This window comes from Ursus americanus, chromosome 14 (assembly GCF_024610735.1).
Source record: "Ursus americanus isolate L20-20 chromosome 14, mUrsAme1.1.p, whole genome shotgun sequence".
NCBI lineage: Eukaryota > Metazoa > Chordata > Mammalia > Carnivora > Ursidae > Ursus > Ursus americanus.
In genome coordinates, this window is record NC_142140.1 from 52,969,233 (window position 1) to 53,110,318 (window position 141,086).

The window sequence follows — 141,086 nt, forward strand, 5'->3', positions numbered from 1 at the left end:
GGATTGAGGTCGGGATTTGGAATTAGATGTTGGATTGACATGAACGAGGGTTGACTTGGGAAGTAGGATGAATGGAGTAGAGGTAAGTATGGGTTGCTATAAATGGGGAGTGGGGATTGGCAGTTTGGTAAGTCAAGATGGCATCAGTTAAGATGAGACTTGGGTTTGAGGTGGCTTGAATTGGGGGTTAGATGTTGGGTTGAGGTTTTCTTTTAAATAGATTTATTGAGATGTAATTCACTTACCATGTAATTCACCCATTTAAAGTATACAATTAAATGGTTTTCAGTATATTCACAGACTTGTGCAACCCTCACCACAATCAATTTAGGAACATTTTCACCACCTCAAAAAAATCCCATATCCATTAGCAGTCACTTTCCATTTCCCCCAAACCTCTGAGTGGTAGACAACCACTAATCTTTCTGTCTCTTTGTATTTGCCCATCCTGGATATTTCATATAAATGGAATCATATAATATATGGCCCTTTGGATCTAGCTGCTCTCACTTAGCCTAACGGTTCAAGGTTCATGTTGCAGCATGTATCAGTACTTCATTCCTGTTTATTGTTGAAGCATATTCCATTGTCTGAATATATCACATTTTGTTTATCCATTTATCAGTTGATGGACATTGCCAAATTGAGTTGTGTTAGGAGTGAGGGAGGGCTGGTGAGAGTTGAGTTGGGTCAGGTGGGATTGGGTAGTTATAGGTTTCAGGTTGGGGTGAATTGTCTCCCCAAGAGCCAGGGCTTACCCTACTACCTCTGCCACCAGGTCGCATAAGGCCATCTGAATGCTTGTCCAAACATTACTGGGTCCTAACTCTATGAAGAACGTTGGGGCTCAGGGGTTGATTGATGCATTTACTCTTTCATTCACTTACTCATTCACTTGTTTCATTCTCTTGACGGTTTACTCAGTGCCATGCGCTGTTGCAAACTACTCCTGAGGGAGATAGAGAATAGACAAACATAGCTATGTAGTGTATTTTAGGAAAATCAAACAAGATACAGAGTGATGGAGTGGTGGATATTTGAAAGAAGGTGGTTGGGAGAGATCTCACTGAAGAGGTAATATTTGAGCAGAGAGACCTAAAGGATGAGAGGAAAAGCCATATGAAATTTAAGGAACTATCCCCCACACAGTGAAGAATCCAGAAACCCTAAAATACCGATGATGACTCCTGAGGGGATGGTGTTTCCCTTGGTTATCTCTTCTCCTGATTTGTTGCTTTTGCTGATTTTTCCACACTGTTCTATCAACCCAAATGTACACCCAGGCCTGCTTCCCATTTAGTTCCTCTTCCAAACATTCTTAACACATATGGTAACACCAATGCTATGTGTTGTTTTCCTCTTCCTAATTGAGAACACATTTCCCAGCTTCCCTTGCAGTTAGGTTGGGGCACGCGCCTGGGTCTTGGCCAGCGGGATGTGGGTAACCATAAAACCTCCTGCTTGATCCTCTGAGCTCTTACAGTCTGTGATGACCTTGGAGATCTCATCTGTAAGTAAGATGGGAGTGTCTCATATGGAACTAGAAAGGGGCCAACTTCTCTGAGCTACTGCTTGGAGGAATGTTACAAGGAGACTTCCATCAAACAAATAACTTGATTGCGTTAAGCCCTTGAGATGTTTAAGAGTTGCTTGTTACAGCAGCTATTATTGATTATCCTGACTAATACAATGAACGAATCCAATTTTTACTGAAGGTCAGCATGTAAGCATGTGTGCAAACCAGGAGGTCCCGTTGCAGCAACATCAGCAGATAAGAATTTCATATTGAATATCCTTGTCCTTAAAAGTCCCTAGCATTACAGATTTGTCAGTGGTGGTGTGTTCTCCCCCAATCTGGATTTCCCATGATTCTGCTGTCCTCTGCCATCTTTCCCTCCCTGATGCCTCCTCTTGACTACCCTCTCCACTCCTTTCCTCTCAAATTTATCTCACTTTCTTATGAAGAACCATTCACAACATTTCTTATAGACCAAATCTTCATACCCACACAATCCATGATTAGTTCAACTAACACTGTTAATAACAATGACCACTGATTGACATCTACAGGCCAGGTGCCCTTCATCAAATGCTTTCCCTGGATGAATTAATTTATTTTTTATTACAACCATTGAGGGAGGTTCCGTTATTATCCCCATATTGAAGGTAAGGGAAATGAGGAACAGAGAGGTAACTTGCCCAGAGTCTAGAGCTAGAGATTTTGCTAAGCAAAAGCCATCTTCTCCTTTAGGGGAATTTTTCCCATTGTTTGAAAAAAGTACATCTAGGGGGGCCCAGGTGGCTCAGCCGGTGAAGCATCTGACTCTTGATTTTTGACTCAGGTCTGATCCCAGTGTGGTGAGATTGAGCCCCACATATGCCTCCACACCGGGTGCAGAGCCTGCTTGGGAGTCTCTCTCTCCTTCTCCCTCTACCCCTCCCCCACCACCCTGCTGGAGTGTGTGTGTGCGCGCGCAGTCCTCTCTCTCATAAATAAATAAATAAACAAATAAATAAATAAAAATAATTGCATCTAAGACACAGCCCAGAATTTATGCATGCAGGTCCCCTAGCCTCTGCTTTTGCAACTCCAGGCCTACCCTGGTGCAGATATTTGAGGGGAGAAACAATAGTGTAACGAGTACTCTTTAATTAGCTAAAAGCTGGTTAAAGTATTAGAATCTCGGCCCTACTAAATTAAGGTAATTGACAGAGGTGTAAGGAGGGAATTCTGGGCCTCACGCTCAGCTCTGTATTTACCCAGCATCATCGCCGGCACCCAGGCTGCTGCTGGGAAAACCCCCAGCTGATTTGCATATTCAGCGGCCATAATTAATCCCACCACGTGCGCTTCCTGAGCAATTACACCCTCTGCGTTCCGAACCGGGGCTCGGGCAGGGCAGCCGGTGTGGGAGCCACCTAAGGCTTCACACAGGGCTGTAGGAGGTGCGTGGAGTAGCGAATTTTACACGTACACACACCACCACTGGAGATATTCGGGCTCAACGACGTACACCGACAAACGGCCCAGAGAATCAGACCCTCATCTTGTCAGATCCCAGATCCACAGGCGGACGCAGAGAGGCAGACCTGTGTTACACACACCCATTCACCTCCAGCCGGATCCAGACAAGCTGACGCGCGCAGCAGGCCACACACACAGCTGCACACACCCAGTTGTGCCTGGACACACACCCAAAGCCGCCCTCACACACACACACAGCCATGTCCGTAAACCCACACTCAGATGCGCAGCCACACCTGAGACCCCCATTATCACACCCAGAACTGCTGCATCCCGGGGTCTGGGACATGCTGGGCAGGCAGAGGGACACACAGCCCCACACAGACAGACATGCCACCAACACATAAACTACATGCACAGGTTCTGCTAAACTGACGTCACAGACGTTTCCGAGATCCCTCCCCCACTGCGCACATCCGTCCATTCATTCAATCAACAAATATTTATTAAGCACCTACTCGTGCCAGGCACTATTATAGGGCCTGGGGATCCTGCAGTGAAACACACAAGGATCTCTGCCCTCGTGGAGTTAACACTCAAGTGGGGCCGACAGGCAGTAAGCAAATACACATATGACGAGTCACATGGTGCTATGATGAGAAATAAGGCAGAGACGAGGACAAGAAGAAGTGTTCTTTGAGACGGAGTGGTCAGGGAAGGCTGTCTGGAGGAGGCATCCTTGAAGCAGAGGCTCATTCAGAGAGAGGGAGGGTGCCATGTGACTTCTCACACAGCCAGGCCTAGAGACACAAGACAACAAGGTGTAGGTTCACAAACAGGCACAGGGCACACAAGCTTACAAGGGCCTGTCCCCATGAGAGCACATGTGTGCCCTGTGTCTAGAGTGGCCACAGGCACCAGAGTTTCCTTTTGACAGGGTGAGCCTGTACCCTAAGGGGACAGTGTGGATACTGGGGAGACAGGGGAAGCTGAGCAGACAGAGGACCAGATTGATCTTGAGAGGTCGTCCTGCCCCTTCCTTGATGCTGGTCTTGTCTTGATAAAGGCTTTCCCCCTCTTGGTAGATCTATTTTATTTTATTTTATTTTATTTTATTTATTTTATTTTATTTTATTTTATATTTTATTATCTTATTATTTTTGTGGTAAAAACATAAAACAAAACATAACCTTAATAATTTTTAAGTGTACATTTCATTAGTGTTAAGTATATTCACATTGCTGTACAACAGATCTCTAGAACTTTTTTTAAGATTTTATTTTATTTTATTTTATTTTTGAGAGAGAGAGAGAGTGAGCACGAGCAGGGGAGGGGCAGAGGGAGAAGTGGGCAGGGAGCCTGATGTGGGGCTCTATCCCAAGACTCTAACATCATGACCTGAGCTGAAGGCAGATGCTTAACTGACTGAGCCACCCAGGCGCCCCTCTAGAACTTTTTTTTTTTTAAAGATTTACTTATTCATTTGAGAGAGAGAGAGAGAGAGAGAGAGAGAGAGAAAATCCCAAGCAGACTCCTCACTGAGCGAGGAGCCTCACACGGGGCTCGACCTCAAGGCCCTGAGATCATGATCTGAGCCAAAATCAAGAGTCCCACGCTTACCTGACTGAGCCACCCAGGCGCCCCTCTCTAGAACTTTTTTTTATCTTGCAAACCTGTATCTCTGTCCTCAGTAAACAATTCCCCATTCCCCCTCCCCCAGCCCCTGGCACCCACCGTTTACTTACTGTCTCTGTGAATTCGACTATTCTAGGGACCTCACATAAGTAGAATTATACAGTATTTGTCCTTTGTGGTTGGTTTATTTCACTGAGCATAATGTCCTCAAGGGTCATCCACTTTGTCGTATGTGTCAGAGTTCCCCTTCCTTTTAAGGCTGAATGCTATTCCCTTTGTATGGATGCACCACATCTTATTTATCCATTCACCCATCAATAGACACTTGGGTTGCTTCCAACTCTTGGCTACTGTGAAAAATGCTGCTATGAACACGGGTGTGCAAATATTTCTTCTAGACCCTGCTTTCAATTCTTTTGGACCTAGACTCAGAAGTGGGATTGCTGCATCGGATACATTTCTTTTCAAGCATTTGTTTGCACAGATCTTAAATGTTCTGTTTGATGAGTTTTGACAAATGTCTACATCCCCTAAACAAGATGTAGACTTGTTTCCAGCACCCCAGAAAGTTCCTCATGTCCCTTCCCACGCCCCTTCCAAGATACCACCTCTTCTTGGACACATTTCTGGTGTTGCAAAGCTCATGAATGAAATATGGAAGGTGTATGGAGGCGGTGTGGTATCCTGGCTAGAGCCAAGCCATCTGGTCCAGTTTCAGCTCCACCACTGGGGCAAGTTGTGAGCCAGTCTCCACAGCTGGGGTGGTGGGGTGAATAATAGCACCGAAGCATCAGGTCGTGTGAGACGTAAATTACCTAAAATAGGTCACTTAGAACAATGTCTGCCATACGGTAAATGTTATAAAAGTGTCATTTTTATAAAAAATACATACAGTGCAGGGGTACCTGGGTGGCTCAGTCGGTTAAGCATCTGACTCTCGGTTTCAGCTCAGGTCATGATCTCAGGGTCCTGAGATGGAGCCCCACCTTGGGCTCTGCACTGGGCGTGGAGCCTGCTTAAGATTTTCTCTATCCCTCTCCCTCTGCCTCCCCCTACTCGCGCGCGCACCCTCTCTCAAAAAAAGAAGAAAGAAAAAAGAAAAAAATACAAATAGCAAGAACTTTATAATAAACACGTGCCCACCACCCAGCCTAAAAAATAAAGCATCATACACACATTTGATGCCCCTGTATACATTTCTGCCATAGTTTGCCTTTCCCTCCCCCACTATGGGCAAATGAGCGTGAACTAAATTTTTTTAATTGCGATAAAATATACCTCACATAAAATGTACCATTTGGCCGTTTGGAAGCGTCTGGTTTGGTGGCATCGGGTACGTTCGTGTTGTTGCGCAACTGTGACCACCATCCGTCGCCAGGACTGTGTCATTTTCCCGAACTGAAACTCCATACCCATTAAACACGATACCCGATTTCTCTCTTGCCTTGAATGTGGGAACTTCTGTCCTCAGAGTATTTCTCCGTGTTTACTGCATCCAGGGGGGCTGTATCCAGGGATGATGCACATACTTTGGCAGGTTTTTAAACTCTCTCTAACTGGTACCATATCGAACACGTTCTTTTGCAACTTGCTTTGCTAGCTCGGCTAGAGGCGTCGGCACCTTCTCCTGCAGGCACAAGTGTTTCTAGTCCCGTCTTTCTAAATGCTTACCTCAGCATAGCTATCCGTTGTACTCATGAACTTTTAGGTGCTTTCCGCTGCGTTCCATTCACACATCCTGGCATGTGTCTTTGTGCACATGGATAAATGTCTCTGGGGTGTATGAATATAGACGAATGGAAATTCAGGATTATGGGGAAGACACACCTTCAGCTGTCCTGGGTACAACGTTCATGCTAGTTGGCCAGACTACACCATACCCCTTCCTGCTCACTACTCTTCCAAGCTTCCAGGACTCCCTGTCGGGCCCCAAGTCTTTCGGTCTGGCAGCTCTGGCCTTACTGGTCACCATCCCTCAACAGGAGAGCTAACCTCCTGCACTCTGCAGCCTCAGGGCCTTTGCATCTGCTCTTCTCTCTGCCCACTGAGCCCTGCCAGCTCTTACTCAGCTTTTGGCTCCGACTTGCCCTACCCCCAGGCTAGATCAGGGCTCTCCAAACATGTGCAGAGCTCAGAGAACTCTGCCCATCTGTGCATGCACCCACTCTCAATTACTTGAGGGCAGAGGCTTTCTGGTTCATAGCCACAAATCCAGGGCAGGCTGGGTCTGGAGCGAGTGCCTTGTCTCTACTTGTGGATGAATGGAGGAGTCTTGCATCTACTTTGGGGCTTGAGCCAGAGCTGCCCAGAGACCTGAACTCCAATCCCAGCTCCACCACCTCCTAGCTGTGTGACCTCGGGCAACTAGCTTAACCTCTTTGAGCCCCTCACTTTCCTCTCCTATGAAACCCTTCCCCGGGCTGCTGTAGGGGTTGAAGTGAGCTCCAGCCAGGTCTGGCTCAGGGTCGACCCTTCTTGGTAGGAGCACTGTGATTCTGAGCCAAGTTCCGGGCCTGTAACCTCGATTAGGGCCTCGCTCCTTCCTGGCTTGGCAGCGCTGGGAAGCGATGCTGGGTCTCCTTGTCCCGCCAACTCATCCCTCAATTCCCAGGCCGGTTAATGGGAACCACATGTGCTGGCTGCAGGCCCACCCTCCCTCCTCCCCCGCCCCCTGCCCCCAGAGAGGCCTCCTTAGTCATTCTGTCCACCTCCCCCTTCCCACAACCTCATTCCCACGCTGCCCTGGCCTGGGCTTTGCGTGTCAGAGGGTGTCTGTGGGTCCCTTTGGGTCTCTTTGTGTGTGAGAACTGTGTGCCTTGTACCGTGCGTTTGCGTGTGTGACCAGGTCTGAATCTCTGGTCTTTGGGTGTTTCTTGTGCAAACCGTGTCTCTTTTTCGTGTGCTTGGGTAGGAACTGCCTGCCTCTCGCGTGTGACTGTCTTGGAGGCCAGTGTATGTGTTCGTGTATGAACAGCGTGCTGTTTTACAGATGTCCACCCTGGGGATCTGTGTGTGTGAGCCATGTGCCCGGACTGCGGGGTTTGTGCATTTTTTTGTGTAAGGGGTCCATGTGTGTTGGGTCCACTGTATTCATGAGTGCCAGGTCTTGGGTAATTATGGCCTGTTGGTCTCTGATGTTCTTCCACCATCTGACTGTGGGTGTGTGTTTCTGTGGACCCTCGGCCTGGGATGTGTGTGTTGGGCTGTGGGTTGCATGTGCTTTTGTGTGCTGGTTCTGAATAACACCATTCTGTCTGGGTGTGATGTTGTGCCTGGAGCATGAATGCTGGTATGGTGCCCCTGGGTGACTGTGTGTCCATGTGTTGTGTGTGTGTGTGTGTGTGTGTGCACGCAACCTGGAAGGGGGGGGAGTCCCAGGGGTGGCAGCAGTTCCACAGTAAGAAATGGCCCAGAGAAGGAAAGAATGGGGCTGAACAATGGAGACAGTCTGCAGGGAGCCCCCAGGGTTGAGTGCTGAGCTCAGGAACCTCTCCTGGGACGTGGAAGGAGGGCTGAGCTCCGTTCTGTGTAGCTCTTGGAGGTGCAGGGTTGGGAGCCCTGGACCTGGAGCGCACTGGAATGATCCTGTGGAGATGCATGGGTTTGGGAGGCATAGAGCTGACGCTCAGCTCGCGTGGGTGGGGCCGGGCCTTCTCGATGCCCCGTGAACACCGTGGGGTCTGGCCCAGGTATTCCCCTGCAACCACAGCATAAAGAGCCTCATGTCTGGAGTCAGACATGAACCAAATTATGGCCTTAGCTCAGCTGTACATCCACTCTGTGGCCTTCAGCCAGTGTCTTCAGCTCTCTGAACCTCAATTTCTCCATCTGAGAAATGAGCCAAAGGCAGACGAGGTCAGTGCCTTGCCCTATCCCCTTGGCCTTGACACGTTCCCGTGCACACTTCTTCCCACCTCAGGGCTGTCTCAGTTCACACACTGGCCTGGCCAGAAATGCAGAAGAGGGGGCGCCCCTGGGAACAGCCCTCCGCCAATGACATGCAGGACCTCGAGAACGAACACCCACCTCCCCCACCTCAGGTGGGACAACAGCGAGGAGCAGGATCTATGCTCTCTCCCAAGGGTCCCCGGCAGGACTGACCCTCAGTTGCCTACGTGGATTTGACAAGAAAGGGAAGATGCACAACAAATAACCCAGGATAACACTTTGGAGATGAGAAATGGAGAAAGACAGAATCCTGACGGTATAACAGGACCTCCGGATCCAGCCATGCCTGAAGTCAGTTACCTCTGATTTTTTTTTTCAGTTATGTGAGCAGATATTCTTTTTTTTTGTTAAAACAGTTCTAGTTGCCTTTCTGCCACTTGCTACCAAAGGACCTCTGAATAATACAGAGAGGGATCCGCAGGAGCAAAGGCATGAGTAGACACGCGTGGCATAGATTCATTCACTCATTAAATTCCTTTTGGTCAGCTCTGTGTTGGGCCCTGTGCAAAGTGTGGGAAAACAAAGGCCTGGATGTGTCTTCCTCTGGCTACACACAGGAAGGAGTCACAGGAGAGTAAAGCCAATGGCTGCCCAAGCACCAATTAGGAAAAGCCAATGGTGAGTTGGTGAGAGTTGGCAGGGACCCAGTGCTCCTCTGCCCTGCCCCCATACATTGTAGAGAGAAGCCTTTGCCCAGTGCCAGACCCTGAGTCACCTGGCCCATCAGTTTCACTGCACAAGGTCCTTGAGAAGCTGATCTCTCTCCAGTGATGGTCCACAATTCTGACCACTACACTAACCATAGAGGAAGGGACACCTGTGCTCATCTCAGCACTGATGATGGTGCTGACCTTGAAGCTGACAACAGCACAACCAGGACACTGAGTATGATCCTGATCATGGTGTGACTGACCATAATTTTGACCATAGCATGGCCAGGTCACCGTCCAAAGCGAGGTCAGAACAATGACCACAGCATGACAGGACAGTGATTGCGGCTCTGAGCACATTTCAGCCAGGAAACTGACCATCACGCTGACCACAATACAACCAGGAATGACCCATGGAGACCATAATACTGACCACTCTGCTGACCCCAGTAGAACCAGGATGCTGATGGCAGCACAGATCCCAGGTCCATAGGACACTGACCACAGCATGATCAGGACACAGATTACTACTGACCATGGCTGCGGTCATGACCACAGTGTAGAATGTATTGGCCAGGGTCCAGTCAGAAAAACAAAGCTCACGCCGGGTAATTCCATAGCAAAGTTTCATATGGGGATTTAGCCACAGAGATGTTAGTTAAGCTTTAAGAATAAACAGGAGAAGGCGAATTGACTCTAGAGTGAGTAGCCAGCCACCATCTTCCCAAGAGCTGATGTAGCTGAAGGGAGGAAGTAGTTACCAGAGTCCAGAGCCTGCCTCCACCTGGCAGGAGCTGAACCACACTGGGGACTCCCATCCCAGGGGGGCTGAGACCACAGAGGAGACACAATGGACACTGCCAGAGATACCAAAGTGGAGAGAGAAGGAGCAATACTCTGGTTTCTCCCTACTCCCCACCCCAACCTTTCCTCAGGTCTCCCATTGGCTGAGTCTAGCCAGATACAAGCGAGCCTGGGAAATGTAGTTTGCAGGGGCCCCGCCCTGAAGCAGAGCAGAGCTGGGGAAGGATGGAGAAGGGACCTAAGGGCACATAGACCAATGTCAACCACATAACATAGGCTATGCTTGACCATGACAATGACCATCTCAGAGCGCAGAGGATATAGTTCACCATCCTGAAACACAGCTCCCACAAGGGCGCCACTCTGATAAACGGACATGGTGAGAGTTGGCAGAGACCCCCTGCCCTCAGTATTGACCACAGCCCACACGTGGTCGAAAGCTTCTGGTTCATACTAACCAACGTCCCTTCCTACTCTACTCCTACCGCAGGCTGGGTCTGAGGAGTCAGCAAAGGACCATCTCCCATTTGGGGAGAGGAGGTAGAGGCATGGATGAGATGTCTTCCCCCGGCTCAGATTCTGTTCTGTGCCCCATGTCCATGTCAAGTCTCCTCAACTCCATGCCTCACTGTGTTGTGCTCTCTGGGGATTGAGCGCCGGTTTTGTGCTCTATTTGCTCGAGAGTCCCAGATGCCTCCTGACACCTCCATGAGGAAACAGGTCTCCTGAGAGAAGGAAAGCTCTTTGCCTAAGGTTGCACCACCAAGAAGTGACAGAACCAGGGTCAAACCCAGTTCTATCCGACAACAAGCTCTTTTATTGCTTGGACAAAACCATCCATGGCAGTTATCTGCCTGGCATACAGTCGGGTCAGAAAAATGCCAGTCCTCCCCCCACACCCCTCCGGGTATGTTTTGGTTGATTCCTCTGTAACCTGACTTGCTTGCTCTTCTCACCAAAAAGCCACTGAGGGGAAGACAACTGCGGAGAGGAGGGAGAAGCAGAGAAAGGCTGGAGGCAGAACAAGGAAGCCCTTCATATGCAGATGAGGCCGTGTTAATATTTTGATCCTCTCCGGATTTGGTCTCCCGTCTTGGGTCCTTGAAACGGGAGTGAGAAACTGTCTCAGGTGTGGCCGGGGGGAGGGCAGACTTTGAGGAAGAGGGGCCTGGAGAATGAGGTGGGAGAGGGAGAGAGAAAACAAGGTATCCCCTTTGGGAGCCAGGCCCACCCAGTCACTGGTCTCTCGCTCCTCGTTCCATCCATGTCCCACCCCCTTGTCCCGGCAGTGACCCCCTTCCCTCAACGTCCCATTTCACAAGCTCTGCCTCAGTTTCTCCGTTGATTCTTGAGTTCTTTTAGGAGTGGGCCTCTCAATTTCTCTTCTTCGTTACCAGGTCTTCCTCCTACTTCCCCCTGCCCCTTGACTCCCATCCCACCTTCATTTTCAACGTGAGAAAGGTCCTGGGAGGGTGAAATTTACAAACACGTGACGGAACCCCCTCCCCCATCTCCGTGACTCGCCCCCATAGGGCCTAGGGGACTGCCGGGCCTTGTCCCCAGCTCTCCTCCCCAGTGCCAGCTCCTCCCCCTTCTCCGCCCCCAGACCCAAGCTGGGTCCTCGCCCGCAGACGAGCTGGGGGCGGGGCGGGGGGCGGAGCCCGCAACAAAGACTGGGAGCGCGCGAGGGGGGCGGGGGTGGGGCGGAATCCCAGCCGCCGGCGAGGCGGGGGAGGCGGCGGCGAGGGTCGCCCCGGCCGGGCGGGCGGGGTCGCGCAAGGTGGCGGTCCCCGCGCCCAGGCACCGCTAGGGCGGGCGGGGGGACGGGACTCCGGGCCGGGGGCGCGTCATGTGGCCGCTCACGGTCCCGCCGCTGCTGCTGCTGCTGCTGTGTTCAGGCCTCGCCGGACAGGTAGGGGCCCGGCGGGCAGGTGCAGGCGCAAGGGGCTCCAGGAGGGGAGAGGGTCTTAGAGGGTCGGGACAGAAACGCGGTTTGCGGCTCCATAAGCCCCCTGGGGCTGAAAGGGGCGGGGGTCGCAGCGGGGGAGGGGCTGGGATATCCACCCTGGCTTTGGGGAAGGGAAAGGGGGGTTCACATCCAGCCCCGAGCTGAGATGGTTTGGGGGACAGTCTGACCCCACCTTCGGGGTTCTCAACCTCTCGGTGACCCGGAGCCCACACCCGCCATCTCACTGAAGCTGAGTGGGGTTGCGGGGGCAACTTCAGGGGGCCTTGGGGTGTTGCTTACCCTTCACTCCCCCCATTATGGCAGGAGGTGCCCGAATTTTGCAGCCCCCCGCTCCTCACCTGCACCCCCAGTGTGGGGAAGGGGGCGGGACTCACGTGTGAGTGACTGATGGGGACGTGAGTGAGGTGCTGGAGGGGTGCTGGGTAAATGTGTGTGTCTGTATCACAGCTGGGTGTGACTGAGAGTTTGTGTGTTTGGCTGTGCATGAGTTGGGGTGTGATGGGAGAGGGTGTTTGTACGTGAGGGCGAGTCTGTGTGTGACAGTGGGAGGCTGTGGCTGGAGGGTTGATGTGACAGTGCGAGGCTTGTGATTCTGCCACCCGGAGTTGTGTGTCTGTGTGACTGGTGGTGTGACAGCGAGTGAGGATTGTGTTAATAATCCTGGCGGTATTTGGGCAACTGAAGCTGTGTGTAAAGGTCTGTGTATAAAGATCCGTGTGCATCCGCATGATTCTGTCCGTCTGCCTGGGTGTTGTACAAAATATGTGTGACCAGTGTGTGGCTGTGTGAGAGTTTGGGGTGACCGTGTGCTATTCTGTGCCTTTGAGTAAATCGCTCTAAAAGGGTGGGTGAAGATTAGGAGCTGTGTGTGCAAACGTGTACCTCCATGCCTCTGTGTGTGTGTGTGTGTGTGTGTGTGTGTGTGTGTTGGTGCCTCGTCCGCCCCATTCATGCTTTCACAGAAACAAGTCTTCCTCCTCATAGTACCCCCATCTCTTGGGCAGGCTTGGGGGGCCTTGCAAAATGGGTGGGGTGTCCCAGTTTTCTTCAGCTGTTGGGAAACCTCTTTCCTCCTCCATCTTGGAGGTGGGAGCCCCCTCAAGTTCTCAGATCTGTAGGAGCTCAGAGGGAAGCTGGAATCTAAAATAATAATTATAATACAGCTAACATTTATGAAGTGCTTATTATGTGTTGGGCACTGTTTCGAGCACACAACAGGAAAGAAGGCATTTAACCCTCCTGGTACCTACTAGTGGGCGTTAGTGTTACCTTCATTTTACAGACGAAGAAACGGAGGCACAGAAAAGTTAAGTCACTTGTCAAGCTCACACAGCTCAGGAGTGGCAGAGCTAGGATTGAACAAAGGCGGTCAGGTGCCTGAGCCCACACATTTACCTTCTCGTTAAATAATCCACTCCATGGGTGTGGACAGTGCCAGTGTAGAAACCAGAAGAGTTTTTTAGGTAGAAGCTCAGAGGAAAAACAGTCCTGGCACCTTCTCTTTGCCGGTCAAGAGAAGAAAGGAATCAGACCCTTGTACCCATCCCAGGGGGCGATGGGAGGGGTGGGGGTCAGACTCTCAGTAGGATTCCAGGCCACAGGGAGAGGTTGTGGGGTCCCATCCCTCACTTCTTGGTTTCCCATCTCAGGACCCACATCCTGGCTGGGATGGGAAGTGTGATCAGTGCGTGGCATCGGGCCGCACACAGTAGATGCTCAACTGAGATGTCAGCCAGGGAGAAGTAAAGAGAGACCAAAAGAGGCAGAAGGTTGAGAGAACGCTGGCAAAAAATGAACCGGGCGGGACTGAAGGTGAATTTGATTTCCAAGAAGGACCCTTGGGAATCACCACCTCGGGATTCTCCTCCACCCTGGCTAGCCCCTGGGGAACTCTAGATTTCTTTTTTCTTTTCTTTTTTTTCTTTTTAAAGATTTTATTTATTTATTCGACAGAGATAGAGACAGCTAGCGAGAGAGGGAACACAAGCAGGGGGAGTGGGAGAGGAAGAAGCAGGCTCATAGCAGAGGAGCCTGATGTGGGGCTTGATCCCACAACACCGGGATCACGCCCTGAGCCGAAGGCAGACGCTTAACCGCTGTGCCACCCAGGTGCCCCGAACTCTAGATTTCTTGACCTGTCACCCAGATTGGCTAGTGGGGCAGGAGAGTGCGGTGAAATGTGCTGTTGGAGGGTGAGTTTAAGGACCCTTGAACGCGGAGGGAGTTGCTTGGGGGCGGGGCCAAGCGGGACTGCTTTGGGGAGGGACTAAACTGGGTTAGGGAGGCGGGGCTAAATGGTGAATGGGGCGGGGCTAACCTGGGGTAATCAGCTGGGGCTTGTGGGGTCCTGCAACTAACTGCAGTGCCTCCAGGCGGCCACCATGGGCACTACAGCGTCATAAATTGGCCTCAGCCCCTAGCTGCCCGCCCAGCCTGGTGCCCCAGAGAAGGAAGAGCTCTGAAGAGTGAATGCTCTACCCCCTGTGCACCCCCATCCCTTCCCAGAGCTCCCTTCTCAGTCCCTGATGGGTCCTGGGCTCCACCAAGGGTCCTTGCTAGAAATCCTTCATTTGTCCATTCGATCAACAGATGTGATTAAGCCCTGGGGAGGTCGCCATGAATCAAGTTATCAAATCCCTGCCCTCCTGGAACTGACCTTCTGGCGGGAGAGACAGGCAAGAACTGAATAAATATGTAATACAGTGTCAACAACAAAATGAATATATAATAGAATGCAAGTGGCGTGAAGAATAAAAAACAGGGTAAAGGGGATTAAAGAGGGATAGTGGTGGTGTGGGTGGCTATTTAACAGGTGTGGTCAGAGATGGTGTCTCTAAGGAGGAGGTATTTGAGGTGAACCCTGAAGGAGGTCAGAGGGGTGCCTTCTGAGGATCCAGAAGAGCATTCAAGTCAGAGGGTATAATAAGTGCAAAGGCCCTGAGGTGAGCACATCTCGGTATGTTTGAGCAGTGGCAAGGAGGCTGGTGTGTCTGGAGAGGAGTGAGGGGAGGGGAGTTTGCGGGGTGACCAGGCCAGGGAAGCCAGGAGAGGCCAGACCAAGTAGGAACTTGTGGGCTATAGACCGGAGTTTGGATTTGACCCTGAGAACAGGAGTAGGACCTGTCAGAGGAGTCATCCATCCATCCATCCATCCATCCATCCATCAATCCATCCAGGGTCTGTGTCAGATGTTCTGGGTCTGGCCTGTGAATGCCTTGGAGACTCCCAGATAGCTTTCCCTGTGGGAAAGATGCCCACTTCCCGACTACTGGGAAGTCCTCCCTAAGATCTAGCTATAAATCTGGATTGGCCACTCTCTGGATTTGAAGTCGTTTCTTTCCTGGGGTCCCCACAGGATGGGAGGGGAGGAGTGGTTCAATTTGTACAGCATACCTCAGGGCCTTTGCACTTGCCATTCCCTCTGCCTGGGACACTGTTCCCTCCCTCTCCTTCTACTTCAATGACACCTCCTCCAAGAGACCCACCCTGACCAGCCACCTATAATGACCTCCCCACAGCCACTCTCTGAGCTCTTACTCTGTTGTTTTTCTTCATAGCCTATCACTCTTCTCCACAATTTGTTCCTTCATTCATTGTCTCTCTCCCCCTAGAGTGGCAGCTCGTCAGGGTCCAGTGGACTTTGTTGTATCGCTGCCGGTGCCTACAACAGAGCCAGGCACCCAGGAGGTGCTCAGCAAACATGTTAAAATAAAAACTTGAATGAATGGATGAATCTCCCTCCTCCGCGCACAGGGTCTCTTTCTTTCTCAAACAGTGGGGCTCTTGTACCAAAGGAGGGGTGAGGGAACAACTGTCCCCTTGGGCCAGCCCCTACCCATTTCCCATCAGCCACCGCTCTTGGATGGGAGGCATCAGGAAAGCTCATCTTCATCTAATTCCACCGTTACAGGGCACCACTGTTTGGGGTTCACACCCTGTTCTCCTGGGCTCCTTTAGAAAATGTAAATGTCCCAGGTGGAAGGAAGTAAAAGGAAATCTGAGGACACTCAGATATAAGTGAATTGGACATTTTCTTCCTAGGGAAAGGGGGGGGGGTGGTGTCAAACCCGGGCTCAAGATGAAAGAGCTGCGGTGACACCTGGTGGTAAAATGAGGTTTGTGCAGCGAGTGTGTGCGCGCGCGGCTCTGCCGAAGGTGTGCAGGCGGAAGGTGTGTCAATGCCCTGGGCCAGGGCGGGGCAATGGAGGCATTAGCCTCAGGGGCAAAATTGAAGGGGATACCAGAAAAAAAAAAAAAAAAAGAAAAGAAAAGAAAAAAGTCGGAAACCAAGATAATCTATTTTTTACAGATTTATTTATTTATTTGAGAGACAGAGAGTGAGCGTGGGGGAGAGAGTGAGCACGAGCTGGGGGAGGGGCAGAGGGAGAGGGAGAAGCAGGCTCCCCGCTGAGCAGGGAGCCCGCATGGGACCCTAACCGGGACTCCGGGATCATGACCTGAGCCGAAGGCAGACGCTTAATCGACTGAGCCACCCAGGTGCCTCCAAGATAAAGAATATTTTAAGAAAATCAAAATTAATGCAAAAAAACCCTGTGATAAAAATATCAAAATTTTAAATAAACACTGGAACCCATTCTGTACTTGAATGACTCACACCACTTGCCTCGTGACCCCTGGCCCTACAGGATTTCATCTGTAGTGTCCATGGGTGTCTGTGTATGTTTCAGAACCACGCACTTGGCATTGACCAAGCTGGGCACAGGGACGTGTGTGTGCCATAGTCATGTCTGTGGGTATGTGTACACAGTGACTTTTCATATGGGTTGGCCACGTGCATGGGGATGGGTTTCCCATGAGCCTGGCAACTGGCGTGGGCAATGACTTTTGTCCCAGAACTCAGCGTCAGTGCCCGGGAGGCAGTAACTTGCTGTTTCCACTTACTTTTGCACTCATGTGTTCATTTCGAAAGTGCTCATTGGGAGTCTTCTGCCTTTTGAACCTCACACAAGACACCAAGGTCTGGGTGACAGCGTGAGCTCTTAAGGGGCAGGGTGGGAAATTTAACTTCTCTGCAGCCAAGTCTGGCTGTGCTGGGAAGGGGGTTGTGACAGAAGTGGGAGGAGTTCCCACTTTTCAGGAACTCTGCTCTGAGAACCCCGACATGTCTTCATGCTGAGTGGAAGGCTGGTGCATCTCACAGCTCTGTCCATCCAGAGCTCAGCCACAAGCCAAGAAGAAACCAGGAAGAACAGAGAGGAGTCAGAATAGACCATGAAGTCTGTGTGCGGAAGCTTATTCTCGTTGCTTCTCGGAGTCCCAGCAGGCTCTCTCCGGGCCCGGTTCTCTCACTTTGCACATAGTTCTGGCTGTCCTGGACAGCTCACCTCGCAGCCCTGCTTAGCACAGAGAACACAGGGAGTCACAGCAGGAGAAGAAAGAAACCAAAAGGCAAAGTCAGTTGAAGCCACTGAATGAAATGGCAAATAGCTCCTCACCTTTTCGGCCCTGAGAAAGTCCCAGTTGTTCCCAAGAAAAATACATGGTGAACATGTGATAAACCAGATTGTTTCTCTTCCTAATGTCTCGAAAGACATCGAGTGAGCACATACAAGCATGTGACACAGCCCACTGCGGAGTAGTTCTCAGGACTAAGTAAGGGTGTGTGCGTGTGTGTGTTTAAATAGAAGATTTTTAAAAATTATGGCAAAATACACATAACATAAAATTTACCATCCTAGGCATTTTAAAATGTACAATTCTCAGGGGCACCTGGGTGGCTCAGTCAGTTAAGCATCTGCCTTTGGCTCAGGTCATGATCCCGGGGTCCTGGGATTGAGCCCCCCATCAGGCTCCCTGCTCAGCGGGAGCCTGCTTCTCCCTCTGCCTGCTGCTCCCCCTGCTTGTGCTTGCTCTCCCCCACCCTGTGTCAAATAAATAAATAAACAAATAAATAAACAAATAAAATCTTAAGAAAAATAAAAAAAAAATAAAATGTACAATTGTGTAGTGTTAAGTACATTCACATGGTTGTGCAACCATCACCACCATCCATCCCCAGAACTCTGTTCATCTTGCAAAACTGAACTTCTGCCTATTAAACAACCTCGCATTGCCCTCTCTCCTAGCCCCCTCAAACCCCCTTCTACTTTCTCTCTCTATGCATTTGACTACTCTAGGTACTTCGTATAAATGGAATCATGAAGTATTTATCTTTTGCTTATTTCACCCGGCATCGTGTCCTCAATGCTCATCCCATGTCCTGGCAGGCATCAGTACTTCCCTCCTTTTTTAAAATTTTAATTAATTTATTTGAGAAAGAGAGAGAGAGAGCATGAGCAAGGAGGAGAGGCAGAGGGAGAAGCAGGCTCCCCACTGAGCCTGGAACCTGACTTGGGACTCGATCCCAGGACCTTGGGATCATGACCTGACCCAAAGCCAGTCGCTTAACCGACTGAGCCACCCACGCACCCCCATCACTTCCCACCTTTTTAAGGCTGAACACAATCCCATTGTGTGAACACCACATTTAGTTTATCGTTCATCCTTCAGTGACATTTGGGTTGCTTCCACCTTTTGGCTATCGTGAATAATGCCGCTGTGAACATGGGGCGCGAATATCTCTTTGAGACCTTGCTTCTAACTCTTTGGGGCGTGTGCCCAGAAGTGGGATTGCCGCCGTACTGTTTTCCACAGTGGCTGCACCGTGTTACATTCCCACCCACGGTGCACGTGGGCTCCAGTTTCCCTACATCCTCGCGGCGTTATTATTACTGGACTTTTTGACTTAAGCCCACGGGAGCGACATGATCTCTCATTGTGGTTTTGATTTGCGCTTCATGAAGAGTTCCTGATGTTGGGCTTCTTTTTATGTGTTTATTGTTGTTTGTGTCTCTTCTTTGGAGAAACGTCAAATATTTTGTCCATTTTTAAATCAGGTTGTTTGTTTTTGTGTTATTTAAGTAAAAGGTGAGAGAGTGACGGGGGGGAGGGGCCGAGGGAGAGAGAGAGAGAATCTTAAGCAGGCTCCATCCTGAGCGTGGTCTTGGGGCTTGATCTCACCACCCTGAGATCATGACCTGAGCTGAAATTAAGAGCTGGACGCTTAACCTAATGAACCACCCACGTGCCCCTGAGTAAAAGATTTTAAAGCCAGGAATGAGACCTGGTTGGATTTGGGCAAGGGCCAGAGCCTCTGGCTATAACATGGAAGACCCTCGAGTTGGGAGAGTGAAGGCATAAAGACAGGATCACCTCGGGAGTTGGCAAGGCCTGAGGCAAAGTGGTGGCAGCCAGAGGCCTAGCAGGACTAACATTTGGGGAATGGAAGGAGTGAACCTCTCATTGTCTGGGGTCTGAGGTCCTTAACAAGGACAGCTGTCTCCTTCCCCACCTCCTCCTGGAATTCTGAACCAGGCAGGAAAGCAGAGATGACAGAAGGGGTGTGGGGCTCTGAGACTTTTGGGGAGACACAAACGAGACATGTTTCAACACCATTTCCAAACACTTGCTGTCACCAAGCAAAAGGCTGAAAGCAGGAGCAGGCTAGAAGATTACGCCAGTTGTGTTCTGAGGTGTGCAAAGCTGTGTGTGTGTGGACGTGAATTCATGCCTTTCTTATGTGTGAATGAAAGAGGCCACAGGGCCCCTTGTGAAAGGACACTTAAGTTTCACTTGGTTTGTGTTTTGTTTCTGTTTTCTTTTGGGCTTGTGTTTCTTAGCCTTTCTGCTGGAAAGTTCCATCATTTTTACCTGCTGCAGATCATATAGGAACTCATATATTTGAATTCATATATTTGAGTACATTTTCTTCTTGACGTAAAACATATCTACGGAGAGGCACGCAGATCGTAAAGGTGCAGCTTGATAAATTGTCTTGAAGTGACATGGTGATACCAGCACCAGGTAAAGAAACAGAGCTTTTCACATATCCGGAAGTACCCCCTCATGCTCCTTCTAGTTACCACCTGCTCCCCAAGAGATCCCCGCTAAGCTAACATCTCTCACCATGCACGGGTTTGGCCAGCTTTGTCATTTAATGAAGCCATGAGGTATGTAGTTTTGGGCCCCGCTTGTCTCGCTGAACATTATGCTTGTAAGATGCCACTGTATGACTGTTTTGTGGTCCTTGCCTGTTTTCATCCCTTTATGGCATTCCATGGTGTGACGATACCATGATCTATTCGTTCTGTTGCTGGGCATGTGGGTTGGTGAAGTTTGCTGCTGACACAAACAGTGCTGATAGGAATATTCTGACACTCTGTCTCGTTCGCATTTCTGTTGGGTGTTAGCGAATACTGACTCATGGCATTGGGTCGTAGCTGGGTTAGATTTCTGCAAGCCTCTGGTCACATTTTTGTTGACCAAACAATATGCCACTTAGTTTTCTGTATGTTTCTGCTTAAAAAACACCTTATTTATTGTATATTGTTGGTTGATTAACAGCAAACTCATGGCCGAAGGCACTGCAACTCAGGCCTGAATGACGCTTACTGGCAAGATGGTTTTTCTCCAAAGACACGCCACAGCCTGCTTGTACTTCCAAACACTACACAGCAGTTAGCACTGTGCTCGGGGGCCACTTAAAATAGTGAAATCACTAATAAAAAGCACATGCAAAAAATGTGAAAACCTTGGCACCAGATAACCAGTGAAAAAGACGCTTAATTACGGTTATAAGAGCTGAAACTAGAAGGCAGAGTATGGATGTGTGGGGCCTCAGCTGGGAACCTGCGAGTTGGTGACTCCAATTTTTTTTGCCACTGCATGCATATCCACGCATGACCACGAAAGCCCCATGAGTATTGATTTTGGGGTTACAAATAAATCGTAGTGAGTGGGCGAGTTTGCCAATACGGAATCGGCAAATAATGAGACTCCGCGTGTACACCGAGGAGCAGAATTGCTGAGTCGTAGGGGAGAAATATATTGAGATTTAGGAGATAGCCAGTCTCCCAAAGTCTCGAAGACTCTTCAGTTTCTCCATCTACGCACCCACCGGTCGTATTTGAGCATTCCAGCTGCTCCACGTCGTCACCAGCCCTTTGGTGGTGTCTCTCCTTTTTCCTTTAGATATTCTGGTGGTGTGTCGTGGTAGCGTGTTTTGGATTTAATTTACATTTCCTGATGATTAATATTAAATACCTTTGCCCATGTTTACTGCCCACTCAGTGTTCCCTTTTGTGAAATGCTCTATTCTGCTGCCTGCCTTTTTCTTACTGATTTGTAGGAATATATGTATGCCAGTGTATCCAGATTTTATATCTGCATCTGTATCTATCTATACAGATCGTACATAGATTAAATAAGATATGAGTTCTCTGTTGGACATAAGGATTGCAAATATCTGCTCCCACTCTGTGGCTTGCCTTTTTATTCTCTTAATGGAGACTTTGATCAATAGAACTTCTTAATTTTAATGTAGTTCAAATAATATTTTTCCCCTTTTAAGGGTAGTGCTTGTTAGTGTCCTGTTTTAGAAATCTTTGCCTACCCTCAGAGTAATGAAGATGTTCTTCTGTATTTTCTTCTAAAAGATTTATTGTTTACCTTTCACATTTAGATGTATGGTCCATCTGGAATTGATTTTTGCATAGGATATGAGGTAGGGATCAACATTTATTCTTTCCCCTGTGAATAGTTGCAGTTGACCCAGCACCATGTATGCTCTGGAGCCTGACCGTCTGGGATAGTATCCTGGGGGCCTTCAGGAAATTTCTTAGCAGCTCTGTGCCTCTGTTTCCTCATTTTAAAGATGGGAATTGTAATCCTGTCTACTTCTACTCAGTGATAGTCTGCGGGTTAAGTGAGTTATTACATGTCCATTGCTGCAAATGATACCTAGTATGGGATAGGTACTCAGTAAACCTTAACAACCATGGTTATTATTTCTGACAGTTGTCAACTTTTTCCCTCTGGAGAATTTTCAGGTCAGGGAAAAAAGCATTTCTTTCCATGGCTCCTGGTCCTGGGGCATTCAGGTTGCGCTAACAGAATACCATGGACTGAGTGGCTTGTAAACAATAGACGTGTATTTCTCACAGTTCTGGAGGCTGGGATGTCCAAGATCAAAGTGCTGGCAGATAGGGTGTTTTCTCACTGTTCTCTTACATTCTGGAAGGGAGACAGCTCTCCCAGCTCTCTTTTATCAGGACACTAATCCATTCATGAGGGTGGGGTCATCCTCATGACCTGATCATCTTCCAAAGGCTTCATCTCCAAATACCCTTACATGGAGATTTGGTTTCAACATAGGAATTTGGGGGGGGGGGACACAAACATTCAACCTAAGGCACTCCCCAACACAATGCTTAGAGTGATAATGGTGATGGAGAAGAAGGGATACTTTCTTGGTCTTGGGGCACCTGGCTGGCTCGGCTGGAGGAGCGTGTGACCCTTGATCTCAGGGTCAGGAGTTTGAGCCCCGCAGGGGGTGTAGATATTATTTAAATAAATAAATATTAGGGGCCCCTGGGTGGCGCAGTTGGTTAAGCATCCGACTTGGTTTCGGCTCAGGTCATGATCTCAGGGTTGTGAGATCAAGCCCCGCATCAGGCTCCTAGCTCAGCGTGGAGTCTGCTTAAGACTCTCTCTCCCTCTTCCCCTCCCCACCTCTCAAAAATAAATAAATAAATCTTTAAAAAATAAATATATAAAAAAAGAAGGAATACTTTCTGGAGACATTTCTGCATCAAGATCAGCGTGCTCTGGTGCTGGTTTGGATGGAGTAGGGAAGGAGAAGGAGGGTGAGGGGGGCATAGTCTGTAGTTTCTACCCGAGGGTACATTTGGGCCAGGACCAGGGGAAGGCAAGCAAGGAAACCAGGGCACAAAATTTAAGGACTCATTCTCACATCGGAGCAATTGCAGGGCACCTCAGGGGAGGGGGCTGGAAGGGAAAATTTAAGAATGCCCCCCTTAACAGTTTTGTTGAGGTATAATTTACATGCCATAAAATCTACCTGTTTAAGTGTGCAATTCAGTGACTTAAAAAGTCACGTAAAAAGTAAATTTGCAGAATTGTGCAAACATCACCCCAATCCAGCTTTAGGACATTTCCATCACCCCCAGAAGATCCCTTATACCCATTTTGCAGTCCATCCCCACACCCACCCTCAGTTCCAGGCAATCACTAATCTAATTTCTAATCACCAATCTAGTCTCTATTGGTTTGCCTTTTCTGGACATTTTGTGTAGATGGAATCATACAAAAGGTGGCTTTTAAAAAAAATTTTATTTATCTGAGAGAGAGAGAGAGAAGGCAGGAGGTGCGGGAGGGGCAAAGGGCAAGGTAGAAGGAGAAGCAGACACCCCGCTGAGCAGGGTGCCCAATGTGGGGCTCGAACCCAGGACCCTGGGATCATGACCTGAGCGGAAGGCAGATGCTTAACTGACTGAACCACCCAGGTGCCCCAAAATGTGGCCTTTTGTATCTGGTTTCTTTCACTTAGCCAAATATTCTCAAGGTTCATCATGTTATAGTGTATATCTGCAGTTTGTTCCTTTTTATTGCTGAGTAACATTCGTCCCTTGTATGGATGTATCACAATTTGTTTATCCATTCACTAGTTGATGGGCTTCTAGATGGTTTCATTCATGATGAAAAAATGTTGGCAGGAGTAGTCACATACAAGTCTTGGAATGGACATAGTTCTCTCGGGTACATGGAATTGTTGGGTCTTAGGGTAAGTTTCTGTTTAACTTTTTTTTAATGATTTATTTATTTATTTACTTATTTATTTTAGAGAGAGAGTGGGAGGAGCGGTGAGGGAGAGGGAAGAGGGAAAGAATCTCAAGCAGACTTCACGCTAAGTTCATGACCCTAAGATCATGACTTGAGCCAAAACCAAGAGTCAAATGCTCAACCATGTGAGCCACCCAGGTGCCCCTGTTTAACTTTTTAAGAAAGGGCTAAATTGTTTCTCGAAGTGGTTGCAACATTTTATATTTCCACTAGCAATAGGTTCCCATTTCTCTAAATCATCATCACACTGTCTGTCTTTCTGATTGGGGTTGTTCTGGTGGGCATCATGTGCTGTGAGTCCTGTGGAACCCAAGTGGGAATGTCCAAGGAGCAGATGGGCATAGGGGTCTGAACTGCAGCTGGAGATCTGAGCTGTAGATATACCTTTGGGAGCCTCAGCTGTAGATTCATTTAGTCACTTAATCAACGTTTTTTGAGCACCTACTATGTGCCAAGCACTGTTCTAAGCCCTGAGGTTTCAGTTGTGAAAAATACAGCCATGTAGGTACCCTTGTGAACTTGAAAGTCTAGTGGAGGAGACAGACCATAAACAAATAAAAGTAATGTCACATGGGGATAAATGCTGTTCAAGAAAATAGAGCAGAGTAAGGGACAGAGAGTGGTGGGGGCTGGTATCGTCAGTGAAGTGGCCAGGGAAGGTCCTTCAGACGTCATGGCGATATCATTCAGAGTTCAGTTAGGGAAACAAACCACTCTAGGTGTTTCAAAGAGAGGGAATTTAATACAGGGAGTTGGTTAAGTGTAAGATGGAAGAGTTGAGAAGCCAAACTGATAGGATGATGAGGGAATCCAGCAATGAATCACAACACAAAGCCACTTGAGGGACCTGACAAATGGGTGTCGTGATGAGGAGGGGGCTCTTGTGTGGGAGCTGGGACCATAGAGGGATGTAGCCACCATCAGAACACACCACAGTCCCAAGCAGAAAGAGCGGGGAGGAATACCCTAGCTTCTCCCTTCCTTCCCACTCTCCAGTCTCCTTCCAGTGCCTCCCATTGGATCAGCCTCCCATTGTGTAAGGGAACCTGGGAAATGTAGTTTTCTGGAGAAAGGTAGGGCATGCTTCTGACCTACACAATGATAAAGCAGAGATATAAATGAAGTAAAGGAACAGCTATATGTGTATCTGTGGTAATAGTTCTGGGGGGTGCCTGGGTGGCTCAGTCTGTTAAGCATCTAGCTCTTGATTTCGGCTCAGGTCATGATCACAGGGTCCTGGGATGGAACCCTGCATTGGGCTCAGCATTCAGTGGGGAGTCCCCTAGAGGATTCTCTCACTCTCTCTCTGCCCCTCTCCCCACTCACATGCACCCTCTCTCTCTCTCTCAAATTAATAATCATAAAAAAAAATAGTGTTCTGGGGCAACACTCTCGGGCTCCCTCCCTCTTCGGGAGCTTTGTACTATCATTTTACTATTGCTCAATAAACTTTGCTTTGCTGCCCACCAAAAACAAACAAACAAACAAACAAACAAACAAACAAACAAACAAACTGTGTTCTGGGTAGAGTGGACAGCAATACACGGCACATACTAAGGTCCTGGGGTGGGAGTGTGCCAGACAGAAGCAAAACTTTGGGAGTGGGTATGATGGTCCAGGCACAGTACAGAGAATGAGACGAGTGGGGACCCAGAACAAAACCCTGTGAGACAGAGACATTTCGGGAGAAGGTAGGAGACAGTGATGATGCAGCCAGAGAGGTGGGAGCGGAACTAGGAAATGATACGGTGTCTGTGAAATCAAAAGAGAAATTACTTTCAAGAAAGAGGGAATAATCCATGAAGACTAACCTGTGGGATTACTAAATGAGGGCTCATGTGAGGCTGTGGGATGGGCAAATTGGAAGGTCACTGCTGCCTTTGGTGAGAGGAGTTTGGAAGCATTCAGGAGGTAGGAGGTGAGGCAGTAGAGACAGCAAATGGAGTTGTGAGTGTAGACCAGCCCTTGGAGGAACTTGACTGGAAGAAGTTAGGGCCGTTTCCCATAGCACCAATGGTGAGAGAGTGAGAGAGTATCAGTGGGTTCCAAATTCTCTAGGCTGGGAGACCTTGGAGCCCAGTGATATTGGAGTCCGAAATCAGACAGACCTGGCTGAAAATCCTGAGCCCCTATTTACCTACTGGGTCACCTTGAGTTGGTCCCCTCTCCCCCCTGAGCCCAGTTTCCTCACCTGCAAATAGGGATGTTGCTGTCCTTTTCATGGCAGGTTGCAGCTGGTGCTCAGCCAGCACATTTGCAAAGTGTTCAGCACTTGTAAATGCAAGCTGTAGTACAAGGAGGCAAGGACACATCTCATTTTTCAAAGCTTATCATCAGTCACAAATAATAACAATGGCAGCCACTATTTATGAAATGCTTAGCGTGTCCCAGACACTCTGCAAAGTACTTTATAAGCACATCACCCACTCCCCCAGACACACACGCTCTCCCAGCTCACTCTGCTCCAACCACATTGGCCTGTTCCTTGAATACTTATGTTCCTGCCTCAGGGCCTTTGCACTTGCTGTTCTCTTTGTAACTCTTCCCTCAGATATCCAAATGGCTCCCTCCCTCACCTTCTTCAGGTCTCTGCCCAAATATCACTCATCCTGACTACAGTCTGGATGCCCCTTCCTCTCCATAGCCCATGTATTTTACTTTTCCCCCTCCTCCCCCTCCTACCTCTTGTCTTCTTGCTCCATATGATGTTCAGCTCCTCAAAGGCATTTTTATCTGTTGTTCACAGTGCGTTGCACATAGTAGATGTTCAATAATTCTTTAACTTGATTCTCAGGACACCTGAGCCCTTTTCACATATTAGGTACATGGGTCCTCACAACAGCCCACATTGCAGATGAGGAAACTGAGGCAGAGAGGTCTTTGCTGGGGGTCACCAGGGGTCAGCACCTGCCTCTCGTTGTTAAGCTCAGAAAAAAGGGCAGTTCAAGACCCCTACCGCCGTGTTCAGTGCTTCTCCCTCGGCGAGCCCTCGGCTAGCGGCCACGGTCGGGAAAGGCCTGAGTCATTGCCGCCTCCAGACGGCGGCGGCCGCGGGCTGCGGGCGGCTGCGGCGGCGGCCGGGGCGGCGGCGCGAGGTGATGCGGGGACGCCGGGAGGGGGCGTGAGTGCAGGGAAAACAGAGGAAATTAAAACCCGCCGGGCGCTCCTCCCGGCCGCCTGGCCGCCCCCGCCGCCGGCTGGTGCGTGGGTGGGTGGGGGCCTCTCTGTACTACCCCTCCGCGGAAGGGTCGGACCCCCGAGCCCTGGGGCCCCGGGAAAGGTCCGAAGTGTCAGTTCCCCGCCCCCACCCCAAGTTCGAGTTGTGAGTGGAGACCCGCCTGGGACTAGTCTGCAAAAGGCTGGCCTCTCTGTCTCGGCCGCCCCGGATTACGATGCGCCCCTCGGTGTAGTGGGAAATCCTCCCGGCTGTCCGGGTGACCCCCCCCCCCCCCACTGCCGCACCGTCATCCAAACAGTCGCGTCTACTGGCTTTAGATCCGCTACTCTGGGCTTCCCTGGTCCCGAAACCACCGAGGGGTCCCCAGAGTGGTATCAGGGAAGCCCCTTCCCCTAGGGAAAGGAGACCCTGTGCTGCCCGGTTCAGGGGCGCGCACAGGTCTCGCCCCCACGGCCCCCGACGCCTGCGCTCCCGGGTCCAGAGAGCCGGGGTCGGTGTCCTAAACGTAGGAGGGTGGGGGCTTGCGACTCCGGCCCCCTGCCACCTTCGGGTGGTCCGCGTGCAGCGGCCGCCCACTGAGCCTGGTGGGGGGGGTGTCGAGAGCCTAGGGCTCCGAAAGGGGCTGTGCGCCGAGGGTGGCCCGGGAGTGCAGGGGGGGGGGGCTGGGGGGGCGGGAACACCGCTGGGGGCGGGGCTGGGAATGCCGCGGCGGTGGGGGGTGGGGCAGGTGGGGAACGCCGCCGTAGGGGGGCCCTTACCCGGGGGGGGCGGTCCTGGCGGGGCGGCGGTGGGGCCTGGGGAGGGGGGGCAGTCTGGGTGCCCCCCGCCCCCTCCGGGCTCCGGGCCGGAGCCGTGACGTCACGGCGGCTGGAAGTGCCCGGCGCGGAAGCGCGGGAGGGGGTGGGGGGGCCGAGCTGGCGCTTTATAAGCGGAGCCCGCCAGGAGCGCCGAGCCGCAGCCCGCGTCCGCGAGCCCCCCGGCCGGCCCCGGCCCCGGCCCCCAGCTCGCGCTCGCGCCCGCGCCCCCGGGGCGGCTGGGTGGCGAGGGACCGAGCGCCAGGCGGCGGGCCGGAGAAGGGACGCGCGGCGGGTGGCCGCGGGGCATGAGGCGGGGGCGCGATGTCGGTGCCGCTGCTCAAGATCGGGGCCGTGCTGAGCACCATGGCCATGGTCACCAACTGGATGTCGCAGACGCTGCCCTCGCTCGTGGGGCTCAACGGCACCGTGTCCCGCGCGGGCTCCTCCGAGAAAATCGTGAGTGGCCGCCGCGCGGGGGGCACTCCCGGGGGGCGTGGTGCCCGCGCAGCCGCCGCCGCAGCCCCCGGGGGCCCCCGCCCCCCAGCTTCCCTGCGCGCCGGGCCGGGGAGCGCCCTCCCGGGGCTGGGGGCTGGACGCGGAGGAGCCCCGGGACCCCGACCCCCCCTCCCCCGCGGCCGCGCCGTTTATTCTTGTTATTATTATTACTGCTTCTCATTATTAGTGAGCAGTGTGCGAGTGGCAACAATGTACGAGGCTCGCTCGGCTCCCGGCGCAGGCGGCAAGGGCTGCGCAACTGAGCCGGGTCCGGCCGAGTGGGGCGGAGCGGGAGGGTAGATTCGGGGGGCTGGGAGGGACCTTGCCTCTGAATGGGGGAGCCCCGGGGTCTCCACCTTCAGGATCGCTGTCTGTCTGTGTATCTCTGAGTGGTCCCGTCTCCTTCTCTGTCTTTTTCTCTCCGTCTCTATTCTTTCTCCTCTGGTTTGCTTCTCTCTGTTCCTCCCCGTCTTTGTCTCTATCTCTGTTGCACTGTCTCTGACTTTGTATCTCTTTTTGTCTTTTCCTCTTCCCTGCACCCCCCCACCCGCGCCCCAGCATCTCCTGCCCGGTTACCTGCTTCACCATGTGCCGAATATTTATTCCCAGAACTCGCTCTCTCTAGGAGGCAGATGGCTGTCAAGACTGGGGCAGGGGCGAGGGCTGGCACTGCCCCCAGAAGCACGGGATTGCCCCTTCCCTCATCCCATCCCATCCACCTCTATCCCCGTCATCCTCCAGCTTCCCTTGCCACAGAGCTTTTTTGGGGAGGGGGCAGGGAGACTCAATCGTGATCAGTAACGGCGTTCCTGGTGTCCTGGGGAGAGGGGAGAAAGCAGCCTCCACTGCAAACTTCCCTCCGTTTCCTCCGGATGTGGCCCTCCCCTCCCATCTTTTCCACTTTTCAATCTGTTTGTGGGACTCCTCCCAATAGGTGGAACTGGGGATGATGCATGGAGCTCCCTCTCCTGCTCAGTGTTTCCCCAACTTCACCAGCTCCCCTGTTCAGCCCCCAGTGGCCACCACTTCTTTCTTTTTCCCTGGTGAAAGAAAAGAAGTCTTTGCTCCCAAAGGTTGAAGGCAAGTTGGGGGGAGGGGTTGCCAAGCACTGTGCCCAGGCTTTGTCCCACCCGCGGTAGGGGGGGCACAGTGGTATTGGGCTTGGCACTGGTGAGGGCTTTCAGTCCAAATTCTCAGACTTGAAGCTAATGTGTGAAACAATGTCTTTCTGTGTGTCTGTCACATCGAGTGATATTTGAGTATATCCTGGTGTGTTTATCTAGGCATGAGTTTTGGTATGTGAATATGGGGTTGGGTGTGAATTGAGGGAGAAAGTTTATGAGCTTTGCCAACATGAGGGTCCAAGTGTATCTTCCTGTGTGTGAAGGTGTGTCCCAGAATGAGTGTGAGTGTGTCCCTGAGTGAGTGTCTGGGTGTGGATGTGTCTAAGTATATATCTGCAGTTTTGTGTCCCTGACGGTGGGCTTGTGTGTGTTACATGATTGCATGTGCACGTATGAGTTTGTACACATGAGTCGGTGACAGCCTTCTTGCTCTTGCCTTCTGAGGGGGAAGAGAGATGGTGTCTCATTGAAATCAGAAGCTACATTCCCCTCCCCCACCCTCACAGAGTGTGAGTCTGTGTAGATGTGTGCATGTAATATGTATAGCATATGGTGTGTGGGGAAGGTGTACATAAGTGTGGAAGAGTATGGCTCTGAGTTATGATTTTGTCTGTGCCAATATGTATGTGTGTGTTTGTGTGCATGTAAGTGTAGACGTGTATGTCTTTAGAAGTGTGTGCATATGTGTGTATCTATGAATGGTGTGTGTGCCTACCTTGTATGCATGTGGGTGGATTCCCATATGAACCATTTGTTTTCTGTAAGTGTGTGTACATGTACGTGTACCCAAACAGAACTGGTCTCCATTCTGACCCATCTATAGCTAATAGGACCACAATCTAGTGCTTCCATGAAATTACCTGTTGAAAGCTAGTATTTCTCCCATCCCTGCTCCCCATCCCATCCCTCAGTCTCACTAAGCCTTGTACAAGAACTCTGTGGAGTGAGATGCCAGGAGACTTAGGATAGGACCTGAAGGGGAGCCATCAAAAGACAGTGCTCTAGAAAGGGTTTTGGGAATCTGGTAGACCAAGGTTGTAATCCACTCTCCCCCATCTTGCTCTATGACTTGCTCTTGACTCTGGGTGCCGGTGAGTTCACCACTCTGAGCTGTGGTTTCCTCATATATAAAATGGGATGATAATCCTACCTCACAGAACTCTTGTGGGTAGCAGAGATCTATAGTCCAGCTCCCCATCCATCCATCCATCCATCCACCCATCCATCCATCTCTTTATCCTCCCATACATCTCTCCATCCACCTGTCTCTTCAGCCAGCCATTATCCATCATCTGTCTCTCCATCTCTCCTTCCTTCCATGCATCTATCCCTCCATCTGTCTATCCGTGTATCCACTCATCCCTCTATCCATCCATCCATCTATCATCCAGCCATCTCTTCATCTATCCTCTATATATCCATCCTTCCATCCATTTTGTTTATTTGGCAAAACTATTGATTGCCTCTCTGTGTCAAACATGTTTATGCTTAAAAGCTCCAGCTCGGTGCCTGACATAGTAGATGCTCGGTTAGTGATAGGACTCTAAGTCATATATATCTGGGTTTGAATTCTGGCCCTGCACTTTACTAGCAGTGTGCCCTTGGGGAAATTATTTAATCTCTCTAAGCTTCAATATCTTCATTAGTCAAGGAGAGTTTAGAGTCCCCATTAGACTGTGGGATCCATGAGGAACCACAGAGGACATCTGTGTTTTGCTCATTATTAAACCATAAGGCCTGACGTATAGTAAGCTTACAATAAATATTTGTCAAGTGACTGAACCAACAATCATATCTTCATAAGGATTCATGGATTCCACCTTCAAATGGAAACAAATGGCTGGGAGCATAGTAGGTGTTCAGTAAGGAGGAATTGCTTTATTTGCCATAGTAGCCGAGCACATGGTAGGCACAGAATAAATATTTGTCAAGTGTCAAAAATTGAGAATCCACCTTCCTGGGTGCCTGGCTGGCTCAGTCAGTGGACATGCAACTCTTGATCTTGGAGTTGTGAGTTCAAACCAAATGTTGGGTGTAGAGATTACTTAAAAATAAAATCCTAAAAAAAAAAAAAAAGAAAAAGAAAAAAAGAATCTACCTTCCTGATGGTTGGGTTGAACAAATGGAAGTTACTAGGCACATCTGAGGTGCTCGTAAGAAGGAGCTGTAGAAAAGTGTAGAGCATCAATATGGGTTAACAGAGGTTTGGGGACCCACGTAGCAAGAATTCCCAGCCATGAGGCAGAAGATTGGTTTGACTTAATAAAGGGACTCACTGCTGGGGTGGGGGTGAGCCCAGACCCTCTGGCCATTCTTGTCTCAGGCTTGCCCTCCTGAATACGATCTATAGAAGCAGCTTAGCATTCTAAGAGTGGTGTTACAGGCCATCTCTGGAAAGGAACAGGGAGGAAGCTTCCACCACTACTACCTTTGGCCAACTCTCAGCCATAAACCATCCCTGTGGGATGGGAGCCTTCAGGGGAATGGCTCCTCACCTGGGTGTCATAAATCCACAACCAGACTAAGAGCTGTCAGCCCCTTGCCAGTGGCTGCTGTCATTACAGCGATTGAGGAGAATTACCTGCACCTTATATGTTATGTCCTTGCCCATCCACTCACGCTTCCTTAAGGGCTGGGAAGAGGAAGGGGAGATGAACAAGAGGTATTCTGTTTGGAGAGGACCCTTTTCCTCATGGGAGGATTGGGGGGGTGGGTCTAAGCAGCTATCCACAAAAGGGCCCTTTGAGGATTTCCTGCAAAGAACCAAAGCTCAGATTTCTTGTCTTTTCTTGACAGTTTCCTGGGGAGAAAGGCATGAGAGACTCTGTATCAGTCAAGAGAGGTCAAGGTACACAAGGTACCTTGTGGTTTAACACAACACAGGTTCATTTCATTTCTCCCTTGCGCTATATATCCATTGTTGGCTGGAGAACTTTGTCCATCGTAGTCATTCAGGGATTCAGGAGGATGGAGGCTGTGTGGTGACATGATCACTGAAACAGAAAAAGGAAAGGCACAGCAAATCCTCCATCAGTTCCTAAAGCTCAACCCTGGAATGTTACTTAGGTCACATTTCATTGGTCAACACAAATCACATGGCATGCCTAACCTTAAAGAGGGTGAGAAGTGTGGTCCTACCATGACCTGAACGGAGAGGAGTGGCCAAATATTGGTGAACAGCCCTCAATAGCACCCCACTCTGCTGATCCCTCCCCCTCTTATCCTAAGTAACGAGAATTCTCTTGGAGGGTATCTCCACTTGTTCATTCATTCATTTATTTAACAAGTACTTATTGAACATTTACTTTGTGCTGGGCAGTATTCTGGGTGCCAGGGACATAATAGTGAACAAAACGGACAGATGTCCTTGTCCTCTGGGAACTGACATTCTAGGTCAGGGATCGGGAGAAATAAATAACTGTATAGATAAATCTATAATAGTTTAGATGGTGATGCATGCACTACGAAGAAGCATAAGAGCAGTGTAAGGGGAGTGGAGAGTGATGGGGGGATTATTTTAGATTGAGTGGCCCCTCCGAGCAGGTGACATTTGAGCAGAGATCTGAGGGAAGCAAGAGAGGGCTCGTATCTAAAGGAAGAGAGTTACAAATAGAAGGAAGAGCAAGTGCAAAGGCCCTGAGGTGGGAATGTGCCTGTAATGTTGGAGAAACAGTGAGGAAACCAGTGGCCGAAGCAGAGTGAGCTAAGGGGGGAAGCAGTTGGAGATGAGGGCAGGGAGGTGGCAGGGGAGCTGCATCATGCTCAGGGATGGGGGAAGCTTGTAGGGATTTTATTTTATATTTTTTGAAAGATTTTATTTATTTATTTGACACTGAGAGAGAGAGAGAGAACCCAGTCAGGAGGAGTGACGGTCAGAGGGAGAGGGAGAAGCAGGCTCCCTGCTGAGCAGGGAGCCCGATGCAGGGCAATGCGGGACTCGATGCAGGGCTCGATCTCAGGATCCTGAGATCATGACCTGAGGTGAAGACAGGCACTTAACCAACTGAGCCACAAGGTGCCCCTTTGTAGGGATTTTAGATTTAACTTGTAACTCCTCATGCTGTCCATTCCTCCTTGCGTTTTTAACCTTCTAATATACTCTGCATAGTCTGCTTATTTATCTTGTTGTCTGATTCACCGCCCGCCCTCGTGCCCCGTATAATGTCAGCTCCACGAGGACAGGGATTTTTAAAAAATTTTATTGCCTGTTGAAGCCCTAGTGCCTACTGTAGGGCCTAGCAATAGTAAGAGTTCAATAAATACTTGTTAAGTGAATAAATGGAATTCCAGGAAGGGTTCTGAGCAGAAGAGGGACAGGACTTGGCTCAGGTGTTCAGTTTCCCTGTGGCCCCTGTGAGGAGGGCAGACTATGGGGGATGAGGGCAGGAGCCAGAAGGCCAGGGAGGAGGCCACTGCACTGGTCCAGGTGAGTGATGATGGGGGCTGGACCAAGGTAGGGGCCAAGGGGGTGGAGAAAAGTAGGCATATTGTGGATTTGACCCCCACCTACCATATTTACTTGCTCCTAAGTTGTGGACTTCCAGCTGCTGTTCAAACACTTCAGAGTGTGAGGAGACATTTACTGAGCACCTACTTTGTCCGGGGAAGGGTCCTGGGCTATGGGACTTAGAGATGAGTAACATGCCTGACTTCAATCAGGTTGCAGTCTCGTCAGCAGTACTTGTGACACGACATGGTATGTGCAGTAATAAGGATATTTCTGGAGTGTTACAGGGGTGCAGGGAAGGACACCGAAACCAGCCAGGGTACAGCAGAGGTGTCCTGGAGGTGGCGGTATCACACTGGGTCTTACGGTTGAGAAGGAATTGGCAGGCGAACACAGAGCAAGACGGAACAGTGTGAACAAAGGCTCAGAGGCAAGGGGCATCCTGGTGAGCACGGAGAGACCAAGCAATTCAGAGTTCCTAGAGATTTGTGTGCCATTCTGGGAGGAGCGTGGAAATGGCCTGAGCAGCCAGAAGGGTCCATGTCACGAAGGGATTTGGCCCGAGGTGTCTGCACATCATTCTGAGTGTCAAAGGATGGGAGATTTGGAGGGCTTTGGAGCAGAAAAGGAATATGAAGTTGCCTGTTGCATTTTTTAAAAAGATTTGTTTCTTTATTTTAGAGAAATAGAGAGAGCATGAGTGGGAGGGGCAGAGGGAGAGGGAGAGGGAGAGAGAATCCAAAGCAGTCTCTGCACTGAGTGTGGAGCCTGACACAGGGCTCGATCTCATGACCCTGAGATCACAACCTGAGCTGAAACCAAGAGTTGGCCCTCAACTGACTGTGCCCCCCAGGTGCCCCTGCCTGTTGCATTTTTAAAGAGACCTCTAGTTGTTAGGAAATCCTTCTAGATTGTGAGTGTGAAATTTCCTCCTTTGAACTTTTGCCTGCCTCACTTGAACAAAATCTAAACTCCTGACTCTGGTCCAACTCATTAAGCCTCAGTTTCTTTATCCATGAAATGGGAATAATGGTGGAATATTCCATATCACACTGTGCTTAGCAGTGTACCTGACATGTGGAAGGTGCCTATAAAGGTTAGCTATTGCAATTATTATTGTTATTATTATTACAAGACTCTACCTGCCTGAGTCTCAGGTCTTGGACCACTCTTCCATCCCTCTTCTTGTTCCCGCTCCTGGAACTTTGCATTTGCTGTGCCATCCTCCGGGAACCTCCTCTAGCCTGCTGCTTCTTACCATTCAGGTCCCAACTCACATGTCACCTCCTCAGAGAGACCTCCTTTGACCACCCCAGCTAGAATGTCCCCACACTGTTATTTGGACCTGTTCTATTTTCTGCCCAGTGCTTATAATTATCTGAAATCATCTTGGTAATTATTTGCCACCAACAGAATAGAAGTGCCATGCAAGCACTTTGTCCCTTTTGTTTATTATTGGGATCTTCTCCTTTAGGGCAGTAGGTATGTCCTGAATAGTCTCAGTTCTTTCTGCCCCCATAAGACTACTGCCCCTTCCTCCTCCTGATGGCACCTCTGACCTTAATGAGTATTTCTTTGATTCCTGAATCTTTTCCTATGGATCAGAATTGTCTGTTTCTTTTCTTTTTTTTCTTTTTCTTTTTTTTTCAGATTTATTTATTTATTTTGAGAGAGAGAGAGAGAGAGAAAGCAGGAGGAGGGTCAGAGGGAGAGGGAGAGGGAGAGAGAATCTCGAGCAGATTCCCCATTGAGCATGGAGCCTGATGTGGGGCTCAATGTGGGGCTGGATCTCATGACCCTGGGATCATAACCAGAGCCGAAATCAAGAGTTGAATGCTTAGCCAACTGAGCCACCTAGGCATCCCAGAAGCATCTGTTTCTTAAAGCTTTTTTTTCATGTGCCCTTGTTTTTCAATGCTTCTCTGTTTGAACGGCTGTCTGACGAATGTGCACTTTGCCAACTTCCCACATTAAGGCATGGAGTAGTCTTGCCACCAGAGAGCAGAGTCATTCCCAACTAGGAATCATTGAGTGCCTCCATATGCCAAGTCCTGTGCTAGAGACTGGGAATAGAGCAGTGAACAAGGGAGACTGTCTCTTCCCTCTTAAAACTTCATAGGGAGACACAGTGAATGTGGAATTGTGCAAATGGCTATATAATCACAGTTTGGTAGGGATCAGGAAGGAGAAGATACAGAGCCATGATGGCATGTAATTGGGAAGGGGTGGTCAGGGAAGGCTTCCCTGAAGAGGTGACATTTGCCCTGAAACATGAAGTTTGAGTAAGAGTTGGGCAGAGACAGAGCTGGTAAGGTGGAGGGAGAGAGGCCAAGAGAACAGAGTGTGTAAAGGTGTTGGGGTGGGTTGGCAGGTAGTGTGTCTGAGGAGCTGGTGAGGTAGGCAGCAGCCTGAGCCCATGTGTGTTCTGACCACCGCCCTAGACCTCATCCACCCCAAGTTTGATGCCAACTTAAGGAATGGCTTGAGGTGCAGCCTTTGTCTCTACTGTCAGCACCATGGACAGCCATTAAGGGTCTAGGCCATAGGGCCACTTGAGTGTGGCTAAAACTGTCTTCTTCCTCTTCCAGAGGGAAGCTCTGGTTTCTGCCTCTTGGTGTCTTTCATTCTCCCAGCATCCTTCTCCCCTCTGACTCTGGATGGCTGACGTCTCTTTGTGAAGCATCAGTGGGGAGCAGCCACAAAGCTGGGCAAGGAAGAAAAGCAGCCATCTGGGGGAGGCCCAGGCGCTTTGAGAGAGTTTGATGTGGGCTTGGGTCTGTCTGTGTGTGGGAGGGAAGAGGCTGCCTCTGGGATACCTAGGGGGGCAGTCTGGTTCCCAGTCTTGGCTCTCTCTGTCTCACCCTTGATGCTTCACTGTTTTTAAACTCTGTCTTTTGAGTCTCTGTTTCTGTCCATCTCTTTCTCGTATTTTTGTCTCATTAACTATATTCCCCTCTCTCTGTCTTAACTATGTATTGACAACACATGGTTGACATTCAGTAAATGTTTGTTGAGTGAATGTTGATGATTATGTTTGTCTGCCTGTGTCTCAGTGTCTGCCTCTCTTTGTCTTACTCTCTGTCTTCTCTCTATGCTTCTGTCTGTCCCTATGTCCTCTCTGTGTGTCTCTGTCCTTGTCTCTGTGTGTCTCTTTTGTCTCTGATTCCGTAATCTCTGTCTCTTGGTGTCGTCTCTATATCTGTTCCATCCCTATCTCTTGGTCTATGCCTGTCCGTCTGCCTCTCTGTTTCTCTTTCTCTCTCTCTCTGAGATCCTGTTTCTATGTTACCATAGTTGCTGTATCACAGTCCAGGACTCTTACGGGGGTTGAGGGAGAGACCAGAATTCTCAGACCTGAGAGGGCTCTTGAGACAGGACAGAGCCAGAACCCATGTTGGATGTTGGCAGGATTCCGTGAATGGGACAGGATGAGCCAGATCAGTGTGAGCCCTTGAAGGCCCTAGAGGGGGCAAGGGGTGTCTGGACCCCCAGGGGTGCTGGGAATTGGAGACAAGCTTTGATGGGAGCCCAGGGTGCGGTGTGGGTGGGTGCCCGAGCTCCAGGTGAGCCCCTTTCCTCCACCCCCCATTCCTCCTCCCCCACTGCCTCCTAGGAAGGCCTCCCTCTAGGACCCAGCCATCAGGCCCCAGTGCTGGCTCCAAGACGGAACAGCTGTCTGGGCTGCAGCTGCAGAAGCTCATTTTGAACAAGGGAGATGATTGCAGGGGTGATTGGGGGAGGGAGAGAGAAGGGGAGAGTAGCAAGGGCCAAAGAGGAATCAGGCTTGATTGTTGCTGCTGCTGCAGTGGCTAGTTTGCCCAGGAGATGGGGAGACCAGGTGAGGCAGGAAAAGGCAGAGGGAGGTCTGTCTGCCCAGCCGTGGTCCATCTGTCCCCACTTCTGGTCTCCCTGTCCTGAAGTTTCTCTTCCTGTCTCTGGCAGCCTCTCCCTCTTACCTGCATTTCAGGGCCTGCATCCTGACTCTGCTGGTGTCGCGTGACCCCCCTGTTGCCTGTTGTCCTGTCTCCTGCCCTGTGTTGCAGCTTCCCCATCTCTCTCTGCCCGTATCTCTCTCTCTCTGCCTGCCACTCCACCTGGATCTCTGTGTCTCTCTGAGCCCCCCTGCCTGTCCCTCGGTGCTGCTGTCATTGTCGGAAGCACGGCTAGGGTTCAAGCAGCCCTTTGGATTGCTCTTTCTTTTCTTGTCATTTCTGCGATACTCAGGGGCTGGAGACAAATAGAAACAGCAAACTCCCAGGAAATGATGGGATTGTGTCCTTCAATAAAGGGATATTTACAAAGATATCTCAATTAAGACTAATTAATTAAGTGAGCCACTTCCTCTGCCCTCTCCCCCACCCTGTGGTCCCACAGCCTCCTGGGAGAGAACCATCCAATGAGTACATGGCAGAGTCCAGTGCTCAGGCGGTGTCTCGATGTTTAATTTATAACAGCCTTCTCCCCATCAATCCACCTGGAAGGGCAAGGTGGCCACAGGCATGTAGACTCAGGGGCAGAGGCTGGAGACCTGCCAGCCCCTCAGAGCCTTCTGGGGCAGGTGCGTGTCTGTTGGGAGACTGCCTCACATATCGGGATGTGTCATATTATGTTTGAACGTGTCAGGGCATGTCTTCATGGCAGGCATGCCCCTTTGTATAAGGAGAATCTGATGGCGGCCGGGCATGTCTGAGCCCATGGGATGTGTTGGAGCAGGTCAGAGCGCGTCTCATATGGGAACGTCTGGCCATAGCACGCCTGAGTGTGTCGGGGTGCCACAGGACACGTGGAGCCCAACAGAGGATGTGGCACATGACGGGGCCTGTCACAGCATGGCTCACATGCTGTGCTGTGGAGGTCTACACTGGCAGGTGAGGCATCTGTCCTCAAGGGCATGGCGAGGTATGTCTTGCAGCCCTCCCTGGCAGGAATAGCGGAGGCATGACAATATGTATAGCTTCCAGGAGGAGCTAGTCAGGTAGCCCTGCAGCTACACACTCTGAATTTACCCGGCCCCTTCAGCCCCAACAGGAGGGTTGAATTCCAGCTCTTGATGTCCTATTTGCTCCTCTGTCCTCTGTAGCTTCCCTTCCCCAGTGCCTCACTTCAGGATCCCCAGTTCCCCCATTGCTGTGGTCCTACCACTTCCCTTAGGATTACTTCTCAACGTCACTCAGAGGAGTTATCAATGCAAAGGGGGGAATGTTGCTTCTCAAGTTTAATTTTCTGGCTACAAAACTCCTCAGGATAATGGTCAGCCTGGGGGTTGGGCCCTCAGTGTTACGACCAGAAGGATGATTCCGTCTTCACATATAAAGACAGGTTTGATGATGCAACCATCAGTGTAATGCTCGACAAGGTAATGCAGCCCACAGTATAATGACTGTGTCTGTTGAGGCAGCCCTCAGTGTAGAGTGCCCTGATGAGTGATACAGCCTTCTGTACGATGACAAATCTGGAGATGCAGCCTTTGTGCGATGCCACGGTAGTGTTGGGGCCATAAACATATCTCAACAGGCAGTGGCTCGGACGCTTGGTGCAGTGAGAAGGAAGAGGAGTTTGCTCATTACGGTGAGTGCATTCTCTGGCTATTCCAGGAGGCCAGGATTCCCCAGCCCTGCTGGCTGAGGCTGGCTCCATTAGCCCTTGCAAGTGCCATGTGACCTCAGCAGGACACCAGGCTTATTAGTAAAGCATAAATTCTGCAGGAATATTTCAGGACTGACTGCAATGCTAATGAGTTCGTCAGGGAGACCTAAGAGTGCCACTGACAGAATGTACACAGATGTCAGTTCCTACTGAGAGAAGTGTGGGAATGTTCGTGGATGCAGGTAGACACAAACGAACATAGAGGATTATACATGGAAGAACATGAGAATTCTTTTTAAAAATTTTAAATCCAGTGTATTCACCAATTTCCCCTGGTGTTCTTGGATGGACACAGATGTGTGACATGTTTGTGGCTTCTGGGGAGACGTGCACTTGGGGTCACACAGAGAGCCATGGGTATTTATGGGGGGTGTTCACCTGTGTGATCACACGTGGTGGCGGAGCTGGTTGAGGGTATAAGCAACACGCATTTACGTATGTGGCTGTGGCTCTGCACATGGACGCAAACACTTGAGGAGAAGGCAAAGAGACACAAACATATCCAGTGTGCACATATAAAGACTGGTTACGCGGATGGACTTGGGGGCTTGTGATTGTGCACAGAGCATATGGGAATAGAATGTTGATGACCATGTCAGAGTGGAGGGAATGTTTGTGGCCATGGGTGACAATGTGAGACACACATATACTTGTACTTGTCTGCTGATGCACGCCAGCCTCTGCCTGGAGTTGAATGAATGTGCACCTATAGACATGGCTAGTCACAGATGCGCCCAGATGTTCCCTATGTGTCCAGAGCATAGATGCTCACAGGTGCCTATAAACACAGGTGTCCACACAATCACAGAACTCCCGTGTACCCCAGTATCCACAAGCCACTATTTATAAAAAGTATTTTATTTATTTGAGAGAGAGGGAGGGAGCACAAGCAGGGGGACTGGCAGACAGAGGGAGAAGCAGACTCCCTGCTGAGCAGAGATCCTGACACAGGGCTCGATCCCAGGACCCTGGGATCATGATCTGAGCCGAAGGCAGACGCTTAACTGACTGAGCCACCAGGCGTCCCTCCGCATGCTACTATTTTGGGAAGTGAATGACCAACCCCCCTCTCCCCTCAGTTCCTTGGACTCCTGGGAAAGTGAGATCTCAAAGTCAATAGGAGTGGCCTTGGAACCCTCAGGTCCTTTTTGGAAGAATAGGCAGGGAGGGGAAATCCAGAGTCACATGGGCACCTGGGTGACCCAGCGACACCATCCAGGAATGTAGTGTCCTGAGCTCAGCCTCACTCACCAGACTGCCTCAACTGAGTTTCTCCCCTGTTGACTCCCTCCTCCCATCAGAGCTAATTATGGTGGCCAGTGCTGGCAAATGGCTTAGAGTGCCTGGCACAAGGAAGAGCCCAGTGAATGTTAGGGACCATAATTATCATTGAGTAGAATTGTTATTACCATTATGAATATTCTCCTTGAAATGCAAAGAGATCCTTGTCCTTTGTGTCTAGTTTTCCAGCCTTTTCTCTCATCCCCCCACCCCCGTCCTGTCCTGGCCCCCACCGTGGCGTCCCTCCTGCCTTCCAGCTTCATCTGTTTCTCTCCTGCTCTCGCTTGAGAGAGTCAGTCCTTGAAAGCCATGGTTTTCTTTCTCATTGTTTGGCTCTTCCCTGACATCTCTCTTTGTTCTCATTTGCCTCTGAGCATCACAGTCTGGTCTGTCTGCCTGGGGATGGGTGGGTGTCAGAGAATGTGTTTGGAATAGAAAGCCCCCTAAAATGGCCTGGTTTAAGAGGAGCTTTAGATAAGGAATGCAGGGAATCTCACAGAACCCAATACCTGGGGCTCCAGGACCTTGGAAAGCTATCGCTCACATACTCACTTCAATTCAGTAGCAAATACTGCACACCTACTATGTACCAGGTAGAAAGACAGCCGAGGTGCTTGCTTCCACGGAGCTGGCCTTTTAGTGGTAACAGGGAGAAATTCTAATCCTGTAAGAGCGCTGTGCCAAGAGTTAAACCAGGGCAAGGGATGTGGCGGAGGTGGGTCTACTTTGGATTCAGGAGCGAATCCCCAGTCTCCTGTCCCCCTCCACTCTGGGTGCCCCTCAGTCCAGCAGCCCCTGGTCCCCCGGGCACCTTCAGCTCCACAGCCCTACACTTTTTAATTGCCTTAACCTTGACTTTCCAATTCCATCTCCCTGGACTGGAGAATTTGCCTCTTTCAATGTATGAGGAATCCCATCTGTCCAGTTTGCTGAGACTGGACACCTTGGGCACCTGGGAGCACGTTGTTATGGAGGTCTCTCGCTCAGTGGGGATTTACAGGTAGGAGCCTACTCTTGGAACGGGGCCTGGGAGGGAAGGCAATGATAGAGACCCATCATTTACTCATGCATTCGTTCATTCACTGGGCAAACTGATTGAGTACCTAGAGTCCCAGATGCTGTTGTAGGTGCTGAGACACAGTGTGAAAATGATGGATCTGTTTCAGTCTTGCGATGTGCACTTTATACTGAACACACAATAAACATGTAAGCAAATAAATAAACAAGTTCATTTTATTTTATTTTTTTATTTATTTATTTTTTATTCAACAGAGATAGAGACAGCCAGCGAGAGAGGGAACACAAGCAGGGAGAGTGGGAGAGGAAGAAGCAGGCTCATAGCAGAAGAGCCTGATGTGGGGCTTGATCCCATAACGCTGGGATCACGCCCTGAGCCGAAGGCAGACGCTTAACCGCTGTGCCACCCAGGCGCCCCAACAAGTTCATTTTAGATAGATAAGCACTGTAAAGACAACAAGGAGATGGGAAATGAAGTAACCGGGAGCCTTGTATTGTCAGAACATCTGGGTAGGCTCTCTGGGGAGGTGACATTTTTTTTTCCATCCTTATTGAGATGTAATTGGCACATAACTGTGTACGTTTAAGGTATACAATGACGTGATTTGCTACACGTATATACTGTGAAATGTTTACCACAATAGGGTTAGTTAACACCTCCATCACATAATTATATGTGTGTATATGTGTGTGTGGTGAGAACTGAAGACCTACTCTCTTAGGAACTTTTTTTTAAAGGTTTTATTTATTTATTTGACAGAGAGAGAGAGATAGAGAGCACAAGCAGGGGGAGTGGGAGGCCAAGGGAGAGGGAAGAGCAGACTCCCCACGAGCCGGGAGCCTGATGTGGGGCTCGATCCCAGGACTGGGATCATGACCTGAGCTGAAGGCAGATGCTTAACCTACTGAACCACCCAGGAACCCCAGCAACTTTTAAGTATATGATACATTATTGTTAACTATAGTCTCCACACTGTATATTAGATTCCCAGAAGTTGTTCATCTTTAATTGGAATTTTGAGGAGGTGACCTTTGAGCAGAGACCTGACAGATGAGAGAGAGTTGGCCCTGGAAAAAGTGGGAGTAGAGCATTCTAGGAGATGGAACCACGAGTGCAAATGCCCTGACATGGGAACGAGCTTGGTGCCTTCGGGCAAGACAGGGCCTGGGTGGCTTGAGAGAAGGAGGGGATGAGGTTGTACAGGGCAGCAGGGGACACTGGGTGCAGGGCCAAAGAGAGTTGTTGGTGTTTTATTTTTCAAAGATTTTATTTTATTTATATATACAGAGAGAGAGAGAGAGAGAGCACAAGTGGGAAGGAGGGTCAGAGGCAGAGGGAGAAGCAGACTCCCTGCTGATCAGGGAGCCCGATGCAGGGCTCGATCCTGTCCTGGGATCATGACCTGAGACGAAGGCAGACACCCAACTGACTGAGCCACCCAGGCGTTTGAGTTGTTGGTTTTTATTCTAAGTGCCACGAGAAGTTGCTGAACCAGTTGCAGTGGGGAAGAGTGCCATGATCTGACTCACGTTGTTTAAAGATCCCTCTGATGTCCTTGTTAGGGAATGGGTTTCAGGGAGTGAGGGTGGAAGCAGGGAGATGAGGGAGGAGGTAACTGCAATAGTCCAAGCAGAAGCCAGTGGTGGCCGCGCCAGGAGAGAAGCATCCAGAATGGTGAGCAGTGGGCAGATTTGGCACATGTCTAAGTAGAGCCACCAGGACTTGCTGATGGATCACATGTGAGGGGTGAGAAAAAGGAACACAGGAATGGGATGGTAGCTGGAAAGAAACATGAGGCCTAAGGAGAATTTTTTCTTTTCTTTTCTTTTCTTTTTTTCTTTTCTTTTCTTTTCTTTTCTTTTCTTTTCTTTTCTTCTCTTCTTTTCTTTTCTTTTTTTCTTTTCTTTCTTTCCTTTTCTTTCCTTCTCTTTCTTCTTTTCCTTTCCTCTTTCTTTCTTCCTTCCTTCCTTCCTTCCTTCCTTCCTTCCTTCCTTCCTTCCTAGATTTTACTTATTTGAGAGAGAGAGAGAGAGAGTGAACATGAGCAGAGGGACAGGCAGAGGGAGAGGGAGAAACAGGCTCCCTGCTGAGCAGGGATCCCGACATGGGACTTGATCCCAGGACCCCGGGATCATGACCTGAGCTGAAAGCAGATGCTTAACCAACTGAGTCACCCAGGCTCCCCCTAAGGAGAATTTCTAAAAGACGGGGGGACCAGAGCAGACCAGATGACAGCTGGGTCATCTTCCCTTTTAATAGCCAGGACGAGAGAATGGTCTGCACCCCCTTCTGTGCTCTATGGAAAGCCAGTGTCTCCCCAAGATTTCCCCCCTCCCAGGGGGACTTCTATTCTCTTGGTCATCCCTTGTCTTCATCTCCCTGCTTCTGCTGAATTATTATTCTCCGTTTGGCATCTTGTGCCCTTTGGTGTCTGCCCTGACCTTTTACATAGATTGAGAGCTCAGTCCTCGAGGTGATGGAGAGCCTCAAATGCCAGGGAAGACACTCAAACTTCATCCTGAAAACAGTAGGGCTATTTTTCCATCCATGTATTTATTCAACAAGTACTTCTGAGGACCTACTATGTACATCACAGGAGAGAAGATGGTGGGCTAGGTAGACAGAGTACATGGGTCATCCTTCAAAATGGGGAGACAGATAATAATCAAATATTCACAAATAAATATAAGTGGCAGCTGTGATAACAGCTTTCAGGAAAAGATCCTTGGTATTATAGGAGCTTCTAATAAGGGGATTTGATCTAATTTGGAAGGTTGGAGGAAGCAAGAGCTGGGATCTGAAGCTAAGAGCAAAGGGTGCTCTGGGCAGAGGGAACTTCTTTTGCAAAGGCCCTGAGGTGAGAGAAAGTGTAGACAGTATGACAGATTAAAGAAGACCTTGGCGGGGAAAGACTGTGTGGGATGAAAGCAGAGGTAAGTAAAAGGTAGACCTGCAGGGCTTTGTGGTTGTGTTAAGGAGTTTTATCTGTATCCTAAGAATAAAGGGAATCTACCAATGAGGTTTCAATTGGGAGGATGTTCTGATCAGCTATGCATTGTGAAAGTTCCCTGAGGTTCTCATGTGTAGAGTGGACTGGCAAGAGAAAAGGTCGATCAAAGTAGACCAAATAGACTTTCTGGGGTGCCTGGGTGGCTCAGTCGTTAAACGTCTGCCTTTGGTTCAGGTCATGGTCCCAGCGTTCTGGGATCGAGCCCCGCATCGGGCTCCCCACTCAGCGGGAAGCCTGCTTCTCCCTCTCCCACTCCCCCGCTTGTATTCCCTCTCTCGCTGTCTCTCTCTCTGTCAAAAAAAAAAAAAAAAAGTAGACCAAATAGACTTTCTGAATTGTGAGAGTAGACCATTTGGACTCAATTGTGGCGATAAAGATGGTGAAAACCGGGGTGCATGGGTGGCTCATTCTGTTGAGAGTCTGACTCTTGATTTCAGCTCAGGTCATGATCTTGGGGTTGTGAGATCAAGCCCCATATCAGGCTTCATGCAGCAGGGAGTCTTCTTGAGATTCTCTTTCCCTCTCCCTCTGCCCCCTCTCAAATCAATCAATCAATCTTAAAAAAAATTTTTGGAGGGCCATGGATGAACACAAAATATCAAGAAGTTAAAATCAATGAGACTTGATGAGGGAATGGAAATGGGGGTGAGGATAATGCCTGGACATCTGAACCACTGACTTGGCAGCAGTGGGAGGAGAAGGTGCTATGAAGATGATGAGAACTAGGTTCAAGAGGAGCTCTTGCATTTCATTTGGAGCATGTTGGGATTGAGATGCTTTTGAGACATCCAAAGTGGGGCAGGTCAAAGAGTCAGCTGTATATATGGGTTTGGAGTTCTGAGGACATTCACGCATGCAGGTGGTGATGGAAGCTTTGGCAAGGGTAAGTGGTTCTCAACTTGGATGCGATTTCACACCCAGGAGACATTTGGCAATATCTGGAGACATTTATTGTCACAACTGGGAGGGGGTAGTTCTGGTGTCTAGTGGGTGGAAGCTGCTACACATCCTATAGGGCACAGAATTGTTATCCAGCCAAAATATAACTAGTGTTGAGGTTGAGATTCCCTGGTTTAGAGTAACATTTAATGGCTAGGTGGAGGAAGAGAAAAAGGAGATGCATTGAGGTAGGAGGGAAGCATGCAAGCATGTGTCATGGTGTCCAAGGGAAGGAAATGTATCAAGAAAGAGAGCACTCAACAGAGTCAAATCCTGCTGAGAGGTCAAGAAAGATGGTGGGCCGAAAAGTGTCCATTGGATTTAGAAACGTGGAGGCCATTGGTGGACTTTGCAAGAGCTGTGTTGGTGATATGATGGGGTCAAAAACTAGGTCAGAGTGGTGGAGGAGGGGTTAGTGTAGGCAACTAGGAAGAAGAGAAAAGTGGGAGACAGATGAGAGGAGGAATCAAGTAAGGCATTTTGGTTTTTTAATAGGGGAGATTTGAGTTCATTTAAAAATTAATGAGAAAGTTCTGCCTGAAAGGGAGAAGTTGAATATGCAAGACAAAGACAGGATATTGATTGTGTAAGACTCCCAAGAAGGGAGAAAAGGACCAAACAAGAACAGCTGCATGAACCTTAGGATGAAGGGCAGCTCCTCCATTGTAACAGGAATTTAGGACCAAGATGACAGGAGAAGAGGGATTCCATTTTATGGCTGTAATTTTCCCTGGGAAATCAGGGAAGGTTGGAGGAGAATGGAGAATGTCTAGAATCTTTCTGCTTAGTTCAAGGGGCCCCACAACAGTATGCCTTCTCCGTGCTACATAACCATGAAGAAAGCCTTCTTCAAAGTCCCCTCTTGAACTCCTAGCCTGAGGTTTGGCCTCTGAGCCTAGAGAGAGCTCAGATGTCCAACTCCAGTATTTACGAGGTAAGATTTGTGATGGGTTCTCATAAAGTCCCCCATTCTTGGAGATTAATGCCGTTTGTAATAGCGCATCAAGAAAGTCTTGTAATAATCCTTGAAAAAGACCCATAAAATCCACTTTGATGACTTTTAGGTAATAGCATTGGAAAATAAAGTCCCCCTACCCTCGTTAATCCTGGGACACAACAATCAGTTGCAGTGGACATTCAGAGGCCTGAGCTCCAAGACTGGGGAGATGCTCAGGAAGAGGAAGCTTCAGCTAATGGGTTATTCAGCCGATTATGAAGGTCAAGCTCAGGCAAGGTAGAGCCCGATACTGAGAAAGACCAGGCTCAACTCAGGTTCCAAGACTGGGGAATAGTTCAAGTCCTGGGACAGAACAGGGATACTCCCCAGAGGTCTTAAGATACTCTGTGGTTGACTTTGAGACAGATGAGGGTCCAGCCCAAACCCTGGGTAGACAAAGGCTGAACTTGCGTCCGGGGATAGACCAAAGATAAGCCTGGTCCCAGGAGACCAGGAACAAATCTAGGTCCTGAGTGCATGGGGGTATGGTGGAAACCTGAGATAGACAAGGCCAAACCCAGGTCCTGGGATAGACCAGAGCAGAGCTCAGGATGACAGAAAATTGGCTTATCTTGGGGGAGCTGAGGGAGAGCAGGTTTCCCTTGTGGGGATCTCCCTACTTGAAACTCTTCCCTCAAAGTGGAGTACCTCTGTGATTAATGGCCATTGCAAATGACATGGCATGTCCCAGGATGAATGAGGGGACATGAATTTTATTTTCCAATGTAAGATCATCCTAGGACCCGAGTTTGAGCCAGCACAGGCCCATGAGCCTAGAAACATGCTCAGCAGAGCTGACAGCTTGGGAATGCCCAGGGTGGCTGTCCCTCCCTCCATGTTGACTGTGACCACTGTGATGCAGACTAGAGCAATCCCTACGTTCCACACAGGCACATAACGCCAGGGGCTCACACATTCACACTGCAGCAGACACACACACATACACACACACAGCACCAAACCCACGCCTGTGCCTCAAACACACAGCAACATGCTTTGCACAGATGTACACAGTGACACAGCAGGCACACACAAATCCTTGTGCATACGTGCACAGACCACATCACAGTCTCACAGACACACTGTCAGCCGGCCAAAGCAGCACACTCAGACACAGCGTCCCACTTTCATATTGGTGACATTGGCATGATTCTAGGGGGAGTGGTGTGCTCTGAGAACAGCGCCCCCTGGAGGTGTGCAGTGCAGTGCCTTGCCTTTCACATTCACAGTCTTTCCCCCACAGTCTTGCACACTCTTACTCATCCCTGGTTTACACGTGCATATGTGTAATTTCATACACTCGCTGGTGCTCACACACTTGCATGTTCTCGGCCACACAGACACAGACGTGCCACACATCTATGTCACTCTTCAAATGAGCTCATGCAGTTGACAGGGGTCTCTGCCTTGTGTGGTCACTTGGGGACGCCAGCTGACAGAGGCTTCTCATCAACACACACTTCCACAATTGCTGAGACAGGAACGTGGCAAATCACGCACTGGCTCTTGAAGCTGTCACCGGGAAGTCACTAACACTCACACAACGTTGGCTAGAGGGAGTCACAGGGCCACACCGGGGAAGCACGACGCTATCATGTGCCTGAGAGAGAAGCAGTGGGAAAGTTGTGAACAGTTGTATTGACTGCCACAGTTTCTTACACATTCAGAGAGTTACACGCTCACACCTGCAGAGTCACACACGCACGCTTGATCTCCTCCTGTATGGACCCATCTTTGTGACCCGTCCCTCTCCTTGGGGCCAGGGAGGGGGCTGCGTATGCCCTCCCCGTGGTTTGCTTGCAGAGCTCCTTTGCCTCCTGGCACATGTGAGGGGTCTCCCCCCTCCCTCCTGAGCCGGGGGTCCCAGGGTAATGAGTTTCCAAGCCGGAGCTGAGAAAACAGCACAGACACCTTCTCTGCCCCCGGAGTGGGTGGTATTTTTCCACAGACACTGGGGAAGAATAATAATAGGCATTGGGAGATCTCTGTATTGGCTGAGAACCTTCCCCATCTTGCCAGCTGCAGCTTGGAAGGGGAGCCCGGAGGGGAGAATGCAAATCCAGAGAGACCCCCGTTCTCCCCACCCGCATGTCCTCCCAGCACCACAGGAGACCCTCTCCTTCCCCTCATGGTCCACCCACTCCTCCTTTCAACTACTTAAATATTCCAAGGCAGGAAGCTCATGAATATTTATAGGGGCCTGGCAGTGAGAGAGATAAAAAAAAAAAAAACATTTGGAATTTATGAACCAAGATCCGTCTATAAATAACAGGCCTGTGGCTGATGGGGTTCTTCCCTCACCCACCACATTTCTTCAAGTTCAGTTCCAACCCCATCCAAGCCTCTCAGAGCTACCCCACACGCGCGCGTGCGCACACACACACTCACACACACACGGACTCACACACACGCACACAGCTTGGCTATGGTTGCACAGACTCCCATCCTCCCGTGCATACCCACAGCGAGTACACGGACACACGTTTGCACCTGCCTGTGGTCTGGCCTGCTGCCTCCCTTCCACACGCAGAAACTCACATGCAAAATCTGTTTGAACATGTCCGAACAGCCTCCTGTGTCCATGTTCAGGCAGATACAACCCCTCAGGCTCAGACCAGCACACGCGACACACAGTCACACACAATCTTGCACACCACGGAAACGGCCGTGGCCCCAGCGCATGGGCCCACTCCCTGACCCATGACTTCCCCTCTGGGCCTTGGTTTCCTCATCTGTGTAAGGGGGACACTTCGAGTCCCTACCTCATGGCGTGTTTGTGCAGAATTTTAACAAACCAGTACCAAGTACCTGTTGTGTGCAAGATACTATTGTAGGTGCTGGCGACATAGCAGTGAACAAAAACAGGTAAAAATCCCTGCCTGGCGTTCTGGAGGGAAGAATGATAATACACACAGTCAGTGCACAAAGGCATCAGAAGTTGGTAAGGTAGAGAGGGGGTGGGTAGTGCTGAGACACTTGTAGTTTTGACCGGGGTGGGAGCCGCCAGGGAAGGGCTCTGGAAACAGTGACATTTAAGTAAAGATTTGAAGGAGGTGGAGGGACGTTCCAGGCAGAGGGAACAGACAGTGCGAAGACTTGATACGGAAGAAGCAGGCTTGAGGCATTGCAGGAACAGGAAACAGACCCGCATGGCTGGAGCAGAGTGAGGGAGAGGGAGAGAGGGACAGAGGGACAGAGGGGCAGGGGCAGGGAAGGGAGGGAAGGGGCAGATCGTGCGGGGCCCTCTGGGCTGTGGCGAGGATTTTGCCCAGAGGAGGTGGGAGCCATGGAGGGTTCTAGACAGAGGAAGAATATGGCCTGAGGTTCTCACAGGCGCCCTCTGGCTGCTTTGGACCCAGGGTGTCAGCAGCGGCACCAGGGCAGAGGCACCTTCCCTGGGGAGATGACTGTTGAGATGGGGAGAAGTGAGTAAAAGAATTGGAAATTGTAAAGCTGTACGAGAAAGACGTGATTAAAGCTGTCTGTAAGTGAATGCATTCAAAGATTCCGTCTTTAATTCCAGAAATGCTTATTGAGCACGTACTATGTGCTGGACACTGTTCTAGTTTGAGGACACAGTGATGAGCAAAGCGATAAACATCCCTGCTCTTGGAGAGCCGACAGTATCATGGAGGAGAGAGACAAGAAACAAGATAAATTTTAATGCAGGATCGGGGGTAGTGAATTTTTTTTTTTAAGATTTTATTTATTTATTTGACAGAGATAGAGACAGCCAGCGAGAGAGGGAACACAAGCAGGGGGAGTGGGAGAGGAAGAAGCAGGCTCATAGCGGAGGAGCCTGATGTGGGGCTCGATCCCATAACGCCGGGATCACACCCTGAGCTGAAGGCAGACGCTTAACCGCTGTGCCACCCAGGTGCCCCAGGGGGTAGTGAATTTTTATGTGGAAAATGCAACAGAGCGAGCCCCGAAGAGTGATGGGGGTTGCACACGGAGACTGGTTGGACTGGGCAGGACTCGGGATGCATTTTGAAGCCAGAGCTGCTCCCAGTATTGGCAGGCAGATTGCACATGTAGGTGGAAATGACAGAACTTGGTGCCTGGGTGTGAATGTGAGGTTGGAAGGGACACCCACATAGACACCCTTAGGTTGAATGTTCATTGTTCCCCTCCGTCTTAGGTTGGGTTCCCAAGAAGAACCTGAGTCAGGGATTTGGAGCACATGATTAATTGTGAGTGGAGGGTAAGGGAAGCAGCAGTGGGGAGGGGATGGATGCAGTCTCAGGTAAATTCCAGGCTTGGCCTGCTCGACGGGGGTGGCAGTGCCTCTAGAATGTAACTTGCACTGTGGAGAGGTGGGCTTTTGGACCACTGTGTCAATCCAGTTTTGGCTGCTCCTAGGGGTAGGGGATACCTCTCAGGCCTCTCCAGGGTGTGGTGATTCCCCAAAGCCAAGGGCAGGTCTCCAGAAAAGGTCACAGGTGCTAGCTGTGAGCTCCCACTCCCAGCATCTGTGGGGTGGGTGTGCCCAGTGAGGAGATCTGGGCAGAGACCCAAGAGCATATCCTATACCCCAGGCTCTATTGAACAGGGTCACAGGAGCACCAGGCATTTATGCCAATCATAGCGCGGATGTCTGACACCAGAACCTGTCGTCAGCTCTCTCGGGATGAAAACCAGGCCAGCTTGGCACCAGGGCTCCCCTGACACAGCTGAGATCCTTTCTGGATTCATTAACTGCCAGAGACTCAGCCCTCTGCTTCCCAGACTTGTCTGGGAATTGCAGATGGGAACTGAGAGGAAGAGATGCTGCCCTGGAGCTGGTCAGAACAGCTCATTTAATTCTCCCGTGGTCCTATCGAAAGACACTGCTACCCATTTTGCAGATGTGGAAACAGATGCACAGAGAAGTTAAATCACTTGCCCAAGGTCACACAGCTAGAAAGTGGAGCAGCCAGGATTTGAACTCAAGTTTTTAGGCTCTGGGGGTCTATGTGCTTCCAAGCTACCCCCAACTGCCTTAGACCGCATGACTCCTTCAAAACCCAGAGCCCTCATACCCACCCTGAGAAGGAAGGGGGAAGAAGGGAGGTGAGCCTGAGAGAGGGTGGGCACAGAGTGTGGGAGAATGAAGTCCCATGAAGGACTTGGAGTGTGCAGGAGGCATTCATTCATTCATTCATTCATTCATTCATTCATTCACATCCTGATGAGGCCTGCCTACTCTGTCCAGCATGTGCTGGTCTTGGGGCCCCAGTGGGAAAGTAGATCCAGTCCTGCCCTTGTGGAGCTCACGGCTTAGTAGGGCACACAGACGCCCACCCAGGCAAGGGAAGGTATAAAAGATAAGAACCTTGTGAGAGGTAAGGGGTAGAGAACTATGGAGACACACCAGGGGAGGGGTCTCTGATCTGTCTGCAGGGATGGGGCAGCTTCCTGGAGGCGGTGATGTTTACTCTCAGCCCTGAAGGAGGCACAGAGTGGAGAGTCTTGGGATTTGGCTGGAGGGCAGCAGAGTAGAAACACCAGAATCTGTATAGCCCCACAGACCTGTGTTTGTAATTCCAGCCCCACCACTTAATATATAAAGAAGCAGCTTTGTAAAAAACACTGTGCAAACATTTATTGAGCACCTACTATGTGCCAAGTGCTGTTCTATGCATTGGGAACATAGTAGTGGCCAAGGTGTGAGGAGTTTGTACTTGCACATTTACTTCCCTGTGGGAAAGAACCACACCAGCCAACAAATGTGTACAGTAAGATGTCTACCACGACAAGTGGCAGGCAGGGAGATGGGGACAGAAAAGGGCTTCTTTAAGGAGGTAATCAGGGAATACTTCTCCGAGGAGGTGACTTTTAAACTTAGTTCTTAACTATGGACAAGAAGGATCCAGCATCATCACTATCCCATCAGACTTAATGTGGGGCATGAAATGGGACAGTTGTTGACCTGAGCAAATGCTCTGTAAGTTTGTAGCTTGGTGGTTGAGACAACTTTAGGGAGAGGCGGCATGGGGCCACAGTCCTGTGGGCTGGTCAATTACCTGGTATTCCTGAGATCTATTCTTTGCCCTTCCTTTGTTCTCTGTATCACAGGGCAGTTGACTCCTGAAAACTACATCTCCCAAGTTCCCTTGCTCACTGGCTTCCTGTTTGGTTCAGCCAATGAGAGCCTGTGCTGGCAGTTGGAGGTGGGACAAAGAGAGAAGCCAGAGGATTTCTCCCCTCCTTTCTTTGCTGTAGGCTGTGGCCTTGTCTCCTCCCTGGGTCCAGCTCCCACCTATCCTCCACTCAGGTGGCCACGATTCCTGCCTAGTGGTCCCGGCTCCTGGGCTCTGGTAACACCCCTCCTCCCTTTGCCCCGCCAGCTCTGAAGCTTCTTGAATTTACTATTCTTTTGTTCATTCACTCCCCCCACTTACCTCTTTCAGCCTTTCTGGCTCCTCAGTATCACACTCACCATATTAAATTCCCTCCGTGGAAACATCTAGCATGGCCTCTGTTCCTCTCTGTTCCATATCAGGCGCCACCTCTCGACTTTTCCTCCCTCACCTTACACAGTTCTTAGTCTGTATGGTTCACAGACACTCATTTACCTCCACAACAACCCTGTTTCACAGATGGGGAAACTGAGGCACGGTGAGGTTCAAGTCACTTGCCCAAGGTCACGTGGCTAGAAAGTGACACTAAGAGGTCCCTCGCACATGCACTGTGCATGCATAGTGCCTGGCACACAGGCAGTGCTTGGCAAGGCTGAGGACAATAATAATCATTACATGTGAAGCTGGTCTGTGCTTAGTACCGAGGCTGGAGGTAACGCTGAAATGCCACCTGGGATGGAGACCACAATGCATGCTGATTGAAGGCTCTTCTGGGACCTGCCACCTGGCAGAACAATTTTCAGGCTCCTGCTGGCTCCCGTCCCAGACCTGGAGGAGAAGGGGCAAAGGGCCTCTCTCTGGCAGCGCTGGCTGGGAGCAGCTGCTCGAAGCTTAGCTGGGATCGATTTCCCTTCAAGTGGCCCATTCTCGCTAACAAAGGGCTCCGGTGACCCTGGTGGCTGTCACTGCCCCCTCCCCTCTGAGAGGAGGATGTGTCTCACGGCTGGAGCTGTTTTCTGTCTTTGAGATTCATTTCTTTGAAAGCTCTGGAAAACTCACAAGGATGGGCCAAGTCAGCCCTCCGATGTGCTCATCTGGTGGATTTCTCTGCCTCTGTCTTGCTCGGGCCAGTCCATCCTCCATGATGTTCCTGACCAGCTCCTTCCCTACTCACACATGGTTACGGGCTGAACTGTGCTGCCCCCGCCAAACTCTCTCTCCTCTGCACCCCTGTCTCCTATGGCTGCTGTCATTGACTGGGTTCCACCAAACGCTGGACGGCATGGGGTTCCGGAAGGCAAGGGCTGCAGGGGTCAGCCTCCCAGAGCACAGAGAGGATAGAGGAGTGGGGAGAGAGGATCTGGACAGACTAGCAGAATTCCCGGCTCACCTCCCACCTCCTGATTTGAGCTTCGGCACTCCATTGCACAACTTCCGAGTGTGTTGTGCCTCTGCCTACCAGAGTGGAACTGGCGTGAGGCCTGGGATCTTTGTCTCCTTTGCTGCTCTGTCTCCAGTGCGTAAAGCGTGCCCAGCACATAGTAGGTGCTCAAAAAATACTTGTGGGATGCCCAGTTCTCTCCCTTCCAGGTCTTTGCCCACATTGCTCCCTCTGCCTAGAACCCTCTCACTCACCCTGCTGACTCCTGCCCATTCATCCAGGCTGTCTGGCTATGGCTTCTTCCGGAAGGCTGTCCCTGAACCCTCAAACCCAGGATCTGTAGTCAGCCTCTGCCTACAGTATCCTGTACTGCCCCCAGCACGGCACTTGTCATACTGTTTTATATTTGCCCCTTCACTTGTCTTTCAAATATATTAGCTCCCTTAACCCTCAAAACACCAACATTGTCATCACCCCGCCTCCCCTTTGAGAGATAGGCACACGGAGGCTCAGAGAGGGTAAGTAACTTGCCTAAGGTAACACAGAGCCAGGATTTAAATGCAGACTGTCTGTTCCCCCAGATCCTGGGCTGCCTTTGTATGTTTCCCTGTCAGCACCTATCTGCTTATTTTTATTCGATCATCAATTTTATGGCACTCCCTTGTGTATACATTGCCCGTGTTAAGCCATTTGAATATATTAACAACAATCTCAATAACATCACTTCTATTCTCAGCCCCATATTACAGTCGGGGAAACGGAGGCTTGGGGTGGCTGTCACTTGCCCAAGGTCACACAGCAGAGCTGGAATTTGAACTCGGGTGCCTGGCTCCAGAGTCAGAGCCCTCCATGACCGTGCTCTGTGGCCTCACCTTGGCTGGAGGAACTGAATGCCTTTGCGATTCACTTCCTTGAAACCCCGGGATGTTTGTCAAAGATGCAGCCAAGTGGCAAAAGGCTTGGACCCCATATTAGCTTGCAGCCCCCCAGGGCATATGCGGAGCCGGTGGAAGTGGGTTTTCAGGCAGTGCTAGCACCTGGCTATCCCTGTGAGTTATTAGCTGGCAGGTTGGTCCCCTGTCACCTCCTGACCACATGATCCAGCCTTCAAGGTTTCCTCCTTCCAGCCTCCACCAGGGAGCCTCGCAGCAAACACCTCCATTTTGTGCAGGGGCGTCCCTGGCTATCGGCATGAAATGCCTCAGCCAGCCACGGAAGATAAATTTCCCCCATGACGACCTTTTCCACGCGCCGACAGATTGATTTCAGAAATCCATCCCCAGCCAATATGCCCAGCCCCAGCCCCCACCGCGGGCGTGATGGCTGCAAATTTATGCCCAGTCTAGAAATTGAATTCCTGTAAGTCGAGGGAAGTGTCGGAAACCTCACCCAGGCTCATTTTTACTTCAGACAAACTTCAGGCAAGAGATTAAACCCGGGCCAGTGTCTTCCAGCAGCGGGGACCGTGGTGGCGGGGCAAATGACCTCGATGGGGGCATTTTCCTCATGTCCTTGCGTTCAGCCTCGCCTGCCAGGGCTGAGAAATAAAAAGCAGCCAGACCCACAGGCCTGCATAGTTAAAGGGAGTTCCCATTTTTGACCTGCTACTGTTAGAAAAGGGGCACACTCTGTGTACCCAAAGGCAGGCCTCCAGGTCCCCATGGCAAATATTGAGCCATTCAGAGGGATGGGAAATAAAGCTGTTAATTCATCTCCATCACCAGCCAGGCTCCTGCACCAGTTCCTGAGGCTGGCTCAGTCTCAGCAACTTTGTGGGGTTCTAATTAAGCTTCCTTGGGCTGTGACAGAGAGGACTTCAAAGCGTGGATGATTTCAGAGTCCCAAACCCCCACCCTGCCCCTGCCAGCGGCCCAAAGGCCTGGGAGGGACAAGCACAGAAATCAAGTGACAGCTCTGGGAAGGAAGAAACCCGTCTTACTGGAAAGATCTCTCTTACTTGCCTTGAAAAATGAGATGTCTGATGCAAATGTAGCTGCTTCTCTTTGGTACAAAAACCCCTAAATATTAAAGAAATGAATCCTTGATGTCTACAAAGAAAGGATCAAAAAGGAACCCTTCTGAAAAGAGAAGAGCTTTTATTTCACTGTGAACTTTTCTAGATCTAGCCTCTGGCAGGGATGCCTACAGAACACGGGGTGTGGGAGAATAAAGAAATAAATGATTGCCATTCATGTATTCATTCACTTAGGAAGTGTCTATAAAGCAGCTACTGTGTGCCAGGCATCGGGCGGTGCGCCAGGGAACTGCGGGGAGAAATTAAGACCTGGTTCCTGCCCTTCAAAGCCAGTGGGGCATGTGCAAAGTCCTTGACCACTAGTCCTCAAAACTGTCAAGGTCCTGAGAAACAAGGAAAGGCTGAGAAACGATCACGGACGGGGGATCAAAGAGATGAAGGAGGAGAAGAAGGAGACGTGAGGACTAAATGCAATGTGGGATTCTGGATGGGACTCCGGACCAGGAAAAGGACATTAGTGGCAAAACTGGGGAAATCCAATAAAGTCTGAAATTTAGTCATAGTGGTGCACCAATGTTGGTTTCTTGTGACAAGTGTACCGTAGGTACATAAGATGTTGTCAATAGGGGAAATCGGGTGGAGGGAGTATGGGAACTCTCCATCCTATCTTCACAACTTTTCTGCAAATCTAAAATTATTCCAGAATAAAAAAAATTATTTAGAAAAAGTCAGCAAGGGACATGGAACTATTCTAGCAACAGCAGAGAGCCTCTGTCCCCTAGGACTTGGGGTCAGATAGAAAAGGTGGTACAAACAGAGTCCAGGAGTGGAACTATTCGTGAAAGCTGAAGCCACAGAGGAGATGTAGCTATGGCCAGAACACAGGAGAGAACAAGGGGCGAAATACCCCTGCTTCTCCCTTTGTCCCGCCCTCAGATCTTCCCTGAATGCTTCCATTGGCTGCATCTTCCTGGAAGCCAGAGAGCAAGGCAGTGTGGGAAATGTAGTTCCCAACCATAAAGAGCAGGGGAAGCTGTCAAGCGGCTTACACTTAAGAGTGTGTGTGTGTGTGTGTGTGTGTGCACGTTCAGGGAGCAGAGGACAGTTTTGATCTCCTTTTTCCAAATGACAAAGGCCAGGTGATCTGCTTAGGAACTCACAATAGGATAGCTGCATATCCAGAAATTGAGCATTTATTCTGGTTCAACTGCGTAGTGTTCTTATGAGGATTGGTGAGAAATTAGCTGCAAGGCACCCGGAATAGGGCCTGGCTCACAGGATATGTGCCACCAATGTTAGCTGTTACTGCTGCTGCTGCTGCTATTATTAATTATTATTATTAGCACTACCACTTTCGTGGTGCTGAAGGAACCCCTCTTTGCATAGAACAGGCATATCCCATGGTCGCAGGAGTCTGTGTGTGTCTGTCTTGGGGGGCAATACTAAAAATGCCATTTAAAGCATCGAAACCAGAGCACCCCACCCTGCGGAGGCCTGAGCAGGTTTCCCCATGTGAAGGGGAGGGGGGAGTGTCCTAAGCAAAGGACAGAGCACAGACGAAAGTCCAGCAGCAGGAGAAGGGAGCTAAAGTAACCGTGTGGGGTGGACACCAGCAAGTGGGGAGGCTGAGAATTCAGCCGGGCTCCGCGGGGCAGGACTAGTGGCTGGCTTTATGTGGAGGGCACCTGGAGCCACGAAGGGCTCAGTGTGGAAGTGACTGGCTTCTCAGGGGAGAACGGATCAGAGCTGTCGGTCTTGCGGCCAAGCTTCTGCGGTGGGAGAGACTCTTCTCCCCGGAGCATCATGGCTAAGAGCAAGGATTTGAGAGTCTGACCAGCCAGGGTCCAAATCCTGGCTTGGATACTTATCTGCAACGTGAGTTTAGACAACTGACTTTCCTCTCTGTGCCTCAGTTTTTCCACCTGTAAAATGGAGCACTTGTTAGTACCTGTGTCACTGTGTGAGAGGAGGCTATGAGGACTCCACGTTTGTAAAGCAGCTTAGTGTCTTAGTGTGTTTGGGCTGTAGAACACACAAAGTATAGACGGAGGGGCTTAAGCAACCGAGAGTTATTTCCCGCAATTCTGGAGGCTGCGGAGTCTATTGAGGTGCTGGCGGATTCAGTGTCTGAAGAGAACCAGATTCCTGGCTCATAGACAGTGTCTTCTCACTGTGTCCTCACGGGTCAGGAGGGAGGCGGGAGGAGGGAGCTCTCCGGGGCCTCTTATCAGCGCACCAGTCTCAGTCCCAAAGGCCTCACCTTCAAATACCGTCACATGGGGGTTGGGTTTTAAATACGAATTTTGGGGAGACAGAAACATTCAGTCCATAGCAAAGGGCAACCCCTCAAGTGTTAAATAAAATATGAAGGCTCAGTGGGGGTGCTTGGTGTCTGTTCCTCCCCTTCATCTATTCTGTGACTTTAAACCCCATCCCTCTGCAGGCAGCACCCAAACGCACATCTCAGGCCAGACTCTTGATGTCCATCCCCCTCCCTCTGCCACAGGCCCCTCCTCCAGCATGCTCCATCTCAGTAAACGACACCCCCGTCCACCCACCCACCCTATTGCTCATCTCCCTCCTCTTTCCTTCCACCCATGTCTGGCCTCTCAGCAAATCCTGTGAGCTCTGACTTGTCTGTGCCAATTGCATCTACCCTGGGGAGGCCCTTTTTATGGCTCACCTGGACAACTGTGTGGCAAGCAGCAAATGCAAAGGCCCTGGGGTGATAAAGAGCTCAGGAGTCATTGGAGATCTGAAAGGAGGCCTGGGAGACTCAGCAGGCTTCGGAGAAGGTTTGTTCCCTCTCAGAAAGGTCTCCTCAAATAGGGTGTTCCTGAGTGTTAGGGGCGGGCGTGGTGGGGACTTGCACTTTCTCAAAGCAAGCTTGTCTGATGACGGGTGTGACCCTTGTATGAGAATCCCTAGCCTTAATGTAAACCCTTGCCCATAAACCCTACTTTTAGGGCTGTCTGCAGGGATTCATGGTGGTTCCAGCACAGTGTGAGCCACACTCCGACGGAATGGACTGGGTGTGTAAATACTTGCGCAAGGCAAGCCTTCTCCACACCTTCCTTGGACTTCAGTGGGGGAGGTCAGTCGAACTGAAAGACTGTGTCTCCTCCCGCATTTCCCAAGAAAGTCTGTGTCATTGATTACTGGTCCATGTTGGTGCTGTGATGACAGAGCCTAAGACATCCTTGAACGTAAGTACTGGCTTTGACTGGGGCTCAGGCAGTGCTGGGGGTCTTCTGCCAAGGCGTGGGTGGCTTCAGAGGGTAAGAGGTTGTGCTGTGGGGCCAGCCTGATAGCTGCTCGGGACAAGATGGGAGGAAGGGAATGAATGAATGACGAGTGAATGAATGAATGGGCTCACAGTTGCCCCCAGCCATAGGCTGAACAGGCAAAGCCCCAGCTGCTTAGGCTGTGGAGGCCTGGGTGGGCTGATACCGTCTTTAAGACCTATCAAGCTTATCACTCGGGGGCACTTGCCCAATGTCTCCTAGTCTGACAGGAGCAGCCTGCTATTATCTCAAGCCCTCCAAAGGGACGCAGCCCCTGTCACAGCTCAGACGGGGCAGACAGGCATGTCCCTGAGTATTCACCACAGCCCTTCTGCCATCCCGGCGGTCAGGGAGAAGCCGTGAGCGCTTCTAAGCCTGCCGGGTGCCTGTCTCCAGCCTGATCTCTCCTCAGGACAGACAAAAGCTCGTTCGGTGGCAGAAGGGGAAGCGCACGGTGGATCTGTCAAGAGGTTTGCTCTCTGTCCCACTGACCACCCACTGTCCAGTCATTCATTCAACAAACATTCAGCGTGCCGGGCCTGAGGGGTGCAGTCGAGGAGCCAGGCAGACAGGGGCAGAGGCAGGCTTTGAGCCATTGGCCACACCCATGAGGTCCTAATGGCCACTGTGATGAGCCCTTGAAGGAACACTGGGAAGGTGTGGACTGGGGAGCCAGATGGTCTGGAGGTGTGGACTGGGGAGCCAGATGGTCTGCGTTTATGGCCAGGGCCATACTACAGGCTGTGAAGGCTGGGGAAGAGATCTGAACGCTCTGCCCCAGTTTCTTCCCCTATCAAAGGCCCAAATGACAGTGCCTGCCAATCGCCTACCTACAAAGTGCTTAGAACAATGCTTGACATTGAGGAAGAAGTGGAAGTATTAGGGAAGGCCAGTGCAGGATGCCTTGGGAGGTGGGTAACATGGGGCAGGGACAGCAAGGCTGCTTTTGGAGGAGACATTTACGCGAGAGCCCCCAGGAGTGGGAAGGGTTAGCCCGGCCATGAGATGGGGCAAGAATGTTGATGGCAGAGGGTCCAGCCAAGGCAAAGGCCTGGAGGTGGGAAAAGCGGGTGTTCCAGGAAGACTGGAGGGTGGACCAGAGACAAGGGCCGCGGTGTAGACATGCCGATTGCTGGCCAGCCAAGATGAGACAGGACTCGCCTTCGTCACGTAGTATCTCGGAGATACTCCGGGACAGCAGCCGACTGCGCCACATAGCGGTGAGGACGGAGCAAGCCTCTCCACCCATCTCTTCGCTCACTCCTCTGCTCACTCCTCTCCAAGGTCATCATCCTGTGGTCTCAGCCCCAGCCCCGTGGGACTCTCACCAGTTCCTCCAGATCGTCTCACCTCCGTGCCTGCATCAAGCTCAGACCACTTTGACTTTAGGAAGTTAGTGAATTGGCTTTAGCATCATGAGGGTATTAATAATAATAATAATAATAATAATAATAATAATAATAATAATAATAATAGCAGCAAACACATAGCGCTCACTACATGCTGATGACTTTCATAATCGCTCGTGCTTAGAGAGCATTCACTCATTCAAGCTTCCCAGCAGCCCTGTGAGGTAGGTACAGCTGTCATTGTGTCCATTTTCCAGATGAGGAACCCGAGGCAAGGAGAGAAGAAGTGACTTGCTTCAGAAAGATAGCAAGCGAGTGGCCCAGCCAGCACATAAACCCAGGCAGCCTGACCCCCAGACTCTGTTCTTAACCACCTGCCTCTATTCTACCCTCTGAGTAGGCGTAAGAAACAGCCAAAGGAAATGAGTTGTTTCTGTCAGAAGCGTTTTTAAAAAAGATTTTATTTATTTATTTGAGAGAGAGAGAGCACACACACGTGCACGAGCCCAAGCAGGGGGAGGGGCACAGGCAGAGGGAGAAGCAGACTCCCTGCCAAGCCCGGAGCCAGACGTGGGGCTCGATCCCAGGACCCCGGGATCATGACCTGAGCCGAAGGCAGACGTTTCACCGACTGAGCCACCCAGGCGTCCCATGTCCTAAGTTTTTTTAATTGAAAAAATATACAATGTTATATTAGTTTCAGGTGTACAACATACTGATTTGATAATTCTATACCTTAGGCAATGCCCACGACGAGAAGTGTAGTCACCATCCGTCCCCGTACGATGTTGTTACAATAGATTGACCACATTCCCCATGCTGTGCTGTTCATCCCCGGGACTTATTTATTTTATAACTGGAAGTTTGTGCCTCTTAATCCCCTTCACCTATTTTGCTCACCCCAAACCCCTGCCCAGTGTGAGAATGTGGCCGGGAAAGATGCTGGTGACATCACAGGGACTCCTTTTTGGGAGGATCGTGGGAGAGAGCCTTGCCTGTTCTCGGCACCGAAAATAGTGAAACTCGCTCCTGAGCATCTGCTGTGCTTTCGTTTCAGGACACGGGGAACCGCATAAATGACCAGCTTTTCCTTTTCGAGTTGGCTGCTAAGAAACTTGGAGCCAAATTTATGGCCTGACCATATGCTGGTTGTTCGGGTTTTAAAGGGATGAGTTTTTCTTAGCCTAATTTCTGGCTCTGTCTATGTCCCCACTTTTCCCTTTCTTCCTTGTCTCCCTTGCAAAAAAAATAAAAAATTAAAGGATTGAGAAATTTAGAAGAGAAGACCAATCTGAAGAGGGCAATAAAAATCCCTGCTAATTTCCAGTTTTCATGGCTGCATAGTATTCCCTCCTGTGCCTGGGCCTTAAGCTTTGACATCAAGCCCCCTACTGTCCAACAGCTGGAGGTGGGGAGTTCCAGTGGTCCAATTTGAAACCAAGCTCTAATGAGCGTCCTTGTAGCGATCACAAGCTCGTCCGCACGATTCCCCTGGGCTCAATTCCTCCGCTGGGATTGGCTGGGTTAAATGCAAATGCAGAAACCTTGAGGCGTTGGGTCCGGATTGGCAGACTGCCCTCCAGAAACATCGGATTCCTACTCTCCTATCTAAGTGGAGCTATTGTGTGGTAGTTTACATATCCTTGTAAACCGCTTGGAGTCCTCTGGAACAAGGCAGGGTACAAATAAATATATAAGCCCCAAGCCACTTCTGCCTCCTGATTAAATTACCCGGCCTCAAATGCAATAATATCTTTGTCTTATTAAGAGACAGCCGCTCACTCGCTTCCTGCTGGCTAACCCCCCCCCCATAGCCAGTTCTCCACGGATGACTGCCCCGAGATCTGTAGCTGTCCCTCCACCCCTGGAGGGACCCGGAATTGTGTTGGAACCAGGATGTAGGTGGCAGAGCTCTAGGCGGAGATGATGATCGTGTGTGTGACAGCGAGAAACGTTTTTCCTGCGTGTCAATCCCGGACCTGTTACGGGGACTGCTGCTTAATTGGGACAGCATCCTCGGGGAAAGTATTTGAAAAAAATCCCAGCCGGGAAAGACAATTTGAGAAACAGCTCCGTGAGCGCGTAGAGTACCTGCTTAGAGCCCATTAGCAGGAATATTAAACTCAGAACCAGCAGCTCAGCCAAGAGAGCAGCTGGCTTCTCCAGTTCATTTGCCACATCTGAGGTGGGACAGGCCACCTGATCGCAGGTTTCTGTACCTGGACAGTTCCTGGGCTCTCACACCTGCTGTTATCAGCATTTTTCTCAGGATAGGCCATTCTCTATCCCTAGGACTGTGACCTCCAAGAGTTCATGACCGAGGTTCCAAGCTAAACCCAGTCAGAGAACTGGCATTTGCACTCTCCAACAGTGAGCCTTCCAGGACATTTCCAGTGGCTCCCGGGGACGTGAACTTGACTGTGTATTTGAACTTGAACCTGCCAGGCGAAACTCTGGATCTCTGCTGTGCTGAGACTTGGCAGCCTAGCCCCAGGCATTTAATTACACTGCTGCAGAGAACACTTCAGCGAGGTGCGTCCAACGCAGACAATTATTTTAGGAAAGCCGTGGAGGCCTTCTCTCCTTGCCACTTAAATCTTGCTTCTCTTTTACAATTCAATATTTCGTATGTTGAGAGAAAATGGCTTGTTTGCTTCAAAGGACACACTAGGAATTGTAGAAAGGAGATGTTAATTATGTTGAACCGGGCTGCATTGTCTCTGCACAAATGAGAATCTTGGGGGGGGGGGGTTCTGTCCAAATTGCTGGGGGATCAGAGCCAGGGGAACACGGATGGGGGTGCTTAGACTCAAGTTCTTTGTTTTGTTTTGTTTTAAAGAACCGGATTTGTCATGAAAGGAGACAAAGCTAACCTCACATTCTCCTGGAATCAAGGCGGAAGGTGTTCTTGGGTCCCCCCTTCTTGTCGTAGGTGGGACTGTCTCAGAAGCAGAGTTAGTGGGGAGGAGTTGAGTGCAAGTGTTCACCTGGGAGGTGATACCGCTGGGAACTGGTAGGGGAAGTGACGGACTCCCATGCAAGATCAGCTAAGGAGCTGGGCGCTGCTGTGGGCACCTGGAGCACAGGTCCCAGTGGGCTCCCCTGGAAAACCGTCTGCAGCATGCCTCTCAGAGCCCTCCGACCGGAGAGGTGAGGGCTACTGGTATCCGGCACTAACTCCTATGTGGCACTGTTGGGGACTGCCGGGGGAGAGGGGCTTCTGCTGCCCAGTGCAAAGGTGGAGTGGGCTTTGATGGCCAGAGGAAGTCTTTGGCGGGGGGATTCGGATGTTTCTGCACTGAAGGCCTGGGAGCCATGAGTGTTGGCTCTACCTGAATCATACCTGCATGCAAGAAAGGCTGGGCAGGTGGGTGACTTCATTGCTCCATGGAGGAGACGTGGACTGGTAAAAAGGGGGGTCCCCCAATTTCAAAAGGGTGAACATAAGGCACAAAGAATGACTAATTACAATCATTTCAGATGGCGCTTATGAATGGTTTGTTTTTCTTATAAATTAGTGGAGGAGTCAAGCTCATCTGTACGATTATATCACTTGCTTACATTACAATAAGCTTAAAAAAAAAGATTTTATTGAGTGGGAGAGAAAAAAGGTGGGCTAATAGCTGGCATCTCCAGGATTGCTTGTAGCTCACAGTCTGGCTTATCTCTGCTACGGCTCATGGGAGCAGCGTCTGTGGGGCGATCAGTTAACAGCTGTCCAAATGAACAATTATTGTGGGGCTTTGTTTCTCTGTAAAACGCTTGGGTTTTATCAGAATTTCTTGCAGGTATATAGGAACGCATCCTGGTTAGGACCAGAATCTTCCATTGCCCACCTCTATGGCCAGCACCCATCCTGTTCACCTGGACCTATTCAGTCTCATTGGCCCTGGTCCTGTCTTTGCTTCCCAGTCTGTTCCCTCCACAGCCACCAGAGGGCGCCTGTGAGCACCTGAGTCTGGTGACCTCCCTCCTTGTTCAGAACCCTCTGTGGCTCCCACCTCCCTCAGGAATAACCAAAGTCCTTCCTACAGCTGACAGGTCCTGAACATGATGACCTGTCCCCTCCCTGCCCTCATCCCCCACCCCACCACCTTTCTCACTCTGCTCCAGCCATGGTAGCCTTCTCCATGCTTCCTGAACATACCAGGCATGGTACTGCCTCAGGGCCTTTGCACCTGCTTTTATCTCTGCCTGGAACATCCCCAGATATCTGCATGGCTCATCCCTCCCTCAGGTCTGGACTCAAACGACACTTTCTTGGAGGCCCTCCCAGGCCACCTTAAAACTGCAACCCCCAACCACAGCATCCCTCCCATCATTCCTTCCCTATATTACTTCTCTCTGTGGCACTCATCACCCTTTAAATATTTGACATTTACTTGTCTATGTTTGTCTTTGTCTAACGTAACCTCCCAGAAGAGCTTTTATGTTTGCACATTTTGTTTACTGCTGTGTTTTCAATATCCAGAAAAGAGCCCGACACACAGTAGGAGCTTACCAAATATTTCCTGAACAAAAGAGACCATCATGCCCTGATAAAACAAAAAGATTGGGACTTGTGACTAAGTCCAGTATGTTCTGGGGAAGCTCAAGGGGGCCTGATCTCGGGGCCCACCATGTTCCATCCAGTGATTACTCAATGCTTTTTGAACAATGTTTCTCAAACACCTCTAGATATTTATTTGAATCTGTGCTGTCAGAAGTGTCCCCTCTCCTATTGCCTTCTCCTGGCTGACTCATCCCTCAAGTTCAACTTAAATGTCCCTTCTCTGGGGTACCTTCTCTGAAATCCCCAGCCTGAGGAAGACCCCCTGTAACTCCTTGCACTTTCTTTGGAGCATTTACTGCAGTGAATGGTTCTAGAAGTATCAGTGGGGTTACATGTGTGATGTCTGTCTCCTCCATCCATGGACAGCGACCAGATGTTTTCTTCACTCCTCTCTACCTAGCCCTATCCCAGACCCTATACCATGCATAAAATAGGCATTCACTATATATTTTTCTAGTAAGTGTAGAAATTTTTGGAGTTCCCTGATGCACATTAGCATTTCAAGGGCTCTGATAAGTCCTGCATCAAAGGAATTGCTTCACCCAACAATGCAAAAATTTATTTGATCACCGAGCATGCCTGGAAAAATTGCCAATGTTCCAAGGAGCATGGCTTGGGAAATAGCCACGATTGATCACTGAATTATCTAAGCATCATAAACTGATTTGAAGTTGAATTTAGGAGTCTGCAGTGGTGCTTTCTTTTCGAGGGCCTGGAAGTCCCTATGAGGATTCTGTCACCTTTTGGCCATTACCTTATCTGGGCCTCTCAGGAGGAGTGGTGGGGTGGGAGATGACACAGTAGGGTTGCTCCTAGTGGTCCTTGGGCTATATCCAGAGTCCATGTTTCACAGTGTGCTGGGAAGGCAGAGAAGGTGGCCCAGGTTTGGGGCAGTACAAGTGGGTCTGTGCCCTGTTGACAGTTATGGAGGCAATGTTGTGTGCATGTGAACATGAGTGAGAGAATGAATTCCTGTGTTGTGGAAGGGCTTGAATCCCTCAATTCCTTGCCATATTCTTTAACCTCCCATACCTCAGTCTTATCATCTGCAAAATGGGTTTCCTTGAAGAGGAATTGAGATCCCATGCATCAGGCATTCAGCACTTGGTCCAGCACATTCCAAGGCATCTGTCATTTCCCTGGGTCCTCTTTCTCCCCCAGCATGGGCAGGGTGAATCCCCCACTGAGTTCCTGCTCTCTGACCCCTGACTTCCCTGCAGACCCTCTTCCAAAGCCCAGAGGAAGGCTGGCAGCTGTATACCTCAGCCCAGGCTCCTGACGGGAAATGCATCTGCACGGCTGTGATCCCCGCACAGAGCACCTGCTCCCGAGATGGCCGGAGCCGGGAGCTGCGGCAGCTGATGGAGAAGGTAAGAACCTTCCAGGTGCCCCAGGAAGACTGTGAAAATCTCCCAATTCCCACCCTGCCTTCGGCCCCCATCCAGGCCAGTTGGGGGCCAGATCTAGCCATGCAGGTTGTTCAGAGCTGGGGGATAACCCGGCTCCCCTCCAAGTGGATATTTTAGTCAATATCTGTTCAGTGCTTCTTTCGAGAAGCTGAGTGTTGTGTGGGGACAGGGAGACAGCATCTGAGTCTCCCGTGTGTGGTCCCTGGCCCCACCATGCATGCCTTACTCAGCTCTTTAACTCACCAGACTCACCTCTGAGAAAAGTGTCTTGTGTGCCTTGGGGAGGGGTCTTACCCTCCAACCCAAGACACATACAAGATTCCATCCCCTCCTGACGACGGTCGATATAAAACAGTCCCCATTCAAAACATCCTCAGGGATGTTCTTTATAGATTGATTGCTGTCCCTTGACACTATCCAGCTGAACTGCTCATTAGGCAGCTACAGGGACCAGCTACCTCCCATCATCAACCTACAGAGGAGGAAGTGAGGGATTGGTAGAGAACAGGAGATCCTGGTCAGCTCTAGGGTCTCTGACCCACGAACTCTGCCGGATCCTGCCCTGCCCACAACACCAGCCCTGCTTTGCCAGTTTGGGACATCCACGTGGGGTCCCCTGATTGTTGACAATGGCTATAAAAATGTTGTGGCATCCAAGGTGGGTGTTGGACTGTTGGGTTTCTGAGAACTTCCAAGTGTCATGTGAACAGGGGTTCAGGAAAATCTGTGTGTTTCCACAAGCACCTGGTGCTGTCTCTGAGTTCACCTTCACCAGGGAGCTCACTTTAACCAGGTAGAGCTCACCTTAGCCGAGTGATGTTCACCTTAGGCAGGTGGAAGTGGGAGCTAGGGGGTCCTTGTTCCGGGTTAGGAGGGGCTAGGGCAAGGGGATTCAGTTCATTCATGTAGCTGAAAAGTACTGAGCATCTAGTTTAGGCTGGTGCTGGGCCCCGGTGACTTTGCTGTGGACGAGCTAGACACGGGTCTGCCCGTGAGGATCTCACCTGAAGGAGGCAGATGAAGAAGAATGTTCCAAGTCGTAGCTGTAGCTGGGAAGAAAATAACCACGTAAGGGAGAGAGGATGGAGAGCTACTGGAGGCAGGGGCGTCAGGGAAGGCCACTCCGAGACGGTGACACTACAGATGAGGCCTGAAGGCTGAGGGTGCCAGCATGGCAAGACGAGGGGAACAGCGCTCCCGGCAGAGGGATCGGCAACTGGAAAGGCTCTGAGGACCGAAGGAGCTTAGAGTCTGAGAGAAGAAAGGGGGCTGGTGGTCGCAGGGGATGAACACGGAGAGGAGGCAGGTGCAGGGTCTGCTGGGGAAGGTGATCCGGTCTTCCTTTTGAAGAGCTCCCTCTGGCTGCTGTGTGAAGAACTGACTGTGGGGGTGGGGGGACAAGAGTGCAAGCCGGGGGACCGGGGAGCGAGGTGAGAGGTGGTCGTGGCCAGACCGGGCGGGAGGTTGCCGTAAGATCAGGGGAGCACGTTGGTTGGGTGCTGTGCCTCCGGCTCCACCAGGCCTCATCTGTGGCATCTCAGGGCTTGGGGAGGGCAGGAGTCTGGCTCTCCCTAACCCTCCCAAGCTCCTAGGTCCAGAACGTCTCCCAGTCCATGGAGGTCCTTGAGTTGCGGACGTACCGTGACCTCCAGTACGTGCGCAGCATGGAGACCCTCATGCGAAGCCTGGATGCACGACTCCGGGCTGCCGATGGGTCCCTCTCAGCCAAGAGCTTCCAGGTGGGTCCTTCTGGGTCAGGTCAGAGGTCAAGGGAAGAATTGGTATTGGCGTCCGTTAGTTCTAAGAGTGGGGTCCTGTCTGGGAAGGACCAAGGGTAGGCTGGGCTCCAGGGTCTAGTTTGGACTAGATGTCAAGGGCCAGGTGTGCATCAGAGATAAGGGGTGAAGTTATGGGTCTAAGGCTGGGGTCAGGCCTGGGTCAAAGGTCAGGGGTTAGGATCAGTGAGGATTCCATCTTGGTGGGCAGGAGCTGAAGGACAGGATGTCGGAGCTGCTGCCCTTGAGCTCAGTCCTGGAGCAGTACAAGGCGGACACGCGCACCATCGTGCGCCTGCGGGAGGAGGTGAGGAATCTCTCCAGCAGCCTTGCAGCCATCCAGGAGGAGATGGGCGCCTACGGGTACGAGGACCTGCAGCAGCGGGTGATGGCCCTGGAGGCCCGGCTCCATGCCTGCGCCCAGAAGCTGGGTATGCCTTGACCCTTGACTTTGATCCCTGACCTCCACGCCCAACTCTAATACCACCAAGTGCCCAGAAGCTGGACATGGTTTTGACCTCTAACTTCCAAACTTTGACCTTTGACTTCTCTACCCAAGGCCTAAAATAGACCCCAAAACTAGAAATGGCCCTGACCCTTGACTCCCAGTCCCCTTACCCTCAACTTAACTCCATCTTGGGACCAGATTTCTGGATCTTCCCTCACCCTTGGTCCCAGCTCTTCCCAGTTTGATCATACCACATCATCCTTGCCCTGTCTCGCTTGGGCTCTTCCCATCCTCCACTCTTATCTACCCTGTTCCTGCTTCCCAGGCTGTGGGAAGCTGACTGGGGTCAGTAACCCCATCACCATTCGGGCCATGGGGTCCCGCTTCGGCTCCTGGATGACCGACACAATGGCCCCCAGTGCGGATAGCCGGGTGAGTGATTGTGCCCACTCCAGGGGTCAGAGCCTGGGGGAGACAGCCTGTGGTTGTCCACAGGTGCCCAGCAATTCCACACCAATGCCTCTCTTTAGCCCGAAGTGTCCTAGGATCTCCAGGGCCCTTGGCCCTCCTGACTGTCTAGTACCTACCAGGTGACTGAGGACCTTCCAGCCGTGAGAATAGCCAAGTCTGTTGACCTTGGGACTCCCAGTGGTCTCCACGGTCACGATTGCCCATCACCTCTGACCCACAGGAACCATCCACTAACTGCCCAGTGACTATCCTAGTGACTAATGTCGGTCACTAGGTGACCACTGAGTGTCACAGACTAGAGGTAGTAAATAGCCACTGTCTCACTTGATCACTGGCCTCCCAGGGACTATGGTGGTTCAATTAAGTGGTAAAGACCTTGGGTTTGGGAATCAGAATCAGACTTGGATTTGCATCCTGCTGCCACCAAATTCTTAGCTAGAGAACCTTGGGCAGGTTCCTTAATGTCTCTGAGCCTCAATTTCCTTATCTTCAAAATGATTGTGAGAGTGTTGGCATGAAAGTTTTCAAGACGCTTAGCCCAATAATCACCAGTGAGGGCGCCCCCCTGCTGACTGACATGGCGACAGTAGGTGACGATGGCAGAGGAGATGCTGCCGGCAGGCCGGGTCATCTTGTGGCTACAGGGGTGAATTCAAGTGACCTCATCACCCCAGGCCTGTCCAGTGACCACTAACCATCCCATCTCCAATGAGCAGTGAATTCCTGGGCCCCGTGAGCCACCAGGGACCGCGATTTCCCCAGATCTTTAGGTAGCAAGTGTCTGTTTTAAGACCAATGGTGTTTCCAGATCAAGTGATCCCATTACTGGGACCATGACCGGTCACGAGTGGTCACTGGACATCCCAAGACTGATTCATGACCCCTTAGTGACTGTGGACCCCCGTGATCACGCGTGATTGCTGTGTGGCCGCGGGGGCGTTTGGGCGGCGGCGGCGGGCTCCGCAGCGACGCGCGGCTCTCCCGTAGGTCTGGTACATGGATGGCTATTACAAGGGCCGGCGCGTCCTGGAGTTCCGCACCCTGGGCGACTTCATCAAAGGCCAGAACTTTATCCAGCACCTGCTGCCGCAGCCGTGGGCAGGCACGGGCCACGTGGTGTACAACGGCTCCCTGTTCTACAACAAGTACCAGAGCAACGTGGTGGTCAAGTACCACTTCCGCTCGCGCTCCGTGCTGGTGCAGAGGAGCCTGCCGGGGGCCGGCTACAACAACACCTTCCCCTACTCCTGGGGCGGCTTCTCGGACATGGACTTCATGGTGGACGAGAGCGGGCTCTGGGCCGTGTACACCACCAACCAGAACGCGGGCAACATCGTGGTCAGCCGGCTGGACCCGCACACCCTCGAGGTCGTGCGGTCCTGGGACACCGGCTACCCCAAGCGCAGCGCCGGCGAGGCCTTCATGATCTGCGGCGTGCTCTACGTGACCAACTCGCACCTGGCCGGGGCCAAGGTCTACTTCGCCTACTTCACCAACACGTCCAGCTACGAGTACACGGACGTGCCCTTCCACAACCAGTACTCCCACATCTCCATGCTGGATTACAACCCCCGGGAGCGCGCCCTCTACACCTGGAACAACGGCCACCAGGTGCTCTACAATGTCACCCTCTTCCACGTCATCAGCACCGCGGGGGACCCCTAGCGGCTGCGGGAGCCCAGGCAGCCGCCGGGGGTGCTGGGGGGCCGGGGCCCTTCGACTCCGCCAGCCGGGGGTCCCTTTAGCTTTCTGTCTCTGTCGGCCCCTCTCTCCCCTCTCCTGTCCACTTTTTTTCTCTCCCTCCCTTTCTCCGGGCTCTCCTTCTCTGCCCCTGTATTTCTACTAGTGCATTCTCTCTGTGTCTTTTCTCTTTTGTTGGTCTCTGATTTTGATACTTCACTCTTTCCGCCTTTTTATTGATGTCCCTTTCTTTTCATGGATCTGACTCCCCAGTTCTTTCCCTGTCTGCCGCTCTCTCTCCCTCTTCCCTCCTTGCTTCCCACCCATTCCCCCAGCCCTCCCTCCAAGCCCCCTCCTCCCCTTCAAGGATTTGAGTGCATGGATCGGTTTCTTTTTTTATTTACACTCTTTCTTTCCAGGTTGCTGGAATAAACGGGACCTTTGACATTTGAGGCTTTGGTTGCTCTTTGTGTCCCAGAGGGCAGAGAGGCAAGGTGGAGGCTAAGTGTGAGTCTGGAGACCCATCCCAGTGTGTATGTGGGGGGGTGTCTTTGCCCCAGGCCACAAGCTGTGTGCACCAGGGCAGGGGAGCCCAGCCTGGGGGCCAGGTGGGCAGCATGGCAGGGCGAGCTCTTTGGGAAGACAGGTGAGGAGACCCAATCCAAAGTTTTGTTTGAAAACAATTTGTTTGAAGGCAATTTGATCCAAACAACCGAGAATTCTATCACAACGATGAAAACAGGCCTCAGATGAATCCTCTCCATCATGGGTTTTTCATTCATTGATCATGCTGGTGTATCACTGAGCCATCTGGCAACTTAAAAAAATTTTTTTTTTAAACGATTTGGCAGCTTTTAAGAATTTAGGTATGAGAGAGTAGGGCACAAGATTTTTCCTTTTCTCTTTTTGCTTTGTAATTTCAAAATCATTTTAAATGAGTCGCGCCTGTTCTAAGTTCACTACTAAAAAGGTAGAAACAGCCTGAAGGGGCACTGGGGTGCCTTCAGCTGAACCCCCCGCCTGGAGCCCATTCTCGGGAAGGGGCTTGGGCAGAGATGGGCCCCAACATGAAGACCAGAGCTCGTGCCTGGGAAGGACCGGCAAAGCTAGGAAGAGCTAGGAAGTACGGGCGGCAGGACGGAGAGTGAGGGAGCCGAGAAGAGGTTGGAGAAGAGGCCAATTCCTCAGGAGCCTTGGTAATATGACTAAGGTGGGGAGTGGGGCGGCACAGAAGGGGAAGAACAGATGGGGGCCTTATTTTAGTCAGATCCCTGGTGGCCAAGGTGAGGCGGACTGCAAGAGTGGGGAGAGTTGCCTCTGGGGCTGGTGGATGGGAAGAGAGGTAGTGCTGACTGCCACCCCCATGCTAGCCCCACCACATGGCCCCCACTCAATCTGGAGAGGAATATTATGTAAAGAGCCCCAGGGGCCTAGATCCCACCCCCCTGAGACCATGGAGGAAGCTAGAGCAGCTCTTCTGGGAGCTACCCTCCCCCCGCCCATCTCTAATTAATGGCCTCTCTGATTAAATCATCTCCGCTCCTTGCTGGCATCTCCGGGAACTCCGGACACAGGGGCCATACTGCAAATGAAACCAATGAATAATAAATGGGACTGCCTAATGCACTCATTTAAAACCAATTTTTAAAGAAATCTTCAAGAAAAGCAATTAATTTCCATTTAAATGAACAAGTTTGACATTGAAAAAGAACGGATTCCTGCATAAGCCCACTGAGGCACTTTGTACCTGCTTTAAAAAAAAGGCACAGAGTTGGGGGACACTTAGGACCTCTGCAGCCCAGCCCTCCTGTAGGGATTTATTTGCAGGCAAATCCCCCAGATGAGCACGGTGCGGGTGGAGAGTGGTTTACTAGTCTCTCCGACTCCCAAAGTAAGGTCGGGAACCGAGGGCTGTCGAGTTCCGTCTTTGTCCAAAACAGGCCTGGCCCTGGAGACGCGCACGGAACGCAGGCCTGCGTGTGGGTGTGCGTGTCACCCCTGCACACGGGCCCTCCAGCAGATGCCCAAAGCGCCTGGCATCATAACCGGCCTCTCCCTCTCCCACACACACAGGCAGGCCCAGTGCTCCTGACGCTTTTGCGTTTGTTGCTTTTGTTCCGACCAAGGATGGGCAGGAGAAACAGCCTCCGCGCCACCGCCCCCCCCCCCCCGCCCCCGTCCCCTGTCCCCGGCCAGGATCCTTGTGCTTTATGCTGCCTTCTGCTGCCTCATAGACGTGTGGCCTGGGTACAGTGGGGAAGCTTTGTAGCCCACGGGGCAGTGCCTGCGTTACCCCAAGTTGAGGTGACCCATCCCAGGCCTGCCGCGTGGCCACAGAAGCCTGAACAGGTGCACGTGGCAGAAGGTTGGAACCCCACCCCCCACCCCTGCCCCAAGGCATTTTGGGCTGGGAAATGCCAGACCGAGGGGACAGGAGGGAAGACTGCACCGCTGTCACCACCCAGAAGGCCTGGGATTTACGACCCGACCTCCAGGCAGGAGGCCATGGCTGGGGATGTGGAGCAGGTGAGGGAAGCCACAGCTACTCAACCATGCATCACGCTGACGCTGAGTGGACTCGGGGGCACGTTTATTTAACAGCGACATTCTTTTGTGTTTGCGTTTAGGCCACTGCACAGCTAGACAAAGGAAGGAGGAGGTCCACGGAGGAAGGTGGTCACACCCAGTTAGGGGGACTTCCTAGTGTCACCCAGGACACACACCTGGGGATAACTAGAGTCACATGGCCACACGCATGCTTGGGGGCACGTGCGCACATGCGCACACGCATGGATGCCCGAAGTGACAGAGAATGCCACAAAGACCATTTTCCTGTCAACCCCACACGGGAAAATATACAACACCCCCAGGAGCGTCTCAGCCCCCCCCCCATCCACCCCCTTCGTTTCTGCTCCTTCCCAGAGGCTCCAGGGGTCAGGAGGCGTGTCATCGCTCCCTCGACCCTACAGAATTGTCGGTGCAAACGGGGGTGCTGCTGCCTGCCCGCTGGCCCCCACAGGGGATGGGGGATTCTGCCTGGAGGTGCAGCCAGCCCGCCGCTCCCCTCCCAGCCCACCACAGTGGAGAGGAAGCCCATTAAACCTTCCTAATGACACACACTCTGGCAGGCAGCAAGCAGAGAGCGATTGCTCTAGAAACCAGCCAGATGGGAGCTGGCCCAGGTGACTGTTTATTAGACACAGCCCTAGGGGCCTCCCTTGGGGTGGGGCTGGGCAGGGCTTCTTTTGCTCAGGTCCCCAAGCCCTGCTAGACTGCCATGCCCCCATCTGGGCAGGTTCCCATTAAATGAGGGGGGGCCGAGTGGGCTAAGCCCATAAACCCCTTGATTGAACTGGCCCCCAGCCCAGGCCCCAGCACAGGGGTAGCTGTGAGGAGGTGACAGAAAGCAGGTGGGCCACACCCACAGGCCACCTGGGAGGGGCCTCCACATGCTTGGCCATAGGCATCCCCTCTGCTCCAAGACAGCCCTTTCCCCATGGTCCATATAGGGCCTCCCTCCCCCAGAGGGCTGGGCAGGATCCCCCCTTTCAGAGGCACCTGGCAGTAGCCCCCCTCCCTTCCTGGCTGGTCCCTTGTTGCTAAGGTAACAGCATCTGAGGAGGCAGGACCCAGGAACAACCTGCCAGAAGCATTTGTGGTAACAGGAAAGCAGGCCTCAGGATGCTGGATGTAACCTGTTCTAGTTGGGAGTGGCTTGTATCTAGAGGATACGGATGGGTGTGTGTGTGTGTGTGTGTGTGTGTGTGTGTGTGCGCGCGCGCGCGCGCGCGCGTGTGCCCGTGCACATGCACGCGCAGAGGGGACCCAGGGCAGGGGGGCTTCAGTCTGGCTTTCCAAGGACCCCCGGCAGATCCCCAGCTCCACCCTGACCTGCTGAATCCAGAGATGTGAGGTCAGGGCACTGCCTCTGCATTCTAGAACATTCTTAAACACCCAAGTCGAAACACCACGGACACTCACTGGTGCCCCACTTCCCTTCTCGGACCCCCTACCCCCACCCCAGGCCCAGGATGAAGGGAGGCTTCTTGGGGAGGAAATGCAGCCTGGATACTTGGACCCTAGGGATGGCGGAAGATGACTGCTCCGGACAGCTCCCCCCTCACCTCAGCAGGGAGGGAACGAGACACAGGACAGCACAGTAGTGGTTCCAAGTTTAATCAAGGGTGCGAAGGGGGCTGCACTGCCCCTCAGTGAGGGCCCCAAGGTGGTGGGCAGCATGGGCCCCATGTGGAGCATTTGCTTTTTGCAGTTGAATAGAGGAACGTAGCATAACCAGAAACAAGGCCGTCCTGCCCCCACCCTGGACTTGGGTGGCGGGGAGGGACACAGGGGGCAGCTCAGCTGACTAGGCCTTCTCTTGGGGACAGGTCACCCCCACCCTTTCAGTCTGCGAGCCTCCCACCCACCTGCCCTTCTGAAGTCAATTCCTAAAGGGGAGAGGAGTCTGGCAGGGACAGCGCCAGCTGGGGGCAGAGGGAGCCCCACTGGTGAAGTGCTCCCCTCCGCCATTTTGGGAACAATAAATACTGTGACGTCAGCAGGGAGGGGCACCCACTGGCCAGCTGACAGCAGGGAGCAGAGTCTGTGGGCCCAGCCACCCGTCCCGCCCCACCCGACCCCGCAGGCCGGGACTGAGCCACCCCCACCCTCACTCCGTGCGCAGGATGATGTGGATGCCGGAATCTGTGAACACGGGCCCGCTCATCTCCCCCGTCCGCAGTGCAAAGGAGGCATCTTCAAATGGCTTCTGCATCTGACCTGGGGAAATGTGAGGGGTGGCGTGTGGGGATCAACGCCCGGCCGCAGGCCAGGCCCAGGTGGGGCGGGCAGGTGGGGCTCCCACCTGCGCTGGGCCCCGTGCTCATCTATCACGCGGTTTATGGCCCTGTCAGCAGGGCAGCGGGGCCATTAAGAAGGCCCCAGGAAGCCCGAGGACAGCATGAGGGATGGCAGGCAGAGCAGCTGCCGCCGCCGCGCACTTGGGAGGCACATTTCAGTGATGAACTCGTCTCCCAGGGCCCCCGCTGCCAGCCCCTGCCGCATCATCTGTCCCGCCTGCTTCCTGGTGCGGGTGGGCAGCTGACAGCCCCTTGCTGGCTCTCCCCACACTCCTCAGCCCATCCATCCCGGCCCCTCCCTGGTGCTCTGCTGACCCCAGGATGGAGGGGGAAGGGGGGGAAAGGAGGAGGAGGTGGTCTGATCCGCTCTGCTCCTCCCTTCCCACTGCCTGAGCCAGACAGGCCTAAACTCCTCCCCTCACCGCTGCTTTCCCACTCCTGCGGGTGGTGTTGGGAGGGGCATTCTTGGGGATGGGCCCTGGGGCTCTCAGAGGACTCAGCCTTATACCCCTCAACCAGAGGAGAGGCAAACGGCAGCAAGTACCCACTTTGCTGGATCCATGATGGGGACAACTGCCCAGAGACCCCCAGACCGACTCCCCACCGCAGGAGGGAAGGACACCAGGCAGAAGGCTCCGCAGCCCTGCCACCCCGCAAGCAGGGCGAGTCCCTCTGAAGCTTGCGGGACTATGCTGCCACCTGGTGGACCCTGAAGGCCTGTGCAGCCGGGGCTGTCCCTCCCAACCTCCTCCTGGCTGGGGGACCCCCACTGCTGGGACCGAGGTTCCTCTAGGGCTAGGCGGTGCCCGCTCCTCGCGCACCTCTGCTGAAGGCACCCAGGTCTCCCCTGGCCTTGGCCGAGCTGCAGTCGCTGAACTGTGAGGCCAGAGATTCAAAGTCTTCCTCTCCTGACTTGATCTTCTGGATGTAGCCTGCGGACAGACGCCACATGGGGACATGCGGTGAGACCTTGAATCAAAAGCAGGGCAGGACGGGGTGGAGGGCTCCAGGTGGAGGGTGGCTCTTCCCTCGGGAGGCATGCAACCCCTGCCCTACTTTGCACACCCGCACATGGGAACATGTGCCTCACACACGTCCGCAAATGCTGGCCCCCCAACATGCGTGCACACCCTGACCCCACGGTGGCCTCAGTGCTGGTCTCACACCCCATTCCTCCAGCCCCGCTCCCTTTGTCACTCCTACTGCTCCCCCCCAACATAACGTGAACACAGCGTGACCTCTTCCCACCCCCCAACACATACTTTGGGGGAAAAAAAATCTACCTCTGGGCCCTGTTGGGGAGGAGAGCAGAAGGCAGGGCAGACACTGAAGAGACACCGGGACCCAGAGTCCCTGCCAAGATCCCCCAGGGCGGTGATGGGAAAATTTTCTAGATGCTTCCAAGAGAAAGGCAGGAGGCTGGGGCACCAGGCCAGCTCTGCCATAGGAGTCGGCTGAATCCTCAGGCCCTGGGCCTCAGTTGTCCAATGTATCAACTTGGGAGGAAGGCCCAGGCTGCTTCCTGGGGTGTCGTGAAGAGATCACAAGGCAGCCTAGGTGGGACACGTGTCATTCCCAGGGGCTATGGCCCCAGAGGCAGCCGACACAGTTCTCTCAGCTGCCCTAAAAGGGTGTGTTGGCATCACACTGGATTCACCCTCTGTGTGGCACAAATTGTTCCCGGTTGGGTACTGATTCTCCCGGGGGGGGGGGGGGAGAGGGAGGCCAGGGGCAGCATGTGGGGAGCAGAGCACGCAGGAGGGCTGTGTGTGCCTGGCGGGGAAGAGCCCCCACTCACTCTTGAGTCCAGGCAGGAGCCCTTGGGGCCCGAACCCATCCTTTCCTCCCCTAAATGCCCCCACCTGCTCCAACCAGCTGCCCGAGCACATGAATGAGCATTCCCGCCGAACCGGCGCAGCCACCGGGTGGGCTCCCAGGACACTGAGCCCCCAACCACCAGAATGGCCCCTCACCTCCAGCTGGTCCCACGTGGCTTTCCAGGCATCTACTCTTCTGGGGACATTTTGCACACCCACCCAGCCCACACTGGACGTGAGGGTCACCTGTCATACCTGCCGGTGGGCTTCTCAACATCCCGTGACACTTCCGTCCACTGCTCCTGTCTGAGCACCACAGGACACTGCTGGCTAATCTCCCTGGTGCTCTGAGGCCCAGACACCCAGCCAGGCCATCTGCCGGATGCTGAGCTAGTGCAAACCTCACCATGACCACAATCGAAACAGCACAAGTGTGACAACACACCTATCGGCCCATCTTACTGCGCAGCGCAGCGGCTTCCAGTGTCCTGGTAGCTGATCTGCTTGGCTGCTTCTGCGGCTGGCCCCGTCACCTCTGCCTTCCCCACGTCCCCGTCACTCATCATGTCCTCCCTATCCCTTTGCCTCTGAACCATTAGTCACCTGCCCGCAGGCCACAGAGACACACAGCACAGTGCCTGGCACGCAGACCTTGACAGATGTCACTTGCTGTCACAGTTCCCCGTCCATGAGGGCTGTGCATCTCAGTGATAAGGTTCCCCGTTTCTGTGTGATCTGTCCATCCCCGGGCTCCCTCGCCTGTATGTGTCCGTCTGGTCTGGTCGTCAGTGTGATACGCTGCCTGGTGAGAAAGGCTCGCCGACGCCACACAAGCCCCGCCCTCCGCGGGCAGCGATGGCGTCCCCCTGTAACGCCCTGGTGTGGCTGCACATGCCCCTGGGGCTGCCGGGTGGCCCCCCTATGCCAGCTGCATCCACCCGTGATCCACCCTGAAGCAGACATCATGAAGGCCCCACTCCTTTTCCGCTCCCTGGACTTCTGGTCATCTCTCCGCCTCACCTGGGCAGCCTCGAGATTCTTCCTCGTCTCCCTTCTGTCTGGACCTCGATCCAGGGGCCGCGGGATCCTGAACACACAGGGCTCCCCGCGGTACCTGTCCGCGCATGCCCAGCACCTGCGGCGCTAGGCCCTGCCCCGAGCCCCGTACAAGCACCACCTGGCCGCAGCCTCCAGGAGCTGGGGCCACGAGTCTGCAGAGATCCCCGAGACTAGATGGCCTGGCCAAGGCACACAGACAGAGATCAGCCTAAAAATCAAATAAAAGCCAAGCTTTTGCCCGCCATTGTTCACAGCACCCAAATCTTCCTCTGACCAGCCAACTCTCAGAAAATACTCTGCTTGGATAGGAGCCTCAAGTGATTAAAAAAGTAAAACCACTCCTTTCTGATCTCTCCTTTCTAGAAGCTGATCTGCAGCAATTGGGCCACAAGCCAAGATGCAAGGGGACCCTCAGACCCCTGTGCATCCCCCCGGCTCAGTATTATTCCTTCCCTAGGAGGTCTCTCCCAGTCCTGCTCTGCCCCCACCACCTTGAGGCCTCTGCTTAATGGTCTCTTCCCACAGGAAGCTCGCTTGTTGTCCTTTGGCCTCACCCAGGAGCCCTTCCTAAGACCCCACTGTGTGAGTGCCTCCCTGCATTTGCCAGTGTCCTGTCTGTGTGTCTGCCACCCGCCTCGTACTGGGAGGGCAGGACCGGCTGGCCTTGCTCACTGCTGTTTCCCCGAACCCAGCTCTGTGCACAGAACAGGTGCTCGCTAATGCTGAAGGAATTCATGAATAAATGAGACAGAAACAGGCCACGGGGAAGGAGGGACAGGGATCCACCCTCTGCTCTTTAGGTCGGAAAGGTGGAACCTCATGTCTTTTCTCTGTGCACCTCAGATCAAAAGGTTCAAGAGGGGGAGAAAAGGAACACCTACCAGACGCCCCCTGCCGCCCTCCCGGCAATGCCCTGGCCTGGCCTGCCTGCCTCAACACCCCTCACCAAGACGGCACCCATCCAACAGGGCTCGACCCAGGGGCGGCCTCTCAAGGACCTCCGAGTCTGAAGCAGGGAACTCCCACCTGCTTCGGGGAGTTCAGGAGCCCCTGAAACTAGCTGCTTGACAGAAGGGCACCTGTTGCTGTGGGTAGATCACAGGCTGGCCTGCTCAGTGCATCTCTGAGGCCGAGGAGGCCAAATTCTGGACCCCCTGCTGTCGCATTCAGACCTCAGCTCTATCCCTCCAGAGCTTGGTGACCCTGGTGGCTGACCGCCTCTTGGAGCCTTACTTGCCTGGCCTGTAAAATGGGCTAATGATAGCAGCTCCCACCTTGGAGGGCTAACAGGAGGGGTAGTTCCTGCTGGCCCAGTGCCTGGTACAGAGCAAGCTTCTGATGGTTACTAGCTGTCTGTCCGTATGTTGGGGACTGAATTGTATCCCCTCAAATTCATTAGTTGAAGCCTCAATCCCCAATGTGACTATATTTAGAGATGGGTCTTCATGCAAGTGGTCAGGGTTAAATGAGGTCATAAGGGAGGCCCCCAATCCCATAGGATTAGTGTCCTTACAAGAAGAGACGCTAGAGAGCTCCATGTCTCATCCCCCATGTGCACACGCCCAGGAAAGGCTGCGGGAGCACAGTGCGAGAAGAGAGCAGTCTACAAGCCAGGAAGACAGTCTTCACCAGAAACTGAATTGGTCAGAACCTTCATCTCAGACTTCCAGCCCCAGAACTGTGGGAAATAAATACCCAGCCTGTGGTATTCCGTTATAGCACCCTGAGTTAATACACCGCATTTAGGGGAAAGTGAGTGAACAAATGGGGTGGTCTCTGACTCTTTGGTTTTTTTTTAGAGGAGGGGAGGGGCAGAGAGAGAGGGAGAGAGAATCCTAAGCAGGCTCCATGCCCAGCACAGAGCCCAACGTGGGTCTCGATCTCACGCCCCTGAGATCGTGACCTGGGCCAAAATCAAGAGTTGGATGCTTAGCCGACTGAGCCACCCAGGCGCCCCTAAAAAGGTTTAGAGACAAACTAGGGAAGGGGCCTGGACAGAGAAAAAGGTGACAGGATTAGATCTGCCATCCCAGAAGACCCAAGATCCAGCGGGAGGGGCCCAGAGAGACCAGAGAGCCAGCCTGAAGCCAGCAGGCTGGAAGGGACTCACCGAGCTTGGTTGGGGACACTAGGCCAAAGGTGCTCACTGACCCTCAGACCCTGGGTACGAGTATGTTTGAGGGGACTGCTGCTCACACCAGGGCCTCCCTGGGACCCTCAGGCCCTGGGCATGTGGGGCTGGAGGGATGGGGAGCAGGCGGAGAGGGCTTCTCCAGAGCCTGGCCTCCTTAGACAAGGACACGGGCAATGACAGGCAGCTGGTCCTCAGATCCCTGACAGGGCCTGGCCACAGCCCAGCAGCTGCAGAGGAAAAGGAGCCTCCCCAAAAACGCGGACACACTGGTTCTTGCTGCAGGCAGCCCGTCCCCTCGGGGCAGTGGGGAGCACTAGACCTCAGCGGGTACCGATGAGATCCGAGCCCCGATCCTGATCTGATCACCTGGAACAAGCCCAGGACAGAGGGAACATCCTCTTTCACAGAAGAGAAAACCAGGCCTGGATGCCCCAAGCTTGCTGACAGGGCACACGAGTGTCTGGTTACGAAGCACACCACGGCCCAGGCTGTCTCACTGTGCTCTCCTGATGACCCCCGAGGGGGGCCGTCCCAGCCCCATCTCAAGACACTGAGTAAACAGGCCAAGGTCACTGCAGGGTCTACATGTGGGGCCCACCAGGCTCCCGAATCCCATCTGAGTCCCACCAGGCTGCCCAGAGCTCTTTCAGGGAAGCAGCAGATGCTCTGTCCAGACTTTGGACCCCAACCACACACGTCTGCATGACCGGGGTCCCTTGTAGACAGCAAGCGCCTGGCACTGAGCCCACTGCTCTACGGAGCAGCCCGCCCCTGGCTGGCCCCTGGATCTCATGGCCGTCCTGCCCCCGTTCCAGCTGATGCAGCCAAGGCCACACGGCTGGCACCAGACTCCATCTGTGTGTGACTCCAGGGTGAGCCACACTGGTTCTGACCTCACCCCACCCCGCCCAGCTAACCCGTTACCCAGTCCTGATTCTGCCTCCAGACCTCTCCAGAATCTGCTCCTTCTCCCCTCCCTGACCCATCAGGTCGCACTGCCTGTAACGACAGGTCCTCCCCTGGCTTCCCCCAGGCCATCTGTGCAGGTTTGTGCGTCCAGCCCCTGCTAACACGCCTGAGTCTGCACCGACTTAGGGTTAGGCCCCAGGGCCCGGCTGCTTCCTGGGAGCACCTCCTCGATCCCCATTCTCCAAGACCTAAGCTGACCTCAGCACCCCCAGGCTCCCACCACAGCATCGGCCCATCAGGCGCATGCTTGTCCATCCTGGACACCGGGAAGCACCCTCACCCCTCCCAGGCAGTCCCCATGGCCTGACAGCCTACCTTCCCAGCCATGCTCAGATCTCCCCACGCCCTCCTGCCTCAGCCTCCTGCCATCTCTTGCCAAGGTTGTCCCAAAGGTCTCTGTCTCTGGTCTGGCTTCTCTGCTGAATCTAGACCCTCTCCCAGTTGGCCCCCCAATGGCTCTCCCGTGGGCCCCTCAGACTTAATGAGTCCCTCCCCAGACTGCCCCTCTTCCCAAGTCCCCTCCACCAGTCGTGGCACCTCCTGACACTCAATCTCCAAATGCCTGTTCTCTTGCCCACTCTGGTGGGTCCAGAAGCCTCAGAACAGGGACCACTTGAGCTGGGAAGACCCAAGTCACCTCGTGATTCTCTGGGCTTTCCCCACCTACTTCCTCCTCTTCCCCTGGGGCAGCCAGACCCCTCTCACTGCTCACTGCTCGACCCAAACAGCCTGGGCTCTGAGCCCTCCCGCTTCCCTGGCCCTTCGCACTCCAGCCACACAGCTCTTTCCTGAAAGTAAAGCAAAGCAGGGCCGTCCCCCCATCATACGTGGCCATGTTTCCGGCTGTCTCCAGAAAGGACCCAAACCCTTCACCTCACTCAGGGCCCCCCTCAACCTTGCTGGGACGTGCCCTTGGAGGGTCTCATCCCCCTCGGTTGCCTGCACGGCGTTCCCCAGCGTCCTGGCTACGGTCTTGCCCCAGGCCTTTACCTCTGCCACTTCCTCTGCTAGGAATCCTTCTCGCTTCCCGCTGGTTCCTGAAACAAGGCCGTGAGCACTGACTGTAGGCCAGGCTGTGTGCTGAGTGGTGGGACTATGGTGGGAAGAGAGCCAGTCCCCGTCCTCACGAAGCTCAGGAGGCGAGCTCTTTAATCTGCCTTCCAGATTCTGTGCATGAATTCTGCTTCTCTCTGTAACGCTGAGGTGTGAGGCTCGCAGAAGCCCGACATCGCACCGTGTGTGTGTGTGTGTGTGTGTGTGTGTGTGTGTGTGTGTGTAAGTAATGCCCCGGAGGCCAAATACTGGACCAGGTGATGTGACAGTAAAACAGCCAACACTGACCGAGTGCACTTTGCCAGGCCTGTGCTCATAACAACACTCATCACGCCCGCTAGCAATTAGAGAACATTTAGTAGACCCCAGAACTGTTATTCGTGCTGTACCGTATCGGCTCACAGTCTTCACAACTATCCCACGAGGCGTAAGTTCTATTATCGAAATACTAATTTTACAAGTGAAAAGACGGGTTCAGGGATGTTTAGAAAGGGCAGGGCAGAGCCAGATGGGCACTCGGGCCGGCTGGGTCTGGGGGAGGCACTGGGTCATATGGGGGTAAGAGCAGCCCAGGACGGGTCTGGGGTCTGTGGTGGCAGAGCCTGAGTGAGGACACCACACGTGAGATCCAGACCATCACTGTCTAACAGAGCTTCCTGTAAGGATGGAAGTATTTTAGTCTGAGCTAAGAGGGCAGCCGCTGGCCACATGTGGCTACTGAGCACTTGAAGTGCGGCCAGTGTGAGGAACCAATCTTTAATATGACTTAGTTTTAATTAATGTAAACGGAAACAGCCATGTGTGGGTAGTGGCTGCCAGGCTAGGCAGCTCTACACCAGGGTTCTGCAACTGACGGCCATAATGGGCGAAATGCTGCTGTTTTCATCAAGTGATATTGACACACGCAACCCACTTGTGTATGTATTATCTAAGGCTGCCGTCAGTTACAAAGCAGAGCTGTGCAGCCTGCAAAACCTAAAATATTTACCATCTGGCCTTGAAAGAAAAAGTTCGTGTACTCACCACTGCTCTAGAGTGTGGAGGAAACACAGAACGGACAGGAAGAGCCTCCTTTCTCAGGGCAGAAGTAAGTCACTGACTCTGCTAGCAAGTTCTCTGTTGTGACCTTTCCAACCTCCCTCCTGACCCACCCACCTATGTGCCCCAGAACGCTGTCTGATGTCATTACCACCACCAACGGCTCCCACTGACTGAGGGCCCACCGGTCACCAAACACTCTCACCTCACTGAACTGGCCTAATGGGCTTCAGGGGCAGGTATGGGACAACACCCATTTCACAGAGGTGAAAACTGAGTCTCAAGGAGGTTATCCAAGTCCCCCAAGGTCCTGGAGCTTACGGGACATAGCTACCATCGGAACCCAGGTCTGCCAGCCCCCAAGGCTGGGTCCTCCCCTCCTAACCTGGCTCACCCTCGAATGCCAGACGGAAAGAAAAAGAAGAGGCAGCTGTGTGGTCCAGGCTCGTGTCATGTTCAGGCACTTCTGTGTCAGCCAACACTGACAGCTGAGTTGGCTGGGGTGAAGGGTCTGGTGTGATTTCTACAAGGCTGGCTCTGGCTCCCAAGGAGAGGACACCCCTCCACACACATACATTCCCCCCTAACCTGTTTCCAGCCCTGCTCACCATTAATCAGCTCCAGGGCCTCCTCCTTGGTCCTGGTGATCTTCTCCTGCCGCCAGGACGAGGGCCGCCGTGACTGGCTGTGCTTGACGAGCAGGTGTGAGCAGCGGACCCTGGTGGGCTCCCCCTGTCCATTTTTGCTGCCACTGCTGCTGTTGCCACTCGGCCGCTCCCACTGGCTGGCGTTAGTGATGTGATTGAAGTAGTATACCCGGCCTGGAGGAGGGGTAGGCAGAGATTCAGCTGGGACCTGCTCAAAGGATACCACCCTGAGGCCAAAATTAGGCACTGGCCAATGGGATGCCTTCGCTCAACAAATCCACTGTGTCCACCCCGCGCTACAGGCCCTTAGGGAGCTAACATTCTAGGTGTTGGAACAGACAGGCACCAGACAAGCAAATAAGACAATGAAATAACTTTAGTTATGGGTGACTTCAAGGAGGAAAATAACCCAGAATGACAGGAGAGAGGAAGCCGGGGTGGGTGGGGGGGAGGGAGTGGCTCGGAGCATGTACTCAGTGGCCAGGCTGCCTGTTTAAATCTGGCTCTGTCACCTCTGTCATTCACTGTGTGAGCTACCCTCTCTGGGCCTCGATTTTGTCACCTGTAAAATGCAGATTAACGATAGTCCCTTCCTCTAGGGTTGTTCTAAGCAATGAGTGAGCTCATAGCTCTTAACCACACTTAGGGTAGTGCCTAGGGCACACTAGGAGTGTGACAGCGATCATCTCCATTTTATGGAGACGACAGAAATGAGGCCTCACCTTCCAGGTCTTTGGTAATGTTTCCTGAGTGTACACTCTGCTCCAGGCACAAATGGATGGAGGCAGGAATTATACCCAGGTTGTCAAACACAAAAGCTCTGTTCTTAACCCGCACCCAGTGCACATTGCTGCACAACTAGGGACCAGCACTCCTGGGGGGCCAGACGTCACCCAGGGCCTGAGGAGAAGGAGTGAAGGCAGCAAGCGAGAAGACTGAAGTAGGACCCAGGAGAGCCCAGGCATGATTCCAGGGGCTGAGATTTTGCCTGGGTTGCATGGACGACTTGCACCCAGCACCACGAAGAGCTGATGTCACCCCTGAGGAAAACCACCAGGGTGGAATCAAGCAGAAATGGCAAGAGAAGGGGCCCAGAACTGGGCAGAGCATCAGATTCATGCTGCAGGGCTGGAGCAGGTTGGGTGAGAACTGAGCCAGTGACTGACTCTAAAACCTTAGCAATGGCCTCTGTCTCCCTGAACCTTGGCTTTCTCATCTGAAAAGTGGGGGTGAAGTGAGAGAATTAAGGACATAACTTCACAGGGTTAATGTGGAGAACAGTGATGATATATGGGAAATGCTCATCAGAGGCCTGGCATTCAATTAACAGAAATCATTGTGACTCTGATTTTTATGGGTTATGGAGGCAGTGCGGTGAGGTGCTGGGCCCTCCTCACTCACTAGTCTTTAGTGACAAGGGCAGGGGGCTCTGCAGTCAGACTTCTAATCCAGACCCCACCCCCTGGAATGAATGACCTTGGGTGAGTTCCTTAACTTTTCTGACCTCACTTTCCTCACCTGCAAAATAGGGGTAATAACTACCTACCTCCCAGAGTTGTGGTCATTCAGAGAGAGAACACAAAACACACTTGGCACAATGCTGAGCGGTGAGAAGAACGTGCCCTATTACTGATATTATAACTGTGGATAAGCCTTAAATCGGACTCCCAGCACAGGGTCCATCCTCAGGCAGAACACCACCGGGCGGATACGGCCGACTCAGCATTAGATGGGGTGGGGATGGCGGGCGGGTTAGCAGGAGTAGGTTGTGCACCCGAGGCCGGGCAACACCCTGGGGCCACGCCCTGAGCATGGGGTTGGGGTGTCCTTCCCGGGGGTGCCCCCTGGGCCCAGCGGAGTGCAGAGACGTTCCCCGGGGACGTCAGGTGCATCAGGCCAACATGTATCAGCCGGATCGGCAGGGCCAAGGCCATCACCCGAGGGAGTGCAGCGGGATCACCGGCCCTTCACCCCCCGGGCAGCGCGCTGGGTCTCTCCGGTCCCGCCCCTTGCCTCAGTTTCCTCCGGCATCCCCGCTCCTGAGGTTCGCAGCCCCCACGGGGTGGGCCCGGGCCGTTACCCTGGGAAGACGCGGAGGAGCCAAGACCCCACGGGAATCGGGCGGCGGCGCCGCGTCCGAGGGGCGAGCTCGAGCCCCGCTTCCGCGGGCCCGCGCGGCCCCGCCCCAGCCCCGACCCCCGCGGCACCTGAGCTGCGGCTCATGCGCTTCTCCCAGCCGGGCGGCAGCTTCTCTTCGTCCGCCATCTTCCCTCCTGCCGCAGCGCCCGCTCCGCCTCCACCGCACCGCCTATGCGGCCCGCGCCCGCCCACCGCCGCCGCTGATTGGCTCGGTACGCCTGGCCCCGGGGCCTGGCGACGATGCTCATTGGGCACCCTAACAGCCCTGAGAGGCTTTCAGGCTTTCTATTGGGTAACAGCGAAACTGGGCGGATCCTCTCAGCATTTTCGCCGGGTCCCGCCCCCGTACGGCCTCACCCGGATCCCGCCCCCTTCCTCACTCGGCCCCTAACTGGTGCGGAAGGTACTGGAGCCCGTCCTTCTCGACACCCTTTGGCGAGCTCCAAAGAAGTCCGGACCCCTCCTTTGCGTCCTTCGTCGCAGGCCCCATTCGATTGGCTACTGTGGCAATAATTCCCGCCTTCTAAACCGTTCCCAGAGGCCCGCACCTCCCCCCTTGCGGAAGTGTCTGGGTGGTTTGGAGGTGATGGCAGCCCACGAGGTAAGTGAAAGAGGCGGTGCTGCCTTAGCCGTTGCCGTAGCAACGTAGTTGCCTTGGTGATGAGCAGCGAAGAACCCAGAAGCCTAAATTTGGCTCTTCCATCTTCCCTCTTCCCACCTGTTTCCTCCAGATGTCCAAAGCTATCCCCCCCTCCTTTTATTTTCTTTTGCAAGACAAACCCTTCCCTATGCCACTGACCCAAACATCTTCTACTTCTTTGGAACCTACTTTACTTAACTTATTCCCTCTCAGTCTGGCTCCTGCCTCTGTCCTGGGTGACTGGTGGGTGTTGGCGTGCCACTTAGCTGGGGACACAGGAGGACGCGCCGGTAGGAGGATGATGAGCTCAGTTTGAATCGATTTAAAATTGAGTGTGCGGCACCTGTGGGACACTGAGGAGGTGCCTGGGGACAGGCTGGAGATAGATATGAGAGGCAAAGACACCAACAGGATAGAGTTCAATGATAGTTCACCTATAACTAGACCCTTATGTGACCATTAAAAAGAATGAGGCACAGTCATATGAAACACAGGGCAATATGCCTACAAGAAATCTGAGACAGGATGTAGCAGGCTAAGAGCATTCTGGAGCTAGATCGCTGGGTTCAAAGCCTGGCCCTCCACTTGCTATGAACTTGAACAAATTACTTAATCTCTGTGCTTCAGCTTCTCCCTCTGCAAATGAGGGTAAGAAATGGTATATATCTCATACATACCTTTGATCCAAAGATTAAATTAGTTAATCTGTAGAATGCTCTCAAAAGTGTCTGGCCCATAGCAAGAATATGTGTTTGATGGATGAAAAGAAAAGCTAGTGTCAGTACAACATAGCAACTATAGTATATATGGAAGCAAAGCAAAACAAAACAAAAAATCAACAAAAATCAATGGAAAAGAATTAGATCACTTATAGAAAGATACCAAAGCATTAAAAAAGCATAAAAAGGAAACCGCTGAACAGTATGAGTAGTAAAATATGTGTGGTTATCTCAACTGTGTAAAAACTATATAACAAAATTTCTGGATTCATTCAAATACATTAATAACTACCACTGGTAATTCAGGTGAAGGAGAAGTTGAGGAACATAAGTTTCAATATAACATTTTGATTTTTTTTGGCACATACAATAATAATAATAATCATAACCATAATCTTTTTTAAAGAAGATTTTATTTATTTGAGAGAGAGAAAGAGAGAGTGCGCACAAGCAGGGGGAAGGGGCAGAGGGAGAGTGAGAGTGAGAAGCAGACTCCCTGCGGAGCAGGGAGCCAGATGTGGGACTCCATCCCAGGACTCTGGGATAATGACCTGAGCTGAAGGGACGTTTAACTGACTGAGCCAGCCAGGTGCCCCACAATTTTTTTTTTAAAGATGATTTTCAACTTAGCACAGAGTTGCAAAAATAGTGTAGATTCTTCACATACCCTTTACCTAGCCATCCCTTATATTAACATCTTACATAACAGAATGGAGGTGGGGCTCCTGGCTGGCTCAGTTGGTGGAGCATGTGACTCTTAATCTTGGGGTTTTGAGTTCGTACCCCACATCCTGTGTAGAGAATGCTTAAAAATAAAGTCTTAAATAATAGAACAGAGGGGTACCTGGGTGGCTCAGCTGTTAAGCGTCTGCCTTCGGCTCGGGTCATGATCCCAGCGTCCTGGGATCGAGCCCCGCATCAGGCTCCCCGCTTGGCAGGAAGCCTGCTTTTCCCTCCTACACTCCCCTTGCTTGTGTTCCCTCTCACTGTCTCTGTCAAATAAATAAATAAAACCTCAAAAAAAAAAAAAAAGTAATAGCACAGAGATCAACAGGGGTCATTTTTGTTCCCCTGGAGACATTTGGCAATGCCTTAAGACACTTTTGGGTGTCACAAATGGTGGGGAGGGAGATGCTACTGGCGTTTAGTGGGTAGAGGCCAGGGATGTTGTTGAACATCCTACAATGCGCAGCAATCACAACAAAGAATTATCCAGCCCCGGGGCGCCTGGGTGGCACAGTCGTTAAGCGTCTGCCTTTGGCTCAGGGCGTGATCCCGGCGTTATGGGATCGAGCCCCGCATCAAGCTCCTCCGCTGGGAGCCTGCTTCTTCCTCTCCCACTCCCCCTGCTTGTGTTCCCTCTCTCGCTGGCCGTCTCTCTCTGTTAAATAAATAAATAAATAAATAAATAAATAAATAAATAAATCTTAAAAAAAAAAAAAATTATCCAGCCCCAATGTCAACAGCGCTAAAGCTGAGAAACCCTGCCATAGAATAATTATCAAACACTTCTAAATACTATTGGAAGTCAACATTAGTACAATATTATTAATTAGACTTTAGACTTTCAAAAAGAATTTCCCATTTTCCCACTAACATTCTTTTCATGTTCCAGGACACACATTGTCATTCTTAGTTTCCTCCAGTACATGACATCTTTTAGGTCTTTTCTTGTCTTTCATGACCTTTGATACTTACAGAAAGCAGAATGTCCCTCATTCTGATGTGTTTGTCATGATAGGGTTTGTCTGATATTCTCATGATTTGATTGAGGTTACATGTTATTGGGAAGGATATCACAGAGACAATGTGCCCTTCTCAGTGCATCATACCAGGTGATCAATGATGTGGCAATGTTTTACTTGTATTAAGGCATCTTTTACTGCATAGCAAATTACCCCACAAATTTAGTGGGTTAACATTTACTATTTCAGTTTCTACAGGTCAGGAATCCAGAAACAGTTTGTTTAGCTGGTGTCAGCGGGAATGGCTATGATCTCACCTGAAGGCTTAACTGAAGCAGGATCTACTGCCAAGCTCCTTCATGTGGTTGCTTGCAGGATTTAGTCGCTAAGGGGATCAGGGACTGAGGAACAGAGTTCCTCACTAGCTTTGGCTAGCGGCCTCTCCATGAGGCAGCTGGCTTTCATCAATGAGCAAGCGAGAAAGCAAGACAGCAAGACAGAAGGCACAGTCTCTTTGCAACCTAATCTCAGAAGTGATATCCCATCACTTTTGTCATGTTCTATTTGTTAGAAGCTAGGTCTGGTCTATGCTGAAGAGGAAGGGATTACACAAGGATATGAATTCCAGGACAAGAGGATCATTAGAGACCAGCTTAGAGTCTGTCTCCCACACTTGTGATGTTATTAACTCTGATCACTTGGTTAAGTCAGTATCTAAACTTACTATTTTTCTCTTTGTAACAAACTTACGATTTTCCTCTTCCTCTTTATAAACTTAATATTTTCCTCTTTTTGGGAGATACTTTGAGACTGCAAATATCTTACTTCTGCTTAAACTTTGCCCACCAATTTTGGCATCCATCAGTATTTCTTTGTCTACAGCAATTATTACTATGGTGATGCAATGATATCTTATTTCCCTCTTTCCTTCTACATTTAACTGCAATCCTTTTGTAATAAAGAATTGTCCCTTCTCCCCCATTTATTTATATATCCAATTATTTATTGATACGAGCATGGGCTCAAAGATATTTATTTTACTTTTTGATCATAGTCCAATACTATTATTATTTGGTGGTTTGGGTTGTTCCAAATTTGGCCACTGGGAGCCCTTTCACAGGTTGGCTTCTGTGCCCTTTTTAAAAAAAATTAATTAATTAATTAATTGGACAGAGAGAGACACAGTGAGAGAGGGAACACCAGCAGGGGAAGTGGGAGAGGGAGAAGCAGGAAGCCTGATGCGGGGCTCAATCCCAGGACCCTGGGATCATGACCTGAGCCGAAGGCAGACGCTTAACGACTGAGCCACCCAGGCACCCCTTCTGTGCCCTTTCTACATGCTCTCATCCTTTCTCTTTGAGCACTTCCTACTTCGTGGCACCACAAGATATTCCAGGCTCAGCTTGTATATCCTCTGTCCTAGTTCTGGAACTAATCATTTTTTTAAAAATATTTTATTTATTTATTTGACACAGAGAGACTGCCAGTGAGAGAGGGAACACAGCAGGGGAGTGGGAGAGGAAGAAGCAGGCTCCCAGCAGAGGAGCCTGCTGTGGGGCTCGATCCCATAACGCCGGGATCACGCCCTGAGCCGAAGGCAGACGCTTAACGACTGCGCCACCCAGGCGCCCCTGGAACTAATCATTTCTATAAGGCTTGGTTCCTTTCACTGGGGAATGGTATTTAGAAACCAAGATCTAGGTGCAGGGTATGCCCATTGCTACTGAGGTGTCACTGCTTGTGGTCCAAGTGGATAAAGAAGGAAATATAAGCATACATATCTGCATTTTTACATAGTAAACTAAAAACATGAGTCCATAGTGATGCCTCCAGTTCTAATCCAGTCTCACAGGGTTTATTCTAGCTACCTCATTTCATCCCACATTGTTTTATTTGTAACTTCTTCCTCTAGCAGTGAGAAATCTGGCTCTTGCTATCTACAACATCTACCCATTCATTCAACTGTGTGTGTGTGTGTATGATTATATATGTACAAAAGTAGTTCCAGAATTGCTCAATCATAATGCTGTGAGGAATACATTTAACTAGAGCACAGGGTTTGTGTATAATTCTTTTTTGTCTTGAGCCTTACAGTATCTAAAATAGTTTTTCCGAAGTTACTTAGGTTAGCTCCTTTCTTCCCAACCCCTTTTTGGTGTGGTCATGTGATTCACTTGTAATACAGGCAGATTCATTTGACAGCCCGCCTTCCATCTTTCTTCCTACGTCCTGGTTGACATATGCAAAGTCCTTCATCTACCACCACAGTTCTACACAGGGGAGTTCCATCATCACAAAAATCCCTCCATGCTTCCTTTTTACGTAAAAAAAAGCAAAACAAGCAAGTATCAATAAATGAAAAGGAATGAGATAATTTATATGGAAAGGTGAAAAATAAAGCATGAAAAAGCAAGCTACTGGGGTGCCTGGCTGGCCTGGTTGGTGGAGAATGTGGTTTGATCTTGAGGTCATGAGTTCGAGTCCCACACTGGGCATAGACCCTACTTAAAACAAAAAAGCACCGAATAGTATATATTACAGAATGCATAATTATCCCAATTGTATAAAAATTATAGGTTGTATTTTAGGAAATTTCTGGATTTACTCAAATATGTTAAAAATTGCCACTGGTGGAAGGGGTGCTGTCAATAAGAAACTTATTTTTTAACAAAACATTTGGATTGTTTTTACAAGCAGATAGTAGCATGGTCATTTTTTAAAAATAAAAATGAAGTTTCTATAAATGTATTAGAAAAGACCTGACTTCACAAGAGAGAATGGGACAAGAGTTTTACTTTCAGCCTGTACTTTTCTATGCTGATTTGAAATTAACAAGTAACCACCTTGTCAAGGTTGTGGTGTATTAAAAAAAAATCTTGTTGGGTTTATTTTTAAATAGACAAATATGGGAGGAGACAGCTCTAAGAGGAGGAAGAGCAAGGTATCAGGAAACAGACATTTCTTTTTGTTTTTTTTAAGATTTTATTTATTTATTTGACAGAGAGAGACAGCTCGCGAGAGAGGGAACACAAGCAAGGCGAGTGGGAGAGGAAGAAGCAGGCTCCTAGCGGAGAAGCCTGATGTGGGGCTCAATCCCAGAATGCCGGGATCATGCCCTGAGCCGAAGGCAGACGCTTAACGACTGCGCCACCCAGGCGCCCCAGGAAACAGACATTTCTGACATTAGGAGGGAGCTGAGTCCTAAGGACAGAAGGGAAGCCAAGAGGACAGGTAGGGAGGTGTCTTAATGGAGACCAAGGAGAGATCATCCTCCATGAACTACAGGCCAGCAGCACCCTAGGCAACTGGCAAGTCCACTTCCCAAGAAGCTTGGTAGTGAAATGAAGGCAGAAGACTGGGTGGAGCTTAGGGGCAAAGGAAGGAGCAGTAGGCTAGACTTGAACATGTTAATGTACTGCAGGAAATCAGCCAGGTCAATACAATAGAAGGGAAAAGGGATGGGGCAAGTTTCTGGGTGAAGCTCCTGAGAAAGGCTCCAGAATGCAGCTCTGGGGAAAGGCCAACATCAACCCTGGGATCTGTGGCCACGGGAACACAGATGGGGTGTCCTGTCTACTCCTACCTGGGTGAAGGCTGGTGAAAGCTTTAAACACTTTGTTCCGGACATCCTGCTGTTTTAACTGCATTATCTCATTGAGATGTGGTGCCATCACAGTGCTCCTTTTAGAGTAGGAAACCGAGGATCAAAGAGGCTGGCTTCCCCAAAACCCACCACTAACGACCAAAGTTCAGCCTACGCCACACTGTCTCGCTCTGTCCTCTAGGACTTCAAAAGTTCAGGAACTGTGGATGCTTAACCATGCTTTGGCTCATCTACATTTCACAACATGGCAAGGAAGTAAACACTATCAGTTCCAGTTTGGATAAGGAAACGAAGGCGTAGAGAAGTTAATTACCCTGCTGAGAATCACTATCAGCGGTAGAACTGGGACTCCAACCACAGTCTGTCTGAATCCAGAACCTGTATTCCTAACTACTATATCTACTGTCCTTACCCAGGCACCCCTTGGTCTACTAGGATGACAATAATTCCATGATCTCTTGACCTTCACAGACCCATGGCAAATCCCAGAGCTGTGGGCAGGCTTCCATTCAGGGTCCCAGGCTGCTGGCTTACTCTTTCCTCATCAATCCAGTTGATCCTGAGCTCTTACTGAACAGCTAGGTACTGAGAGTATAGTGACAACCAGATGTCAACCCTCCCCAATTAGATAAGGCCTCACTCAAAGATGACAATGAAGCAACTTCTAAGATTTTATTAACATGAGTTTTTAAAAACAAGCATCCATACCAGTGTGGGGGTGAGGGTGGGAGAGGAGGGGAGGAGAGAGAAAGAGAGGAGAGGAGGTGAGGGCAAGGCAGGGCACGACAGGGGGAAGGAATTCTGCTCTATTGGTAATAAAGCTCCAGGTTCATCCCATCATGGATTTCATCTGAAGTAAAGATGTTAAGAAATTCTCACTGTGGCCTCCATCTCCCCCCCCTCATCTTGCACAGGTAGGTCAGGGTGGCCTGAGGGCTCCACCCAGGGCCAAGGAAGCCATTTGGAACTGGGTCATTTTGATTTGGAAAGAATCCAAAAAAAAAGTTCATGCTCCCTTTGCACAACAAACTTGCCTGGGTCTCATTCCACCCTGACCTCCTGTCCACACTCAGGTAAAGTTCAGTAATATATATTTTGACCTTAAAGTGTCTTCTAAGCCAAGTCAAAGTATTTCACCAACCACCCTCCTCCCCCAACAAAACAATTATATGGCTCCCATTTTCTAAATGCTTCCCATGTGCTGCATACTAAGTTAAACACTTACGTGCAAAATCTCATACAGACTCCCAGCACTGAACAAAGAGAACCAAGTCTGGTATGTAAACCCTTCCTCAAGAAGTCACACAAAGGATACAGTCCCCCAGAGTCACATGGTCCTTAAAAATCGTGTACCTGTGGGATAGAAACCTTTTAGAAAGAAGTCTAAGGCGTCTTTTCATCCTGGAGGCAAGCTGAGGAAGCTCTGCCTAAGCCTGCAGGGCTCCTGAACCCAAACCTGACATAGTCCTGTCCAGCCCCCAGCTCTACACTGCACTCACCACTTCTTCAGGACGATCTTGTTCCAACGGGTGCCAGTTTGGGCTGCGATCAGCTTCTTAAGGTCCCCGATGGTGTCATCAGTGCTGGGCGCAGACGAGTTAAGGAAAATGGAAGGGAGAGGTAGAACGTGGAAGAGGACATTCCGGGGCTGAATGCACTCTGCCAGGACCCCATCTGCCCCCTCTCCCGGGTTTAACGAAAGTCACCCTACAACAGAGACTGAGTTGCCTGGCTCATGCCAAGCACCCCAGGAACCACTGCCTCTCGGCCGCTGGTGGATACTTGCACTTAACGCGGACCTTCTTACCTAGACGGTCATTGCAAACAACCTCGATCATCCTGTCTGGAGCTACACACGGCGTGGGGTGGAAGGCAGCAGAGTCAGGACTTCAGGGGTCTCCCAGGATCCAAGACCCCGCGTTTGAGTCTTATGTTTACCCCTCAACCTCCCAGATCCGCATCGTTCCGGGCCGCAACTCCCAGGACCGCGGACCCAAGGCAGCCGCGCCTCCCCCCTCACGTCGCCTGAAGGCCCCGCCTGAACTCTCGCAGGCGCGCACACCTTTGATGGCCGTGTCCCATCACTTTTCCCCGACTCCAGACCTCTCTACCCGGCCCCTCACCTCGAAACGCCTGGAACCAGCCGACGCCACAACCTCCTCGCTCGAGGCGGAGCCGGGGTCAGAGTGGACTCGAAGAGCCGGAAGCGGAAGTGAACAACCGGAAGTCCCTGTCCCGGCTCCCGGCTCCCCGCTCCACGCCCCTCTGACTTCTTTCCGGTCCCAGGCCGGGATGGGCTTGCGGATTCCAGGCGCGGCTTCGGGGTCCCGAGTTTGGGCAGGGGATTCCCGCCCATCGGTGCGTGGGGCCAAGTTAGGATCCCGGTCTGTGCGTGGCCGGGGAAGGGGCGTGAAAGGAAAGTCAGAGGTGAGGGGCCGGCGCCCATTCCGTTGGAAGCTGTTGGTTGAGGCCCCTTAGATGTGGGGAGATGTCGTCTTGTGTGGGGTTTGGTAGAAACATCAGGGGAGCCTGGGGACGTCCCGTGGTGGGTAGTGACTTCCTGTTTCTGAGCTCGACTAAGCCTCTTAGTTGAGCCTCTTAGCCACAGGGCTGTAGGGAGCCTGGGTCGAGTCGTGCAGTCATCTCGTCTGGCCCCCTAGCTTCATTCAGGGCCGGGCCTTGGAAGCGTTTTGCTCACCCTTCCGCTTTGCCTATCGCTCCTGACCCCCCGGGACACCAGGGCGCAGACGACAGTCAGTAAGCAGGGGAGCCGGCTGATCTCGTCCTGGATCCTCGTACTTATTAGAATAGTTGCACGCCAGCCAGCATCACAGGCAAGTAAACTGGAAACAGCACCAGTGCAAAATCACCCAGGTTTGCGTCTTCCAGGAAGATCGCTGCTGCCCGGCAGGGAGCACCTTGTACCAGATCTCAACCTTGCCTTTCAGTCCCAAAGCAGCCCCTTGACTAGTCTAGTTTTCCAGAGCTGGTGGGACAGGGGGCACCCCTCTCTAAGTTCAACCAAACAGCTGCCAGTGGAACCAGTCAGCTGTTCTTTCTCAGCAGACAGGATTTTCCCAGTTTGGTGAGCCTAAAGGGATTCACTCTGAAAATGAGCCACCCTTCCGATTTGCCCAATCCACCTTCTCAAACTGGGATGTGAGATTTGGTGGAAGACATGAGGGGCCATCCTGTGGAAAGGGCAGATGCTCTGTGACCCTTTGGGGGCTGATCTGACTTAAGGGAGCTGGCCCAAGAGGGCCTACCACAAACACTGGGCTCAGGGACCTTCCTGCTCAGAACTTTGACCTGTCATTCCTCTGAGAGTTCTGAGTGTGCTTGAGAGGGCAGGGAATCTGAATGGAAAACTTACTTAGGTTGGAGACACAGTCTTTGAATTTGCACAGATGAGTGAAAAACCCACCCTCACCCCTTATTAAACTGTATGATCTCAAGCAAGACAGTTACCCTCTCTGATTCTTATTTTCCTCATCTATGGAAATGGGATTCCCACCCTACGATTATAGTAAGGATTGGTCTCGGACCAGCTTCTGATGGTTCCTTAAGAATTTGCACAAGAACAGATGGGGCAAGAGGGGAGGTTGGAAGGTCAAAGGTGAGCTGAGGGGACTGATGTGCCCAAGGAAGTTTGGAAGGAGCACATCATTGCATTCACAGAATTATGGTGTCACACAGGATGTTGGTGGTGGTTACCACTAGATGGTGGAATTGCTGAATCTCCTGTTCCTCTGGCACTTTTTGGTGTTTTCCCAGATTATCTACAATGAACATATATTACTCTTGTAATGGGGGGGGGAGTAAATGTTACTTTTTTAAAACAAGTTCTAATTTCTCAATGATTTAGAGTTACAGGCTGGGGAGTGGGGATTGGAAAGGAGTAGGGGGTGGGGCTGAAAGAGGATGAGAATAAGTCTGGGATTGTTGGGGGTTTGGGGTCCAATGAGAGGTGGTGGGGATCCACTAGGGGGCTGCCAACCCCAGGTGGGCTAAACCATCCTGAGGTGGGTAGTGGGCAGTGGGAAGTCCCAGGAGTAGGCTGCCACTGCTGCATGGACTCCCTCTACCCTAGATTTAGGTGAGAGAGGGAGAGGCCTCAGGAGATATGACACCTCACTTTAGAGACCCCTCCCCACACCCTGGTAATTAGAATTTGGAGCTTCCCATGAAAGGACTCAGTGAATGCCCCTTGAGGAACAAGGGCAGCCCCATCCCCCTGTCTGAACAGCAGAAAGTTTGCTGTCAGAGGTGCTGGGGTGGGGAGGAGATAGATGCTTCCCAAGAGGAAGAGTTCTAGGTCACAACCTAAGGAGCAAGCTGGGCAGGCCCTCTCTTCCACCTTGTTTCCTGAGTTTCTGACCCAGAGGAAGGAGTTTATATGTGAGGTTTCCTTTCCCTCCACCCCTGTATGCTGGTGGAACAGGAAATGGTTCTTAGGAACCCCCCTGTAACTGAGCCCCAGGAGCAGGAGCACCTGGGTTTTGCTGAACTTAAAAGCAGTTGCCCCAGGGGTGCAATTTAAACCAGATTTGGCAATTGTATTTATTTTTATTTCTTTTAAAGATTTTATTTTTACTTACTTAAGAGGGAGAGAGTGAGCGTGAGTAAGCAGGAACAGGGAGTTGGGGGCAGAGGGAGAGGGAAAAGCGGAGTCCCTGCTGAGTAGGGAGCTGGATGTGGGGCTCCATCCCCGGACCCTGAGACCATGACCAACCAACTGAGCCACCCAGGTGCTCCCAGATTTGGCAATTTAATTTTTTAATTAATTAATTAATTTGACAGAAAGAGACAGGCAGAGAGGGAACACAAACAGGGGGAGTGGGATAGGGAGAAGCAGGCTTCCTGCTGAGCAGGGAGCCTGATGTGGGTCTGGATTCCGGACCCCAGGATCATGACCTGAGATGAAGGCAGACACTTAACGACTGAGCTACTCAGGTGCCCCCCAAATTTGGCTCAGTCAGTTAAGCATCTGCCTCTTGGTTTCGGCTCAGGTCACGATCTCAGGTTCGTAAAGATCAAGCTCCGTTTTGAGCTCTCTGTGCTCAGTGCCGAGTCCCCTTGGGATTCTCTCTCTCCCTTTCCCTCTGTCCCTCCTCCTGCTCGCTCTCTCTCAAATAAATAAATTAAATCTTAAAAAAGGAAAGAAAAGAAAAGCAATTGCCCCACCTAGGAATCACCAGGAGGGAAATAGTCTTAGGGGTGGAAGGAATTGTTCAAGAGTTTCCTTCTCCCAACATCTCAGCCTGTCAGCAGGCCTTGGAGATACAGCAGTGACCAAGGCTGACCCACCACCCTAGAATTCAGTCTGATAGAAGAATAAGACAAGTGAAGAGGTCTTCAGTACAGTGCTGTGAGGGGGAAGCCCAAGGCACTGGGAGCAAAGAAGGCATTCCCGGTGCGTGATGGCATAGGCTTTCCAGAAGGAATCAAGACCACGGGGTAGTCTGGTAGAGGGCTACACTGTGGCATCGGATCTGGGCCTGTGGCCCTGACAAGTGACTTGACCTCTGTGGGATTCTTTTGGCCTTTCCACAGTTGCAGGATGGCTGACAAAGCATGAAGCATTTTTTCTGTGTTTTTGTTTGAGGAAAAATATCAAAGGGGTTTGACTGATTAATAAACATTTGGAACTTACATTTTTTAAGGTAATAAGTGCACATGGTAAAAATTCAAGCAGTATGTATGGCAGCATAAAGTGCCCTTGCCTTCAACTACCATTAAAGTTTCCACTTTCTGGAGATAGTTCCTGCATCTTCAAACGTGTGATATGGAGCCTCCCAAGAAAATGATAAAACTTTTCAGACATTAACACATTTCAATAGATATAGAGACTTAGTATTTTCAAGTAACATACAGTATTTTAAGTTATGTCAAAGGGCAGAAACGAATGACTTAGGGTTTTTTGGTGGTTTTTTTTTTTTAAGGCTTTTTATTTTTTTAAGGAATCTCTACACCCAGTGTGGGGCTTGAATTCACAACCCTGAGATCAAGAGTCCCATGCTCCACCAACGGAGCCATCCAGGCGCCCTATGAATGTTTTAGTTTTTTTACAGGCCTTCATGTATAAAGGGTGAAGCACATAATAAATTGTGCATTTTTTGGAGATATATGTATCTCCAAGGAGATCAAATTATATTCACTGATCTCTACACCTTTTGCTTTTTAAAGCAAACAGTATCCTGAAGATTGTTTGAAACAGCATAGAAAGACCTACCTCATTTTATTTTATTTTATTTTTTAATAATTTGAGATCCTACACCTGGGATTGTTGGGTCCAAGAGAAGCTGCAATCTTATATTGCTAAACTGCCTTCAAAGAGTTTGAATCAATTTGCCCCTACTGCAAGGTTGAAAGGGTCTGTTTCCTCCCACCAAGGCCACTACAGATATTTTCCAGCTTCTTCATCTTTTTTTTGGTTTTGTTTTTAAAGATTTTATTTATTATTTATTAGAGAGAGAGCATGAGCAGGGGGGAGGGCCAGAAGGAGAGGGAGAAGCAGACTCCCCACTGAGTGGGGAGCCCTATGCAGGGCCTGATTGATTCCAGGACCCTGAGATCATAATCTGAGCCGAAGGCAGTGGCAGCGGCTGAACCAACTGAGCCACCAGGCGCCCCTTCTTCATCTTTTTTAATCTGATAGATGAAAGCCCTGGTGTTTTACTTTTTATTTGTTTATGGATAAGAACAAGCATACAGATGTATTTTTTTAGCTTTATTGAGGTATAGTTGATACACAAAAATCGCGCACATTTAATGTATACATCTTAATGAGTTTTGCATTTCTTTTTAAGACAGTTTTCAGCATCTCCAGTTCCTGCCTCTGTGTGTGTGTGTGTGTGTACTGAAAACATTTATTGCCGATATACGCTCTTGGGGGTGTGATCTAGCAAAACCTCTAAATTAAACTTCACATGTCCTTTGACCCATCATACCAGTTCCTGGTTTATTTATCCCATAGAAAAAACATGTAAGAGGGACACCTGAGTGGCTTACTTGGTTAAGCGTCTGCCTTGGACTCAGGTCATGATCCCAGGATCCTGGGATCAAGTCATGCATGGAACTCCTTGCTCAGCGGGGAGCCTGCTTCTCCCTCTGCCTGCCACCTCCCCTGCTTGTGCTCTCTCTCTCCTCTGACAAATAAATAAATAAAATGTTTTAAAAACGAAAAAAATGCAAGTTTTATCTATAGATATATCTATATATATATTTCTATTTATCCAATAGAAAAAACATGTGAGAGGGATACCTATAAAGTATATATAAATGTTTATATATATGTATATATATAAATGCTTAGCTCAAATATTGTTTGGGTAACAAATCTGGGAACGACTTGAATACTCATCAATACAGGAATGTTGAATAAATTTCACTGTTTTTATTGATAATTTTTTAATAAATTGCTAATTTAAAAATGAGTGATGGGGTGCCTTGCTGGCTCAGTCTATGCAGCATGCGACCCTTGATCTTGGGGTTCTGGGTTCCAGCCCTGTGTTGGGCATAGAGATTATTTGAAAATAAAATCTTAAAAAAAAAATGATATGGGACGCCTGACTGGCTCAGTGGGTAGTGTATGCGACTCTTGATCTCCAAGTTGTAAGTTCAAGACCCAGTTTGGGTGTAGAGATTACTTAAAAATAAAAGCTTTTAAAAGCAAATGGGCGATATATATCTGGTGGGAGTGTCAACTCAGCCTCTAAGGAGAACAATTTGGCTCTACCAAAACGAAAAATTGAACACGCCCTTTGTTAACAAGCTATTTCGGTTCTACAAATTTATTCTTGTTCATAGGCATCAAAAAGCGTTAGTAAGTAAGAAAGTTAGGGCCTCGCTCTCTTAGGACAACCCCTGGTTGACCCCAGACAGCGCTGCTCTTAGGGCGCCTTCCGGGCTGGGTCGGGAGTCTGCAGCCCCGCCCTCCCAACGCTTGGCGCTCTCCGGGCCTGTCACCGCCCCTAGCTCCGCCCCCGGGCTGATCGTCGCCGCCCTTGGCCCCGCCCCACGAGCCTCCTCCCCGCCCTTGGCCCCGCCCCCAGCACAGTCCCAGCCTTTAACCCCGCCCTACGAGCCCTGTCCCGGCCCTTAGCCCCGCCCTCAGCCTCGTCCCAACCCTTAATCCCGCTCCCGGGCCTCGTCCTCCATCCAAACACGTCCCCGGGTCTCCCGTCACCGCCCCAGCCGCGCCTTCCGGGCTTGGTCCGAGCCCCAGCCCCGCCCCCAGCCTCGTCTGCGCCCCTAACCCCGCCTCCGGGTCGCGTCAGAGCCTCAGCCACGCCTTCCGTGCTCGGGCTTGGTCCCCAGTCCCATCCTCCGCGCTCCATCCTCATCGCCGGCGGGCCTGTCGCCGGGACCCAACCATGTCACCGCAAGAGGAAAGCTGAAACTGTCCTCCCGCCGTCGGAGGTGGCGGCCACAGCCCTGCCGGGACCCCCCCCCCCCCGCCACCCGCTGGCGCCCCCGTAGCTAGATCCCGAATCCCCTCAGCCGCAAGCGGAAGTGCGTGTCGGTCGGATCATGGCGACTTTGGCAGACCTGCCGGACTCAGTCCTGTTGGAGATCTTCTCCTACCTCCCGGTCCGGGACCGGATCCGCATCTCCAGGTGCGGCCCCGCCCCGCAGGGGTGGGTGGGAAGGTCGGGTCGGGGTGGGACTCACCCTGAGCTGCGGATCCGGTCCCCGCGGGGCCGGGGTTGTTCTAACGGCGGGCCCCCTCCCCCAGGGTTTGTCACCGATGGAAGAGGCTGGTGGACGACCGGTGGCTCTGGCGACATGTCGACCTGACGCTGTACACGGTACGCGGGGCCGACGGGGCGGGCCTGGGCCGCGGTCGGGTGTCTGGGCCGCTAGCCCCACCCCCTCGCTCCCTGGATTTCGAGCTTGGCAGTCCCGGGCGCATTCCCGCACCGTCACTTACCTGAGTTGCTTATATTATCTATTAATGAGTTTTCCTGGAGAAATCATTTTGCAGATTCAACTCAATTTCCAGAATTTATTTCCTGAGTAGTGCAACGGAACCTTTCCCACTTTTTCCCATTTGCATCGTATTTATTTTTGTTGTTTTAGTATGAACTATTGCAAATATCTATAGAAATGTGTAGAGGGTAATATCTGAAACAACTATGTACTCATCACCTTGATTTAACCCATTTTGACCTTTGGTCATTTTTGCTGCAGATTATGTGAACAGACATGCAAAGATTTATGTATACATGTATGCACACAATATTTATGGATATATTCGTTGCATTTTTTGAAACCGTCCTCAGAGGTAACCACTATTAGAAAATGGATTTGTAGTCTTCCGATGACTTTTTTATTTCCTGTATGAGTGCCAAGAAGCAATATAAAGTTTTGTTAATGTTTTTCTCAAATTTAAATAATGGTATTCTATTTAGGTAATTAAATGCTATTTATTGTATATCTACCCACAACTAGCTTTATTCATGCCACATTGCTTTGGAGATTTATTTTAATTGAAACATGTAAATCTAGTTTGTTTCTTTTAACTTGTTAAATATATATACCACAGTTTATTTTTCTGTTGACAGACATTTAGTTATTTCCAGCTTTTTACTATTATAAACAGTATTATAAAGGAGTGTCTCAAACTTGCCTGTGTATATGAATCACCCAAGGATCTTGTTAAAATGCTGATTCTGATTCATTTAACTGGACGGGGCCCCAGATTCTGAATTTCTAGCAACCTCCCAGGTTTTATGCTATGCACAAATTTTACACTCTGCAGTTTCTTTTTTTCTTTTTAAAGGTAAAATGTGCCTATATTAAGTTACATTTTGTTTGTTTTCTAGTAATTAACTTCCCAGGGTTTATTTTTGCAGCTTTCACCATTACCAGGTTGTGATGATGGTGATGATGGTTTTTTAACATAGGTGTAACTTACTCTAGGCAGTTCTAGCCTTTTTCAGCTTGTTTTGTGTTGCTTATTTCGACTGGCAGTGGTCTTTAAGAAAGGGATAAAATGCTGGTGAGTCGCTTTGCTTTCTTACTTACTCCAGATTATGAGAATCCGCTCTTGTGCTAAAGACAGATCTATTCTGATCTTCTCTTTTCCCCTCATGGCTTTTGCTCAAACCAGAAATCAAAATGAATGGGTTATATTGTGTTGTTGCTCCTGGGGAGGTGCAGGGTCAGATGAACCTGGCAGGGGAGGGGCAGAAGCCCAGGGGAGCTCTGGAGCCCCACTGGGGCTTTTTTGTCTCCAGGCAGGCAGGGGCCTTGGAATGTTCTCCATATCTCTCACCCTGTCACCCCCATCTCTGGCTCTTACAGATGCGGCCTAAAGTCATGTGGCACCTCCTTCGCCGGTACATGGCATCCCGGCTCCATTCCCTGCGGATGGGTGGCTACCTGTTCTCAGGCTCCCAGGCCCCCCAGTTGTCCCCCGCCTTGATGAGGGCCCTGGGCCAGAAGTGCCCCAACCTGAAGCGCCTCTGCCTGCACGTGGCCGACCTGAGCATGGTGCCCATCACCAGCCTGCCCTGCACCCTGAGGACCCTGGAGCTGCATAGCTGTGAGATCTCCATGGCCTGGCTCCTCAAGGAGCAGGACCCCACCGTGCTGCCCTTGCTGGAGTGCATTGTGCTGGACCGTGTCCCTGCCTTCCGAGACGAGCACCTGCAGGGCCTGACACGCTTTCGCGCCCTGCGGTCATTGGTGCTCGGTGGCACCTACCGCGTGACAGAGACAGGGCTGGATGCGGGCCTCCAGGAGCTGAGCTACCTGCAGAGGCTGGAGGTGCTAGGTTGCACCCTCTCGGCCGACAGCACCCTCCTGGCCATCAGCCGCCACCTCCGAGATGTGCGGAAGATCCGGCTGACCGTGAGGGGCCTCTCTGCCCCTGGCCTGTCGGTCTTGGAGGGCATGCCCGCCCTGGAGAGTCTGTGCTTGCTAGGTCCTCTCATCACCCCAGAAATGCCTTCCCCGGCTGAAATCCTCTCCTCCTGCCTTGCCATGCCCAAGCTCAGGGTCCTTGAGCTGCAGGGGCTAGGGTGGGAGGGTCAGGAGGCTGAGAGGATTCTGTGTAGGGGGCTGCCCCACTGTATGGTCATCGTCAGGGCCTGCCCTAAAGAGTCCATGGACTGGTGGATGTGACCACCACCCATCCATCTTAGCTTTCCTTGGGGAGCACCACACCCTCTGAACGGCACTTGCAGAGGGCCTGTAGTCAGGCTGACAGGACCTGAAAGTCACGGGTAGAGAGAACTGAGGCCTTGGGGCCTCCAGACAATTGGAATCCCTGTTTGCCAGTTCTTTGGCCTCCGTGACATCAGCCAGCCTCCTGGAGGGCCTGTCCCCACATCTGGAAATGGGGAAGATCATAGCTACCTCATGGTTATATTGCAAAGCCTTAACTCTTTACCAGCCCTGGGCCGAAAAGGTCCTTGATGAAGGGTTGTTCTCAGGAACAGGATGGATGCAGAAGGGTGGGGTTAGGAGTTAGGGGGACCTGAGAGGCCAAGGCCCCTTAGGAGGCCTGGAAAGACTGTCTATGCATGTGCACCCACACAGCAACACACCAGTGATAGACCTACTTGCACACGAGGGACATGATGAGAAAGCCAAGTAAGACTTAGGCTTTGATGATCAAAAGTGTTAATGAAGGTTCTAAGTTGTATTTTCTGTACTTGGTATTCTGTATTTTCCAAATTTTCCACAATATATATTATTTTGCTATTAAAGAAAAATAATTTTTTTTTTTTCAAAAAAGCATTTGGTTTCTTATTCAACAAGCATTTCTTGAGTGCCCGCTCTATCACAGGCTGTGTTCTAAAGTCCTGGGGCCGCAGCAGTGAACAAAGCAAGCCCTGAGTAGAAGGCAGGGCCATCAACAGGTGAACGCATTGATGGAATAGTTTTAGAGACAATAGTCCAGGCTCTTGTGATGGAGGTGCCCATGTCTGGTGGAGTGGGCGGGATGAGCCGCTCAAGTTTGGAGACCTGGGAGGTGACGAGGAACCCACTCTAGGATGTGCTGGAGAAAGAGAAAAGACCAAGACACTGAGATGGGGATGACCTTGACATTTTTGAGGATCGGGAAGAACCCTGTGGCCGAGGGAACAAGAGGTGAGCAATAGAAAGTGAAGTCAGACAGTTGCTGGGGTGAGGTTGGAGGGTCCTCACGGGTGGCACGAGTTTTAGGAGTTCAGTACCTCTCGACTTTCTCTGCCTGCTGAGTCTGAGCCACTTGAAAGAAGCAGGTGGCCGGCAGATAGCGATCAGGAGCGCCCGCCTTTGCGAGGAGTGTTACTTTGATCTGAGCTGGGGAGGATGGTGTGTGTGACTCCACAGGTTCCCCACCTGCCCACCGGCCCAGCCCGCCTGCTCTGGGGTGGGCAGAGCCAGAAGAGAAAACGGCCGAGCTGGGACCCTTGGTTCCTTGCTCCAAGCTCACTTACCAGAGGACCTGGGTGTCTCTCCCATACTTTCCCACTAGCAGGTGGAGCAGAAATTCCCCAGCAGGCCACATGAGCACTACGATTCGAGTACTCTCCCAGTGTGGCCATGGTTAGGGTGTGCTTGTCCCATGCCGTGATCCAACCCGGCAGCTCCAGCCCAGGGCACCTGGGGGACTAGACTGATCAGGCTGGGGTGTTGGGACTGGAGAAGTCTCAGGTCGGGGAAAGAGATCTGTTTAAAGTGTGTCTGGAGACCTGAGGTCTGTTGTGGGGAGCATGATGGAGTCTTATGCTGGGCTCTGCTGGTGGTCCTGGAGTAGGCGGCTGATGCCCCACCTGGAGCAGCTCGAGGAGGAAAAAAGTTTCCTTCCTTTCTTCTTGCTTTTCTTGCAGAAATGGAGCAGCAGGCATGAAATTGGAGGCAGTGGTAAACATGGAAGTGTTTAACAGCCAGCGCTAGCAAGTAGTGATGGGGCGTGGGAGCCCTAATTTGTGGTGTTTGCCCATGTCTGTGGTGTAAGTATCCCATCATGGCTGGTTTCAAGCTACCGACAGTCTAACAACTGGCTTACAAAATCCCTGCAAGTTTAACAATTGGCCCTCCTGAGCTGGCATGAGCTGGCGTCAGCATGCGCCTGGTTGTTGGTGTCTTTCTTCCAGGCTCAACCTACTTTAGTGACCCCTTCCCTGAGCTTAGCTCTGAGGGGCGGTAGGGTTATGGGACATAAGACAGAGCTCTTCCATCCCTGACCGCTGCCTGGGAGCGTGAGGACGCCCTTTGTTATTAAACGCACCTGAGATTTGTATTAATCACGTGTGGTGATAGACATGGTGACAACTGTCTTTGAAAGAAAACTATTACTTACAGTTCCCAAGAACAGGGGGCTCACCATGCCATGCAGAGCCACTATGGGGGAAAACCAGGGTCTGCAGGAGGCAGAAGTAGGGGGAAAGCACGGGCATGAGCCTTTATTATGGTTTTTGCAGGAAGAAATGGGCAAGGCAGGGGAGGCAAGCTGAGCAAATTTAGAATTGGCTAATTTGAGTAATTTTGGTGAGCTCTAGGCTCTAGGCTCTAGAAGAAGTCCCTAGTTGTCTGTTACTTGGCCCTGGGGTGATTTAGGCAGAGGGAATATTGGTTTGCTGTGTAAGACTGAGATCAAGGAGGTAGTTGGATTGGTTGGTTTGCATATGAAAGTGTGCTCAAAGGCACCCCTTAGAGGGGTGGTCCTTACCCAGGTTCACAAGGCTCTAAGGTGTCAAAGCATCACGAAATATAGAAAATAAAAAACATGACTAGTACACCCTCCATTGAAAGTAAAGGATAATCACAATAGCGAACTTTAAGTATCTTTTTTGTGTCAGGTACTATGCTCAGTCCTCATGCATGGACTTCTTCCAGCAGCCCAATGAGCTCTATTAAGGTACAATTCACATAAATAAACAGTGCATATTTAGGTGCATAATTTGATGAGTTCTGACACATGTGTACACTTGTGAAACCATCAAGATAACAAATATTTCCATAACTCCCTAGAGTTTCCTTGTGGCTCCTTTTAACCTCCCTCCATCCCTGTTCCCAGGCAGACGCTGATCTGCTTTCTGCCACTATAGATTATTTTTATTTTCCTAGAATTTTATGTAAGTAGAATCATATATTTTATACTTCGTGTATCTATGTGTGTGTGTGTGTGTGTGTGTGTGTGTTGGGGGTGTCTTTCTTTCACACACCATAATGATTTTGGGATTCATCCAGGCTGTTGTAGGAGCCAAAACTTTGTTCCCAAGTAGTATTCCGTCGTACGGCTAAAATAGCACAATTAGTTACCCATTCATCTTTTGATGGAGATTTGTGTTTAAACATGTTTTTTCTTAAAATAATTTTTTCTGATATTAAAAAATAACATGTTCGTAAAGAATTTTAACATTATAGAAAGTGAGGGACGCCTGGGTGGCTCAGTCGGTTAAGCCGCTGCTGCTGCCTTTGGCTCAGGTCACGATCTCAGGGTCCTGGGATCAAGGAAGTCCTGCATAGGGCTCCTTGCTCAGCGGGGAGTCTGCTTCTCCCTCTCCCTCTGCCCCTCCCCCCGCTTGTGCTCTGTCTGTCTCTTTTATTTATTAAATAAATAAAATCTTATTTAAAAAATTATAGAAAGTGAACCTCTTTCTAATCCCAGGTCCCACAGGAAATAATTGTGAGAAGTTAGACGTATAATCTTCTATAATTTTGTATGCTATTGGGACTTTGGAGAAAAATCAAAGACATTACTTTTTAAAAATTTTTAAAAGTTTATTTACTTTTTAAAGTAATCTCTGGACCCAACATGGGACTGAAATTCATGAGCCAAAGATCAAGAGCTGCGTACTCTTCCAACTGAGCCAGCCACACGCCCTAATCAATGACATCTCTTAATCTCCCTTCTGAATTTGAGACCAATCACGGGAGTTAGAGATGGAAACATCAGCTTCATGAGTAATAAAGCCTGGATTGAAGCATGATGGTTTCACTCCGCATTCCCTGTTGGCCTTATGATGTTTTACTGCTGCATTTGCCAAATGTACTTGGGTGTGGTCCAGCCGGTCAGCCACAAAGCTCCTCTGGATGTTTACTGGATGGCCCCAGCCTGATCAAACTAGCCCTTCCTGGAGTCCCACAGACTCCCAAAGGGAGAGAGAAAGGGTGAGACTTGAAGATGCTCGGTTCTTTCTTCCAAACCTGCTAGTGAGATAAAGGGTACGGGTGTGGGGGCGCCTGGGTAGCGCAGTCGTTAAAGCGTCTGCCTTCGGCTCAGGGCGTGATCCCGGCGTTCCGGGATCGAGTCCCACATCGGGCTCCTCCGCTAGGAGCCTGTTTCTTCCTCTCTCATTCGCCTGCTGTGTTCCCTCTCTCGCTGGCTGTCTCTCTGTCACATAAATAAATAAAAAATCTTAAAAAAAAAAAAAAGGGTACGGGTGTGTATGTGCAGAGGTCACTTCAGCTGACGTTTGCCCTCCTTGGACATGGAAAGTCAGAGGAATGATGTTTTCTCCCTAATGGATTAAAATAGATGCATACCCGTTTTGTGTCAGTCTCGGCCTGTAATAGAGTTGCTATTGGCTAGGAATGCCTGGGGCACTCATCTGGGCCCCTACTATTGGCAGTGAGCCCCCACAGACATTGCCGGTACTGGAGCCAATGTTGTGGCTGGACCCCCCTTGTGGTTCTTATTATGATTGCAAGCCACACCTCAGCAGCAACTATCAGGTAACTCTGAAAACTAAGATTTATTACTCACAAGTGCTGGAGGTACATGGCATACCCAAGATTGCCAGGAAAGAAAGAGAGCGCACGCGAGAGAGATCGCACAGTCCTGGGGTTCTGTCTTTATTGGTGGTTCAGGATGGGGTGGAGAGCCTAGGGTTTTGTGGATTCACACTTTATTGGCGAATTTTGTTAACCTTAAAAATGAAAGTTATTTTACCAGCAAAAAAAAAAAAAATGGGTTTATTCAGGAATAGCAGAGAATTACAATTCAGGACATGCAGGTTGTGGCAAAACCATAGGCAAGTCTGGAGAACAAAGGAGAAGAATGCTCTTTTATAGGGGAAAGAGGGGATTTGTGTAGGGTTATTATAAGCAAAAAAGTCCGTTGGAGTAAATTGGGAGTTTGAAGTATAGTGGCTTCTCATTGGCTGAGCTGTGACTGTCTCCCATTGGCTGGGCTGTTGCTGAGCTAGGAGTAAATCTTTCCTCCAATCACTGGCGTAGTAAATGCTCAGGCTTCTTCATGTTGAGGATACAATGTATGTCTCTATCTGTTCCTTCTGAAAAGGGCTGCAAGAAGTGGTATGGTACCCCTTCTGGCCTTCTGACTCCATTTTATATTATTCTATTTTATTAAGTAGGCTCCACACCCAGCATGGAGCCCAACACCGGGCTTGAACTTAGGACCCTGAGATCAAGACCTGATCTGAAATCAAGAGTTGGATGTTTAACCCAGTGAGCCACCTAGGTGCCCCACCGCTGACTTCATTTTAAATGAGATGTCTTTTATTAAGGTTCATAAAATGGATGCCTCTTCTATCAAAAGCTTAATATCAGGCACTTACACTGTACCTCCTTAAACAGATGTTCCCTGGGCTTCACTTACTCCTCCCTATAAAAGAAGAGACTTTTTCTAACTAACTTTTAAGATACTTATAGATCTTATGGTTGCAGTGTTCTTATTTCAAAAGGCCTTTCCTCTTTTGAAATAATCCTTTTGAATGAAGTCTTTCTCTACTAACGTCCAGAATTATTTTTGACAATGATAAACAAAAATCCTTTGGGTCATTTTTGACACCTTACCTTAAAACTACACAAATCCATCAGCAGATAGCCATGAGCTCTGCCTTAATTTTAGCATCAGAGCTGGTCCTACTCCTTCCGTTCCTCCCGGCCACCTTCGTCCAGCTATCTCCATTTGTCATTGGGATCATAGCCTTAACTTTCTCATTGTCCTGCCTGATTCTGTCTTTGCCTCCCTAGAGTCACACAGCAGACAAAGAGAACTTTAACATAAAATAAAATAAAAATATACATCAGATAATGTTGCTCCTATAGCTCAAAACCCTTCAGGGGCTCCCCCATTGCACTCAAGGTAAAACCCACAATTTTAAAAAAAGATTTTACTTATTTGACAGAGAGAAAGAGAGCGCGCATGAGAATGAGCGGAAGCAGGTGGGAAGGGCAGAGGGAGAGGGAGAAGCAGAGTCCCCGCTTAGCAGGGAGCCCAATGTAGGGCTCGATCCCAGCACCCTGGGCTCATGACCTGCACCAAAGGCAGATGCTTCGCCAACTGAGCCACCCAGGTGTTCCAAACCCTGCAATTCTTACAGTTGCCCAGGTGGCCTCGTATGATATGATTCCATTACTTATCTGACTTCACTCCCAGCTAGTCTCCATCCTGCCGAACTCACTTCAGACATTTTAGACACTGGACTTCAGCTGTTGTTTAGAAGTCAAACTTCTCCTACTTCGGGGCCTTTGCATTGTTCCCCCAGAAATTCATAGTCATTCCCTAAATTCCTTCAACCAGATTGCTGGGGCTGAAGTGGAAATCCTGTGTGTACATGATTCTGGGCCTTAGTTTTCTCAACTGTCAAACTGTTGTTCCTCCTTACCTCAAACACGAGGCAGATGTTATATCCAAAGGGACAGTGGGAAGGGAAAACGCTTTCTAAAGTGAGAACGGTTGACCTTAAAAACAAAACGGGTGGTGATTTTTCCAGTAAAAGATGGGGTCATTTAGGAATAGAAAAAATTGCAAGCCCGGGCCCAAGCAAACTATGGCAAAACCATAGATAATTTCCACCAACAAAGGAGGGTAGCTTTTTTTTTAAAAAAGGAGAAAGGGGGCGTTCGGAGGGCCTATTATAAACTGAAAGTCCATTGGAATAGACTGGGAGTTTGAAGTGTAGTGGCTTCTCATTGGCTGAGCTGTTGCTGGGGGAAGAAGAAATCTTCCTGCCTCCTGTGAGGATAGTAACTTAGTGTCCACTTGGTCTCTCTCTTCCAGGTGGGTCTGCACTTGACAACTAGTGCTGCGCGTGAAAGCTCTCCCTGCCGGTCTCCCGACTCCGTTCTAAATGAGGTTTCCTTTTATTCATTTTCACAGAACTTTCCAACGGGGAAGTACGGTTTTCCGGTTGGTTTCAAGAGCCCCTGCTGGAGACAGAGTGTATGTAATACCCTTAATCCCCAGCAGATGGCAGCACGTCACAAAATTTGTCATGCAGATTATTTTACTCTCACAGTACAGGAATTATGAGAAGTTGCTAATATTTGTATACCTCTTCGCCCTTCATAAATAGGAAAATGGAAGGAAAGTATATTTGTTGGGCATCTACTGTATTGGCTGGATACTCCAATGTATATCTGTTAGTTAAATCAGAGCATGTCCCTCATCTTTCAGAATTCTCCAATAACAATCAAATGGCAAATGAAACAAAAAGTTAAACGTACGTATATATAGTGTCTAGGAGTAAACCTAACTGAAAGATACGACCCATTGAAGAAGAAAATTATAAAGTTTAAGGGCCTAAGGAAGGAACAGGATGAACGGAAGTGTGATCCACTTTGTGGACTGACGGGTACCTTTGTAAACCTGGTGTTCTGTCACGTAGGGTCTCGGAAGGGCAGAGAGAAGGAGCAAAAAAAGCTTTACTGGGAATCTTGAGGACCGGCCAATTGGAAGTGAAGCTCCACCGGAGCACTGCCTCACACCTGGTCGCCGCCCGGGCTCCGCCCCCTGAGCCTGGGCGCCACCTTAGCCCTGCCTACGATGCCCTTCACTTACTCTTAGTCCCGCCTTCTAGGATTGGTCTTCGCCCCCCCCCCGCGCCACGCCCCCAGGAATTGTCTCCAGCTAGGCCACGCCTCCAGAGGCTGTTCCTGCCTCTAGCTCCGCCCGCTCACCCTGGTACTCGTCCCTGGGCTTCTTCGGGCTCCTCCCTCTTCCCTTTCCACCCCGCCCGAGCCCTGGAGCCCCGCCCCTTCCCCCGCTCGCAAAACCGGAGGCGGAAGTGTCGGTCAGCTGGGTGCCTGGAGGCGGCTGTATCGCTTCCCGGCGCGCCCTGCTGTGGTGTCACCTGGGTAGGTCTGGCGGGAAGGATCTCAGGCCAAAGGGCGGGTCCGGTCTGGTCCGTGCGGCGCGATTTGCAAGAGCCTTGCGGGTCCACGGCTTTTCCCGACCTACGGGGCTGAGCGTTGCTCGGTTGTATTGGGAGTACTGTGTCCAGATGATTCTGGACCTCAGTGTTCTCATCTGTTCCTCCTTCGCCCCCTTCTCCCGAGCACTAGGCTGATGTTGTAACCCGAAAGTGTAGAGGGGCAGGAACGTGCTCTTATGTTTTAAATGAGAACTTTTCAGGGGCGCCTGGGTGGCACAGCAGTTGGGCGTCTGCCTTCGGCTCAGGGCGTGATCCCAGCGTTCCAGGATCCACCCCACATCAGGCTCCTCCGCTGTGAGCCTGCTTCTTCCTCTCCCACTCCCCCTGCTTGTGTTCCCTCTCTCGCTGGCTGTCTCTATCTCTGTCGAATAAATAAATAAAATATTAAAAAAAAAAAAAGAACTTTTCAAAGGACATGAGCACGGATGATCTTAAACATGCTGGGTGAAAGTATACTACATATTATATGATTCCGTTTAGGTGGAGTTCTGAGAAAAACAGTCATCTGTAGAGCAAAACTTAAGAACTGTGGTTGTGCAGAAGTTTTGGGTGGAAACTGACTAGGAAAGGGACATGAACTTCCTTTTTTTTTTTTTTTTTGAAGATTTTTTAAAATTTATTTGACAGAGAGAGACACAGCAGAGAGAGGAAACACAAGCAGGGGGAGTGGGAAATGGGGAAGCCGGCTTCCCGTGGAGCAGAAAGCCGGATGTGGGGCTCTATCCCAGGACCCTGGGATCCTGACCTGAGCCAAAGGAAGAAGCTTAATGACTGAGCCACCCAGGTGCCCCGAGACATGAACTTCTTCAAGTGAGGATAATTATAGCTTGATAGAGATTTGGATTACACAGATGCATTTATCAAAACTCAACTAATGCACACTTTAAAGTTAATTTCATCTTGCATAAATTTTTCCTCAAAAGAAAGCATTGTATGCAAATATTAAACTGTAGTGGATTATATATATATATATATATATATATATATATATATATATATATATATATATATTGAAAAATATGGGAAGATGTGTACTGATGTCACAAGTTACTTCAAAAAACATGTAAAAAAGACGGGTAGATGGAAGGATAGATAAATATGTGATAATGCAATATAGAAAAATGCTAATGGTAGAATCTAGATGGTGCTTATAAGGGTAACTATAAAATTCTTACAAATATGCTATATTTTTGAAAATGTGGATATTGAAATGTTAGGGGGAAATCTCATACATTTGGAGGATATGCTGTTTATGGAAATCTTGTTTAAGATGCAAATACAGGGGTGCCTGGGTGGCTCAGTCAGTAAAGCATCTGCCTTCAGCTCTGGTCATGATCCCAGGGTCCTGGGATTGAGCCCCGCATTGGGCTCCCTGCTCAGCAGGGAGCCTGCTTCTCCCTCTCCCTTTGCTGCTCCCCCTGCTTGTGCTCTCTCGCTCTCTGTCAAATAAATAAATAATCTTTAAAAATAAAGATGTAGGGCACCTGGGTGGCTCTGTTGGTCAAGCGACTGCCTTCAGTTCAGGTCATGATCCTGGAGTCCCAGGATTGAGTCCCACATCGGGCTCCCCGTTCAGCAGGGAGTCTGCTTCTCCCTCTGATCCTCCCCATTCTCTGACTCTCTCTTTCACATTCTCTCACTCTCAAATAAATAAATAATATCTTAAAAACAAAACAAAACAAAGAGATATAAATACAAAAGGAGGGGTGCCCAGGTGGCCCAGTCAGTTAAGCTGTTGACTCCTGGTTTGGCTCAGATCATGATCTCAGGGTTGTGAGATTGAGCCCACTGTTGGCTCTGCGCTGGGCATGGAGCCTGCTTAAGATTCTCTCTCTCCCTCTCCCTCCACCCCTCCTTCCCTTGCATGCACTCTCTCTCTATCCATCTCCCTCAAAAAAAGATGTAAATACAAAAAATATCTGACTACATCAAAATTTAATACAGAATTGAAAGATAGGAAGCAAAGCAGGAGAAGGCATATGTGATATACAACTTACTCCTATGTATCAATGACAAAAAGGCAAGCAATTCAATAGAGAATTGGCATGGAAATAGACAATTTAAAGATAAGGAAAGAACAGTAACCACATTAAAGACAGAACCATTGGAATACACTAAAGAGCTCTATCGAAAAGACACCATGGGGTGCCTGGGTGGCTCATTCAGTTAGCTAAAATTAAGTCTTCTTACAACTTGCAGTCCACTGATGAATCCACGATCCCAGGTAAGCAGCTGCCTTCAGCTCATCTCATGATCTCGGGGTCCTGGTATTGAGCCCGCACAGGGCTGTCTGCTTAGTGGGGAGTCTGCTACTTCCTCTCACTCTCCCTCTGTGCTCTCTCTCAAATAAATAAATAAAATTTTAAAAAAGAAAGAATTCTTGAGATGTTTTTGGTACAGAAAGGTGCTTTTATTATAGCATGGGGACCTATGGTCAGAAAGAGCCACACTGGGATCATGAGGAGTAACTGATTATATACTTTTTAGTTAGTGGGGGTTAGGGATAATGTAAATCTCTAAGGAATTTGTGCATGTCAAAAGCAAGGTCTCCAGGACTTTGGAGGGCTAGCTATTGAGATAAGGTTGCTTTTAGTCTTTAATGAAACATCAACAGTAAAGTAGCCACGAGATCCTCGAGGAATGTCACATTCCACATATCTTGGGGATTTATCAATGGACTGCAAGTTGTAAGGAGACTTAATTTTAGCTACATTTCTCTTGCCTTTGTTCTCATCAAATAGTACAGCTAAAGGAAATTAAGTTTGCCAATTAAGTAGCTAAACCTGATGGAGTTTAGAAGTAGATCCTTATCCCACAGTTGAGTCTCTGATGAAGACTCAGCCCTGGATAACCTGACCTCAGCCTTGTGAAACCCTAAAACAGAGAACCCAGCTAAATCATAGAAACAGATAATGTGTGTTGTAAGCCACAAAGTTTATGGTAATTTGTTAAACAGCATGGATATAATTCATTTGGAAAACAGACCTATTATGGTGGAAGATATGTACACCCAAGGACCCTGTAATTCCGCCCTTTGGAATGTATACATCAGGAATGCTTGCACACGGGCACCAAGAAATATGTACTAGTACAAGAATATTCAGATAAGCATTATTTGAAATAGCCCCAAACTAGAAACGATTTAAAGTGCATCATCACTAAAATGGGAAGTAGACTGTGCTGTATTCATACAATGTAATAACGTAATACTACGGATTATCATGAGTGAACAGAAGTATACACAATAATATGCACGAATCTCACAAAACATTTTTAAAATCCTGTATGATTTCATTTAAGTAAAAAAAGGTAAAATTAAACTGTAGTAATCAGGAATGAATACTTAAGTGGTATAAGGAAAGGCAAAGAAGTGATAACCATAAAACCCAGGATATTGCTCCCTTTTAAGTGGGGAGCCAGGAGTTTGTGATTGAGAAAGGGTACAGGGGTTGTATGTGTGTGTGTGGTTTCATTTTAAAAGTTGTTTAAAATTTAAACTATGGGGGGGGAGGAGAAGAGAGAGTCAGGGCAGAGGTAGGACAGGGAGGCAGCCAGGCCATGGAGTGAAGAAATAGGACTCTCGTCCAGGTGGGGTAAGCAGGTAGCAGCTCCAAGAATGAGTGTGTATGTACAGCGGCACACACATATCCGTACACATACACACCACATACACACTGTACTCTACCTACACACCAACACACACACACAAACACATATATACCACCATGCTTTGGCACACACACCAAAGATACACATATTTGCACACATATACCACCACACCATGTCATCATCCCTGCACACCAGACACACACACCACATATACACCTCCCACCCACCCCCCCACACACATCATACACACAGCACACCACACACACAACAGTCACTGCCAGATCCAGAGATCTCACGGGGATCCCACGCAACATCAGATCTTTCCTTTGCTGTCACCCTTGTCTATTTGCTGGCATCATGTTGAACCCTGAAGGGGGCCAATGAGGGAAGCCTGGTTCTAGCTACTGATGCATAAGAAAGGAGTTCTCAGCATGGTGCCAGGTACAATAGTTGGTGCTCTATGGATAAATCTGGAATGGCTTTCACCTTGGGGTATTAGGAAGGGCTATATTTAGCTGTGTGTGCTGACCTCCTATGTGATTTAACCCAGGGCTCCCCTAAAGAGTGGCCCCCACTGGGGGCCCCTGGGTGGCTCAGTCAGTTAAGCGCCCAACACTTGATATCAGCTCAGGTCTTGATCTCAGGGTCATGAGTTCAAGCCCTGTGTTGGCATCCAAGCCCTACTTAAAAAACAAAACAAAACAAAAACACACAAAAAAAATAAAACAAAAATGGGGCTCCTGGATGGCTCAGTTGGTTAAGTGTCTGCCTTCGGCTCAGGTCATGATTCCAGGGTCCTAGGATCAAGCCCTGTATTGGGCTCCCAGCTTGCAGGGATAGAGAATTTAAAATCTTGGGGCACCTGGCTGGCTCAGTCAGTGGAGTGTGTGACTCTTGACCTTGGGGTTGTAAATTCAAGCTCCAGGTTGGGTGCAGAGATTACTTAAAAACAGAATCTTTAGGGGTGCCTGGGTGGCTCAGTTGGTTAAGTGTTCAACTCTTGGTTTCGGCTCAGATCATGATCTCGGGGTTGTAAGATCGAGCCTGGGTTGGGCTCCATACTGGGCATGGAGCCTGCTTAAGATTCTGTCTCTCCTTCTCTAAAAACACAAATAAAAATAAAATTTTAACAACAAATAAAAATTTTTAAAAATAAAATTTAAACTATATATTTGCTTCCTGTTGTGAAAATTAATAAAGGGAAACCTCACTAAAATGGAGTCGGGAGGCCAGAAGGGATAGGTCTCATGCTGTGCCACTTCATGTTAACCACAGGAAGAACTGTCAACTACAGTCCCCCAACAGGAAGAGATGTACATTGCATCTCCTACAAGAAATTGACTTCCCAAGCAACTTAGCCAATGAGAAACTCATTACTCTCAACTCTTATTTTGTCCAATTGAGTTTCATTCAAAACAACTCCTCCCAACTTATTCCTTCTTTTCCATGAATAACATTCCTCTCCTTTGCTGGACTAGCGAATGGTTTTGCCATAGTTTGCTTGTCCCAGATTGTAATTCTTGGCTATTCCTCAATAAACCTATTTTTGCTGGTAAAATAACTTTTATTTTTAAGGTCGACACTTCATTGTGCTTATTTTTTTGAAATGGTTTAAGAAGAAATGATTGAATGAATCTCCACAGGTTTGTAAATATACTAGAAATATTCCAATGTGGCATTGACAACTGTCCTCCTCCCCAGTAGAAATAAAAGTTCTGTGAAGGTGACTCAAGTTAATAAATGAAAGGAAAAGCATTAGTAAGGGAAATGATGGTAACCACATAAAACTAAAACCAGCAAACGAAATATAAAAAGATCTAAGCATGTTCATACCTAAGGAGAATCTACACATCCTTTACTATTTGTCATATAAAAACAGAAAGGTTTAAAAAATTGAAGTCAACAGTCCCAAGATTAATACACAAATGTAAGACAAGTTCAAAGATAATACCAAACAACTGAGAAAGGGCAAGAAAGTTTTTTTAAGAATAGTGAGGAGGTATGTATCCGTTATCACTGCTGCATAACGAATCACCTCCAAGCTTTGTACATCCTTGAAGCCCGCTGCAAGAACTCAGAGATGAGCATTTTTTTGAGCGGGAGCTGCCAGGCGGGTCAGGGGCGGGCGCAAGGCTCCGCCCAACAGACTCTGGACCGTTCTAGTTCCGCCCACCGCCCCATCCTCCCTCCTGGCTCTGGCCCAGGGTCCCCGGAGTGGAGCCGGAGGGGCATGGGCCCAGCTGCAGTGCCTTTGGCCGGTCACTAGGACTTCTCCGGGAGGCCAGAGGACGCGACAACCGCCCCTCCCGCTGCCTCAGCGCTTCTAGGCCCCGCGGGAGCCTTTTGCTTTCCAAGCCCCGAGACCGGAATGGGGTGCGCGTCCCCCGAGCGGCCTCCATCTTTCCTCTAACGGTACCACGGTTTTTCTCGTTATTTGTTTCCAGCACAGAAGAGTGGCTGCAGGTGTGAGATCCCTCCGGGAGCTGGGAGAAGGGGGGGGTGGGGGTCTTGACAAAAGCGAGGGGCGGGGCCTTATGGGGGCGGGGCCTCGTGGGGGCGGGGCCTCGTGGGGGCGGGGCCTCGTGGGGGCGGGGTCTCGGTCTCGCGGGCTGGGAGATCAATGGCGGTTGGTCGCTTCTCTGGGTCCTCCGTTTTTTTGTGAACTGGGAGTGTCGTTGATTTTGGCGGGTAAGAGGCCTTGGTGAAGTTTCCATCAAGGAGGTCCCTTTCTGCCTTCGTAAAGCAAGGTAATTTTACTTGAGGCTTGATTTTGTGAGAAACTGTTGAGGTGAGGATATCCTAAAACTTTTTTTCGGTTAATAACGTTTGATAAATTCATTTGGGAAAATGGTTCCTCAGGAGTCTAGCGTGAGTGCCAATAAATAAAAGAATGAAAGAGAGCAAGTTAAAATGTAAATAACGAGCGTTACAATTGAACGAGTATTCCGCTCCGTACTTCCCAAGTCAGCTGCACCTCCCCCAGAGCCTGCCACCGTGGCCGAGTTTTAAAACATGGGGATCTCTCACTCTCCATGTTATTAAAACGGATTTTGGTGGCAAGTACTTGTGGCTAAAGCCTACATATAAGTCTAAAGCATAAGTGAAATACATGAAATTGTGCGTCTTAAAAACACGGGGATCTCCAGGAAAAGGGAGGAAGCAGCTTTCCTAATACCAGGTCCTAGGACTACGGGAAATTTACTATTTTTTAAAAAGATTTTATATATTTATTTGACAGAGCGCGAGAGATCACAGGCAGGGGGAGCAGCAGAGGGAGAGGGAGAAGCAGGCTTCCCGCTGAGCAGAGCCTGACTCTGGCTTGATCCCAGGACCCCAGGGTCATGACCTGAGCCGAAGACAGGCCCTTAACCCACTGAGCCACCCAGGTGCCCCTATATTTCTTTTATTTAAAATAAAACTTTTTGTTCGGAAACCCCTTGAAGCTTTTTGGAGAAAGCGTTGCCAGAACAGTACAAAGAAATCCCGTTTGCTCTTTGTCTAGATTCAGCATTTGTTAATGTTTTGCCACATTTCTTGTATCTCTGTCTATACATGTACTAACTACTATTTTTGCTGGATCATTTAAGAATAAGTTTCAGGTGTAGGTTTTTTAAAGAACAGTTTTCTGATAAGGATGCTCCCTTCTTATTTAACTTTTTCCCCCCCAAAGCCATGGAATAGTGATTTTATCAAATTCTTTTACTGAATGTATTCAGATCGTATGATTTTTCTCCAGTCTACGAATGTAGTGAATTAAGTGTTTTCATAAAGATACTAAACCTGACTTGGATTCCTGCGTGGTTGTGGTAGATTCTCCTGCTCACTAGTACATTCAGTGTGTTAATACCTTCTTTCTGCTCTTTGCACTTACGCTCATGAATGAGTTGGGCTTCTTATTTTCCTTTCTTGTAACCATTATTCCGTGCCTTCTTGACTTAAAGTTGATTTTTTACTGTCAGTGTTCAGTTTCTGGGAATCCCATGACTGGGTCTCTTCTATGGCCTGGTAGGAACTGAGTTTCTCCAGAAATTGTGTGCTTGTGCTTATGTTAGTTCCTTCCCTGAGGTGTTTTGGACCACAGACGTGTTGTGATTTGGAGCAATACCCATGGGAGAGTGGACTTACGTTTGCAAACTCTCAGGAGAGTTGCATCCCAGTAACCCAGCACTAAGGCCAGAAGAACCCTGGTCGTCTTCTTGGTCCTCAGTCAGCAAGCATTCCCACTAGGGGTGGGCAAGGCAGGTGTGTGAAAGGCCAGAGGTGGGAAGGTCTCACCTGCTGAGATTGGAATTTGGGCTGTGTGCTGTATCCAATAGGAGGCATTCTAGAAGTTCTTAAGCTGGGAAGGGGCATGATCAGATTTGTAGGCTTTTTTCCTCCCTGGTAGAGTTCTGTTGACCTCATGGAACATTATTATTAGGCATAGAGATACAAGAGAGCAAAGGAACCAGGCTGTAAAACCCTGGAATCTTCCAGGCAGGTGGTGATAAAAGCCATAATTTGGGCACATTTTTTGCCATTTACAATGATGTTTCCTTTTTATGCACAGTGATGTATGCTTTGCACCATCTAAAGAATGTAAGATAATGTATGTGGATGCATTTCCTAAGGATGTAGATGTTTGATTTGAAAAGCTCCTCCCGGGGCGCCTGGGTGGCTCAGTTGGTTGAGCATCTGACTCTTAATTTTTTTTTTTAAAGATTTTATTTATTTATTTGACAGAGATAGAGACAGCCAGCGAGAGAGGGAACACAAGCAGGGGGAGTGGGAGAGGAAGAAGCAGGCTTCCAGCAGAGGAGCCTGATATGGGGCTCGATCCCAGAACGCTGGGATCACGCCCTGAGCCGAAGGCAGACGCTTAACCGCTGTGCCACCCAGGCGCCCCCTGACTCTTAATTTTGGCTCAGAGTTGTGAGATAGAGCCATGTGTTGGGCTCCATTCTCAGTGGGGAGTCTGCTTGAAATTCTCTCTCTCCCTCTCCCTTTCTCTCTCAAATAAATAGATGAATCTTTGAAAAAAAAAAGAAAAGCTCTTCCCTTGGTTGGAAAGAAATATAGGAAATAGATGAAATATGAATCTGTAGTCAGTAATGAGTGGGTCTAGAGTATGCTGTCGTCAGGGCTCCAAATGGAAGGCATTGGGTGGGTGTGGAGGTGAGGTGGTAAAAGTCACTTGAATCAGTGAGATTAGCTGTGTGCAAAGGTGATAATTCATCTACGTGCATTATTTTTGTTTGTACTTGACTGTTTAATTTTTCTTGATTACACAAGTGATGCATGAGTGTGTTGCTTTTCTTGCTTAACATTCAACTAATTCAGAAAACCATAGCATAAAAATGTTAATGTTTCCCTTCCCATTCTCCCTGCCAAGTGCACATAAAATTCAGTGTCGTCCTTTTCTCTAGAGGCCTTCAGTGTTACCAATGGCAGTGTGGCCTTGCTGTCATTTTTAAAAAAGATTTTATTTATTTATTTATTTATTTATTTATTTACTTATTTACTTATCAGAGAGAGAGACTGAGAGAGAGAGAGAGACTGAGAGAGAGAGAGAGACTGAGAGAGAGAGAGCATGAGCCAGGCAGAGGGAGACGGCTGAGCAGGGAGCCCGACTTGGGGCTTGATCCCAGGATCATGACCTGAGCTGAAGGCAGACGTGTAACTGACTGAGCCACCCAGGCATCCCTCATTTTTTAAATTATTGTGATAAAATGTCCATACCATAAAATTTTCCTTTTAACCTTTTTTGAGGGTATTATTTATTGGCATTAAGTACATTCATATTGTTGTGCAACCATTACCACCATGCATCTCCAAACCTTTTTCATCTTCCCCAAATGAAACTCTACCTATTAAAAAATAACTCCCCAGGGGCACCTGGGTGGCTTGGTAAGTTAAGTGTCAGACTCTTGGTTTTAGCTCAGGTCCTGACCTCAGGGTCATGAGGTCAAGCCCTGTGTGGACTCCCCAGCAGGAAGTCCTCTTGAAGATTCTCCCTCTGCCCCTCCCCCCACTCATGCATGTGTGTGTGTGTAGGCTGGCTGCCTCTCTCTGTCTCTCCCCAGTGGGGAGTCTGCTTCTCAGCCTCTCTCCCCTGCTTATGCTCTCTTTCTCTCAAATGAATACATTTTTAAAAATCTTAAAAAAAAAAAAAAACTCCCCAAAACCCTAACTTCCAGCTCCTGGTACTCTCTATTCTACTTTCTTTCTCTATGAACTGGACTATTGTCGGTACCTCTTATAAATTGAATCCTGCAATATTGTTCCTTTGTGTCCAGATTATTTCACATAGCATAATGTTTTAAAATACATGCATGTTATAGCATGTATCAGGATTTCATTCCTTTTTAAGGTTGGATAATATAATTATATATATTTATTATAGTCACATTATCTTTATGTATATTTATAGTTTACATATTTTATATCTTATGTTATATTTTTGTATATGTTACATTATATATTTGCATATTTTGCATATTTTATATTTTTGGTATATTTGCATTTTGTATATATTCTATAATTTATATTTTATGTTATAAGATGTAAGTATATCCTTATATTTAATGTAAATGTAAAATATAAATATATGCACTTATATTTATTTATGCTCTAATTTTATAATATATAATATATAAACACAACTATAATGCTATTCATCCTTAAGTATGTACATTTTATTTCTCCCTCTGTTGATGGATATCTGGGTTGTCTACCTTTTGGCTGTCGTGAATCGTGCTATGAACATTAGTTTACAAATATCTGTTCAAGTTTCTGCCGTCAGTTCTTTTGGGTATATACTCAGAAATGGAATTGCTGAATCATATGGTAATTCTGTGTTCAGCTTTTTGAAGCACGACCATACTGTTCTCTACAGTGGCTGCACTGTTTCATAATCCCCTCAGCAATGAGCAAGGGTTCTAATTTCTCCAAATCCTCACCAACACTTGTTATTTTTATTTTTATTTTTTTGATAATAGCCATCCTAATGGATATGAAGTGACATCTCATTATGGTTTTGATTTGCGTTTCCCTAATGATGGATGATGTTGAACATCTTGTCACGTGCTTATTGACCATCTGTATGTCTTCTTTGGGGAAATTTCTATTCAAATCCTTTGCCTAACAGTCATTTTTAATGCAGGTACATACCTCTCTACATATATATAATTTATAAATTATATAAATATATTTGTACTTTATCTTCAGATCTATGTCAGTTTTTGTTTTAAACACCATAATCAGGGTGCCTGGATGGCTCAATCGGTTAAGTGTCTGCCTTTGGCTCAGGTCATGATCTCAGGGTCCTGGGATTGAGCCCCACGTTGGGCTCCCTACTCAGGGAGGAGTCTGCTTCTCCCTGTCCCTCTGCCCCTGTGCCTGCTTGTGCACTCTTTCTCTCTCAAATAAATAAATAAAATCTTAAAAAATAAATACCATAGTCATATCCCATAGTACAATATATGATAATTAATGCTGTAATGTGTATTTTGATTGGTTCCAGTTTTTACCTATGAAAAACAGTTTGTAGTGGACTATCTGTCTGCACAGATGCTGGGATTTCTCTTGACTACAATCCTATGAGGTGCTGGTTTAAGGATAGGAATATTTAGGGGCGCCTGGGTGGCTCAGTCGTTAAGCGTCTGCCTTTGGCTCAGGGCGTGATCCTGGCGTTCTGGGATTGAGCCCCACATCAGGCTCCTACGCTGGGAGACTGCTTCTTCCTCTCCCACTCCCCCTGCTTGTGTTCCCTCTCTCACTGGCTGTCTCTCTCTCTCTGTCAAATAAATAAATAAAATTTTTAAAAAATCTTAAAAAAAAGGATAGGAGTATTTAAAATTTTGTAGACATAAATTCCAACATCCCCAGCACATTCCCAACTACCAATGGCCTCTAGTCATCTTTGTGGCTAAGACAGTTTTTCTACCCAGTGCTAAGGAAGCCTGACCTTGGAGCCCAGATAAGATATCCCCTAGAAGCCCAACATGTTTTGAAATTATTCCTGCCAACTCACATTATTCTCACAAGCTTAAAAACAGGCCTTGATATGCTTCTTGCAAAAAGATCCTCCCCCAAACCCCAACCCCCACCAAACCCCTCTGCCCTATCAAACTTCTCTATGGGGGAGCATACCTTGTGGGAGTGGCCCTGTCCCAGGAGGAAATTTCCCTTCCCTTCCTGAACCCTCCAGCTCTCAGCCCCTTCTTCTTGTGCCAGGATGTGGGGAGGCAGTGGTCAGATGGATAGATGCATCCCTAGTATCTGGGCTCTCTGTCGTTATATACCCCGTTTAATTTGATGGGGTATTAATTAATATTAATATTACAGCATTAATATGCTGCATGTAAAATATGTTAAATACTGTGTGTATTTATAAAGTATACTGCATATGATATATATGTATTAATTTTCACATATTATACAAAATACCTTCTTTCCCCCTGCAGAACGTCACCTTGAACAAATTTGCCTCTTCTTAATCTTTCCCTCTGAGGTTGATAGCACCATGACCTACCCAGTTTATTCGTACTGTAAAGAGAGACTATTGCCATAGGCAAAACACTCCTACCCTGAAGTATGGCACTAAGGAGCTTCTCTTTTATAGGAAAGAGTTCATTGGGGCGCCTGGGTGGCACAGCGGTTAGGCGTCTGCCTTCGGCTCAGGGCGTGATCCCGGCGTTATGGGATCGAGCCCCACATCAGGCTCCTCCGCTATGAGCCTGCTTCTTCCTCTCCCACTCCCCCTGCTTGTGTTCCCTCTCTCGCTGGCTGTCTCTCTCTGTCAAATAAATAAATAAAATCTTTATATAAAAAAAAAAGAGTTCATAAGGCTGGGAAGTGGGATGAATGGGTGGGATGACAGGATTTTTTTTTTTTTAAGATTTTATTTATTTGACAGAGATAGAGACAGCCAGCGAGAGAGGGAACACAAGCAGGGGGAGTGGGAGAGGAAGAAGCAGGCTCATAGCGGAGGAGCCTGATGTGGGGCCCGATCCCAGAACGCCAGGATCACGCCCTGAGCCGAAGGCAGACGCTCAACGACTGAGCCACCCAGGTGCCCCGGGATGACAGGATTTTTGATCAGGGAGATCAGCTGATTGTCAAGGAGGGGCTGGTAGAGGGTTGTTTTGTGTCCCAGTGCTCAGGGGTAGGTTGGGGGAGGAGAGAAACTGGACTGAAGTTTAGTGAAATCAAATTAAATTCAAATGTATTTTATCTAGGTAGTTCAGTGGGGACAAACAGTTCAGCTACTCATTCATTAGGCAAAAATGGGAATTTGGATAGTCTGTGCCTGGCCTTGTCATAGGTAGACAAGGGGTCATTCTTCTGTCTTATCTAAGCCATATAGGGAAGGGTGTTTCATTACATTCAGGCATTTCCCAGAACACAAAAGGGTTGGAGGATTTCTTACCCATCACAGTTTTCTAGGAGCACAGGGTTTGGGTGTGAAGCCCAACACTGTCAGTATAAAGACTGGTTCCTTCTGTGGTTCCTCTAAGTTCTCTCAGTGGCTGCTCATCTCCCCCTCTCCCCACTTTTCATCCTAGTGTAAGTCCCTATCAAACTTTGACGTTTCCTCCCAAATGTATGCAATCATCTTTTCTGCTCCTCCCTTCCCAAGGAGTCTCCATTCTCACCTGGACTCTGCTGTTGCCCCTCACCACCCACCCCTGCTTCCACTCTTGCCTTCCTCTGTCTGTCCTGTGAACAGCTGCCAGTTTGATCTTTAAAAATACAAAAAAGAATGGAAAACTCTTACAAAACTCCTGCTAAGCTGCTAATCAGAAGGTGTAAATTCAGATTAGATCTAGGCTTGTTTGCCCTGGTCTTGACCTGGCTCCTGGCCCCTCTGCCACCCTCTCCCATCACTTTCCTCTCCGGACACCCAGGTCACACCAAGCTCCAGCCACACCTGCCTGGAGCTAGATCACGCCCTGGCCACTTTCATGTTCCTGAGGCCCTCTTCCTCCAGGGCTTCCAAAGGCTAGGACAAGGTGGGAGGGGAGCCCCAGGAGCCCTCCAGTCTGCTTGCATCAGGGTTGGGGCCTGGGTTTGAGAAGTTTGGGGAATAATACATTATGCCTTGTATTCTTTTTATAAACTTGGGCAATTGACTTGCTAAACCTCTCTGAACTTGAGTGCCCTCAACAGTTATAGGATTTTGCTAGTTTTCCTCACAGGCAGCAAGGCCCACAGGCCTCTTTCCTGGCTGTGAGAGACAAGACTCCTGTGGCCTTTTAGGAGTGCATGCAGGCATTTGCTTTGTTTTCATGGGGGGGTCATGGGTCAAATGATGCAGCCTCCAGGCATGTGCTGGCTGGAGTCTAGAGCATATCCTGCCTCTCACATCCCCCCTCTTGTCCTCTAGCTGTGCCTGCCCAAGACTACCTGTCTCCAGGGAGGGAATGTGGAAGTGATGACACCGGGGTTGCTGACAATCTGGTTACAGGTAATCAGAAATCACCCTCTTTCCAATGGGACGTGTCCCTTCCTGAGGTTGGCTGTGTCTCCTTCTGGTGGCCTGAAGCCTTCTAATCTGACCAGGACTTGTCTCCGTACTTCCTCAGGACCCTCAGCCTCTAATGAACGGTGGCTAAGGGACTTCCCAGAGAATGCTCAGTGTTTGTGAATGTTTTTCATGCTTTGTTCGTATTAGCTCAGTAGTCACCTCAGAGCTGTGGCAGAAAACCAAGAAAGGCTATGAGATGACTTTGTCTTAGGAATTCATGGAGACATCATTCGTTCATTTACTAAGTATTTGTCCCAGGCCGCCATGAGCTCAGGGCTGTGTGTAATCTCACCTAGGGGACCCAGGCTGGATGAGTTCACAGAGTAGTTGCAGAGAGAAAAGTTCAACCACTTGTTGAAGAGCTAATCTATGAGGCTAGAGAAGACTGCTGAGGATGTGTGAATGGAGAGAGATGAAGCGTGGAACCCCTCCCCCCCACCCCCACCCCCCACGTGTGAATTTCCCACTCCTTGGCCTTCTGGTGCCATCCTCCTCACACCCTGCCTTCCTGGGACACTGATGGAGATGAGCGTTGCCTGAGCCTGAATGTGTGTGATGTTTCAGGATTCAGTGACCTTTGAGGAGGTGGCGGTGGACTTCTCCCGGGAGGAGTCGGCATCCCTGGACCCTGCTCAAAAAATCCTGTACAGAGACCTGATGCTGGAGAACTACAGGAACCTCCGTCAGCCTCACATCGTCATTGGTACATTTCTGCTGTGAAGATTTTTTTTAACGATTTTATTTATTTATTTGAGAGAGCGAGAGAAAATGGGGTGAGGGGCAGAGGGAGAAGCAGACTCCCCGGTGAGCAGGGAGCCCGATGCGGGACTCAGTCCCAGGACTTCAGGATCGTGACCTGAGCCAAAGTCAGGCGCTCAACTGACTGAGCCACCCAGGCGCCCTGCTGCAAATATTTCTGGAGCACCTGTTACATTCCAGGAGCTGTTCTTGGTCTTGGGAAAAGAGCAGTGAAGAAGGAGATGAGGCCCACTCTTGAGGAGCAACAGTGTAGAGCAGGAGTGGCCACACTTCTCTTTTAGAGGCCAGAGAGGAAGTGTTTTCGGCATAGCGCGCCATAGAGTTTCTGTTGCAACTACGAAACGCTGCCAGTGTCGTGCCCAGTGTAGTGTGGTGTGTCAACAAATAGAGCTGTGTTCCAGTAAAAGTTTATTTACAAAAGCACGTGGCTAGCTCCGGGCTCTAGTTCCTAATCCCTAGCCTAGCATCTTCCCCTTGAGAGTGAAGATTCATCTTTATGCCGACTTTATTTCCTTCATGATTAGAAGCTTTGGTGTTCGTGAAGTGTGTCTCTGAGCTTGGGGCTGAGGATCCCCAGTCCCTATAGGGCATGATGTGAGGTGGTTTGTTGGGGTCCTGGGTACCGACACCCCATTGCTCGTGGGGTCACACATGCCTTTCCTCTGAAAGTGTTGGCCCCGCTCTAAGGGGAAGTTGCCTTTTCATCCCTGCGCATCCCCCCGATGCGTCTTTCCCTGTGTACACGTGTCATTTCCATAAACCCGACCTGCTCACCTAGGTGGAGCAGGAGGAGCTGGGGACCAAGAAAAGGACACTTCTGATTCTCTGAGAAACCAGTACAGGTGAGCCCCAGGCAAAAGGAACTCCATTCAGGGAATTTCTAAAATGTCATGATTTTTTTAAAAATTGAGGGATAGTTGACGCACAGTGTTACATTAGTTTCAGGTGTACAACATAGGGATTCGACAACAAGTTTTTATGTTATGCTCTGCTCCCCACAAGTGTAGCTACCCTCTGTCACCATACACTGCCATTACAATGCCATTTAAAATGTTATCTCGTCTGAGAAATCATCTCAGGCCACTTGGGATGGCTTCCCTTCCTCTCCTTCTTCCTGTTCTCCCCAGCTTTCTTTTGTTCCCAGAGAAAGCTCTGTCCCGCTTCCTTTTTTTCTGAACATTTCCACTTTTGTAAATAAAGTTTTATTGGAACATGGCCCCACCTGTTGGTTTGTTCATTTTTCTGCTGTCCCCAAACTTTGATAGTGCCCTCTATCAGACTGTTAACACCCATCTCATTCTTGACCAAATCATTTCTTAGCATTTCCATCCCTTGTTTCTGTCACTATCAAATTCTTTATCTTGCTGAAATCCTTAAAGTCTGTCCAACTGCTGGGGCATTCTTTCCTGTCACATTGACTCCTCATGGTTAGGATCAGTCTATGAAAAAAAGCTATATGGGTCTGGCTCTTTGTTTTTGTTTTTAATTACCTTTGTCTCATCATTTATTTCTCTAAGAACTTAAATCTTTGTCCTCCTCTCCCCCATTAATTTCAGATCAAAAGTTTCAACTTAAAATCAAAAGACCACTGCAAAGCAGAATAAAGTCTGGAAAAAACACCTACTGTCAGGAAAATGGTAAGGCTCATGAGGGCACATTGCCGGTTCTCCGCAGAAGTCGGGGATTGCCGTCTTAGAAGAAGGGCACAACCACCAGGGGGAGACACTTGGGTCCAGTGACCTTCACCCAAAAGAAGTTGTTTCTCAGGGGAGAGCCTCTGAGTATCATGAATTTGGGGAACATTCTAAACCAATTTCAGTATTTATTTATGGAGAGTTGCCATAAGTAAGCAGATCCATTAATATGACTTAGTCAATGTTGACATATAATTCAGTTTTTGTTTAAGTAATTATCAAGAAAAATCTACATAAGCAGCTTTATGAATGTCATGACTATGATGGGACCTTGTGGCAGGGCATTCACCTTACTTAAAATTCGAAAGAACTCAAATAGGGCAGGAGTGGTACATGTGCTCTGAAAATGGTAGTAACTTCTCATGTAGGTTTTTGTTTTTATAGTGCAGACTTTTTTTTTTATTAAAGATTTTATTTATTTATTTGACAGAGATAGAGACAGCCAGCGAGAGAGAGGGAACACAAGCAGGGGGAGTGGGAGAGGAAGAAGCAGGCTCATAGTGGAGGAGCCTGATGTGGGGCTCGATCCCGTAACGCCGGGATCACGCCCTGAGCCGAAGGCAGACGCTTAACCGCTGTGCCACCCAGGCGCCCCTGCAGACTTTTTTTTTAAGGTTTTATTTATTTATTTGTCAGAGACAGAGAGAGAACACAAAGGGGAGTGGCAGGCAGAGGGAGAAACAGGCTCCCCACTGAGCAAGGAGGCCAATGTGGGACTCGATCCCAGGACCCTGGGATCATGACCTGAGCCAAAAGCAGATGATTAACAGATTGAGCCACCCAGGCATCCCTAGCGCAAACTGTGGGGGCTAGGGGAAACCCCATGAGTCCAGTGAAAGTGAGAAAGCCTTCAGTTATCGCTTATCCCTTAACCAACAGATGCTAACTCAACCCAGAGAGAAACCCCATGAATACAGTTTGTGTGGAAAAACCATCAGAAGCAATTCTAACCTTGCTTGGCCCAAGAGAAATTACACAGGAGAGAAATGAAATGAATGTAAAGAATGTGGGAGAGTGTTTAGTTATCTTTCATCCCTTTGGACCCATGTGTGAGCTCATGCTGGCAAGAAACCCTGTGAATGTTTTCAGTGTGGGAAACCTTTTGGTCCTCACTCATCCTTTATGGCACATGTGTGAATCCACACTGGAGAGAAACTATGAGTTTCACCAATGTGGGAAAGTCTTCAGATCCAGCCTGAGCCTTGCTGTACTCAAGAGGATACACAATTGGGAGAAGCTGTATAAATGCAATGACTGTGGAAAGACTTCATCAGGAGCAGGAACCTGACTGTGCATAAGAGAGTGAACACCAGGGAGGGACTGTCTGTGTGATGATTGTGGCAGAACCTTTAGCAGGAAATTCCATCTGATGGCACACATGAGAACCCACAATGGGAAGAAGCTTTCCCATTGCAGCAATCATGGAAAAGCCTTCAATAGGAGCTCTAACCTGACTGCTCGCAAGAGGGTACGTACAGGGGAGATTTACCGGTGCAGCTACTGTAGGAAACTTCAGTAGTCACCCATCCCATAGGAAACATGTGAGTACTCACAGTGGAGAGAAGCCCTAGGATTGGAAGCACAGGAGAAAGCCCCATCGATCTCACGTGTGAGCAACTCTGTGAATATCGTTAGTCTGAGAAAGCCTTCCATGGGGACTTCAGTTCCTGCACAAAGAAATTCAGCGTGGGAGAGAAACCTTATGAGTGTTATAAATACGGGACTGCTTTCATCAAGGTCTTATCCTCAAAATGGAAGTCTAACTCATTTAGTTTTCAGATCGTGTTTGTGAATAAAAGCATTTAAGGCCATAGATAACCTCTAAATATCCCTTTAGCTACATTACATGGGTTTTGACCTAAGGCATTTTTATTTTGGTTTAATTCTAAATATTTCTGTTAGATGTATTTTAACTCACCATGTCGCTTTCCTTTTTGAGCCTGTCAAAATACGACTTCATTTAAATTTCACCTGAACTCTCTCCTTCCCCCAGATTTTATAATTTTCATAGGTCTTTGTTTGGTAGGATACCCATGGTTCCTTAGGTGTGTGGTCTCCCTTGTTGCAATGAGCTGGTAAACCTGACTTTGTTAGACTATAGGTTTTGTCCCTGGTGGTCTTTGGCTGATTGTGTTGGGACAATAACACGCAGTCGTAAATATGTTCTACTGTCTCGTCATCTAAAATGTTTCTAAAGAGTCCTTCTGAAATGTCTTCTAAAATATTCTTCTATCCATTATTGACTTTTTTATATGTGATGGCAGGAGGGGTCCAATGTAATTTTCTCCCTGGTAGATAACCAGTTTCCCTAGAACTCTAATCTGAAAGTCCGCTCCCGTTTTTAAGTTTCTGCGTGCATGTTTTTATGTTTCTGGGCCTTCCATTCTGTTATAATCAAATTTGTTAATTCTGTATCAATATAGCACCATCTTTAATCACTTTATATTTTTTAACATCTGAGAGACAGATCCCTACAACTTGTTCTTCAGGAGTAGCTTCTGTGCCTTTCATTTCTTCATATGTATTTTACAATAAGCTTGCACAATTCCACAAAAAATCCTATTGGTATCATGTCTGGCATCCATTAGATCAGTACCAGTAGAATTGTTGTTAAATCTTTCAGGCCTTAAACTCAATATCTTCATTTATTTAGTCATTCTCTAATGTCTTTCAGTAAAGTTTTACATATTTTATAAATATACATATATATTTAAAATGTTATTATTTTCTTAAACATATGAAGTGTGGACATTGGCTTCTTAGTATCTAAAAAAAACCATTTATATTGACAAGCATGGGTCTTGAGGGAAAAGAGGGACCACAAAAAAGCAGCCTCCGGCATTTAGGTAACATGCGTTGCTGGTGGGATTGTAAAACGATGTGTGGTCATTTTGAAGAAGTTTGGCAATTTCTTAAAATAAATTTGCCATTTGACCCCCAAGAGAAATAAAAAGATATGTCCACACAAAAACTTGCCCACAAATGTTCATAGCATGTTTCATAATAGCCGAAAGAGGAAACCCTGAAAGTCCATCAACTGGAGAATAAGTAAATAAAATCTAGCTATCCGCACAACACAATATTTGTCAATGCAAAGAAATGAAGTTCTGATACATGCTACAACATGAATGAACTTTGAAAACATTATGCAGTGAAAGAAACCAGTCACAAAGGACTGCATACTGTATGATTTCATTTATATGAAATATCCAGAATAGGGAAAGCCATAGAGACAGATACTAGCTTCGTGTTTGCCTGGGTTGGGGGTGGGAACCTGATTAAACAGGCATGAAGGATCTTGTTGGGTTGATAGTAATGTTCTAAAACCGGTTTGTGCTGATAGTTGCTCAACTGTGTTCACTAAAAATCATTTGAATTGTACATTTAAAATGGTTGAGTTTTGGGGCGCCTGGGTGGCACAGCGGTTAAGCGTCTGCCTTCGGCTCAGGGCGTGATCCCGGCGTTGTGGGATCGAGCCCCACATCAGGCTCCTCCATGAGCCTGCTTCTTCCTCTCGCACTCCCCCTGCTTGTGTTCCCTCTCTCGCTGGCTGTCTCTATCTCTGTCAAATAAATAAATAAATAAAATCTTTAAAAAAAATAAAATGGTTGAGTTTTATGGTATGTGAAGTGTATCTCACTAAAGCTGTTATAAAAGATTCCATTGTGCATTCATTTTGATAAATGGAGCTACTGTCTCCACTGTGGTAGGATATGTCAATAATACTTAGCTTTGAAGTCATTGTGGCAATAGTGGTGTTCCTTGTAGGGGACAATAGCATGATCTTTTCTCAAATGATGTGTGAGTTCAATTGAGGAATCCTTTTTGGAGTAGATGCATGACTGTAGAGTATGACCCTCTTTAGCTCATTTATGGGGATTCAGGTGAGGTATTTATTTAGCTTGAAGATGTCATCTTTTTCAGAGTCTTCCCCCTTTTACTCAGTAGTTTCAATGCCACACTTTCTAATTTGGTTCTTTTCCTTGTGTTCTTTAAAAGTCTTTTTGGACTTTTTGTGAGACCTTGAATGGTTTTCTTTCATAGGCTGTGGGTACTTCAAACTAAACCAGGATGAAAAGTTTCTGGAGAAGGGCTAGAGGTATATGTACCTTGTTGGTCCTTACAGATTATAATTCTCTTTGTATGTTGAGTTTGGCTTGTAGCGAACTCACTATACTCTTATCCTAGTAACTGATGTGTAGACCTTTTGGACTTGAACCATATTGACTAGAAGCAGTCCTAGGTACTCTTGTCTTCTTCCTGATCTTAAAGGGCATTTTTTTTCATATTTCGTCTTTAAGTGTGGTGTTCTCTGTAACATTTTTGTAGATAACTTCACTAAGATAAGAAAGTTTCTTTCTTTTTCCTAGGATGTTGGCATCCTTTCTCATGAACAGATGTTGAATTTTATCAAATGTTTGTTCAGCATCTCCTGAGATGGTAATATTTGTTCACTGATGTATTTCAAAACCCCTAGAACAATGGTAGGACACATGGTAGGCACTCAATAAGTATTTGTTGAATGAGTGAATGAATGAATGAATGAATACATGTAACATCTCTAACATGTTTGTGTGGTAAATTACTTTAATTGATTTTTCACTGTGAAGTTAACTTTGCATTCCTGAATAACTTGGCCATCACATACCAGTTACACATCTTTGTTCCTAGTTTGCTAATTTATTAGGATTTTTGCATCTTTGAGTGAGATTGGCCTGCAGTTTTTCTTTCTCATGTCTTTTCGTTACTGTTTCAAGGATATAGTAGCCCTATAAAACTGGTTGGGAAAATTCTCCTAAAGTCCATTCCTTCACCTAGATTCACCAGTTGTCAACATTTTTTGACCGTTACAGCTTTTTTCATTTGTGTATAATTTTATTTTATGGATGAGCCATTACAGACATGAGACTTCCTTAACATTTATCCTTAGAACAAGGACACTGTCAGGAACTCAAAGATCTGGTATTTTCCCCTACTTATAGTCTAACAAGTTAGCCCGCCACAGTTTCCCAGACTGTAAGTCCCAAATTGGAGACCAAGGACTTTATTACAGCACAGCAGGCAGTACAAGCTTCATATTGCTGTCAATTCCTCTTGATTCCCAAGTCCCACAGGGGTGACATGAAGTGGATTTGTATCACAGCTAGGAGCCCCAAGCTTTTCTAAGGAGCTGCAGACAAACCTGCTTGTTCTTTGCCCCAGAGGGAGACATTATCTTTATTACACTGAACAACAAAAAACCTGCCCCCTGCTCTAAGGATGTTATATAAACATCCTCAGAGACATAGTCCAGAACAGAGTAAGATATGCACACGTGAGCTACCCATGAAGAATTGCCTTTCTGCAGACATTTTCCTCTATAATCAAAATATCATTAATACACCGATGAAATTTAGCATTAACAAAATAATGTTACTAGCACACAAACTATAATCAAATCTCTCCCATTCCACAGACATCCTTTATTGAGGATTTGGAACATAATTTAGTTCTAAAAATGATTTTAAGAAATCTTATGTGGGAAGCTCTGGGATAACAGACACTTAGTAGAGCCATTTGGAGAAAGTCACTTTATTCAACTCAAAAGAATCAGGGCAGGAACTGCACAGAAAAGTCATATATTTTTATATAATATATATATAGTCCCCCCCCCCAAAGAAGGTGTGAAAGTCTTCACAGGCACTCATTCTTATATGCGTGGGGACACACTGGTGGAAAGTCCTGTTAGTATAATGAGTATGGAAGGTCTTCAGGTATGGATCTTCACTTGTCGTTCACAAGAGAACTCGTTCTGAGGGAGAGAGGCCATGTCCATGTTGTGAACATTGGGTTGCCTTTGTGCTGCATTCTTAAGGTGGACCCCAACTCATTCATTTGTTTTTTCTTTCATAATATAAATACTCAAGAACACTCATATCCCTCTAAATGCCCTTTAAATTACTGAAGAAGTTGTGGTAGGTAATATTTGTATTTATTATGGCTCGGTTGTAAATATTGTCTCATTTCCATTTTGACGACGACTTGGACTCATGGGTTGTTCAGGAATACGTTTTTAGGATGCAGTGCCAGGAGTTCTTAGTTGCCTTGTTTTTCATTTCGCATTTAACTGCTTTGTGGTCAGAGTCGGTGATCTGTAGGATATGGATTCTTTGGCATTTGTTGGGACTTTCTCTCTAGGCCAGTGTAGCAGACACTGCTGACTGCCTCTATCCATTCTCCTTACTCTCAGAACTTGGATTTTGCTCAATTTGTTAATGTTTACTGTAAAAACAAAACAAACCCACCAACCAAAACCAAAAACAAAACCCAACCAGCTTTCTCTCTTAGTCTTTCTTGAAGGAATGGTCATGTCCCAGAGCCCTGGCCCATGGCAGGTAGGCAGAGTCACTGGTGTAGCTTCTGGAAAAGCTCTTGAAAAGGGGGAAGTCCCATGCTTGTTATTTTCACTTTTTGTTCATGGTCCTTCCTCCTCCTTTCTGCCTAGAACCTAGATGCAGAGCCCGGAGTTGGAAGGAGGTTACTTTGTAACCTGTAGGCAGAAGCCACAGGTAGAGATGGTGCAGCCAGAACATAGGGCTCCTTGCTCCCCAGGGGATTTCTTTGAGTGATTGCACCAGCCTTGAACTGCTTATTTCTAGACTCATGTTACATGAGAAAAAGAGGTATTTTTTTCAAACAAAGTCCTTATTATAGTTTCATAGTGGGGAAGCTATCAGAAATTGTGGCTGCCATGAAAACCTGCCCCTTGGGTATCCACCTGGGGGCTTAGTTGGCTGATGCTACCCATCCCAGGACCTACCTGTGGTGTTGTGCTAAGACTACTCCTAGCAGTGACTAAGCATGGCAGGGTAATAGTGCAAGCCCATTCCTGCGGGTAGCAGGGCTCTTCTAGTGATGTCTGTGGCTCAAGAACACCCCACTGGCCTGGCCCAAAGTTGGCTAAACTGTGCTGAGGTTTGAGACTCTTCCTACCCAGTCCTCCTTGGCCCTTCCCCCTTTTTCCTAGTTGAATTTGACAATAAATATCAAAATATCAATATAAGTCCTTGATGACCTTGTCAAAGTTGATTCTGTGACCTACTGCCCACAAAAGCCTGATCGAAATGGGTTCAGGACAAACTAGGAGAAAAATTGGAGATAGTAAAGAGAAAGATTTTTTAATCTTTATTTAATCTTATTAATTTAATATTAGTAAAGCTGTGCCAGTTTTTTTTTGTTAGTATCTATTATGTATTTCTCCATTCTTTTCATTTAAACCTCCTGTGTACTTAAGCTTTAGATGTGTCTCTTGTGAATAGGATGTGGCTGGATAAAAAAATCAAATCTGAAAATATTGTTTAGTTTGTAAGCCAATCTAGTCTTTTATTATGATACCTAATATTTTGGATTAATTTCTACCACCTTAATAGTTGTGATTTCTGTTCTGTATTTCTCTTTGAAAAATTGGAAGTAGAGAAGATTGATGAAAATGTACACATTCAGTTAAAGATCAGTAAACTGGTACCCATCAACCAAGCCAAGCCATAGAAGATTGCTGTACCTCAGAAGTCTGATGTGTGGGACCTTCATGATTATTCTCATGACGAAATAACTATTGTGATTCTTAAATTTATTAATTTCTTGTATGACAACATTGCCAAGGGTTGGGGGAAGGATGACAAGAAGGTTTCTTTGTAGAGATGGAATCGTTTTGTATCCTGAGTATGAGAATGGTTACCTGAACCTATCTATATATGTGATAAGAAGTTATAAAAAGTCGGGGTGCCTGGGTGGCACAGCGGTTAAGCGTCTGCCTTCGGCTCAGGGCGTGATCCTGGCATTCTGGGATCGAGCCCCACGTCAGGCTCCTCCGCTGGGAGCCTGCTTCTTCCTCTCCCACTCCCCCTGCTTGTGTTTCATCTCTCGCTGGGTGTCTCTCTCTCTGTCAAATAAAATAAAATCTTTTTTTTTAAAAAAAAAGAAGTTATAAAAAGTCAAACTTTACCACTCATATATTACCTACAGAATGGTATTATCTCCCCCCCCATAAAAGAAAAGAGTGCAAATAACAACAGATAAAATCCAGATGAGGTCTGTAGATGAATTAACAGCATTGTAGCAATGCCAGTGTCCTGGTTTGAAAATGTACTGTGGTTATGTTAGGAAATTATCATTGGGGGAAGCCGAGTGAAGAGTACATGGAACTCTGTACTATTTTTGCAACTTATTGTGATTCTGAAACTATTTCAAAATAAAGTTACTAAAAAAATCAAGGTGGGCAAAACACTATGTAAGCGAACAGCATGTTTATACATTCTCACGTGACGTACTTTTTTTTTTTTTTTTTTAAGATTTTATTTATTTGACAGAGAGGCAGTCAGCGAGAGAGGAAACACAAGCAGGGGGAGTGGGAGAGGAAGAAGCAGGCTCATAGCGGAGGAGCCTGATGTGGGGCTCGATCCCATAACGTCGGGATCACGCCCTGAGCCGAAGGCAGACGCTTAACCGCTGTGCCACCCAGGCGCCCCGTGACGTACTTTTGATCACACGTTTTTGACTTTTATTTGTGTGCCTCATGTAGTTGTAGTTAATTTAATTGCTGCATAGGGACCTTTTGTATGAATATACCACGGCTTATTTATCCAGTCTTCAGTGGATGGACCTCCTTGGGTTATTTGCAGCTTTTATGCATGATGAATAAGGCTGCCATAAACATTCTTGCACATCTCCCTTGCTCATATATACTGAATTACTCTAACTGAACTCGCTGGCTGTAGAATCTATATGCTAAAATTTGTTTTGTGTCTTATGTTTTTTCTTGTATTTTATACTTTTGAGTAGTTAGGAAATGGTATCTCGTTGTTTTAATTCATGTTTTGCTGATTACTATTGAGAATGGGCATCTTTTTGTAATATTGGCTATTTTAAATTTCCCCTTGGGAATTACCTATACATGTTTTTGCTGATTTTTCTTTGTATCTTTGTCTTTCCCATGATATTTAGGAGTGTAATAACTTTGATACCAATTTTTACTTTTGCTTGTAAACGTCCCTCTCTTTATGGTGTCTAGATGGCAGAGATTCTGAATTTTAGTCAAATTCGTTAGTCTTTTCCTTTATGGTGTGAGTTTTTGGGTCTTGTTTAAGAAATCCTTCCCCAAACAAGTGATTATAAATGTGTTTGGCTTCAGTGTTGTCTTCATTTTCTGAAGTTTAGTTTCACATTTAAATTCTCTATTTTCGTTTGTGACAGAACATGACTTTTTTGATATGGTTTTAGAGTCTACATCGTAACTAATCTTTAAGAAATGACCACGTGTTAATTTTGATGCAGTATCAAAAAAGACTATCCACAATTATCTGAAAAGGCTGTAAAAATACTCTTTTCCATCTATGTGTCTTTGTGAAGCTGAATTTCTTCGTATACTTCAATTAAAACAAATCACAACAGATTGATTGTAGAAGCAGATATGAGTCCACCTGTTTATCTGTTAAGCAGACATTAAAGTTATGCAAAAATATCAATGCCACTCTTCTCTCTAAATTTTCTTCTTTGGAAAATATACTTATATTTTCAAAATACAAACGTTATTTATGTTTACATGTAGTGGTTTATTGTTATTTTTAACAGATAAGTAAATAGTAATAAGTTTTTTAAAAAAAATTCCATTTTAATATTACTGTTGTTGTTTAACGGTTTAAGAAGATATGAACAGAACTTTAAGATATTTTACAGAAATGAGAGAAACTATTTTCAGAAGAATAGGTAAAGAGATCAAGACAAGATTTTGTATGTCTAGGAATCAACTGAAATGATATTAAAGTTCATAAATAAATTTCATTAGTAAAGTAGAACATATAAAAATAAAAATGGTTTTTCTGTTATCTGGTATTATCAGTTGGGTATGTTAAAAAGAACAGAAAAGAAAAATATTTCACATGTTGAGATATAAAATTAGACCTGAAATTAGATGAATGAAAAAAACATAATTTCTCAGGAATAGTCAGGGAAAAGTATATTAAAATAATACTGAGGCATTATTTTCCTCCCATCAGGATGGCAAATATTTTTATTTTAAAAATATTTTTTTACTGGGGCGCCTGGGTGGCTCAGTCATGTAAATGTCTGCCTTCAGCTCAGGTCATGATCCTAGCGTCCTGGGATGGAGTCCAACATCAGACTTCCTGCTCAGCGGGGAGTCTGCTTCTCCCCCTGCCCCTCTCCCCTGCTTGTGATCTCTCTCTCTCACTCTCTCTCTCAAATAAATAAAATCTTAAATAAATAAAATTTGTTTTTTTCCCCACGTAAGCTCTACATTGAACACGGGGCTTGAACTCATGACCCCAAGATCAAGAGTTGCATGCTCCATTGACTGAGCCAGCCAGGTGCCCCAGGATGGCAAATATTTTTAAAATTCAATGATAGGTTTGTGGGAAAACTGATACTTTATTACACAAATAGGAGTGGGTATAAATGGTAACAACCACTTTGGAGGATAATTAGATGTATTTTAAAAATAAAAATCAGCATACCGAGTGACCTAGCACTTTCCCTCTTGATAATCTAGTCTAGAAACACATATACCACAAGTACCCCAAGGATTATCTATCTATCTATCTATCTATCTATCTATCTATCTATATCTATCTATCTATCTATCTATCTATCTATCTATCTATCTATATCTATATCTATCTATCTATCTATCAATCTATCATCTATCTATCTATCTATCTATATCTATATCTATCTATCTATCTATCTATCTATCATCTATCTATCTAATCTATCATCCATATCTATCAATATCTAGTCATCTATCACATCTAGTCATCTATCAATCTATATCGTCTATCCTTTGATCATCTATCCATCTATCATTTATCTTATTAGGTAAGGTGACTCTAGCTGCCAAAGCAGATAAGTCCTGAAGTCCAGTGGTAGCATTAAAGGTGGTGATAGATGGATGAATTATTAACTGTATTTTTTGCATTCTTCATAATATTCTGAACATGGAATTGACAGGATTTTGTGGTAGATTACATGTGGGCCTTGAGAAAAAGAAAAGAATGAAGAAAGAGGACCCCAAGGATTTCAGCTTGAGCAACTATAATAATGGAATTGTCATTTGTCATTTATTGAAATGGGGTAAAGCGGGAACAAGTGTTGGGGGGAAATAATGAATTTTGTTTTGGGTGTCTCAAAATTAAGATGACCATCACACACAGTAGTGGAGATGTTAAGTAGGCATTTTGGGTACCTGCCAAGGTTTGAACAGTATCCCAAGTTAATCATAATACAATTTTTTAAAAACACTTTTTATTTTGAAATAATTTTAGACACAATAGCGTTGCTTTGCAGCCTCCTTGGGAGCTTTCCTGGGTGTAATCTGAAACCAGCCCCTGTACCCTAAAGGAAGGGAGAGACGAAAAAAGAGGCAAACCATAGTGGGGTGGGGGGGATGGGGTAACTGGGTGATGGACATTGGGGAGGGTATGTGTTGTAATGACCGCTGGGTATTATATAAGACTGATGAATCACAGACCTGTAACCCTGAAGCAAATAATACATTGTATGCTAATTAATTGAATTTAAATAAAAAACAAATTAAAAAAAGAGGCAAACCATTTCAGATTGGTAGTTGTCAGTTTTAAAGATTTTACTTTTTTTTTTAAAGATTTTTTTTATCTGAGAGAGAGAGAACATGAGCGGGGGGAGGGGTAGAGGGAGAGGGAGAAACAGACTCACCCATGAGCAGGGAGCCTGACATAGGGTCGATCCCAGGACCCTGGGATCATGACCTGAGCTGAAAGCAGACACTTGACCAACTGAGCCACCCAGGCGCCCCAGGATTTTACTTTTTTAAAGTAATCTCTATACCCAACGTGGGGCTCAAACTCACAACCCGGAGATCAAAGAGTTAGGTGGCAGTTTTAATGAGCAAGGAAATTTACTTAAGAGGCTTGTTTTAGGCAGCCTCAAGACAAGTAGTTTTCAGCACCCACCTGCCATATCTTAAGTTTGTATAGAGGCCTTAACGGGTTCAGATGAATATACCGTCT

General features: G+C 49.1%; 5 protein-coding genes across 9 annotated transcripts; 3 read left to right on the top strand and 2 right to left on the bottom strand.

The window, feature by feature from the left end:
- Nucleotides 1-11,718: 11,718 nt before the first annotated feature.
- OLFM2 (olfactomedin 2) lies at nt 11,719-71,441 on the top strand. 3 transcript variants are annotated; one of them, XM_045774438.2, is made up of 6 exons: nt 11,719-11,914; nt 66,427-66,576; nt 68,208-68,354; nt 68,602-68,821; nt 69,164-69,270; nt 70,297-71,441. In XM_045774438.2, exons 1-6 carry the CDS (start codon nt 11,852-11,854, stop codon nt 70,972-70,974), a joined length of 1,365 nt encoding a protein of 454 aa, XP_045630394.1. In that variant the 5' UTR covers nt 11,719-11,851; the 3' UTR covers nt 70,975-71,441. The 3 variants fall into 3 exon arrangements, with proteins under 3 accessions (XP_045630394.1, XP_045630393.1, XP_045630395.1); XM_045774437.2 differs by lacking the exon at nt 11,719-11,914 and adding an exon at nt 27,905-28,102; XM_045774439.2 differs by lacking the exon at nt 11,719-11,914 and adding an exon at nt 59,085-59,227.
- Nucleotides 71,442-75,422: 3,981 nt separating this feature from the next.
- Nucleotides 75,423-86,917, bottom strand: PIN1 (peptidylprolyl cis/trans isomerase, NIMA-interacting 1). The gene is made up of 4 exons (XM_045774349.2): nt 86,773-86,917; nt 84,527-84,739; nt 76,670-76,780; nt 75,423-75,768 (listed from the first exon to the last, which is right to left on the bottom strand). The coding sequence occupies exons 1-4, from the start codon at nt 86,828-86,830 to the stop codon at nt 75,659-75,661; spliced, it is 492 nt and encodes a 163-aa protein (XP_045630305.1). The 5' UTR covers nt 86,831-86,917; the 3' UTR covers nt 75,423-75,658.
- Nucleotides 86,918-94,010: 7,093 nt separating this feature from the next.
- Nucleotides 94,011-95,723, bottom strand: UBL5 (ubiquitin like 5). Of its 2 annotated transcripts, XM_045774429.2 has the most exons (5): nt 95,476-95,598; nt 95,135-95,201; nt 94,852-94,935; nt 94,668-94,705; nt 94,011-94,202 (listed from the first exon to the last, which is right to left on the bottom strand). In XM_045774429.2, the coding sequence occupies exons 2-5, from the start codon at nt 95,188-95,190 to the stop codon at nt 94,159-94,161; spliced, it is 222 nt and encodes a 73-aa protein (XP_045630385.1). In that variant the 5' UTR covers nt 95,191-95,201; nt 95,476-95,598; the 3' UTR covers nt 94,011-94,158. The 2 variants fall into 2 exon arrangements, with proteins under 2 accessions (XP_045630385.1, XP_045630384.1); XM_045774428.2 differs by lacking the exon at nt 95,135-95,201 and having other exon boundaries at nt 95,476-95,723.
- Nucleotides 95,724-101,620: 5,897 nt separating this feature from the next.
- FBXL12 (F-box and leucine rich repeat protein 12) lies at nt 101,621-105,097 on the top strand. 2 transcript variants are annotated; one of them, XM_045774432.2, is made up of 3 exons: nt 101,622-101,970; nt 102,090-102,162; nt 103,661-105,097. In XM_045774432.2, exons 1-3 carry the CDS (start codon nt 101,885-101,887, stop codon nt 104,480-104,482), a joined length of 981 nt encoding a protein of 326 aa, XP_045630388.1. In that variant the 5' UTR covers nt 101,622-101,884; the 3' UTR covers nt 104,483-105,097. The 2 variants fall into 2 exon arrangements, with proteins under 2 accessions (XP_045630390.1, XP_045630388.1); XM_045774434.2 differs by lacking the exon at nt 102,090-102,162 and having other exon boundaries at nt 101,621-101,970.
- Nucleotides 105,098-118,293: 13,196 nt separating this feature from the next.
- LOC123777538 (zinc finger protein 177-like) lies at nt 118,294-132,610 on the top strand. The gene is made up of 5 exons (XM_045774266.2): nt 118,294-118,497; nt 126,452-126,532; nt 127,157-127,295; nt 128,908-128,988; nt 129,925-132,610. Exons 2-5 carry the CDS (start codon nt 126,500-126,502, stop codon nt 129,954-129,956), a joined length of 285 nt encoding a protein of 94 aa, XP_045630222.1. The 5' UTR covers nt 118,294-118,497; nt 126,452-126,499; the 3' UTR covers nt 129,957-132,610.
- Nucleotides 132,611-141,086: the final 8,476 nt, after the last annotated feature.

Coding starts and splice junctions, on each gene's coding strand:
- OLFM2 (XM_045774437.2), top strand. CDS start 27,968: ATGTCGGTGCCGCTGCTCAAGATCGGGGCCGTGCTGAGCACCATGGCC. Junction 28,103..66,426: donor CGGGCTCCTCCGAGAAAATC/GTGAGTGGCCGC, acceptor ACTTCCCTGCAG/ACCCTCTTCCAAAGCCCAGA. Junction 66,577..68,207: donor TGCGGCAGCTGATGGAGAAG/GTAAGAACCTTC, acceptor CCAAGCTCCTAG/GTCCAGAACGTCTCCCAGTC.
- PIN1 (XM_045774349.2), bottom strand. CDS start 86,830: ATGGCGGACGAAGAGAAGCTGCCGCCCGGCTGGGAGAAGCGCATGAGC. Junction 84,740..86,772: donor GCGCATGAGCCGCAGCTCAG/GTGCCGCGGGGG, acceptor CCCCTCCTCCAG/GCCGGGTATACTACTTCAAT. Junction 75,769..76,669: donor CCTGGGTGCCTTCAGCAGAG/GTGCGCGAGGAG, acceptor ACATTTCCCCAG/GTCAGATGCAGAAGCCATTT.
- UBL5 (XM_045774428.2), bottom strand. CDS start 95,708: ATGGGCGGGAATCCCCTGCCCAAACTCGGGACCCCGAAGCCGCGCCTG. Junction 94,936..95,475: donor CTGGTTCCAGGCGTTTCGAG/GTGAGGGGCCGG, acceptor GTCTGCGCCCAG/CACTGATGACACCATCGGGG. Junction 94,203..94,667: donor CCATGTGACTCTGGGGGACT/GTATCCTTTGTG, acceptor TCTTTACTTCAG/ATGAAATCCATGATGGGATG.
- FBXL12 (XM_045774432.2), top strand. CDS start 101,885: ATGGCGACTTTGGCAGACCTGCCGGACTCAGTCCTGTTGGAGATCTTC. Junction 101,971..102,089: donor GACCGGATCCGCATCTCCAG/GTGCGGCCCCGC, acceptor CCCCTCCCCCAG/GGTTTGTCACCGATGGAAGA. Junction 102,163..103,660: donor TCGACCTGACGCTGTACACG/GTACGCGGGGCC, acceptor TGGCTCTTACAG/ATGCGGCCTAAAGTCATGTG.
- LOC123777538 (XM_045774266.2), top strand. CDS start 126,500: ATGACACCGGGGTTGCTGACAATCTGGTTACAG. Junction 126,533..127,156: donor TGCTGACAATCTGGTTACAG/GTAATCAGAAAT, acceptor GTGATGTTTCAG/GATTCAGTGACCTTTGAGGA. Junction 128,989..129,924: donor CACCTACTGTCAGGAAAATG/GTAAGGCTCATG, acceptor CTTAACCAACAG/ATGCTAACTCAACCCAGAGA.